The 144,179-nt window shown below is 50.0% G+C and overlaps 1 protein-coding gene, 1 long non-coding RNA gene, 1 pseudogene and 1 gene segment (V, D, J or C); 1 reads left to right on the forward strand and 3 right to left on the reverse strand.

The window, feature by feature from the left end:
• Positions 1-20,274: 20,274 nt before the first annotated feature.
• On the reverse strand, positions 20,275-30,402 carry LOC132381414 (uncharacterized). Its single transcript, XR_009508025.1, has 3 exons — positions 28,998-30,402; positions 27,999-28,064; positions 20,275-23,441 (listed from the first exon to the last, which is right to left on the reverse strand). It is a non-coding gene; the product is annotated as an uncharacterized LOC132381414 (long non-coding RNA).
• Positions 30,403-31,185: 783 nt separating this feature from the next.
• Positions 31,186-52,887, reverse strand: LOC132381737 (N6-adenosine-methyltransferase subunit METTL3-like; annotated as a pseudogene).
• Positions 52,888-58,026: 5,139 nt separating this feature from the next.
• LOC132381409 (Ig heavy chain C region-like) lies at positions 58,027-95,506 on the forward strand. The segment is given in 11 exon segments: positions 58,027-59,699; positions 60,996-61,379; positions 69,144-69,455; positions 70,049-70,366; positions 71,124-71,219; positions 71,674-71,991; positions 77,545-77,682; positions 78,148-78,220; positions 78,939-79,051; positions 93,814-93,842; positions 93,875-95,506. Coding segments are annotated over 9 exon segments (1,788 nt in total).
• Positions 95,507-97,555: 2,049 nt separating this feature from the next.
• Positions 97,556-104,840, reverse strand: LOC132381415 (purine nucleoside phosphorylase-like). 2 transcript variants are annotated; one of them, XM_059950808.1, is made up of 6 exons: positions 104,691-104,840; positions 103,740-103,909; positions 103,491-103,594; positions 101,855-102,030; positions 101,543-101,733; positions 97,556-98,049 (listed from the first exon to the last, which is right to left on the reverse strand). In XM_059950808.1, exons 1-6 carry the CDS (start codon positions 104,711-104,713, stop codon positions 97,832-97,834), a joined length of 882 nt encoding a protein of 293 aa, XP_059806791.1. In that variant the 5' UTR covers positions 104,714-104,840; the 3' UTR covers positions 97,556-97,831. The 2 variants fall into 2 exon arrangements, with proteins under 2 accessions (XP_059806791.1, XP_059806789.1); XM_059950806.1 differs by lacking the exon at positions 104,691-104,840 and adding an exon at positions 104,562-104,669.
• Positions 104,841-144,179: the final 39,339 nt, after the last annotated feature.

Genomic DNA, 144,179 nt, shown 5'->3' on the forward strand with positions numbered 1-144,179 from the left:
GGGGCCTGTTCTTCCCAGCAGAGACCCGGACCTCACAGCAGCAGCAGCAATGAAGAGGGTCTTCCTGGAGATTTCCAGATGTTCCTCCGTTCTCCCACGTCCCTTTCTGATCCGATTATGATTGCGTACAGCACCCCGCTTCACAAATAACAGATAATCAGCTCCGGATAATCACACTCACGTCCCCATCTACATCAATGGAGTGGTAGTGGAGCGTGTATCAGCTCTGTGCCTTTCCTAACGATCTCAGGTCTCCCTTCAGCCTCTGCCACTCCAGGAAAAACAACTGAAGTTTGTCTGACCTCTCCTCACACCTCTAATCCAGGCAGCGTTCGAGTGAACTCCTTCCGCACCCTCTCCAAAACCGCCACATCTGTCCTATAGTGAGACAACCAGAAGCGAGTGTGTTACTCCAGGTGCCGCCAGACCAGAGCCTTATTCAACTGCAACGACAATCCGGCATGCAGAACCTCACCATCCTGTACATCCTCATCAGGGCCCCCACCATGGTCCGGTGTTCCAGGTCTATCCTTGTAACCGAAGTCCTCCCTCCCCGGGAATCTCCCCTGCACTCTCTCCAAAGAATCAGGTTTGTTTCCACTGACGTCAGCACAAAACTTCTTGTTTTTGCAGCAGTGTAACAGTGCAAAAGGCACAAAAGTTACCCCAAATTACAAATAAATAACTGAAAAGAAATAACGAGGACTGTCCCAAACTCTGATGGTGGAGGGGAAGAAGCTGTTCCTGAATTTCTGAGTGTGTGTCTTTGGGCTCCTGTACCTCCTCCCTGATGGTAACAGTGAGAAGAGGGCATGGCCCAGTTGGCAAAGGGCCTCAGTGGTGGATACCACCTTCCTGAGGCACTACCTCTGGAAGATGTCCTCGATGGTGTCGAGGCTTGTGCTTGTGATGGAGCTGGCCAAGTCCATTGCCCTCTGCAGCCCACAGACCAGTACCGGCCCCTTGGCCCACACTGCCCTGCCAACCGTTAAGCAGACTCCAGTGTCAACCTCACCCTCCATTCCCCAAAGGTTACATGAGGAAGAGTGTTTGGGGGTGGGGGGAAGAAGAGAGAAGATACTAAATCAGCCGTGATGGAATGGCAGATCCCTAATGGGCAAAATGGCCTGGTTTGCTCCCCTGTCCCTAATGTATCAACCTTTATCACTGCCCTTGGCAGGAAACTCCATGCAAAGAACTAAACTCTGATACCCCCATCATCTCTCATATTAGCATTTCCACTCTGGGAAAAATATGCTGGTTACCCACTCTGCCATATCACCTCCCTCCCTCATTCACTCCAAAGAGAAAACCCTTAGTTTGCTCAACCTTTCCTCATATCTCATGCTCACTAATTCAGACAGTATCCTGATAAATCTCCTCTGCACCCTCTCTAAAGCTTCTACATCCTTCCTATAATGATGTGCCCACAACTGAACACCACATTCTAAATGTGGTCGACATTGTTACTGCCCGTTACACCTCTGGCAACGGAGGTCCTCCATCTCTGGCAGTGTTCAGGGCTCACAACCCTCTGTGTAAAAAACTTACCCCTTATGTCTCCCCTAAACTTCCCTCCCTTAATTTTGTACATATGCCCCCAGTGTTTGCTATTGGTGCCCTGGGAAACAGGTACTGACTATCCATCCTATCTATGCCTCTCATAATCTTGTACACCTCTATCAAGTCCCCTCTCATTCTTCTACGCTCCAAAGAGAAAAGTCCCAGCTCTGCTAACCTTGCTTCATATGACTTGTTCTCCAAACCAGGCAACATCCTGGTAAATCTCCTCTGCACCCTCTCCATAGCTTCCACATCCTTCCTATAATGAGGTGACCAGAATTGAACACAATACTCTAAGTGCGTTCTCACCAGAGATTTGTAGAGTTGCAACATGACCTCTCTACTCTTGAACTGAATCCCCGTTAATGAAGCCTAGCATCCCATAGGCCTTCTTAACTACCCTATCAACCTGTGCAGTAACCTTGAGGGATGTATGGATTTGAACCCCAAGGTCCCTTTGTTCATCCACACTCTTATGTAACTGACCATTAATCCTGTACTCAGTCTTCTGGTTTGTCCTTCCAAAATGCATCACCTCACACTTGTCCGGATTGAACTCCATCTGCCATTTTTCTGCCCAACTCTGCAGCCTGTCTATATCCTCTTGTAACCTTCGACCACCTACAGCTCCATCCACAACTCCTCCAATCTTCGTGTCATCTGCAAATTTACTTCCTCTACATCCAGGTCATTTATAAAAATCACAAATAGCAGGGTCCCAGGACAGATCCCTGCGGCACTCCACTAGTCACCGACCTCCAGGCTGAATACTTTCCTTCCACACCTACCCTCTGCTTTCTTCCTTTATGCCAAATTTTATCCAAACAGTCAAGGTTCCGCTTATCCCATGCCTCATGACTTTTTGGATGAGTCTCTCATGAGGGACCTTGTCAAATGCTTTGCTAAAGTCCATGTAGACCACATCCACTGCTCCACCCTCATCAATTTCTTTTGTTACCTCTTCAAAAAACTCATGCAGGCTCGTGAGGCACGATCTTCCCTTCACAGAGCCATGTTGACTATCCATGAGTAGACTGTACTTCTCCAAATGCTCGTAGATCCTATCCTTAAGAATTTTTTCCAGTAGTTTGCATACCACTGACGTAAGACTCACCAGTCTATAGTTCCCAGGTTTCTCCCTATTACCTTTTTTAAATAAGGGAACTACATTTGTCATTTTCCAGTCCTCTGACACTTCTCCTGCAGCCAAAGAGGATTCAAAAATCATAGCTAATGCTCCTGCGATCTTGTCTCTCAATTCTCACAACAACCTGAGGTGTATCATATCCGGCCCTGGGGATTTATCAATCTTAATGTTTTTATGAAGATCCAGCAATTCTTCCTTAATCTCCACATTGTCCAGCACACAGGCCCTCTCTACTTTGACCTCATCCTGATCAAGATCCTTTTCACTTGTGAATACTGAGGCAACATCCACACTAGACCAGATAATTTTGAAAACGCCGGTTTTGCGTAAAAACGATAAGCGTCCACACTATGCGTTTTTGGAAATATCTCTATCCACACTAAAACGGAGATTTCGGCAAATCTCATCCTCTTGCGCATGTGCAGGACACATCTACCGAAAACAAGCGACATGTTTGGTGTCGAATCTCGCCGTAAAAGTGCGCGTTTCTGTAGTTACAAACTAGAAAAACATAAAATGACGGACAGCTGTTGGCTCTCGCGCAGGAGGACTTAAAACTAAAAAAAAATACTGGAGCATACGGCAGCAATCGACAGAGAGTTCACGGACAGATTAACCCAGCTGATGACGAACATTGAAAAACTGACTAACTCTGTTGCATTAATAAAGTCCCTTGTTAAATGTGTAAAACATGTCTGCATCAGTGTTATCTTGTATTTCCATACAACTTTACATTAGGTTGTTACACATCTATTGTCAGAGAAGTACTTGCATAAATAGGTAAACCACCTTCATACGAGCAAGGACAGAAAACAGGGCAAAGTGAGTATACTTATTTATTCAGTAAGTTATGGGTCAAAGTATTTGGTGAGTACATTTCTAACTCTTCTGGCTTCAGTCTCATTGCTGTCTGTTCTGAAATTGTTAGGTTGCATTCAAGAAAACAGTGAAATACGCGCTGCTGCCTGACAGTGTTTTCAGAAGTCTCCGGTTATGCCGTCCACACTGATCTGCCCGAGCAGCATTTTCAAAAGTACCCACCCTGGAAAGCGTTTCTGAAAAGCTCCAGTTTCAGGAGACGAAAACGCCGTTTTAGTGTGGATAGAGGGTAAAAACGAAGAGAAAAAGCTTCGGTTATGGATTTATCTGGCATACTGTGGATGTAGCCCGAAGCAAAGTATTCATCTAGGACCTCCCCAACCTCCTTTGCCTCCAGGCACATGTTGCCCTCTTTATCCTTTAGCCGTCCCACCTTCATTCTCGTCATCCTCCTATTCTTCACATACGCATAGAATGCCTTGGGGTTCTCCTTAATCCTACATAGAACATAGAATAGTACAGCACATTACAGGCCCTTCGGCCCACAATGTTGTGCCGACCCATATACCTGTGGGTTGTCTCTTAAACTTCACTAGTGTATCTGCCTCCACCACTGACTCAGGCACCAACCACTCTCTGAGTGAAAAACCTTCCTTCCCTCCCCTTACCTTAAAGCCATGTCCTCTTGTACTGAGCAGTGGTGCCCTGGGGAAGAGGCGCTGGCTGTCCTCTCTATTTATTCCTCTTAATATCTTGTACACCTCTATCATGTCTCCTCTCATCTTCCTTCTCTCCAAAGAGTAAAGCCCTAGCTCCCTTAATCTCTGATCATAATCCATACTCTCTAAATCAGGCAGCATCCTGGTAAATCTCCTCTGTACCCTTTCCAATGCTTCCACATCCTTCCTATAGTGAGGTGACTAGAACTGGACACAGTACTCCAAGTGTGGCCTATCCAGAGTTTTATAGAGCTGCATCATTACATCACATCTCTTAAACTCTATTCCTCGACATGAAAGCTAACACCCCATAAGCTTTCTTAACTACCCTATCTACCTGTGATGCCACTTTCAGGGATCTGTGGACATGTACCCCCAACTTCTCCGGGTTGAACTCTATCTGCCACTTCTGCATCCTATCAATGTCTCTCTGCAATCTTCGACAATCTTCTACACTATCTACAACATCACCAATCTTTGTGTCATCTGCAAACTTGCCAACCCACCTTTTTACCCCCACATCCAGGTCGTTAATAAAAATCACAGAGGTCCCAGAACAGATCCTTATGAGACACCACTAGTCACAACCCTCCAATCTGAATGTACACCCTCCACTATGACCCTCTGCCTTCTGCAGGCAAGCCAATTCTGAATCCACCTGGCCAAACTTTCCTGGATCCCATGCCTTTTGACTTTCTGAATAAGCCTACCGTGTGGAACCTTGTCAAATGGCTTACTAAAATCCATGTAGATCACATCCACTGCACTACCCTCATCTATATGCCTGGTCACCTCCTCAAAGAACTCTATCAGGCTTGTTAGACATGATCTGCCCTTCACAAAGCTATGCTGACTGTCCCTGATCAGACCATGATTCTCTAAATACCCATAGATCCTATCTCTAAGAATCTTTTCCAACAGCTTTCCCACCACAGAAGTAAGGCTCACTGACTATCCCTATTACCTTTTTTGAACAAGGGGACAACATTCACCTCCCTCCAATCCTCTGGTACCATACCCGTGGACAACGAGGACATATAGATCCTAGCCAGAGGCTCAGCAATTTCTTCCCTCGCCTCGTGGTCAGCCTTGGGAATATTCTGTTAGGACCCGGGGACTTATCCGTCCTAATGTATTTTAACAACTCCAACACCTCCTTCCCCTTAATATCAACCTGCTCCAGAACATCAACCTCACTCATATTGTCTTCACTGTCATCAAGTTCCCTCTCATGGGTGAATACCGAAGAGAAGTATTCATTGAGGACCTCGCTCACTTCCACAAACTCCAGGCACATCTTCCCACTTTTATCTCTAATCGGTCCTACCTTCACTCCTGTCAACCTTTTGTTCTTCATATAATTGAACAATGCCTTGGGATTTTCCTTTACCCTGCACGCCAAGTCCTTCTCATGCCCCCTTCTTGCTCTTCTCAGCCCCTTTCTTGCTACCCTATATTCCTCAATAGGCCCATCTGATCCTTGCTCCCTAAACCTCATGTATGCTGCCTTCTTCCACCTGACTAGATTTTCCACTTCACTTGTCACCCATGGTTCCTTCACCCTACCATTCTTTATCTTCCTCACCAGGACAAATTTATCCCTAACATCCTGCAAGAGATCTTTAAACATCGACCACATGTCCGTAGTAAATTTCCCTGCAAAAACATCATCCCAATTCACACCTGCAAGTTCTAGCCTTATAGCCTCATAATTTGCCATTCCCCAATTAAAAATTTTCTTGTCCTCTCTGATTCTATCCTTTTCCATGATAATGTTAACGGTCAGGGAGCGGAGGTTACTGTCCCCCAGATGCTCACCTACTGACAGATCTGTGACCTGACCCGGTTCGTTACCTAATACTAGATCTAGTATGGCATCCCCCCTAGTCAGCCTGTCAACATACTGTGACAGGAATCCATCCTGGACACACTTAACAAACTTTGCCCCATCTAAACCCTTGGAACTAATCAGATGTCAATCAATATTAGGGAAGTTAAAGTCACCCATGATAACAACCCTGTTATTTTTGCACCTTTCCAAAATTTGCTTCCCAATCTGCTCCTCGGTATTCCTGCTGCTACCAGGGGGCCTATAGAATACCCCCAGTAGAGTAACTGCTCCCTTCCTGTTCCTGACTTCTACCCATACTGACTCAAAAGAGGATCCTGCTACATTACCCACCCTTTCTGTAGCTGTGATAGTATCCCTGACCAGTAATGCCACTCCTCCTCCCCTTCCCCCCTCTCTATCCCTTTTAAAGCACTGAAATCCAGGAATATTGAAAATACATCCTTGCCCTGGTGCCAGCCAAGTCTCTGTAATGGCCACTACATCATAATTCCATGTGTGTATCCAAGTTCTCAGTTCATCACCTTTGTTCCTGATGCTTCTTTCATTGAAGTACACACACTTTAGCCCTTCTACCTTACTACCTTTGCACCCTTTATTCTGCCTCTCTTTCCTCAAAGCCTCTCTATATGTTAGATCTGGCTTTACTCCATGCACTTCTTTCACTGCTCTATTGCTCCGGGTCCCACCCCCCTTGCCAATTAGTTTAAACCCTCCCGAACCATGCTAGCAAACCTACTGCAAGGATATTGCTCCCCCTCGAGATCAGGTGCAACCCATCCAATCTGTACAGGTCCCACCTTCCCCAGAAGGGATCCCAGTGATCCAAAAATCTAAACCCTGCCCCCTGCACCAACCTCAGCCTTGCATTCAACTGCCATCTCCTCCAACTCTTACCATCACTATCACGTAGCACTGGCAGCAATCCTGAGAACGCCACCCTTGAGGTCCTGTTCTTCAGCCTTCTGTCTAGTTCCCGAAACTCACACTTCAGGACCTCATCCCCCTTCCTGCCTATGTTGTTGGTACCAAATGTATCACGACTTCTGGTTGTTTTCCCTCTCGTACCAGGATATCATGCACCTGGTCAGAGACATCCCGATCCCTGGCACTTGGGAAGCAACAAACCATGCGGATGTCCTTCTCACGTCCACAAAATCTCCTGTCTGCTCCCCTGACTATAGAGTCTCCAATGATGACAGCTCTCCTCTTCTCCGTCCCATCCTTCTGCACCACAGGGTCAGACTCAGTGCCAGAGGCCCTGCCACCATGGCTCACACCTGGGCGGTTGTCCATGCCAACAGTATCCAGGACGGTAAACTTATTATTCAGAGGAATGGCTACAGGGGTGCTCTGCACTATCTGTCTACTCTCCTTCGCTTTCCCCCCCTCTGACTGTCACCCGACAACCTGCTTCCGGCAGCCTAGGTCTGACTACCTCCCTGTAGCTCTCATCTATGACCGCCTCATTCTCCCTTATGAGTCGAAGGTCATCCAGCTGCTGCTCCAGATTCCTCACACGGTCTTCCAGATCGCCCAGCCGCATGTACTTCTGGTAGATGTGACTCTGCGGGAGAGGGGAGTTCCCCACGACGGCCACATTTCACAGGCGAGGCACATCACAATCTCAGGAGGCATTGTAAAGACTAACTGGGAACAAACTCGTCCTCAGCCTCTCGAGTCAAAGCCTCAAATCTCCACTCCTTCACTGGCCCACTCACTCACTGGCCGCTTTCCCAGTACCCCCTTTGAGCTCTCCTAAGTCCTTTCTTTAGCTCCTTCCTGGCTACCTTATATTTCTCATAAGCCCCTCCTACTTCCTGCTTCTTATATCTAACATATGCTTCCTTTTTCCCCTTGACGAGTTGCCTCACATGTTTCGTCAGCCACAGTTCCCTTTTCCTACCATTTTTTCCTTGCCTCAGTGGGACAAACCTATCCTGAACTCAGCTCAAGTGGTTCCTAAACTTCTCCCACATTACTTCTGTGCTTTCCTCTTTGAACATCTGTTTCCAATTTACTCTCGCTAGTTCCTGCCTCATCCCTTCAAAGTTAGCCCTTCCCCAGTTAAGCACTTTACCATTTCAATAGACAATAGGTGCAGAAGTAGACCATTCAGCCCTTCAAGCCTGCACCGCCATTTTGAGATCATGGCTGATCATCTACTATCAATACCCGGTTCCTGCCTTGTCCCCATATCCCTTGATTCCCCTATCCATAAGATACCTATCTAGCTCCTTCTTGAAAGCATCCAGAGAATTGGCCTCCATTGCCTTCCGAGCCAGTGCATTGCACACCCCCACAACTGTCTGGGAGAAGAAGTTTTTCCTTAACTCTGTCCTAAATGACCTATCCCTTATTCTCAAACCATGCCCTCTGGTACTGGACTCTCCCAGCATCTGGAACATATTTCCTGCCTCTATCTTGTCCAATCCCTTAATAATCTTATATGTTGTAATCAGATCCCCTCTCAATCTTCTTAATTCCAGCGTGTACAAGCCCAGTCTCTCTAACCTCTCTGCGTAAGACAGTCCAGACATCCCAGGAATTAACCTCGTGAATCTACGCTGTACTTCCTCTACAGCCAGAATGTCCTTCCTTAACCCTGGAGACCAAAACTGTACACAATACTCCAGGGGTGGTCTCACCAGGGCTCTGTACAAATGCAAGAAGATTTCCTTGCTCTTGTACTCAATTAATTCCCTTTGTAATAAAGGCCAACATTCCATTAGCCTTCTTCACTGCCTGCTGCACTTGCTCATTCACCTTCAGTGACTGATGAACAAGGACTCCTAGATCTCTTTGTATTTCTCCCTTACCTAACTCTACACCGTTCAGATAATAATCTGCCTTCCTGTTCTTACTCCCAAAGCGGATAACCTCACACTTATTCACATTAAACGTCATCTGCCAAGTATCTGCCCACTCACCCAGCCTATCCAAGTCACCCTGAGTTCTCCTAACATCCTCATCACGTCTCACTGCCACCCAGCTTAGTATCATCAGCAAATTTGCTGATGTTATTCTCAATGCCTTCATCTAAATCGTTGATGTAAATTGTAAACAGCTGTGGTCCCAATACCGAGCCCTGTGGCACCCCACTAGTCACTACCTGCCATTCCGAGAAATACCCATTCACCGCTACCCTTTGCTTTCTATCTGCCAACCAGTTTTCTATCCATGTCAATGTCTTTCCCCCAATGCCCAGAGCTTTGATTTTACCCACCAATCTCCTCTGTGGGACCTTATCAAATGCCTTCTGAAAATCGAGGTACACTACATCCACTGGATCTCCCTTGTCTAACTTCCTGGTTACATCCTCAAAAAACTCCAACAGATTAGTCAAGCATGATTTACCCTTGGTAAATCCATGCTGGCTCGGCCCAATCCTATCACTGCTATCTGGATATGCCACTATTTCATCCTTAATAATGGACTCTAGCACCTTCCCCATTACTGATGTCAGACTGACAGGTCGATTGTTCTCTCCCTCCCTCCTTTCTTAAAAAGTGGGATAACATTAGCCATTCTCCAATCCTCAGGAACTGATCCTGAATCTAAGGAACATTGGAAAATGATTACCAATGCATCCACAATTTCCAAGGCCACCTCCTTTAGTACCCTAGGATGCAGACCATCTGGACCTGAGGATTTGTCAGCCTTCAGTCCCATCAGTCTACTCATCACCGTTTCCTTCCTAATGTCAATCTGTTTCATTTCCTCTGTTACCCTATGTCCTTGGCCCATCCATACATCTGGGAGATTGCTTGTGTCATCCTTAGTGAAAACAGATCTAAAGTACTCATTAAATTCTTCTGCCATTTCTCTGTTTCCCATAACAATTTCACCCAATTCATTCTTCAAGGGCCCAACACTGTTCTTAACTATCTTCTTTCTCTTCACATACCTAAAAAAGCTTTTGCTATCTTCCTTTATATTCCTGGCTAGCTTGCGTTCGTACCTCATTTTTTCTCCCTGTATTGCCTTTTTAGTTAAGTTCTGTTGTTCCTTAAAAACTTTCCAATCATTTGTCCTCCCACTCACCTTAGCTCTGTCATACTTCCCTTTTTTTTAATGCTATGCAATCTCTGACTTCCTTTGTCAACCATTGTGGCCCTTTCCCCCCTTTGAATCCTTCCTTCTCTGGGGGATGAACTGATTTTGAACCTTGTGCATTATTCCCAAGAATACCTGCCATTGCTGTTCCACTGTCTTTTCTGCTAGGCTATCCGTCCAGTCAACTTTGGCCAGCTCCTCCCTCATGGCTCCATAGTTTCCCCTGTTCAACTGCAACACTGACACCTCCGAACTGCCCTTATCCTTCTCAAATTGCAGATAAAAACTTATCACATTATGATCACTACCTCCTAATGGCTCCTTCAAGATCACTTATCAAATCCTGTTCATTACACAACACTAAATCCAGAAGTCTTGTCCCTGAGAACAGCTCTCGTACAAGTTGTTCCAAGAATGCATCCCATAGGCACTCTACAAACTCCCTATCCTGTGGTCCAGCACCAACCTGATTCTCCCAGTTCACCTGCATGTTGAAATCCCCCATAGCTACTGCGACATTACCTTTGCCGCATGCCAATGTTAACTCCCTATTCAACTTGCACCCAATATCCATGCTACTGTTTGGTGGCCTATAGACAACACCCATTTGGGTCCTTTTGCCCTTACTGTTCCTCAGTTCTATCCACACAGACTCTACTTCTCCTGACCCTATGTCCCCCCTTGCAAAGGACTGAATCTCATTCCTCACCAACAGGGCCACCCCACCCCCTCTGCCCACATTTCTGTCCCTACGATAGCACGTATACCCTTGTACATTCATTTCCCAGGTCTGATCTCCCTGCAGCCATGTCTCCGTTATCCCAACAAAATCATAGTTATCCATTCGGACCTGAGCTTCAAGCTCATCCGCCTTATTTCTGACACTTCGTGCATTCAGATATAGAATTTTTTCTCCTCTCTCTGTTTGAATCGCTACCTATTGTGCTGATTATTAAAATCATCTGATTTTATCCCTTTCCCATAGCTATGGTGAAGCTAAGGGAGTTGTGGTCACTCTCACCAAAATGCTCCCCCACCAAGAGGCCTGTCACCTGACCAGGTTCATTACACAGTACTAGATCCAGTATAGCCTCTCCTCTTGTCATCCGGTCCCCATACCGTGTCAGGAATCCTTCTTGAACACACCTGACAAATTCAGCCCCATCTATCCCCCTTGCACTCAGGAGGTGCCAGTCAATATGAGGGAAGTTGAAATCACCCACAACTACTACCCTGTATTTCCTGCACCATTCTAAAATCTGCCTACTTATCTGCTCCTCAGTGTCCCGAGGGCTATTTGGGGGTCTATAGACTACTCCCAGCACAGTGATTGATCCCTTCCTATTTCTGACTTCCATCCAGACTGACTCCGTGGACACACCTTCTGCAGCGTCCTCCCTTTCTATAGCCGTGATACTATCCCTGACCAGCAATGCCACTCCCCCCACCTTTTCTACCTCTCATTCTATTCATTTTAAAACACCTGAACCCCAGGACCTGCATCATCCAATCCTGCCCTTCCTCCAACCAAGTTTCAGTAATGGCCATAACATCGTAGATCCACATATGAATCCATGCTCAAAGTTCATCCTCCTTTTTCCTAATACTCCTAGTATTGAAATAGACACATTTCATCCCCTTTAACTGTCTACAGTTAAGTTCTGTCCCCTGCCTGTCCTTCCTCATCAACTCAGAACTCTCTCAGCATCATGCCCTTGTCCTTCTACCTTAATCCCTGCACTCACATTCTGATTCCCACCCCCTTACCAAATTAGTTTAAACCCTCCCCAACAGCTCTGTCAAACCTGCCCGGCAGGATATTGGTCCCCCTGGGATTCAAGTGCAACTTGTCCTTTTTTGTACAGGTCACACTCGCCCCAAAAGAGGTCCCAATGATCCAGAAATCTGAATCCCTGCCGCCCGCTCCAATTCCTCAGCCACGCATTTATCCTCCATCTCATCCTATTCCTATTCTCAATGTTGCGTGGCAACATCCTGAGATTAACATCTTTGAGGTCCTGCTTTTCAACTTCCTTCCTAACTCCCTGTAGTCTTCTTTCAGGACCTCGTCCCTTTTCCTACCTATGTCATTGGTACCAATATCCCTCCCACCGCAGGATATCTTGGACGCGATCAGAAACATCCTGGACCCTGGCACCTGGGAGGCAAACTACCATTCAAGTTTCTCTCCTGCGTCCACAGAATCGCCTGTCTAACCCCCTGACTATCGAGTCCCCTATCACTACTGCCTTCCTCTTCCTTTCCCTACCCTTCTGAGCCACAGGGCCAGACTCTGTGCCAGAGGCACGGCCACTGTCGCTTCCCCCAGGTAGGCTGTCCCTCCCAACAGTACTCAAACAGGAGTACTTATTGTCAAGGGGTACAGCCGACTTCCGGTAAGTTGGCGATTGCTTAGTCGCTTCAAACTTTTGCTCCGTTATACTTCCTATTTTCGCACTATGTGTCTCCCTTTTTAAACCTTAGTTCGTTATTTTATTTGCTTTCTTTTATCTGCCTGCGAATACGTCTATCTTATAATGACTACAAAAAGTACTAAACTCGGGAAAAAAGAAACTTCCACGGCTCTGTTGGCTGAGATTCTCTCTATCCTGGAACAGCATCGACAAGATACTCTAACGGATATCAAGACTGAATTTAGAGCTTCTATCAGTTAGCTGGAGTCAAAAATTGGATCAGATTAATGCCAGAGTGGATGACCATGCTGAACATCTATCTCACATCGACCTAACCTCTGAAGATTTAGAACACCGTGTTCAACATCTAGAAACTCTCTGCTCCAACCTAACGGAAAAAAAACAGTAAACTTACTTCCAAAATGGCGGATCTCAAAAATCGGAGCAGTTGCTGCAATCTGTGAATTCTCTGTTTGCCGGAGGCCACTGAAAAGGGCTCTTCCGTTGAATTTTTTTCTTCATTTCTCTGTGAGATTTTCGGGAAAGAATTTCTCCCAACTCCACCTGAACTAGAAAGGGCTCACAGGATTTATGTTCCATGTGCCATTTTGGGTTCTTGACCACGGCCAATTATATTATGTTTTCATCGATATCAGGTGAAAAACCGTTTGATTATGGAGGCACACCGTAGAGGTACTTTGACTTTTCAAAATACAACTATTCGTTTTGTGGAAGATTATGCCCCTCAGGTTCTGAAGATGTGTGCTGAGTTCAAAGACGTAATGAAAGTGCTTTTTGATCGTGGATTCAAACCTTTTCTTCATAACTCAGCCGATCTTCGAATTACGCTTACTACTGGAGAATATAAGTGGATTAAATCAGTGAAGGAGGCTGAGTTGTTTGTTGGAAATCTTCCAGCCATCTTGGCTTCTTCGGACCCGGTTTGATTTTCTAAAATGGCTGATAAGTACTTCTTGAATTAAAGTTTTTTTTTTACGAACTCAGACTCTACTTGAATAATTCAGACATTAACTATTGAGATTCTAAGGATTCTAGTTGGTCTCTCCCTGGCCTTGGTGCGATTTTCTTAAATAGATTATTTAAATTTACTGTTTCCCTGCCGACTTTAGATTTTACTTGTGTAATTTATTCTACTTCTGAATAACTTTAACTATAGAGAACGAAAATTGGTCTTAATTTGTTTTGGAGGCTTGGAGTTTCTTATTGAAGGCCTCCCTGTTGGTTTACGGTAAAAGATTTGCCTTTTTTTAAAAACGGTTGACATGTATTCTCTTTAAATTTATAATTTCCCCCTCCCCACCTCTTTTATTTTTTTCTTTCAATTTTTCATAGTTTCTCGCAGGTAGGTTAGTTTTTTTTGGATTTTTTTTGTATTAAGTTTTATACCTTTTCTGATATAAAGGTTTTATACCTTGTTCCTATTTGTAATTTTGCTCTCTAGTGCATAAATTAGCTAGTATTTGCTATATTATCTATACGGAGCCTATGTCAATGATACGGAACTGGAAGTTATTTTTGGGATAACATTTTTTTTTTGTAGAGCTAGCTGCTTTTTTGGGTAGCCATCTAGCTTTGGGTTGCGAGGGTGGGGTAGGTCTCTAGTTCCAATTTGGGTTGCGAGGGTGGGGTAGGTCTCTAGTTCCAAAGTTATTTACTGTTTTTTCTGTTTTCCCTTGTTATTCAGGACATGTTTCTGCCCTGATTTTACTGATTTATGTTTATATTTTTGCTCCCAGACTGTTATTGCAATGTTTGATTTTATATATGCCTACTACCTTTTATGTACTAACAATTGATAATGGTTAATACACTTAAATTTGTGAGCTGGAATGTAAAGGGATTGAATCATCCTGTTAAAAGAAGGAAGGTCTTGTCGCATATTAAACAACTCAAAGCTGACATTGCTTTCCTTCAAGAAACTCATATTCGTAGTTTTGATAATTCTCCGCTTTTGTCAAAGTGGGTGGGTCAGCATTTTCATTCATCCTTCTCCGGCCAAAGCTGGGGGGGGGGTGGTTTCCATCCTTATTCATTCAAATATTCCTTTTGAACTCCATAATAAGATATCTGACACAAATGGCCATTTGATTATCGTTTCTGGTAAATTATATAATACTAAAGTTGTACTAGCAAACCTGTATGCTCCCAATTTTGACAATGTTAATTTTTTTGAACGTTTTTTCTTCTCACTACCAGATTTAAATTCATATTCTCTTATACTGGGTGGCGACTTTAATTGCTGGTTAGATCCCAATTTGGATCGATCGTCCCCTGTTACTAGATCACCTACTAAATCTGCTTTAGCTATTCACTCTTTTCTAATTATGGTACCTCTGATATATGGCATTTCCTTCATCCTACTGAGAGAGATTATTCCTTTTTTTCACATGTTCACCACACTATACTAGAATTGATTATTTTTTAATTGATAATCAACTTATTTCATTTGTCCATTCTTGTGACTATCAGAGTAAACTGATTTCTGATCATACTCCACTTACTTTGTCTTTAAATTTTCCTGGTTTCCCTCAGAGGAATAAACATTGACATTCAACTTTATTATCGGACGATGATTTTCTAAAATTTATTAAGGATCAGATAACTTTTTATTTAAACACTAATACGTCATCTGAAATGTCATCCCAGATTATCTGGGATGCCATGAAAGCATATTTGAGGGGTCAAATAATCTCATATGCAGAAAATCTTAATAGAAAATCCCGTATATATTGAATAGACCTAATTAATCAGATTAAAGAATTAGATCAATTGTATGCTCAAACTAAGAACCCTGAATTATATAAGAAGTGTGTAAAACTTCAAACTAAATTTGACCTTCTTTCTACTCAACCAGTTGAAAGTCAACTTCTTGAAAGTAAGAGTTGCTTTTATATTCACGGTGACAAATCTGGTAAATTTCTAGTTAATCAGTTGAGGCGTTCTAAAACTAAACAACATATCACAAAGATCCGGAAGGAGAACGGGGATATTACATCGGATCACTCAGAAATCAATGACATATTTAAAAATTTTTACTCTCGGCTTTATTCCTCTGAATCTCTGAATGAGAATATTTCTGTTGATCTTTTCTTAAATACTCTGAATATTCCTTTGCTTTCATCTGATTTTAAAGCAAAACTTAATGAGCCTATATCATCAGAAGAAATATCTTTTGCAATTTCTGCACTGTCTTCAGGCAAATCTCCTGGACCTGATGGGTTCCCCGTAGAATTTTATAAATCAATCTCTTCACTCCTTTCTCCTCAGTTACTCTCAGTACTATCTGACTTGTTTAACTATGGTAAATAGCCACCCTCATTTAATGAGGCATGTATTATTCTTTTATTAAAAAAAGGTAAAGACCCAACAGAGTGTTCCTCGTACAGGCCGATCTCTTTGCTTAATGTTGATGCTAAAATCTTGGCCAAAGTCTTGGCTCATAGATTAGAAACTGTTATACCCTCTATTATTTCTGATGATCAAACTGGTTTTTATTAAAAACCGTCTTCCTTTTTATAACATACGGCGTTTATTTAATATTTTATATTCACCTTCAACTGGGATTCCTGAATGCGTTATTTCTCTCGATGCGGAGAAAGCATTTGATTGTATAGAGTGGAACTACCTCCTTGAGGTTTTAGAAAAATTTGACTTTGGTCAAAGTTTTATCTTGGATCAAATTGCTGTATCTGTGTCCTACCGCCTCTGATTTGACTAATTCTCAGCAATCCCAGTTATTTAACCTCAAACGTGGCACTCGTCAAGGATGCCCTTTAAGTCCCTTTCTTTTTGATTTGGCTGGAGAATATCTGGTGATAGCATTCCGAAGCAGTCCTGAATTAACTGGGATTTGGGGGTGGGGGGGGGAGGTGTTGAGCATAAAGTTTCTCTTTATGCTGATGATCTATTACTTTTTCTTTCAAATCCGTCCACTTCCTTACCTCCAATGTTTTCACTTCTTGATCAATTTAGCCAGTTTTCTGGCTATAAACTTAATTTACATAAGAGTGAACTTTTCCCAATTAATAAAGAAGCACAAGTATTAGCATTCCGCAACCTCCCCTTTAAAGTAGTTCATAATCAATTTACTTACCTTGGTATTACAGTTACAAGGAAGTTTAAAGATCTTTTTCGTGAAAATTTTGCCAATTTTTTATACACTACAAAACAGAGTCTGTCACAATGGTCACCTCTATCTATGTCCTTGGTAGGTCGTATTAATGTTGTTAAAATGTATGTTCTCCCTAAATTTTTATATTTATTTCAATCTATCCCAATTTTTATTTCTAAAACCTTTTTTGATTCCTTAGACTATTATATGTCCTATCTGTGGAAGAATAAGCATTCTAGAATTAATAAAGTTTATCTTCAAAAATCTAAAAAAGAGGGTGGCATGGATTTACCTAATTTTCATTTATACTACTGGGCAGCTAACATTCGTTGCACTATCTTTTGGTCTTTTTTTCATAGCCAATCTGAGTGCCCTAATTGGGTAGCAATGGAGCTGAATTCCACTAAAGATCTGTCTATTTCTGCACTTCTTGGTTCTGCAGTCCCCAGTAGTTTGTCTAGACTAATTGTTAATCCTCTTGTTAGACATACTTTGCGAATATGGGCCCAGTTTAGGAAATTTTATGGTTTTTCCCTTTCTAGTCCTATCTTACATAATCATCCTTTTGTTTTTACCTACTATATATGATTCAATATTCTATGATTGGGATAGGAAGGACATTTTGAAGATATTTTTATCGATAATCGCTTTGCATCTTTTCAATAGCTCTCTGCTGAGTTCAGTCTGCCTATTGCCCATTTCTTTAGATATCTCCAAATCAGACACTTTATCAATGCTTTAATTCCCAACTTCCCTGAAATGCCCAAGAAAAATGTTACGGATTTATTTATTTCTATTAATCCACTGGGTAAAGGCTTAATATCATTTATCCGTGATAAATTAGTATCCTTATGGCGTGCCCATGGATAAATTTAGAATGGCTTGGGAGTATGACTTAAAAATCCCTTTATCTGATGAGATTTGGGACTCGATTCTCAAATCAGTTAATTCAACCTCTCTTTGTGCTCGCCACTGCCTTTTACAGTTTAAGATTGTTCATAGAGCCATATGTCCAAATCTAAATTATCTCGATTTTACCCTAATATTAGTCCTCTTTGTGATAATGCAAAAGTAGCAAGGCTTCTCTTATTCATATGTACTGGACCTGCCCTAGCTTAAAGAAATTTTGGAAAGATGTTTTTATAACTTCATCCTGTATTCTGAATCACCACTTAGAACCTAACCCTTTAAATGCTCTGTTTGGTTTCTTGGGTGAGACAGATATATGCTTGAGTTCGACTAAATGTCGAATATTATCTTTTGCTTCTCTCCTGGCTAGACGTCTAATCCTCCTTAGATGGAGAGATGTTGCCCCGCCCACGCATGCTCAATGGCTTAACAATATCATGTCCTGTTTAGACCTTGAAAAAATCCATTATTCAATTCATAATTCGGATATAAAGTTTCATAAGGTCTGGGGACCTTTTATTGAGTATTTTCATAATTTTCCTCTTAATTTTTTTTTCAGTCCCTTGCTTTCAGCTCTTTTTTTTTGGTAGTAGGCATTAATATCTTCTGTTTTCAAGTGTATTTACAATTTTGGGGGTTTGAATGTTCTGATTTATATTTTCTACATTTTGTTTTGGTTGGTCTGGAGGTTTTTTTGTGGGGCTTGGGGAGGATACTAAGTTAATTATCTTATTTTGTATTATATTACTATTGTATGTTTATCTTGCACTGTATTAATTTTCTACTTTGTTTTGGGGATTTTTTTATTTGTAGTGTTGTAGAAAATGCATTAAAAAATCAATTTAAAAAAAAAGGGGTATAGCCACAGGGATACTCTCTAGTACCTGATTCTTCCCCTTCCCTCTCCTGACTGTGACCCATTTCTCTGTCCCCTGTGGCCCCGGACTACCTGTCTGTAACTCCTCTCCATCACCTCCTCACTCTCTCTGACCAGACATCATCAAGCTGCAGCTCCAGTTCCCTAACACAGACCCTTAGGAGATGCATCTGGAAGCACCGGGTGCAGATGTGGCTGTCCGGGATGCTGGGAGACTTCAGGACCTCCCACATCTGACACTGACCACAGAAAACTGGCCTCACACACATACTACCTCCTTTTTCAATCAACAACTGCCTCACCTCGTCCCGTTACCGCCAAAGCCCTCTCACTCTGTTGCCCACTGGATATGGCTGCCTTCTTTTTAAACTGTTCGCACTCAACAGGCTGACGTCACGTGCCTGCGCAGTCTGGCCTCTCTCTTCCCCCGAGAACTCAAAATGTCTTCCCGCTGGAAATCCTTAGGTGCTCTCCTGCTGCCTTCTTGTTCCGAATCAAAAACTTCTGCAGATTCCTTGCCCTTTTTAAACTGTTTCCTCTCCATTTTCACTACAGTCCTGCAAGTCCTGGGTGGAGATTCAGGAATACTGTCACACTCTGATGCAGGATCCTTTATTGCTGTTTCTGTACCAATTTTACTTGACTAGTCAGGGTTGTTAGCCCTGAGCTGAACCCCTGAACCTGAAGGACTGGTGGATCACTTGCCTCTGCCCTTTGACCTCTTTGGCACGGGTGACCTCACCAAGAGCCAGAGCATAAAGCCCTGACTCTAGCCAACATCACTCTCCGGGACATTGAGGCACATAAGCCCCCAAACCCTACAACTTTGTGGTCCAACCAGGGTTTTAAGGAGCTGCCAGTGCATCCGGATGCCAGCAGTGCAAATGCTCTCTGTCAGACGGTCTTGGGCATTTGGAAGAGGACTCAGCTCCTTCTGGCAACTCGCTTCAACAGAGGACACCGGTGAAGGTGGGGATAATCCGGATCGGATGGGATGTAGAGACCAGAGGTGACGAGTGGGCCAAAGGTGGAGAAAGAGGATTGCCCCAGAGTCACACACAAAATGCTGGAGGAACTCAGTAGTCAGGCAGCATCAGTGGAGACGAATAACAAGCTGATGCTTTGGGCATCATAGAGGGTCACATCCTGAAACGTTATCTTTATTCCTCTCCATAGATGCTACCTGACTTACCAAGTTCCTCAAGTGTAACGGTGGATTCCCCCCCAAGAGATCCACAACCTTGGCGTAGGGTCTGGAGGCTTGTATGCCTCAATGACCTTGGACAGCTATGCTGGCTGGAGTCAGGGCTCGATGCTTTGGCTCTTGGTAGGGTCACCAGTGCCAAACAGGTCAAAGGGTAGAGGCCAGACTAAGAGTGGCCCACCAATCCTCCCGGTCTGGGGGAAATCTGTTCAGGCTAACAACTCTGACTGGTCAAACAAAACTTACAGAAAGAGCAATGAAGAATCCTTCTACATCTGAGTGTGACGGTATTCCCGAGACCCCACCCAGAACTTGCATGGCTGACGGTAGTGAAGACTGAGCTGATAGAAGCCCCAAATGCCAACAGAGATGGAGGACCTTCACTGCTGCCCTAAACACCAGCGTAATGGACAGAGAGCACTCTGCAATTCCTGCACCTGCAGGATGTCTTGTGTTAGGATGATCCCATCTCTTCACTCTCCCTCTCCACAATCCATCCTCCACCTTCAACAGGGGGAGAATTGATCGAGTCCACACCCGAGGCCCCCAGCCCGAGCTCCTATCATGAAAACACACAGCCACCAGTCTGAAAAGACTTTTATTTTGCTTCTGTGGCGAGTTAAAGACTTCGCATCGCGAAGAGGAAAGTTAGCATCGTTAAATATAAATTAGTGAGGACTCCCAGACTCCCTCCCAGGTGAAAGGGACACCAAGACCCACAGGTCCTGTCCTCACCTCTCCCACCCACTCGTGGCAGTGGTGGTGAAAAGACTCCACCCACACAAAAAAGTCTGCCAGGGAGGCAACACTGCTGGTAGGGATTGTGGATGCAGATGTCAGCAAAGTCATTTCCCCACGTCGCCCAGGCGACAGGGACTGATCCCACAAAGACGTGGAGTTCGTCATAGTCTTCTCACGTTCGGAAGACCCACGTACACAGTAGTACAAAAGACTGAGCAGAACTAAACATAATAAATAAATTTCAAATAAATATAGATAGAGTTCAGTACACAGATCTTCCCCCCCGAGGGAGTCTGAGAGATACCAGTCAGTAGACAGATGTCCCTCAGGAAGGGGGAGTGAGCAAGCAAGCAAGCAGGGGCGGGGACTTTCCACCCTGAATGTGAACTCTCATAAAGGTGGACAGTTCTCTCCCCCTCACCAGCATACTGCGGAACCCTGCAGCCATGCCCAGAGCTGGGGGCCGGTTCATCTTCAACAAAAACAACAGCCTTTCTCAATGTGACATCTGCTCTCTGTATCCCCTGGGACAGCCCCAAACTCGTGCACCATTAGAATGTTGTTCCTGGACTACAGTTCAGCGTTCAACACCGTAATTCACTGCAAACTTGACAGGAAGCTCAGAGACCTCGGCCTGCATCCCGTCTTGTGCAGCTGGATCCTAGACTTCCTACTGGATCGCCGACAGGTGGTAAGGACCTCTGACCCTCAACACAGGAGCCCCCCAGGTTTGTGTCCTGAGTCCCCTCTCTATTCCCTTTACACCCACGACTGTGCTGCCACACACAGCTCCAAACTGCTGATCGGATTCGCAGGTGACATGACTTTGATCGGCCTATTTCTGGCAGTGATGAGACAGCCTACAGAGAGGTTGACACCCTGACACAGTGATACCAGGATAACAACCTCTCCCTCAATGTCCAAACGAAAAAAAAGAGTTCTTCGTGGATTACAGAAGGAACAGAGACAGGCTCGGCCTGATCAACATTGATGGGTCTGCAGTTGAGAGGGTGAGTAGTTTCAAGTTCCTCGGTATACACATCACCGATGATCTCATCTGGCCTGTACACGCCAACTGTGTGGCAAAAAAAAGCACAACAATGTCTCTTCCACCTCAGAGCCACCCTAGTACCGTGCATGGTTCCCGTCTCCGTATCGCAGGGTAGGACCTACAATGGGAGTACCGTACACTGTCCCTATCTCCGTATCTGCCGTGTCAGAGCCACCCTAGTACCGTGCACGGTTCCCGTCTCCGTATCGCAGGGTAGGACCCACAATGGGAGTACCGTACACTGTCCCTACCTCCGTATCAGAGCCACCCTAGTACCGTGCACGGTTCCCGTCTCCGTATCTGCCGTATCAGAGCCACCCTAGTACCGTGCACGGTTCCAGTCTCCGTATCGCAGGGCAGGACCCACACGGGGAGTACCGTACACTGTCCCTACTTCCGTATCTGCCGTGTCAGAGCCACCCTAGTACCGTGCACGGTTCCCGTCTCTGTATCGCAGGGCAGGACCCACACGGGGAGTACCGTACACTGTCCCTACATCCGAATCTGCCGTGTCAGAGCCACCCTACTGTACTGTGCATGGTTCCCGTCTCCGTATCACAGGGCAGGACCCACACGGGGAGTACCGTACACTGTCCCTACCTCCGTATCTGCCGTGTCAGAGCCACCCTAGTACCGTGCACGGTTCCCGTCTCTGTATCGCAGGGCAGGACCCACACGGGGAGTACCGTACACTGTCCCTACATCCGAATCTGCCGTGTCAGAGCCACCCTACTGTACTGTGCATGGTTCCCGTCTCCGTATCACAGGGCAGGACCCACACGGGGAGTACCGTACACTGTCCCTACCTCCGTATCTGCTGTGTCAGAGCCACCCTACTGTACCATGCACGATTCCCGCATCCCTGTCACTGGGTATTGAAGAGGGAGCGCGGCACTGTAGGAGAAAATGCTGAGAAGGGAACTCCACACCGCGGGAGGGACGGTGAGGAGGGAACTCCACACTGCAGTAGGGACGGTGAGGAGGGAACTCCACACCGCGGGAGGGACGGTGAGGAGGGAACTCCACACTGCGGTAGGGACGGTGAGGAGGGAACTCCACACTGCGGTAGGGACGGTGAGGAGGGAACTCCACACCGCAGTAGGGACGGTGAGGAGGGAACTCCACATCGCGGGAAGGATGGTGAGGAGGGAAATACACACCGTGGTAGGGACGGTGAGGAGGGTGCGCCATGCTGTAGGCGGAAGCCATGCAGGAAGATGCGGCCATTGAGAGTTTGCCAACTGAAGTAAAGTTTATTGTTCGACACTGTGAGCATCGAGGTGAGGACAGAGATGGCAGCAAAGGGATTACCTGCCACAGCAGACAATTCACCCTCCACACCGTCCCATCACACATACCACAGGTCAGACACAGAGTGAATCTCCCTCCACACTGTCCATCACATACTCCTGGGGTCAGACACAGAGTGAAACTCCCCCCACACCGTCCCATCACACACTCCCGGAGTCAGACACAGAGTGAATCTCCCACCACACCGTCCCATCTCACACTCCCGGGGTCAGACACAGAGTGAAACTCCCTCCACACCGTCCCATCACACACTCCCGGGGTCAGACACAGAGTGAAACTCCCTCCACACCGTCCCATCACACACTCCTGGGGTCAGACACAGAGTGAAACCCCCTGCACACCGTCCCATCACACACTCCCGGGGTCAGACACAGAGTGAAACTCCCTCCACACCGTCCCATCACACACTCATGTGGCCAGGCACACAGTGAAACTCCCTCCACACCGTCCCATCACACACTCATGCGGCCAGGCACACAGTGAAGCTCTCTCTGCAGCATCCCATCACGTGCTCCTGGGGTCAGGCGCGGACTCACCAGTTGGGCTGGACGTTGTGCGGCCTCCCAAACAGTTCAATTTTGCGTGTCCCTGGGGACAGTCGCTCGATCATCCCACAGATCTCGTCTGGCTTGTGGCTGGTGGATCGGACCTGTGGGGAAATGGGAGTGGAAGGGGGGAGCTGTCAGTCACAGAGTAGGTGGGACCCATCCCTGTGACCCCAACCCCACAGAAGACCACTGTTCCTCCCCCCTAAGCCCCCCAGACGCACAGAAACACAGGAACAGTAGAAAAACAGACACCTCTGCCTCGCATGTCGTCCTACTACTGTCCCACACCGTCCCTGAATCTTTCCAACATCTCACAGTGACTCCCCCCCACCAATGACAGCCCTCAATAGGGGCAGAGAGTCCCAGAGATCCCCCTCCCTCTGAGAGAAGACATTTCTGCCCAGCCCTGTGTTCAATGACCAGCCCTCACCCTTCAACCACGACCCAATGGTGGGAACATCCCAACATCGCTCCCCCACCCTGCCCTTCCCATCACCTCCACCTCAGCATCTGAGGGGGATGGACAGAGACACCTCTTGTTCTCCTTCACTCCAAGGGAGACAGATCCAGCCCACCTGAGCCCTCCTGGTGGGTTGACCCTTCCTCACTCCCTCCCCGGAACAGCACACCAGTGTCTTTCCTTTCTTTGGAGGTGAGGTCAAGACAAGTTTATTGTCATTTAACTAAATACACAAATATTGTCAAACAAGTCAAGTTTCTCCAGTCCTGGGTGTAAAGCACAGTAGCAAACATTACACACAGAAACTTACGAAGGGAAGGATCAAACCTACAGATGCTTCATGCATAAATAACAAACTAAAGTGCATAAATTAAATGTTGTAAGGTACAGAACAGATTAACCAGTGACACTTTGAATGTGATGCAGCAGGGAGTTCAGAAGCCTCATGGCCTGACCGTTTCCCATCCTGACCGTCCTTCTATCGGAGTCTCCTGCCTGATGGTAGAAAGTCAAAGAGGATGCTGGATGGATGGGGCGGGATCCTTGATAACACTAACGACCCAGTGTACACAGCGCTCCTGGTAAATGTCCCTGGAGGATGGTGGTGAGACCCCGTTGACCATCTCAGCCGTTCAGCTTGTCACCAAACATGGCAACAAACATCTACAGATGTCTACAGTTGCTGTAGCTCACTGGTTGATCACCGTCCGCTACAGCAATCCCAATGTGCAGGAAAGTAAGACACAAAGAGAAGTGGAGCCCAATACATCCCAGACACACCCCCCACCCCCCATCGGGGGTATCTACATGTGTTGCTACTTCAAAAAAGGCAGAAGGATGCAGAAGCCTGAAGTCCCACGCCACCAGGTTCAGGAACAGCTACTTCCTTCGGCTGTTCAGTTTCTGAACCATCCAGTACAACTCTGATCACTACCTCAGTGCAGCAACAATGTTCTTATCAACTTCAGGAGGAGGAAACGAGAGGTCCATGAGCCAGTCCTCGTTGGAGGATCAGCAAATTTAAATTCCTCAGACCTGTCCTGGGCCCAGCACACAAGTGCAATAATGAAGAAAGCACGGAGCACCTCTACTCCCTGAGGAATTTGCCGAAATTTGGCATGACATGTAAAACTTCGATAGATGTGTAGTGGAGATAATATAGAATGGCTGCATCACAGCCCGGTATGGAAACACCAAAGCCCTTTAAAGGAAAATCCTACAAGAGTAATGGATTCAGCCCAGTCCATCACAGGCAAAGCCCTCCCCACCACTGAGACATCTACGCAAAGCATCGTCACAGGAAAGCAGAGTCCAACATCGTGGACCTCCACCACCCTGGACGTGCTCTCTTCTCAATGATGCCATCGGGAACAAGGTACAGCAGCCTCAGGACTCACATCAGCAGGTTCAGGAACAGTTAACACCCTCAAACATCAGGCTTTTGAACCAAAGGAGATAACTTCACTTGCCCCACCATTAAAATGTTCCCAGAGCCTATCGACTCTCTTTCAAGGACTGTTCGTTTCACGTTCTCAATATTTATTGCTTATTATTTCTTTATTTTTGTATTTGCACCATTTGTTTTTTTGCACACTGGTTGAACTCCCCAGTTGGTGTGGTCTTTCATTGATTCTGTTATGGTTATTATTCATTATGGATTTATTGAGTATGCCTTAGTTATTCACTTACGGGATGTGGGGATCGCCAGCTAGAGAAGGTGGCGATGAGCTGCCTTTTGAACTACTGCAGTCCCTGAGGTGTAGGTACACCCACGGTGCTGTTAGGGAGGAGATTCCGTGATTTTGACCGAGCGACAATGAAGGAACGGCGATACGTTTCCAAGTCAGGATAGTGAGTGACTTGGAGGGGGATTTCCAAGTGGTGGTGTTCCCAGGTATCTGCTGTTCTTGTTCTTCTAGATGGTGATGGTCGTGGGTCTGGAAGGTGCTGTCTTAGGATCTCTGATGATTATTGAAAGTAGGCTGATAGCGCGGTAATTGGCTGGGTTGGACTTGTCCTGTTTCTTGTGTACCGGTATTTGTCACACCCTGGTGCTCGTGAACCAGATTCCCAACTATGGGTAAATAGCCCCACTGCCCTGTGGGCAGCCTCGGGAGAGACAAAGGCTACGAGAGTAGATCCAGACAGCAAATCTGGAGTGGAGCCCTTCAGGCAGCTGAACATCATTGAACATCCTTCCTGCAGCTTCTGTGGCCGAGCTGGTGCTACACTGGTGAGGCTGAGAGGGGGATCTTGACGGCTGGGCATCTCAGGATCTCCATACCTCCTGCCCAGGCTTGTGATAATGATGCTAATTGTAAGATCATAAGACATCTGAGCAGAATTAGGCCACCTGGCCCATTTAGTCTGCTCCGCCATTCAATTATGGCTGCTCCTTTTTTTAAATCTCCTCCTCAACCCCAGTTTTCCCAGCCTTCTCCCTGTAACCTTTGTTGCCATGTCCAATCAAGAACCTATGAACCTCTGTCTTAAGTACACCCAACGACCTGGCCTCCACAGACGCACGTGGCAACAAATTCCACAAATTTAGCACTCTTCGGCTAAATAAGTTGCTCCGCATCTCTGTTTTGAAAAGGTACCCCTCTATCCTGAGGCTGTGCCCCACCATGGGAAACATCCTTTCCATATCTACTCTGTCTGGGCCTTTCAACATTCAAAAGCTTTCAATGAGATCCCCCCCCATCCTTCTGAATTTCAGCAAGTACAGACCCAGAGCCATTAAATATTCCTCGTATGATAACCCCTTCATTCCTGGAATCATCCTTGTGAACCTCCTCTGGACCCTCTCCAATGCTAGAACATCTTTTCTAAGATGAGGGGCCCAAAACTGTTCACAATATTCAAGGTGAAGCCTCACCAGTGCCTTATAAAGTCTCAGCATCACATCTCTGCTTTTGTATTCTCATCATCCATTGTCCTTCAATAAAACGGATGTCAACCATATGTACTTTGATAAAAAAAAATTACTTTGAATTTTGAAGTTTCAATGTGTTCTTTCTTGTGAAAATGTGGGTCACTTGTGTTTAGCTTCATGTTCTTCTGAACGTTGTGTGCCTGGTGCACTGTGCCTGTGAGGTTCAGAGTGTGCCTGTGGCTGTAGGTTTTTCATTCCAACGGTGCACAGAAAGTCACAGAAAACTACAGCACAGAAACAGGCCCTTCAGCCCACCTGGTCCATGCCCGGTCCCACCGACCTGCACCCATACAGTTCATCTGACAATAAACTTGACCTTGACCTCAGAATCCATCTCGGATTCAGATTTGTTTATTTATCACATGCGGATTGAAACAGAGTGAAACTTTTGAAGCTAACAACCAACACGTCCATGGATGTGCTGCAGCAGACATGCAAATTGACACACATTCAGGTGGCATCAACATTCAGCACAACGGCACCAAAACCAAATGCAGCAACTACAGAACTTACCTTTCCCAAGCCCCTCCCCACTGCTCACCCATCCCCTCATATACAGACAGGCCCCCCCCACCCCTCATATACAGACAGGACCCCCTCCCTACCGCTCACCCATCCCCTCATATACAGACAGGCCCCCCTCCCTACTGCTCATCCATCCCCTCATATACAGACAGGCCCCCTCCCCACCGCTCACCCATCCCCTCATATACAGACAGGCCCCCCCCACCCCTCATATACAGACAGGCCCCCCCCACCCCTCATATACAGACAGGCCCCCCCCCACCCCTCATCCATCCCCTCATATACAGACAGGCCCCCCTCCACCGCTCACCCATCCCCTCATACACAGACAGGCCCCCCTCCACCGCTCACCCATCCCCTCATACACAGACAGGCCCCCTCCCCACCGCTCACCCATCCCCTCGTATACAGATAGGCCCCTCCCCACCGCTCACCCATCCCCTCCAACCCCAGGACGGGACAGGCCACCTCCAGCCATTCAGCCCAGTGTTACTGCATTCTTTCCGGGTCGGGAGGTCGGATCCATGCCCAGTGCTCTGGGTGAGGTCTCACCCATTCCCGTTCACCTGGAACACAATCTCCCCTTTGCGATGCTCCACCCTCCTCGGAGGCTGACTGACCTGCTGACCATTCCCTCCCCCACGTACGGGTGCTTCCTGGGCCTGTCTTGGGAGCTCTTCCCTCCACCTGCCCACAGGGCTCCCTCCACCCCACCTCCCACGGGGGGGCCCTGCTCACCTCAGCCACAGTGACATCGCAGTCCAGCCCACGGTTGAAGCCCTGAGGGTTTCCCTTCACCCCCACCTGGAAGGAGGGAACAGAAGACAGGGTTAGAGTGGTGGAGGTGGGAGTAATGGGGAGAGAGGAAGGAGGGGAGAGGGGAGAAGGGCAGAGGGGAAGGGGAGAGAGATAAAGGAGAGGGAGGGGGAGGGAAAGGAGGACAAAAAGGAGGGACATTGAAGGAGGGAAGGGGTTGGGAGGGGAGGGGAGGGGTGAGAGGAAGGAGGGTACACACCAGACAGTGCTCCATGGCGTTATGAGGAGAGGGTAAGGGGAGGGGGTTATAAAGAGAGAGTGAGGGGAGGGGGTTATGAGGAGAGGGTGAAGGGAGGGGTTTATGAGAGGGTGAGGGGAGGGGTTATGGGGAGTGGGTGAGGGGAGGGGGTTATGAGGAGAGGGTGAGGGGAGGTGGTTATGGGGAGAAGGTGAGGGGAGGGGTTATGGGGAGAAGATGAGGGGAGGGGTTTATGGGGAGAAGGAGAGGGGATGGGGTTATGAGGAGAGGGTGAGGGAAGGGGTTTATGAGGAGAGGGTGAGGGGAGGGGTTTATGAGGACAGGGTGAGGGGAGGGGTTATGGGGAGAAGATGAGGGGAGGGGTTTATGGGGAGAAGGAGAGGGGATGGGGTTATGAGGAGAGGGTGAGGGAAGGGGTTTATGAGGACAGGGTGAGGGGAGGGGTTATGGGGAGAAGATGAGGGGAGGGGTTTATGGGGAGAAGGAGAGGGGATGGGGTTATGAGGAGAGGGTGAGGGGAGGGGTTATGGGGAGAGGGTGAGGGGAGGGATGGGGAGAAGATGAGGGGAGGGGTTTATGGGGAGAGGGTGAGGGAAGGGGTTAATGAGGAGAGGGTGAGGGGAGGTGGTTATGGGGAGGTGAGGGGAGGGGGTTGTGGGGAGAAGGTGAGGGGAGGGGGTTAAGAGGAGAGGGTGAGGGGAGGTGTGGGGTGGGGGTCTCACCAGGCAGTGCTCCTTGCCGTGGTTTAGCCAATGGCCAGTCCGTCCGGTCCGGATGATCCGCTGCAGTTGATTGGTCTTCACCCAGATGATCTCATCCACTCTCTCTTAGCTCATTGGTGGAGAAAAGATGGAGGGAGGTGACAGGAAGTGGGTGACAGAGGGGGAGGGGGAGAAGGAATCAGGGAAGAGAAGAGGTGGATGTTACTGACTACTAAGGTGGGGGGAATGGGTCAGTGGGGCAGGTGTGAGGGGAGGGGGCGAGGGTGGGAAGAGGGGCGCAGGGGAGGGAGGGGAAGGGGAGAGTGGGAGGGGGGAGTGGGAGGGGAAGGGGTGAGTGGGAAGGGGGGAGTGCAAAGGGGAGGGAATTTGAGGGTAAGAGCAAGGGGGATTAAGGGGAGGGGATGGTAGGGAGAGTGAGAGGGAGGGAGAGGGAGAGGGAGGGGGAAAGTGAGGGGGAGGGAGAGGAAACAACTCCAGAGAAAACAACTCAAGTTTGTTGACCTCTCCATGTAGCTCCTGCCCTCTACACCAGGCAGCCTCTTCTGGATTCTCTCCAAAGCCTCCACACCCTTCCTGTAATGGGGTGACCGGCAATGAGCATAAGACTCCGGATATGGCCTGACCAGAACTTTGTAAACCTTCAACATGAACTTCCCAGCTCCGTCCCTTAGCTGATAAAGACCTTCTTTACCACCTTATCCACCAGAGCAGCCACTTTCAGGGACCTGTGGACCAACACCCCAAGATCCCTCTGCTAACTCCAGGGTCCACGTACAATGTACAGAACATGGAACAGGCCATTCAGCCCACAATGTTGTGCCAAACCAGCTAAGAGGCAAATCAAACACACCCAAACACTAATCCCTCCCACCTTCTCCATGTCCATATCCCTCCATTTCCTTACATCCAGGTGCCTATCTGAGTATCTCTAAAAAGCCTCTAATGTATTTGCCTCCACCACCACACCAGGCAGCACATTCCAGGCATCCACCACTCTCTGAGTAATCAACTTACCCTCACATCCCCCCTCTCACCTTCAATGCATGCACTCTGGTATTTGACAATTCTACCCTGGGCAACACTCTGTCCAATCTATCTATGCTTCTCATAACCTCTTTCAGATCCCCTGACGCTCTAGAGAAAACAACCCAAGTTTGTCCAGCCTCTCGTGATAGCACATGCCCTCTAAACCAGGCAGCATCCTGGTAAACCTCCCTTTCACCCTCTCCAAAGACTCAACATCCTTCCTATAGTGTCCCTTTACACTCGACTTCCCAAAGTGCAACACCTCATACTTGCCTGGATTAAACACCATCTGCCATTTCTCTGCCCATATTTGCAAATATCTGCTCTCTCCTTTGGCAAATGTCTGTGCTATCCACAACATCACTGATATATGTTTCATCTGAAAAGTTACAAACCCACCCACCCACCCACATTTTCATGCGGGTCCTTTATATTTTTTGCAAACAGTAGAGGTCCCATTAGTCACAGACATCCAGTTAGAATAAGTCCCACTGACCACTATCCTCTGCCTCAGCGGGCAAGCCAGTTCTGAATCCAATCAGCCAATTTACCTTGTACCTTAAATCTTCTCCCATGAAAGACTTTGTCAAACACCTTTCTAAAATTCACCTGGTCAAAATCCACAGCTCGAACTTCATCAATCACCTTCAACAGCTTATCGAAATACTCTGCCCGCAAGACGTGACAAAGTCCCGCTGACTGTCCCTAATCACACCGGGTTCAAATTGAGATCAGAGAATGTAGACAGTATACAACCTGAAATTCTTACTCTTCACATACAACCTCGAAACAGGAAAAAACACCCCCAAAGAATGAATGAAGAGTGCCAAAGCCCCCCATCTCCCCCACGCACTAGCAAAAGCATCAACCCTTGTCCCTACTTGCTCTAGCACCCACTACCCACCATGTAAGCAACAGCAAAGCCCCCAAAGAGAGGCCATGATCTAGAACCCATTAAAAACTAACTGACCATCCCAACACGTTGACATGGTGTCGCAATTGCTCAGCGATCTTCTCCTGAACAATTCTCTCCAGGAACTTACCTACCAGTGATGTGAGACCATTGGTCATCGGTTTCCAGTATTATCCCCATTTCCCTTCTAGAATAAAGCAATATTAGCAACAGCCGGGCTGCCCCCCCCGGCTCCTTGCCCCCTGGTGCCTACCTGCCAGTGACTCAGAGGAAGAGGAAGCCATCATCTTGGAGCACAGGAATGTTGAGCCTCCTCATCTTGTCGTCGGTGAGGGTGCCGTACGGCAGCTCCATGTGGATGTCCCGGGGGGGGGGGTCGGCCATCACCACGGCAAACTTCCCCAGGATGCTGACGTCCAGGAACTGGATGTCACAGCAGATCCACTGCGAGGGGAGGGAAAGGGGAGAGGGGTTATGGGGGGAAGAGGAGGGCGCGAGAGACGGGGAGGGAGGGGGCGTGAGAGATTGTTACTGTCCGTTCGCACTCTCCCAGCACATGCATCCCTTGTCACACTCACTCACAAAGACACATACACACCTCGTGTCACGGAACAGTATGGCACAGTACAGGTCCTTTAGCCCACAGCAATGAACCAACTCCAAGATCAATTTAACCCTTTCCTCCCACGTGGCCCTCTATCACCCATATCCCTGTCTAAGAATATCTGAAATGTCCCTAATGTATCTGCCTCTACCGCCAACGCTGGTAGAGCGTTCCCCAGAGGCTCCCATTCTCTGCATAATAAACCTACTCTGACTTCCCTCTGTAACTTCCTCCAATCACGCCCTCTTGTACTAGCCATTTCCACTCAGTTGGCTGTCCACTCTGTTGCTTAACATCAGTCATCTCCCATTCTCCTTCAGTCCAAAGAGAAAAGCCCTGCCTCGTTCCACCTTTCCTCATAAAACAGGCTCTTTAGTTCCATATCCTTCCTATAATGGGGTGACTGGAACTGAACGCAGTGCTCCGAGTATGTATCTTTTCACATAGTTTTCGAGATTAAATCGCATCTGCCGCTTCCCAGCCCAGTTCTGCATCCTATCAATGTCCCCTTGTAACCTGTGGCAACCTTCTACACTATCCACACCACCACCAACTTCTCAAATCTAATCCATGTTTCATTATCAGGAACACAGCCAAACAAAACAGCATTCCTCTGGGGCTGAGGTGCAGAAAGTGTACAGCAGAGGGCACACAGTACATTCAAGATAGTGAACACACACACTGTCACAGAAAAAATACAAAGCCAAGTTCCTGAGTGACATGGTTCAGCACAGCCAAGAAGGGCCAAAAGGCCTGTTTCTGTGCTGCAATGTTCGATGGTTCGTTGCCCCTCAAATTAATGGTGCAGTTCACCTGCATGCAATCCAGCCTGTCATTCCACGGATTGAACACTGGAGGGCAGCAGCCAACTGAGCACGGAAACCACGCTACACCACCTCCAGCGCCTCCTCCCATGGTCTGCAGCAGCAGGCAAGCCCGCATATTGAGGCCTTGTCCTCACTACATCCGGTGCCACACAGCTCCCCCGCCATCTGTCGCGCCACCAAACAACGGACACAGGCCTGCGGCATTCTACATCATCTGTGTCCAACAGGGTTTTGCATTTGCAAGAGAAATGTCAAAGACAGTTACACTTGGATACCTTCCTGTAGCAGGCACCGAGTCCAGCTCCTCGGCCAGCGAGCAGCTCACTGATGCGGTGGACCTGCAGTACCTAAGTTCCTAAAGTTCAGCATTGTCTTGCGATCATAAAATAGACAATTAAAAAAACACCTTTGGATGGCCCGAGAGCCCTCTGTGTCCGAATGTGCTGCCGTCTCAGCGGAAGCTTGTATCAGCCGCAAACTTAACAACCCATCTTTCCGGTTCTTCATCCAAGTCATTTACAAAAATCACAAAGAACAGGGGTCCGAGAACAGATTGCCGAGGAACACCATCGTTCACCAACCTCCAGGCAGAACGTCTGCCATCCACTACCACCTTTTGCGTTCCGCGCGCAAGCCGATATTGAACCCCTGCAGCCCAGGTACTCTGGGTCCTGTGCCTCCTGAATTTCTAGGTGAGTCCCCCCATGGTGAACTCCTTCCCAAAGCTCATGGTCACCATATCCATCACTCTAACTTCAATCTGACTGGTCAGTTTTATCCAAAGTGTCCTTCAGGCTCGTGAGACATTACCTGCCCCTCACAAAGCCACGTTGATTATCTCTAATCAGACTATTCTTCTCCGAATCCTCGAAAATCCCGTCTCTAAAAATTCCCTCCAATAGCTTGTCCAGCTCTACTACTATGTCGACTCAAGCCTGGGGACCGGCGTCAGGGAAATAAGGCATAAAGCATGCCCAGCTCACTGGTCTGTAACTCCCAGGATTATCCCTATTCCCCTTCTTGAACATAGGAATAACATTTGCCTGCCTCCAATCTTCCTGTACTACTCCAGTGGCCGGTGAGGACCCAAAGATGGTCACCAGAGGTGATGGTCAGGTGTGTGTCTCATACACGCAGCGCTTGTCTCACACGGGTACCCCATGTCACAAACACATACCCCCACCCCCGGATTTCACACCCACACACACTCCCCATGTCCCATGCTCACACAATGAATCACTCACACACCATCTCTCAACACACAAACACACTCTCTCCCCAGTTCCACACACAGACAGACACGCACTCACACACACTGTAAATTACAGGAGTAGAATTAGACCATTTGGTCCATCCAGTCTGCTCCACCATTTCATCATGGCTGATCCATTTCCCTCTCAGTTCCAATCTCCTGCCTTCTCCCCGTATCCCTCCATGCCCTGATCAATCAAGAATCTATCAATCTCTGCCTTAAGTATTCGTAAAGACTTGGCCTCCACAGCTGCCTGTGGCAACGAATTCCAGATTCACCATTCACTGGCTAAAGAAATTCCGCCTCGTCTCCGTTCTAAAAGGATGCCCCTCTATTCAGAGGCTGTGCCCTCTCGTCTTAGACTATCCCAACATAGGAATTATGTCAGCCACTCCGTTTGACCTGCAGCCTTGTCCAGCAAAAGGTTCAGGACACTAAAAGCCAGAACAAATAGACTGGGGAACAGCTTCTACCCCAGAGCTGTGGCCTCCATCACACCACTCCCACAGAACAATGACTGAAACTGTGAGCACACACAGGGACTCAAATGTTTGCACTAACGGCACTTTGTGCATTACTGTGATATTCCGGTGCTGCTGCAACTTATTTTCTGCTACTTACCTATTTAATACTGTTTTCCTATTACTGTCTTGTTTTTATCTACCGCTTTGTTTGATTGCCTGAGAGTTTCATTGTACCCATGTATATTGACAATAAAGATCATTCAATGCAATTCAATTATCCTCCCTAGATCTATCTGTCTCTCACACACACACACGACCCAGAACAGATCCCTGCAGAATACCAGTGTCACTGATTTCCAGGCAGAATACGAACCATCTGTAATGCCCTGGTTCACATCTTTACTGTCACGCTGTAGGTATTTCATTTAGCAGATCTGTAAGAGCAGGCTGTTCTGCTTTCCGCCTGTTTGGGTTACTGCTGAAGATAAGCAATGATGAAGAATGTGTGCCATTCAATTAGGATGGTGGAACGGGGAGGGGGGAGGTATTTTTTGGCGAGGGACACTGAGGTTGGTCTTGGGGCTTTTGTTCGGTGGGCGATGAAGAGAGAAGACGGTCACAGGATACGACCCATGTGTTCGAGATGGATTGCGAGCGATGTTCGGAAGGTGGTGTGGGCATTCACGTTGACCGAGGGCCCAGTGCGTGATTGACAGAGAAGTTCAAGATGAGATCCAGCTTGTGCACATTTGACTGTTTAACTATAATGGGCCGTTTTCTTTGCTAACCCTTAAGCTGAGATTCATAAATATAATTCTTTTAATGATATGCAGTGTGCGGTTATTTTCTGGCACTGAACTGTAACGGGAGAGGGAATTACACAGCATCCACACAAACCGGGGTTTGAGGTGGGAAAGCCGTCTCCGTCTCACGGATTTGGTGGGACCGGAGAGCGTCTTCCCGAGACTTACGCATCTCGTGCCAGCCTCTGCCTTCGAGAGGCAAACCAACACAGCCAAATTTCCCTGGATCCCAAGTGTCCTGACTCTGAATTAGCCTACCATGGGGAAGCTTGCTGCACATTTCACTAAAATCTACACACACATCCCGTGCCCAACCTTATTCAACTTGTTTTGTCTTACACACACACACACACACACACACCCCTCCCCCCCATCCTACCACACAACAAACCCCCCCCCCCCCCCGGAACTTGGCACACCTGTGGGGGGAAGAGCTTGCCCAGGCTGGGGTCAGTGCCCACACCGGGGGTGAGGGGCTTGTCAGAGCCCTGCCCGTCCAGGGGCAGAACTGGGCCGGTGTCCAGGCAGCTATCGATCTCGTAGTGCACCTACTTGCAGGTGTCCATGTGGAAGCAGGTGTTGAGGAAGGAGCAGTCGCCCAGAGACTCGTCCGTGTGCTTGTTGATGATGCGCCTGCGGAAGCGAGAGGTCAGGCCCGGAGGAGCGACAGGTACCCCCTGGAGAGAGGGATTCCCCGGGCCTGGAGAGGGATCTCCTGCCCAGAGAGAGAGTGATCCCCCAGCCCGGAGATGGATCTGCCCAGCGAGAGGGAGCCTACAGCCAGGGATAGGATCCCCTGCCCAGAGAGAGGATTCCCTGCCCAGAGAGAGTGGGATCCCCCGGCCCGGAGAGGGATCTGCCCAGAGAGAGAGAGAGGGATCCCCCGGCCTGGAAAGGGATCTCCTGCCCAGAGAGAGGATCCCCTGCCCAGAGAGAGAGGGATCCCCTGGCCTGGAGAGGGATTTCCTGCCCTAAGAGAGAGGGAGTCTACAGTCAGGAGAAGGATCCCCCAGCCCTGAGAGAGAAATCTCTTGCTCCGGAGTGAACTGCCAAACTGAAGCAAAGAAACCCCCCCACAGAAAAGAGATACCCCATCCAGAGAGGGGGACCCCACCTGGACAGACAGTTGAAACAAAGGATACCCCATCCGACAATGCGATTCCCTGGAGAAAAGGAGCCACCACCTGGGAGATCCCCTCACAAGCGGAGAATCCAACTGGAATGAGGGAAGGATCCCCACCAAAAGGGCTCCTCTACGGCAGTGAGGGATCATCAACCTCAAGGGATCACCCAACAGGAAGAGATCCAACCGAGTACATTATCACACACCCCCCACCAAGAGAAAGATCATTTACCCCAATCTAAACATGCCGATCGAGGGATCTCCCCACACCCAGTGAGAGGGATCCCCAATCCAACTAAGGGAACTAGCCAAAGCGAGGGATCTCAACCAGAGTGTGAAGGATCTCCAAATGGTTCAGATCCCTCCCCGACAGGAAGAACCAGGGGTGAAAGAAACCCTAACACAAAAGGTTCTGGACATTTTCCCCCCACCTCGGCCTCTCCCCCAGCCCTACTTCCCACCCACCCACCTGAAGTGAACCTTGTGGCAGGGCTGTTCCAGGATCAGGGCTCTCAGAAACATCGCATACTTCAATCACAATCCCACAATCCTCCTGTTCCCCTTGTCCTGCCCCTCCCACCCTCTGCCCTCTCTTCCTTCAGCCCTTCATGATGTCACCCCACCCCCCACGTCCGCAACTGAAGTGAACTTTGAGGCAGGACCCCTCCAATAGGCCCTGGGCCCTGGTATACACTTCACCTCTCTCCCACACCCCCCACGACCCCTCTCCATCATGTCCCTGCCACCACCCTCCTCACTGCCCCCACCTGAAGTGGAGTTTGCGGCAGGGCCGCTCCAGGTCCTGGGCCCTCATACACTCGAGCTTGGTGCCGTGGTCACAGAACTCCTGCACCTGGGCGCGGCCGCGCGACCGAAACTTCTCCACCATCGACTGCTCCTTCGCCGTGCTGGTGTTCAGCAGCTCCAGGATCTCCTGGCTCATCTGGGGGAGAGGGAGAGTCACTGAGGGAGCTCCTCACGCTTGGCGGGGTGGAAGTGTCAGTGAGGGATCCCTCTTTTCTGCCCTCTGCAGCTACACTGCTCCTCCCACAGAGCTACATCCCTCCACCCCTCTACCTCCACCCCCATTTTTCTACCCTACTCACCGCCCCCTGCTAAACTCTCACTTTCTCCCTTCCCGTACTACACCCACATCACATCACTCCCTCCCTCCCCCTAACCCTCTCCCCCCAGCTTGTTCCCCAATCCCTCTCACCCATCCTCTCCCTTCCCACCCTCCCAGCCCCCGGAACAAGCCGAACCTTCTTGCTCTGCCTCTCCTTGGTGGACTGCTGGTTCAGCAGCCTCTCGATCTCCAGGTCCAGTTCGGAGGCCACCTTGCGGGACTTCTTGGCGGGCTCGGGCGGCTTCCTGTCAGGCGGAGGGGGCTGGACCCGCCTCTTCTGGCCCCCCTCGGCCTGCGGCGGGGGCGGCTCGCCATCCTGGGGCAGAAGCACCAGCATGGCTGAGAGCTTGGTGTGGTCGGCGAAGGTGACGGTGGTGGGCATGCCGTCCTGGGACAGGCCCCCTCGCACCTCAATCAGCTCCTGGGCCGCAAACTTCTGCAGGAGGCTCTCCACGTTCCCCTGGGTCACCGAGCACTGGAGCTTGGGTGGAGGGCGGGTAAAGACAGGGATAGAGTCATAGAGAAGTACAGCACAGAAACAGGCCCTTCGGCCCATCTAACACATGCTGAACCATTTAAACTGCCTCCTCTCACCGACCTGTACTGGGACCATCAGCCGTCATATCCCTACCAAACACCTCTAAAATGTTGAAAGCCAGCTCGTGCAGATGTACAGGCTGGTGGGTTTATTGGGCAAGACAAGCTGCACCCCGAGTCTGTGGCTGACAGGAAGCATCTGGGGAGAGCTGATGGGAACGTGGGGAAAGTGGAATGCGACCGGTGTAACTGGGTCAGCATGGAGAGTGTGGGCCGAACACCCCCGTGTGTGATGGGACGGTGTGGATGGAGATTCACTCTGTCTCTGACCCCGGGAGTGTGTGATGGGACAGTGTGGAGGGAGATTCACTCTGTGCCTGACCCCGGGAGTGTGTGATGGGACGGTGTGGAGGGAGTTTCACTCTGTGTCTGACCCCGTGAGTGTGTGATGGGATGAGGGAGTTTCACCCTGAGTCTGACCCCGGGAGTGTGTGATGGGATGAGGGAGTTTCACCCTGTGTCTGACCCCGGGAGTGTGTGATGGGATGAGGGAGTTTAACTCTGTGTCTGACCCCGGGAGTGTGTGATGGGATGAGGGAGTTTCACCCTGTGTCTGACCTCGGGAGTGTGTGATGGGATGAGGGAGTTTCATACTGTGTCTGACCCCGGGAGTGTGTGATGGGATGAGGGAGTTTCATACTGTGTCTGACTCCGGGAGTGTGTGATGGGCCGGTGTGGAGGGAGATTCACTGTGTCTGACCCCGGGAGTGTGTGATGGGACAGTGTGGAGGGAGTCTCACTCTGTGTCTGCCCTCGGTAGTGTGTGATGGGACGGTGTGGAGGGAGATTCATTCTGTGTCTGACCCCGGATACTGTGTCTGTCACTGATAACAAATTGTTTTATCCCCCTCGCTCACTGATAACAAATCGTTCTATCCCTCCTCCCTGATAAGAATGTTCTATCCCCCTCTCTCACTGATAAGAGTGTTCTATCCCCCTCTCTCACTGATAAGAGTGTTCTATCCCCCTCTCTCACTGATAAGAGTGTTCTATCCCCCTCTCTCACTGATAAGAGTGTTCTATCCCCCTCTCTCCCTGATAAGTGTTCTATCTCCCTCCCTCACTGATAAGTGTTCTATCCCCCTCTCTCACTGATAAGAGTGTTCTATCCCCCTCTCTCACTGATAAGAGTGTTCTATCCCCCTCTCTCCCTGATAAGTGTTCTATCTCCCTCCCTCACTGATAAGTGTTCTATCCCCCTCTCTCACTGATAAGAGTGTTCTATCCCCCTCTCTCACTGATAAGAGTGTTCTATCCCCCTCTCTCACTGATAAGAGTGTTCTATCCCCCTCTCTCACTGATAAGAGTGTTCTATCCCCCTCTCTCCCTGATAAGAGAGTTCTATCCCCCTCTCTCACTGATAAGAGTGTTCTATCCCCCTCTCTCCCTGATAAGAGAGTTCTATCCCCCTCTCTCCCTGATGAGAGTTCTATCCCCCTCTCTCACTGATAAGAGTGTTCTATCCCCCTCTCTCACTGATAAGAGTGTTCTATCCCCCCTCTCACTGATAAGTCCGATCACCCTCTCTCACTGATGTGTGTTCTATCCCCCTCTCTCACTGATGTGTGTTCTATCCCCCTCTCTCACTGATAAGTGTTCTATCCCCCTCTCTCACTGATAAGAGTGTTCTATCCCCCTCTCTCCCTGATAAGAGAGTTCTATCCCCCTCTCACTGATAAGTGTTCTATCCCCCTCTCTCACTGATAAGAGTGTTCTATCCCCCTCTCTCACTGATAAGTGTTCTATCCCCCTCTCTCACTGATAAGTCCGATCACCCTCTCTCACTGATGTGTGTTCTATCCCCCTCTCTCACTGATAAGTGTTCTATCCCCCTCTCTCACTGATAAGAGTGTTCTATCCCCCTCTCTCACTGATAAGTGTTCTATCCCCCTCTCTCCCTGATAAGTGTTCTTTCCCCCTCTCTCACTGATAAGAGTGTTCTATCCCCCTCTCTCACTGATAAGAGTGTTCTATCCCCCTCTCTCACTGATAAGAGTGTTCTATCCCTCTCTCTCACTGATCAGAGTGTTCTATCCCACTCTCTCACCGACAACAAGGTGTTCTGGATGGCAAGCGAGTCAGTGGGCAGAAGCAGAGCCTGGTTGGAGAGGTGCTCGAGCAGCCGCTTCTCGAGGAGGGGGTCGACCTTCTCGTCCTGGTCCAAGGCCACTCGGTTTGCTGGGTGGTAGAGCAGCGGGCAGGACTGGGCTGTCCCTACGGAGGCCTGCACCCACCCCCTGAACAGTCTCCATCTGGCCTGCGGAGGCAAAGGCAAGCAGTGGATGAGTGGGGTGTGTATCTAGGTGACCCCACCCCCACCCAGGTCACTCCTGAGAGGGGCCACCATCTATGCCACCTCATCACGGTCCAACAGGATGCAGACATGCCCTTTGGCCCAACCAATCCATGCCATCCAGTAACAAGAGCACACACGTATGTCTTAAGATCATTCTTCCCCTTCTTGTGAGCTGTCCAGTCTGCCCCTGCAGACTCCCCCGTCCTCAGTCCCACCACTGTGGCCTCTGACACTCTGCACACCTGACTCCATAACCCAACACTGTCCTCGACCTCCCGTGTTACCCACACACTCTGCCTCAGCCTGAGGGAACCGCTGTCTCTAACTGGGGCAAACTCCTGCTCGGTGTCACGGTCCAGCCGTCCACTCACACCTTTCCACCGGCCACAGAGAGCACGGATTCAGGCCCTTTGGCCCCTCTAGTCCATGCTGACCACAGGCCCGCCCGGCTAGTCTCAACGCTCTGCATTCAGCTCATCATCCCTGAAGCCCCATCTCTCCATGTCCCTGCCCAAGTGCTTCAAATGACATTGTTATCCCTGTCTGAATTCCTCCTCTGGCAGCGCTTTCCATAAACTCAAATGGAAATGTTGTCCCTCCCTCCCTAAATCTCTGCCTTCTAGATCTGGACTCCCCTGCCCTGAGGAAGTTACGGTTGCTGTCCATCTCATCATTTTAAACATTTCTCTATGGGTGTCCCCTGTTCTCCTACGTTCCACTGCATGAAGATCTTGCCTGGCCAACCTCTGGACCTGGTAACCTCCTCGTAAATCTTCTCTGCCCTCTTTCCAGGTCAGCCATGTTCTTCCAAAACTGTACACAGTACTGCAAGTGTGGCCTCGCCAGTGCCTTATAGCCATATAACAATTACAGCACAGAAACAGGCCACCTCGGCCCTTCTAGTCCATGCCGAACGCTTACTCTCACCTGGTCCCACCTACCCGCACTCAGCCCATAACCCTCCATTCCTTTCCTGTCCATATACCTATCTATTTCTTAAAAATGACAATATTGAACCTGCCTCTCCACTTCTACTGGAGGCACATTTCACACAGCTGCCACTCTCTGAGTAAAGAAGCCCCCCCTCGTGCTACCCCTAAACTTTTGCCCATTGACTCTCAACTCATGTCCTTGTTTGAATCTCCCCTACTCTCAATGGAAAAAGCCTATCCATGTCAACTCCATCTATCCCCCTCATAATTTTAAATACCTCTATCAAGTCCCCCCTCAACCTTCTACGCTCCAAAGAATAAAGACCTAACTTGTTCAACCTTTCTCTGTAACTTAGGTGCTGAAACCCAGGTAACATTCTAGTAAATCTCCTCTGTACTCTCTCTATTTTGTTGACATCTTTCCTATAATTCAGTGACCAGAACTGTACACAATACAATGCCTTGTACAAACCCTATTTCTAGAAAAGTTGGGATATTTTCCAAAATGCAATAAAAACAAAAATCTGTGATGTTAATTCACGTGAGCCTTTATTTAACTGACAAAAGTACAAAGAAAAGATTTTCAATAGTTTTACTGACCAACTTAGTTGTATTTTGTAAATATACACAAATTTAGAATTTGACAGCTGGAACACACTCAACGAAAGTTGGGAGAGAGTTAAAATCAGATTGAAAAATGCACAGAATATTCAAGTAACACCGGTTTGGAAGACTCCACATTAAGCAGGCTAAATGGCAGCAGGTGAGGTATCATGACTGGGTATAAAGTAGCGTCCATCAAAGGCTCAGTCTTTGCAAGCAAGGGTGGGTCGTGGCCCACCCCTTTGTGCCAAAATTCATGAGAGAATTGTTAGTCAGTTCAAAAGGAACATTTCCTAACGCAAGATTGCAGAGAATTTAGGTCTTTCAACATCTACAGTACATAATATTGTCACAAGATTCCGAGAATTCAGAGATATCTCAGTGCGTAAAGGGCAAGGTCGAAAACCACTGTTGAATGTGTGTGATCTTCGAGCCCTCAGGCGGCACTGCCTAAGAAACCGTCATACTACTGTGACGATTATAGCCACCTGGGCTTGGGAGTACTTCAGAAAACCATTGTCACTTAACACAGTCTGTCGCTGCATCCAGAAATGCAGCTTGAAACTGTATTACGCAAGGAGGAAGCCATACATCAACTCTATGCAGAAACACTGGCGAGTTCTCTGGGCCCGAGCTCATCTCAGATGGACTGAAAGACTGTGGAACCGTGTGCTGTGGTCAGATGAGTCCACATTTCAGCTAGTTTTCGGAAAGAACGGGCGTTGAGTTCTCTGTGCCAAAGATGAAAACGACCATCCTGATTGTTATCAGTGAAAGGTGCAAAAGCCAGCATCTGTGATGGTATGGGGGTGCATCAGTGCCCACAGCATGGGTGAGTTGCATGTATGTGAAGGTACCATTGACTCTGAGGCGTATATTAGGATTTTAGAGAGACATATGTTGCTATTAAGGCGACGTCTCTTCCCGGGACGTCCATGCTTACTTCAGCAGGACAATGCCAGACCACATTCTGCACGGGCTACAACAGCGTGGCTTTGTAGACACAGAGTGCGTGTGCTTGACTGGCCTGCTGCCAGTCCAGATCTATCTCCTATTGAAAATGTATGGCGCATCATGAAGAGGAGAATCAGACAACGGAGACCACAGACTATTGAGCAGCTGAAGTCTTATATCAAGCAAGAATGGACAAAATTTCCAATTGCTAATCTACTACAATTAGTATCCTCAGTTCCAAAACGATTAAAAAGTGTTATTAAAAGGAAAGGTGACGTAACACAATGGTAAACATGCCTCTGCCCCAACTTTTGTTGAGTGTGTTGCAGCCATCAAATTCTAAATTTGTGTATATTAACAAAATACAATTAAGTTGGTCCATAAAACTATTGTGTAACCCCCTGGGTCGCCTCAGGCTCGCTTAGCTCGTTCTCGTCTAGGGGGAGCAGCCTTCGGCCCCGCCAAACTGGGTAATCAGCTGGTGTGGATGCTGTGTGATGTCCCCCCCTCGCCCAGAAACAGACAGTACATCATATGCGATTAAATGAGTACAATTTATAAAGATTACTATAACTAAGTGATTAATAACGATACAGTATATATGAAGGAAAAAAAATAAAGAAAAAGCGCCAAACTTATCAAAGTCCAAACCACTTTGTGCGCAACCGTTGGAGCTCAATTACTGAAGTCTTCTGGCCACCATTCGATCCCCTCCGAACTCCTCGACTCGCAGCTTAGGACCATCTGAGTGGTCAACCAAGCACATCTATCTTCGTCTTCTCTCCTCAGGGTACCTCCCGGCCTCGGACCCCCACTTGAGTTCGTTCCTCGCCCAGTTTACAGAATCACGTCCTCTCTCTCTCACCCCCTCGCGCTGATCTCTCCAAAAGCCCGCCAACAGTTTACAGACTCAGAAGAAAGAACAACTTTAATCCCAATTGGTTAACAAAGGAATACAATTCTCCTTATCAGTAAATTTTAACACAGCTTCCAGCACTCTCTCGCAACAAAGAAACATTCCTACTTTTAACAAAACAAAGAAGCCATTCTGAGTAACATACACAGTAACAATGAAAAAGAAGATACTGTAGCGGTGTGCTACACGCAGCGCTAAAATTACGACACGGAGTCGGTAACTGCAGTCGAAGGAAAAAACTTCATTCGAAATCTTCAGCCTCACTTTTAAGCCTCCCTCAACCTGCCCCCCGTGGCGCAGAGGCTCCAAAGCTCTGTGCTCGCAAACCCCCGTAGGCTATCTAATTGTGAGTCGGTTCGGATGTGCCAGGAAATGGGTCGCCACATAACCCCCCCCCAGAACCGGCGATACACCCCCCCAATGTCCACAGTCTGGGCCAGAACCTGCTTGGGAGGTCGGCCTCTGCGCCGAGGTGCCGGGAACTTGCAGGGCGGGCGACAACGGCGGGCTTCTGCGCCCCACCGCTGGTGGTAGAAGCACCAGTGTTTATTGGGCCGGGGGTTGGCGGGCTCTGCGGCCGGGCCTGGACTGGTTTGCTGCTGGGAGCGTGGCTGGGAGATCTGTGCGATGGACGCCCCGCTCACCTTTTTGGCTTTCCACAGCAAGTCCGCCCGGGCTGCCACCTTCCGGGGGTCACTGAAATCCGCGTCGGACAGCAGCAGGCATATGTCCTCGGGCAGCTGCTCCAGGAATGCCTGCTCAAACATGAGGCAGGGTGTGTGTCTGTCGGCGAGAGACAACATCTCATTCATTAAAGCCAATGGAGTTCTGTCTCCCAAGCCATCCAGGTGCAGTAAACGGGCAGCCCACTCGCGCCGTGAGAGTCCGAAAGTCCTGAGGAGCAGAGCTTTGAATTCCGTGTACTTGCCGTCTGCCGGGGGCGACTGTACGAACTCAGCGACCTGGGCCGCTGTGTCCTGGTCGAGGGAGCTCACCACGTAGTAGTAGCGGGTGTCTTCTGAGGTGATCTGGCGAACGTGGAATTGGGCTTCGGCTTGCTGGAACCATAGGTCCGGGCGCTGTGTCCAGAAACCCGGCAGTTTCAACGAAACCGCATGAACAGAGGCGGCGTCGATCATTTCTGGTCCAAAAATCGTTTGGACTGTCAGCGTCACCAATTGTAGCGGTGTGCTACACGCAGCGCTAAAATTACGACACGGAGTCGGTAACTGCAGTCGAAGGAAAAAACTATTCGAAATCTTCAGCCTCACTTTTAAGCCTCCCTCAACCTGCCCCCCCGTGGCGCAGAGGCTCCAAAGCTCTGTACTCGCAAACCCCCGTAGGCTATCTAATTGTGAGTCGGTTCGGATGTGCCAGGAAATGGGTCGCCACCCCCTTTATACTCTCCCCTCATCAAACAAAAGTCATGTCCTCATGGCATGACCAGAGTTCCCCAAAGCTTCTTGCAACACACGAAACCCAACCCAGGTGCAGAAAGCAGTGACATAACTACCCAGAGCAGTAGAAATCACACTCGGTTCTCCTGGTACCACATAGGTCAACCGCTCCGGGGGGGTGCCTACTCCTCTGAGGTCTCCATACCCCTTCTGCTGACCCTTCTGCCTCACTGGACTCCCTCTTCACCTGCGAACCCACTGCCTCGGACACCCCAGGTCTACCTGACAGACCCTCACCCCCTCCCTCACGGGGTTCCCCCCTCACCTGAGAACCCTCCGGCTCACGCTCGGGTTCCACTCTCTCTCCCCCCAATGCTGGCTGTCTCTCCATCTCACCCAACTCAGTATGGGAAGGGCTAGGAGCCTCCTCCTCTGGTACTGGAGCGCCAGCGAATGGGAACAGGGGCCACTCATCGGAGTCGTCATCTTCCGAATCGGTATCCATTCCCGGGTTAGGGACCCGCCCCGCTCTTCAGCAGCGGCTTGTACCTCGCTCCACGCCCTCGCGGAGTCCTTGTACTAGGCGCAACCTCCCACTCTGGCTCCTTGTCCACCCACACCACTTGACCTGGGGCAGCAGGTGATTCCGATGGAGTACCTTGACAGGCCCTTTCCCATCCTCAGGTTTCACCCGGTAAACTGGTAGATTTGGCATCTGGCTCTCTATTACATAGGGGCTGGCCGCCCATCGATCTGCCAACTTGTGCTTACCAGGGAGTCCCAAATTCCGTAAAAGGACCCGGTCGCCCGGCAATAATTGGACAAACTTCACCTTTTGGTCATACCGCATCTTATTCCTCTGATTTTGTTTGGTAGCCGCCGCCTCGGCCAACTCGTACACCCGCTGTAACTCCCTCTTCACGTCCGACACATACTTTAGATAGGGCTTCCCGGGTAATTCACCCACCTCAGCCCCAAAACACAAGTCAATGGGCAACCTCGCTTCCCGCGCGAACATCAGATAATAGGGCGAGTACCTTGTAGCATCATTGCGAGTACAATTGTAACAGTGAACCAATTGTCCAATATGATGACTCCACTTACTTTTCTGCCCAAACTCCAGTGTCCCAAGCATATCCAACAGGGTCCTGTTGAACCTCTCAGGCTGAGGATCTCCCTGTGGGTGATAAGGGGTAGTCCTAGATTTCTCAACCCCAAGCATAGTCAGTAATTCATGGATAAGGCGGCTCTCAAAGTCCCGCCCCTGATCACTATGGATTCACCTGGGAAGGCCGTAATGAACAAAGTACTTCTCCCATAACACCTTCGCCACTGTCGTCGCCTTCTGATCCTTAGTGGGAAATGCCCGAGCATAGCGAGTGTAATGATTGGTGATGACTAAGACATTCGCGGTGTTGCTGGTGTTCAATCGACAGGAAATCCATACATACCAGGTCCAGAGGTCCCGCACTCTGCAAGAGCGACCGTGGAGCTGCCAACGCTGGCAGGGTCTTCCTCCAGATGCAACGACTGCAACCCCTACAGTATTCTTCAACCTCCCCCCTCATCCGGGGCCAGTAGAACCGGTCTTTGAGTAATCCATAGTCTTTTCCACCCCCAAGTGTCCAGAATCATCATGTAAGGCCTGGAGTACAGTTTGCCGATACTTCTCTGGCAGGACCAGTTGCCAACAGCGGGGTTGGTCCGGAGGTGCCATTACCCGGTACAAGATTTTGTTCTTTAACTTCATCCGAGACCACTCCTTCAACAACAGAGGCACGCATGGGTGTTTTGCCTTCTCAGCCAACGCCACATCCCCCTTCTCGACCGCTCTCTACACAGTGCCAAGACCCGGGTCATCATGCTGAGCAGCTGACACTTCCCCTGGACTCAGTTCCGGCAACTGTTTAGTTCACAGCGCAGTCAGGTCACAGTAAGCTAGGGGTATGGCATCGTCAAAAACCCCCAAATGGTCCACGGCTCGTTCCAGCCTCCCTCTTCCCTCGGCCTTCACGGTGATAGCAAACTGACACATCGCCTTCACTCCAGGGGCAGGGACATTCTCCCACTCCTCGTCCCTCTCCTCTTCCCCCAGCTCCCGACATGACAAAGCATCCGCATCGACATTCCTGCTTCCTGTGCGGTACCTCAGGCTGAAATCATATACCGACAAGGCCGCCAGCCACTGATGTCCTATGGCATCCAGCTTAGCCGAAGTCAGGATATAAGTGAGAGGATTGTTACCCGTTCTCACCTCAAACTTGGCTCCGTACAGGTAATCGCTCAGCTTGTCCACCACCGCCCACTTCAGCGCCAGGAACTCCAACTTGTGAGTGGGATAGTTTCTCTCCGATGGCGACAAGCTTCGGCTGACAAAGGCTACCGGTCTCAATGTTTTGCCATGCTCCTGGTACAGAACAGCCCCTAGACCCTCTCGGCTGGCATCCGTGTGCAGCACATAGGGCTTCTGGGGATCGGCAAAAGCCAACACCAGGGCCTGGGTCAGTGCCCTTTTCAAAGATCGGAACGCCTCTTCACATCGATCATCCCATCTCGAGCCAAAAGGTTCCGCCGGGTTCCAGTATCCTCCAACGTCTTATCTCCGGTCCCCCTTCCTTTTCTTCCCCACCGGGGGATAGCCACACAACAGCTGAGTCAACAGGTAACACATCTTGGCGTATCCTTTCACGAATCGGCGGTAATACCCACAGAACCCCAAAAATGAGCGCAGAGCGCCCACTTTCTGGGGTCTCGGCCAGGTGGTCACGGCCTCTATCTTGGTTGGATCAGTAGCCACTCCCTCTTGCAAAATGATATGGCCAATGTAGTTAACCGCCAACTTGCAGAACTGGCATTTGTCCAGGGAAAGCTTCAGCCCTTCCTCCTTAAGCCGGCTTAACACCTTCAACAGCCTCTCCTCATGTTCCTCCAAAGTTGATCCAAACACTATCAAATCGTCCAGGTATACCAGCACCTCTAACAGATTCATATCCCCCACAGTTCTCTCCACGAGCCTCTGGAAGGTGGCTGGGGCCCCCGATATGCCTTGGGGCATTCGTTCGAACTGAAAGAACCCCAGCGGGCAGATAAAGGCTGTCTTCTCTTTATCGCCCGCACTCATCGGGATCTGGTAATACCCACTTCTTAAATCCAGCACACTGAACCACTTCGCTCCACTCAGACAGGCCAACGCGTCCTTGACCCTCGGGACGGTATATTGATCAGGGACAGTTCGCCGATTCAACATCCTGTCGTCAACACACATGCTTCTTCCGTGCCACCACTATTGGGGACGCATAGGGAATTCGGGACTCAGCTATGGTTCCAGATTCCTTCAACTTGCACAAGTGTTGCCGCACATCCTCAACATCTGCCGGAGCCAGCCGCCGGGATCCCTCTAGGAACGGGGTGTCTTCCATCACCCGGATGGTGTGGTGAATGCTTTTGGAGCAGCCAACATCAAACTCAACCCGAGAAAAAACAGCTTCCATCTTCAGCATCTTCTCCACCAGCCTGCATTTCCACTCCGGCGACACAGGACCCCGAAGTTAAAGGCTTCAGCGGTCAGCTGCCTTCGATGCTCCAACCTCTCCCCGTTAGGGGTCCTCACTGGTGTGCTAGACATTATTGTCACCGGGAACAGATGTGCCAGCGGCATTCCCCTCTTAAAGGTGATTTCTCTTGCCGTAGTGTTCAGGACACTTATAGCTACTGAGTGGCCACTGAGTTCAGTGGCCAGAGAGCCACTGAATATCTGACTCATCCTCACACTAGCCATGACAGGTGCCTTCACTACCCCCCGGCGCCGCAACCCCGAGAGCATCCCCTCCATCCGAAATATGTACTCGGAGAGCTTTTCCTCTCTCCGTTGTTCCAGGCGTTGGAACTCTGCTAAAAGCAGCCAGGGTTCCCCTGACAACCCAAACGCTCCCTCCAAAGCCTCTGTGCATTCCTCCACTGAAGCCCCAGGCTTCTCAGCTTTCAACTCGCAGACTGTTCTGGCTGCTAAACCCCTCAAACTTCCCACCAATCGCTGCCTCTTCTCCTCCTCTGAGCCTGGCCACTCCTCTAACATCAAAGACGTATGCTCGATCCAGGTCTCATAGTCCAACTCCCCGTCCGCAATAGGCTTGGCTCCAGAGAACACCCCCAGCTTCAGCCATGGCCTCTCGGCCACTCCCACCAGGGAGTTACATGCGGCTGCCAGCTCCGAGGCCTTTATCCTACCTGGGGTCGGGGCCTAGTCACGCCTCCCTCCTCCGACCTCCCTTTACTAGTGCCGGGCACCTCTCTGGGGGCCACCTCTAGCTCTAGCTCTAGCTACTCCTCCGGTGTCTCTTCATCCTCATCCCCGGAGAGGGTGTGGAGCCCCCACGGCCCCGCCTCCCCCGGTACACTGACCATCGCCGGCAGTTCCAACGTCCTGACGTCAGCACTCGTACGAACCAACACCCAGCTAGACTCTACCTCTTTACCACACCGTCTAGCTACCAATTCCACCTGCCCCATACCCTTCACCAAACTTATCCCCCGCACTAGCGCGTCTCCCAAAACTCAAAAATCCACTCCGCTCACTTCACAGGCATACTGCACCGGTACGTCTTCCAACTCGCACCAGTTAACGAACTTATCCCTGTCCATCTCCACTCTGCTGCCTGCGCGATTCCACGGCCCCTGACAATCCAATCTGGGACGAGCACCCCACAAATGGAACACTCACCCACCAGGCTGGTATATGTCTAGGAGAAAAGGAGATCCAGCCACTCACCAACCCCACCTCCTGTACACGCAGGGGCTGTGGGAATCAAGGTTATGCTGCGCGTACACACACCATATCAAACTCACACCAAATAACGTTACGGAATACACTTTAAAGAGTCTACTAAAACTAAAAGAGTACTAGGCAATACAATAAATATGAAAGAAAAGAAAAAGCAAAAAGGCGCCAAATTTATCAAAGTCCAAACCACTTTGTGCACAACCGTTGGAGCTCAATTACTGAAGTCTTCTGGCCACCATTCGATCCCCTCTGAACTCCTCGACTCGCAGCTCAGGACCATCCGAAGTGGTCAACCAAGCACATCTATCTTCGTCTCCTCTCCTCAGGGTACCTCCTAGCCTCGGATCCCCACTTGAGGTCCGTTCCTCGCCCAGTTTACAGCATCGCGTCCTCTCTCTCTCACCCTCTTGCGCTGATCTCTCCAAAAGCTCGCCAACAATAGTTTACAGACTCAGAAGAAAGAACAACTTTAATCCCAATTGGTTAACAAAGAAATACAATTCTCCTTATCAGTAAATTTTAACACAGCTTCCAGCACTCTCTCGCAACAAAGAAACATTCCTACTTTTAACAAAACAAAGAAGCCATTCTGAGTAACATACACAGTAACAATGAAAAAGATACCCCCTTTACAATTGAAAATCTTCTCTTTGTACTTTTGTCAGTTAAATAAAGGTTCACGTGAATTAACATATCACAGATTGTTGTTTTTATTGCATTTTGGAAAATATCCCAACTTTTCTGGAAATGGGGTTTGTACATCTGCAACGTAACATCTCCTCTCCTGAACTCCCCGATGAAAGCCAGCGTGCCAAACATCTTCTCCACCACCCTGTCTCCCTGTGACTCCACTTTCAGGCAGCCATGAACCTGTACCCCTGGGCCCCAGTGTACTATTACACCCTATAGCACAAGTCCTGTGCTGGTTTGACTTTCTAAAATAGAGTCATAGAAAAGCACAGAACAGAAACATTTTGGCCCATCTAGCCTGTGCCGAACCATTTAAACCACTTAATTCTATTGATCTGATCTGCAAATAGACCACAGCCCTCCATACCCCTCCCATCCATGTATCGACCCAAACTTCTCTTGAATCTTGAAATCAAAATCGCATGCACCACTTGTGCAGGCAGCTCGATCCACACGCTCACCACCCACTGAGGGAGGAAAGTTCCCCTCATGTTCCCCTTAAACCACTCACCTTTAACCCATGACCTCTGGTTGTAGTCTCACCAATCTCAGTGGAAAAAGCCCGCTTTCATTTGCCCCGTCTGTACCGCTCATAACTTGCACACCTGCATCAAATCTTCCCTGAATCTTCTGTCCTAACCTATTCAACCATTCCTTATAGCTAATATCCTTGTAAATTCTCAATCTTATTTACACCTTTCCTGCAGATAGGTGACCACAACTGCACACAGTACTCCAAAGTAGGCCTTACCTGCAGCCTTATTCAATTTCAACATAAGATCTCATCTCCTGTACTCAATACATTGATTAATGAAGGCCAATGGGCCAAAAGCTCTCCGAACGGCCCTTTCTTCCTGTAGGGTCAGTATGTAGCTCCTCATACACATCTGGACTGAAATCTATTTGCAACTGCTCGGCCCACTTCCTAACTGATCTCCTGAGGACAGAGATGGGATGTTATGTTGAAGTTGTAAGAGACATTGGCAAGGCCTAATTATGAGTACTGTGTGAAGTTTTTGGTCACCTACCTACAGGAAAGATGTAAACAAGTTTGAAAGGGTATAGAGAAAATTTACAAGGATGTTGTTGGGTCTGGAGGACCTGAGTTAGAAGGAAAGATTGAATAGGTTGGGACTGTATTCTTCAGAACGTAGAAGACTGAGGGGAGATTTGATAGAGGTATACAAAATTATGAGGGGTTTAGATAGGGTAAATGCAAGCAGGCTTTTTCCGCTGAGGATGGGAGGGACCACAACCAGAAGTCACAGGTTAAGGGTGAAAGGTAAGAAGTTTAAACTTCTTCACTCCGAGGGTCGTGAGAGTGTGGAAACAGCTGCCACAAGAAGTGGTGAATGCGAGCTCGATTTCAATGTTCAAGAGAAGTTTGGTTAGGTACATGTATAGTAGGGGTATGGGGGGGGGGGGGGGGCTATTGTCCTGGTGCAGGTCGACAGTTAAATGGTTTCGGCATGGACTGGATGAGTTGCTGTACTTCTCTATGACTCTATGAACAACAAAAGTCCCAACATTGATTACCAGCACACCACTAGTCTCCAGTCTCTGGTCTGAGAAACAACCTTCATCGACTATCCTCTGCTTCCTACCACCGAGACAATTTTGAATCTATCAAACTCGCTCTCCCTGAACATCATGGGACCCCACCTTCCAGACCGGTCAATCATGCAGGACTGTGTCAAGTGCCTTCCAAAAGTCCAAATGGACCACATCCACTGCCCTGCCCCTGATTACCTTTGTGGTAATCTCTTCAAAAAACATCTCCAAAGAGGTTCGTCAAGCACAACTTTCCACCCACAAATCCCTCTGGATCAGTGTAGATGCTGACCCTCGGAATTCCCTCCAATAACCTCCCTACTACTGAGGTCAGGCTGCCTGCCCTGGAGTTCCCTGGCTTGTCACGGCTACCCTTCTTTAATAACAGAGCAATATTAGCCACCTCCCTGTCTTTGGGAACTCCACCAGTGATTAACGATGAAGCAATTATCTCCACAAGGGTGTCTGCAATTTCCTCCCGAACCTCCCACAAAGTCCTGGGATGTGCTCAGTCAGGCCCCAGAGATTGTGAATTTTACCACCCTGGTAAAATTATTGCCCTCGAAAAGATCTCCACATTTTCCCAAACTTCTGAGCAGTCATATTTTCCTTCTCATTAACTACAGAAGATAAATACTCGTTAATATTCCCATCCATCTCCAGTGGCTCAAGACACAGGCAGCCCTGCTGATCCCTAAGTGACCTTACTCTCTTCCTAGTCATTGTTTACTTTTCATCTTGCTGTAAAACTTCCTGGAATTTTCATTAACCCTACCTGCTGCATCCACCTCATTTCCTCCTTTTGCCCTTCCGATTTCCCTTGTAAGGGTATTCTTACTTTATAGTCATCAAAGGGTTTGCTCAATTGTGACCTCCTAAACCTTCTTCTTCTTCACCCAAGTTCCAACCTCTCATCAACCAGGGTTCCCTAAACTCTCCTGGTTCGCCCCAACAGTACACGTTTGTTGCATACTTAATACTTCACTCCCACTTGCCATCCATTCCCTCCTCTTCAAACAGCCTCACCCGACCAACCTCTGTGGCATCCTGCCTAATCCCTCCCCCCCCCCCACAAACTAGCTCTGGTCCAGTTTCATCACTCCCTCCCCTCCTCTCCCCTTCGACCCCCCCACCCGTCCCATCAACCCTCCCCCTCATCCTCCAACAATCTCCTTACTGAACCTCCATCCACACCCTCCCACCACCCCCTGTACCCCTGAACCTCTCAGCACCTCATCACCCTCACCCCCTCCCACTGCCCCATCCCCCTCAACACCCCCTACCCCCGTCCGCTAACCCTCCACCCCTGCCTCATCCCCTGCCCCTCAACCCCACTACCCCATCCCTCACTCCAAACCCCTGCCCCATTCCTGACATTATCAACCCCCTGCCCCATTACCCTCCCCCTCAAATTACCCCATCCCCTCCTCGTTAACCCAACCTTTCTCCCTACCCCTCCCTTTCCACTGTTCACCGGCTACATGCCCCTCCCCTCCAATCCAAACCTCGACCCACCCCTCCATCTCCACCTCCCCTCCCCATTAACTTCACTTTCCCCAACCGCTTCCTCTTCCCCTCACCGCCTGGCTCCCTCCGCCTCCGCTGCAGCCTCTCCCTCAGACTGTGCAGCTGCTTCTTGTGGGCCTGGATGTCGCTCCACGTGTCTGACATCTTCGTTCCGTGCTCCGGGCCCCGGGCCGTCAACACAACTCGAGCCCCAGGCTGCAAACCGAATGATAGGCCCAGAGCATCACTTCTGCCCGAAGGCCCGCCTACTGCTCTGACTGACAGCTCATTGACCAACCCCCAGTACTGACAGCTTTCATTTGTTGATTGACAGTAGTAACCCCGCCCACAGGCCGCCACACAACAAAACGATGACGACAGGCTGCCCGGTGCCGAAAGAGGTCATTCGGCCCTCTTACCTCATTCCAAACCATCGGCCTCCAGGTCTCTCTTTTCTACAACACTCCTCACGGTATGAAGGTCCACTGTGAAATTTCTGCTCTCAATAGTCTCAAAATGTAACTCTCCCTCCAGACCGTCCCATCACACACTCCCGGGTTCAGACACAGAGTGAAACTCCCTCCACACTGTCCCATCACACACTCCCGGGGTCAGACAAAGAGTGAAACTCCCTCCACACCGTCCCATCACACACTCCCGGGGTCAGACACAGAGTGATTCTCCCTCCACACCGTCCCATCACACACTCCCGGGGTCAGACACAGAGTGAATCTCCCTCCACACCGTCCCATCTCACACTCCCGGGGTCAGACATAGAGTGAATCTCCCTCCACACCGTCCCATCACACACTCCCGGGGTCAGACACAGAGTGAATCTCCCTCCACACTCTCCCAGGGTCAGACACAGAGTGAATCTCCCACCAGACCGTCCCATCACACTCTCCCGGTGTCAGACACAGAGTGAATCTCCCTCCACACCGTCCCATCACACACTCCCGGGGTCAGACACAGAGTGAATCTCCCTCCACACCATCCCATCACACACTCCCGGAGTCAGGCACAGAGTGAATCTCCCTCCACACTCTCCCAGGGTCAGACACAGAGTGAATCTCCCTCCACACTGTCCCATCACACACTCCCGGGGTCAGACAGAATGAATCTCCCTCCACACCGTCCCATCACACACTCCTAGGGTCAGACACAGTGAATCTCCCTCCAGACCGTTCCAATACACACTCCCGGGGTCAGACACAGAGTGAATCTCCCTCCACACTGTCCCATCACACACTCCCGGGGACAAACACAGAGTGAATCTCCCTCCACAATGTCCCATCACACACTCCCGGGGACAGACACAGAGTGAATCTCCCTCCACTCCGTCCCATCACACACACCCGGGGACAGACACAGAGTGAATCTCCCTCCACACCATCCCATCACGCACTCCCCGGGTCAGACACAGAGTGAATCTCCCTCCACACCGTCCCATCACACAATCCCAGGGTCAGACACAGAGTGAATCTCCCTCCACACCGTCCCATCACGCACTCCCCGGGTCAGACACAGAGTGAATCTCCCTCCACGCCGTCCCATCACACACTCCCGGGGTCAGACACAGAGTGAATCTCCCTCCACACCGTCCCATCACACACACCCGGGGTCAGACACAGAGTTAATCTCCCTCCACACCGTCCCATCACACACTCCCGGGGTCAGACACAGAGTGAAACTCCCTCCACACCGTCCCATCACACACTCCCGGGGTCAGACAGAGTGAATCTCCCTCCACACTGTCCCATCACACACTCCCGGGGTCAGACAGAGTGAATCTCCCTCCACACCGTCCCATCACACACTCCCGGGGTCAGACACAGAGTGAGGCTCCCACCACACCGTCCCATCACACACTCCCAGGGTCAGACACAGAGTGAGGCTCCCTCCACACCATCCCATCACACACTCCCGGAGTCAGGCATAGAGTGAATCTCCCTCCACACTCTCCCAGGGTCAGTCACAGAGTGAATCTCCCTCCACACTGTCCCATCACACACTCCCGGGGTCAGACAGAGTGAATCTCCCTCCACACCGTCCCATCACACACTCCCGGGGTCAGACACAGAGTGAGGCTCCCTCCACACCGTCCCATCACACACTCCCAGGGTCAGACACAGAGAGAGGCTCCCTCTACACCGTCCCATCACACACTCCCGGGGTCAGACACAGAGTGAAACTCCCTCCACACCGTCCCATCACACACTCCCGGGGTCAGACACAGAGTGAGGCTCCCTCCACACCGTCCCATCACACACTCCCGGGGTCAGACACAGAGCGAATCTCCCTCCACACCGTCCCATCACACACTCCCGGGGTCAGAGACAAAGTGAAACTCCCTCCACACCGTCCCATCGCACACTCCCGGGGTCAGACACAGAGTGAATCACCCTCCACGCGGTCCCATCGCACACTCCCAGGGTCAGACACAGAGTGAATCTCCCTCCACACCGTCCCATCCCACACTCCCAGGGTCAGACACAGAGTGAATCTCCCTCCACACCGTCCCATCACACACTCCCGGGGTCAGACACAGAGTGAATCTCCCTCCACACCGTCCCATCACACACTCCCGGGGTCAGACAAAGAGTGAATCTCCTTCCAGACTGTCCCATCACACACTCCCGGGGTCAGACACAGAGTGAATCTCCCTCCACACCGTCCCATCACACACTCTCGGGGTCAAACACAGAGTGAAGCCCCCTTCACACTGTCCCATCACACACTCCCGGGGTCAGACACAGAGTGAATCTCCCTCCACAGCATCCCATCACACACTCCCGGGGTCAGACACAGAGTGAATCTCCCTCCACACTCTCCCAGGGTCAGACACAGAGTGAATCTCCATCCACACCGTCCCATCACTCTCTCAGACACAGAGTGAATCTCCCTCCACACCGTCCCATCACACTCTCCCGGGGTCAGACACAGAGTGAATCTCCCTCCACACCGTCCCATCACACACTCCCGGGGTCAGACACAAAGTGAATCTCCCAACAGACCGTCCCATCACACTCTCCCGGGGTCAGACACAGAGTGAATCTCCCTCCACACTCTCCCAGGGTCAGACACAGAGTGAATCTCCCAACAGACCGTCCCATCACACTCTCCCGGGGTCAGACACAGAGTGAATCTCCCTCCACACTCTCCCTGGGTCAGACACAGAGTGAATCTCCATCCACACCGTCCCATCACACACTCCCGGGGTCAGACACAGAGTGAATCTCCCTCCACACTCTCCCTGGGTCAGACACAGAGTGAATCTCCATCCACACCGTCCCATCACTCTCTCAGACACAGAGTGAATCTCCCGCCACACTGTCCCATCACACTCTCCCGAGGTCGGTCACAGAGTGAATCTCCCTCCACACCGTCCCATCACACACTCCCGGGGTCAGACACAGAGTGAATCTCCCTCCACACTCTCCCTGGGTCAGACACAGAGTGAATCTCCATCCACACCGTCCCATCACTCTCTCAGACACAGAGTGAATCTCCCGCGACACCATCCCATCACACTCTCCCGGGGTCAGACACAGTGTGAATCTCCCTCCACACTCTCCCAGGTTCAGACACAGAGTGAATCTCCCTCCACACCGTCCCATCACACACAAACAGGGTCAGACACAGAGTGAATCTCCCTCCAGACCGTCCCATCACACACTCCCGGGGTCAGACACAGAGTGAAACTCCCTCCACACTGTCCCATCACACACTCCCGGGGTCAGACACAGAGTGAAACTCCCTCCACACCGTCCCATCACACACTCCCGGGGTCAGACACAGAGTGATTCTCCCTCCACACCGTCCCATCACACACTCCCGGGGTCAGACACAGAGTGAATCTCCCTCCACACCGTCCCATCTCACACTCCCGGGGTCAGACATAGAGTGAATCTCCCTCCACACCGTCCCATCACACACTCCCGGGGTCAGACACAGAGTGAATCTCCCTCCACACTCTCCCAGGGTCAGACACAGAGTGAAACTCCCTCCACACCGTCCCATCACACACTCCCGGGGTCAGACACAGAGTGAATCTCCCTCCACACCGTCCCATCTCACACTCCCGGGGTCAGACATAGAGTGAATCTCCCTCCACACCGTCCCATCACACACTCCCGGGGTCAGACACAGAGTGAATCTCCCTCCACACTCTCCCAGGGTCAGACACGGAGTGAATCTCCCACCAGACCGTCCCATCACACTCTCCCGGTGTCAGACACAGAGTGAATCTCCCTCCACACCGTCCCATCACACACTCCCGGGGTCAGACACAGAGTGAATCTCCCTCCACACCATCCCATCACACACTCCCGGAGTCAGGCACAGAGTGAATCTCCCTCCACACTCTCCCTGGGTCAGACACAGAGTGAATCTCCCTCCACACTCTCCCAGGTTCAGACACAGAGTGAATCTCCCTCCACACCGTCCCATCACACACTCCCAGGGTCAGACACAGAGTGAATCTCCCTCCAGACCGTCCCATCACACACTCCCGGGTTCAGACACAGAGTGAAACTCCCTCCACACTGTCCCATCACACACTCACAGTGACATATGCAGAGTGAATCTCCCTCCACCCTGTCCCATCACAAATCCCCAGGGTCAGGCACAGAATGAACCTCCCTCCACACCGTCCCATCACACACTCCCGGGGTCAGACACAGAGTGAATCTCCCTCCACTCCGTCCCATCACACCCTCCCAGGGTCAGATACAGAGTGAAACTCCCTCCACCCTGACCTATCTCACACTCCCAGGGTCTGAACAATTTAACCGAGTGCACACAACTTGAGTCGTCTCTCATCGACACCCACAATCCCATTCAGGGATGCAAGTAGGAGGTATCTGTATGGGCTGCTGCTCCACACCCTCCACTTCCTTGCCCTTGGCCATCGTTCCGACACGCCATGGCGGTCGGTCTGTCCACCTGGAGGTGAGGCGGGTCCCCACTGGATGTCCCTTTAGGAGGGGGTTCTTCCCATGCACCTGGGGGATCTGGGCTGGAGGATGCTGCATAGAGCGGTGCCCTGCAATAAGTTGTTCAGTTTGTACACCGATCTCCCACCCACATGTCACTTCTGTGGGCTGGAGGAGAGCGTGTACCACATGTACCTGGAGTGTGCGAGGCTGCAGCTCCTTTCTGCGTTTCTGCATGGGCTGCTTCTCCCCTTCTGGTTGCACTTTAGCCCCACCCTATTTATATATGGTCATCCAGTAAGGAGGGGTCACGGAGGGATGAGGATGTCCTTGTGAACTTGCTCCTGGGGCTGGCGAAAACAGCCATCCATGGGTCTTGGAAATGGGTGGCGGGAGGATCTGCCCGGGCAGACTGCCTGGTAATGTTTAGGGGGTATGTTTGTGTATTGTCTACTTGTAGTGAAGTAACTGTGTTAGTCACTGTTTTGTATACATTGTATAGCACCAATATTTGTAATAAAGGAATTTTGTAAAAAAAAATGGGGTCAGACACAGAGTGAAACTCCCTCCTCACAATCCCATCACACATCCCCAGGGTCTGACACAAAGGAATCCCCATTTGTGCTCCCTCTTCTCTTTTATAACCATATAACCATTACAGCATGGAAACAGGCCATCTCAGCCCTTCTAGTCCGTGCCGAACGCTTACTCTCACCTAATCCCACCGACCTGCACTCAGCCCATAACCCTCCATTCCTTTCCTGTCCATATACCTATCCAATTGTTATTCAAATGACAATACCGAACCTGCCTCTAACACTTTTACCGGAAGCTCGTTCCACACAGCTACCACTCTCTAAGTAAAGAAATTCCCCCTCGTGTTAACATAAACTTTTGCCCCCTAGCTCTCAAATCATGTCCTCTTGTTTGAATCTCCCCTACTCTCAATGGAAAAAGCCTATCAACGTCAACTCTATCTATCCCGCTCATAATTTTAAATACCTCTATCAAGTCCCCCTCAACCTTCTACGCTCCAATGAATAAAGACCAAACTTGTTCAACCTTTCCCTATAACTGAGGCGCTGAAACCCAGGTAACATTTTAGTAAATCTCCTCTGTACTCTTTCTATTTTGTTGGCATCTTTCCTATAATTAGAGGACCAGAACTGTACACAATACTCCAAATTTGGCCTCACCGATGTCAATGTACATTTTGTGCAATGTCAGCTCCCAATGTTTCCTGGATGACTCAGAGCGAGAATCCACATTGCAAAAGTGCCTTCAGAAGTCAGTTGTCTGTCTGCTATCATCAGGCAGTACCACGGTCCTGGGGCTCTGAACACAGAAACTCTTCCCACCAGCATGGCATCAAATATCGTTAAGATCCAGCTCCTTCTCCTCATGGCTGGTAAGGGACCGACTCATTTCCTTCTGATTATATCAGTGTGGTTGTCACCCAGAGACGGGAACTGTGCACGGTGCTCCCGGTGTGGGTCTGACCCAGGGATAGGGAGACGGGACCTGTGCACGGTGCTCCTGGTGTGGGTCTGACCCAGGGATACAGAGACAGGAACTGTGCACAGTGCTCCCGGTGTGGGTCTGACCCAGGGATACAGAGATGAGAATTGTGCACAGTGCTCCTGGTGAGGGTCTGACCCAGGGATACAGAGATGAGAATTGTGCACGGTGCTCCCGGTGTGGGTCTGACCCAGGGATAAGGAGATGGGAACTGTGCACGGTGCTCCCGGTGTGAGTCTGACCCTGGAATACAGAGACAGGAACTGTGCACGGTGCTCCCGGTGTGGGTCTGACCCAGGGATAGGGAGACGGGAACTGTGCACGGTGCTCCTGGTGTGGGTCTGACCCAGGGATAGGGAGACAGGAACTGTGCACGGTGCTCCCGGTGTGGGTCTGACCCAGGGATACAGAGATGAGAATTGTGCACGGTGCTCCTGGTGTGGGTCTGACCCAGGGATACAGAGATGAGAATTGTGCACGGTGCTCCCGGTGTGGGTCTGACCCAGGGATACAGAGACGGGAGCTGTGCACGGTGCTCCTGGTGTGGGTCTGACCCAGGGATAGGGAGACGGGAACTGTGCACGGTGCTCCTGGTGTGGGTCTGACCCAGGGATAGGGAGACAGGAACTGTGCACGGTGCTCCCGGTGTGGGTCTGACCCAGGGATACAGAGATGAGAATTGTGCACGGTGCTCCTGGTGAGGGTCTGACCCAGGGATACAGAGACGGGAACTGTGCACGGTGCTCCCGGTGAGGGTCTGACCCAGGGATACAGAGATGGGAACTGTGCATGGTGCTCCCGGTGTGGGTCTGACCCAGGGATACAGAGACGGGAACTGTGCACGGTGCTCCCGGTGTGGGTCTGACCCAGGGATACAAAGATGGGAACTGTGCATGGTGCTCCCGGTGTGGGTCTGACCCAGGGATACAGAGACGGGAACTGTGCACGGTGCTCCCGGTGTGGGTCTGACCCAGGGATACAAAGATGGGAACTGTGCACGGTGCTCCCGGTGTGGGTCTGACCCAGGGATAGGGAGATGGGAACTGTGCACGGTGCTCCTGGTGTGGGTCTGACCCAGGGATACGGAGACGGGAACTGTGCACGGTGCTCCCGGTGTGAGTCTGACCCAGGGATACGGAGATGGGAACTGATGCTGATCATTCCATTTTAAATAAAATCTCTCTAGGCTCCTGCTTGGCTGGAACCAACTTCCGCTTGTCCTCAGCAACGATGGTGGCCACCGAGGGCTCGCCGGTCTCCCTGCAATGCCGGTTCTCCTACCGGCACGACAACCGGTACTTCGTGTGGCAGTACGTGCCTCCCGGTGGGCAAGGAGCCCTCAGGAGGCTGATGTATTGGGAGCCCGGCTCCCAGCAGCCCGTATACCCAGCCGGGAGCACCAACCGTTACCTGGGCACCAAGGACCTGCACAATAGGACCATGTCCTTGCAGATCAGCCGCGCCATGTCCAGCGACGCCAGCCGGTACTTCTGCCAGATGACCGACAGCCTCTGGGACGTCAATGCCACAGACTGGTGCGGATGCGGGATCTCCCTCTCCGTCGAGCGCAGTGAGTCTGTCGCCCGCACACGTTGCCGCGTCTGGGACGGGCGTGAATCCAATTGAATTGACTTTGTTCCTTCTAACCTTGATCCGCATGGGGAGTAAAAATCTTTACGTTATGTCTCCGTCTAAATGTGCAAAGTGCAACTTAGGGTCATTTATAATAAATAGTATGTACAACAGGACACTCAATATAAGATAGAAATACTATTGTGTCAGTCTGATGGCCTGGTGGAAGAAGCTGTTGGTTGGTCCTGGCTTTTATGCTGCGGTACCGTTTCCCGGCTGGAACAGTTTGTGTTTGGGGTGACTCGGGTCCCCAGTGATCCTTTGGGCCCTTTTCACACACCCGTCTTTGTAGATGTCCTGAATAGAGGGAAGTTCACAACTGCAGATGCGCTGGGTTCTTTGGGAGACCCCTTGCCAGTTGCCCCGTACTGCTGTCACCGGGCACTCGTCTATTCGGCCCATACTGTCCCTGCTGAAAATCAGAATCAGGTTTATTACTGTTATTGTGAAATTTGTTAACTTAGCAGCGGCAGTTCAATGTAATACACAATCTAGCAGAGAGAGAAATATCTGACATCCGTCCTTTAGGGAATAATACCAATCTCCACTGACTCCCCATCACTCCCCCAGGAGTCCACCATCACAGAGTGTTCTACCCTTGTACACCGAGGGCCCACTGTCCCTCGACACTCCCCACCATTCACAGAGTGTTCTACCCTCGTACACCGAGGTCCCTCTGTCCCTCCACACTCCCCACCATTCAGTGTGTTCTACCCTCGTACACCGAGGTCCCTCTGTCCCTCGACACTCCCCACCATTCACAGAGTGTTCTACCCTCGTACACCGAGGTCCCTCTGTCCCTCGACACTCCCCACCATTCACAGAGTGTGTCCTACCCTTGTACACCGAGGTCCCTCTGTCCCTCCACACTCCCCACCATTCACAGAGTGTGTCCTACCCTCGTACACCGAGGTCCCTCTGTCCCTCCACACCATTCATAGTGTGTTCTACCCTTGTACACCGAGGTCCCTCTGTCCCTCGACACTCCCTACCATTCACAGTGTGTTCTACCCTTGTACACCGAGGTCCCTCTGTCCCTCGACACTCCCCACCATTCACAGTGTGTTCTACCCTTGTACACCGAGATCCCTCTGTCCCTCGACACTCCCCACCATTCACAGTGTGTTCTACCCTTGTGTGCTGGTGTGTGGCCAAGTGGTTAAGGCGTTCATCTAGTTATCTGAAGGTCACTAGTTCGAGCCTTGGCTGAGGCTGCGTGTGTGTCCTTGAGCAAGGCACTTAACCACACATTGCTCTACGACGACACCAGTGCCAAGCTGTATGGGTCCTAATACCCTTCCCTTGGACAACATCGGTGGCGTGGAGAGGGGAGACTTGCAGCTTGGGCAACTGCCGGTCTCCCATTGAAAAACCCTATCGAGACTAATGGAGGTCTACAACTACACCTCATAAAGATTATTACTCAGAGCATTGAGATAGAACAAGGTAAAGCAGTAACAGAACGCATAATAAAGTGTCACAGCCACAGAGAGAGTGCAGTGCAGGTAAAGGATAAGATACAAGATCCTAACGAGGTAGGTTGGGAGGTCAAGGGTCAGTCTTATCATACGAGAGGTCTGTTCAAGTGTCTGATAGCACCGGGGCAGAAGCTGGTCCTTGAGCCTGGTGGCTCGTGTTTTCAGGATTCTGCATCTTCTGCCCGAAGGGAGAATGCCCGGGGTGGGCGGGGTCTTTCATTACGTTGGCTGCCTGCGTTTGAGCCACATCAGCCTGTTGTGGTTGTGAATGCAGTCACTGGGAGACGCTGAAGCTGGTGGATATAGAAGCCCTTATTCTGCACTTATCAGGCATCATACAGGAGTCACTCTTCGAAGAAGAGGCTCCCCGACCCAACCTTAGATGACATTGTTTTTATATGCTGGATGATTTCTATTGATACAATGCATTCATAGTGCTCCCTTTGAGTTACAGATAATTTTCAAACACCTAGATCTTCACACCCACACCCTAGACTGAATGTTAATCACTGCTAAGTCTGCTCTGCCATTCAATCATAGGCTGATCCACTTCATCCAGTCATCCCCACTCCCCTACTTTCACCCCATACCCTTTGATGCCCTGGCTAATCAAGAACCAATCTATCTCTGCCTTAAATACACCCAATGACCTCCACAGCCACTCGTGGCAACAAATTCCACAGATTTACCCCCCTCTGACTAAAGTAATTTCTCTGCATCTCTGTTCTAAAAGGACGTCATTCAATCCTGAAGTCCTGCCCTCTTGTCCTAGAATCCCTTACCATGGGAAATAACTTTGCCATATCTAATCAGTTCAGGCCTTTTAACATTCGGAATGTATCGATGAGATCCCCCCTCATTCTCCTGAACTGCAGGGAATACAGCCCAAGAGCTGCCAGACGTAAACCAACATAGATCCCAGAGTTTGGATGCTGTCGTTTGGGTGCAATTTATATATGTTCTTAATATATTGACATTAAGCCCAAGTTTTCAAAGTTATTATACATTGAGTTATTGCAATCCAGATTTGATGAGCCAAATGGCCTAATTCTGCCTGTATGTCTTATGGTCTTAAACTTCCTCTTTTTAGGATGTGGAAAACTTCTTTGAACCATTTATCGATATTTTCCAGTTGAGGTGGTTGATGAAAGAACATCTGTCTCCTTTCACCCTCTAGCTCTGTGTGTCGTTACTCCCTTGGTCTCTTTTGGGGCAAGTCTTGTCATAGTTTCATCATTGTCACCCTGCCGTGAGCCACTAGAGGGCACTCTGGAGTCGGTGTCATGTCTAACCTGTAATTCCTTGGAGATTGGATGGTGGTGCTGTCTCGGAGAGGGTGTTTTCCCCGAGGAAGAGCTTCACTGGCAGGACCGTCCACCTGTGGTCCCTGTTGGGTCTTTAGATACCGTTTCTGTTTACTTTGAAGCTCTGTGCAAAGCACTTCAATTTGATTACACTTACGTTGTTCGTCCACTTACAAAGTACAAAGTTCAAGTAAGTTTTATAATGAAAGTACACGCATGACATCATACACGACCCTGAGATTAATTTTCCTGTGGACATACGCAACAACTATACAGAATGGTAAATCTAACAGGATCCATAGCTGATCTGCCCAACTAGGACTTTCAACCAGAGTGCAGAAGTCAGCAAATCGTGCCAATGCAAAAAAAAAGCAATATTGTAAATAAATAAAGGAATAACTATCGAGAACAAGAGATGAAGAGTCCTTGAAAGTGAGTCCATTGGTTGTGGGAACATTTCAATGAAGGGGCAAGTGAAATTGAGTGAAGTTACCCCTGTTGTTCAAGAGCCCAATGTGGCTGAACTTGGTGCTGTGAGTCTTTAGGCTCCTGTACCTTCTTACTGATGGCAGCAGTGGGAAGAGAGCAGGACCTGGATGGCGGAGGTCCCTGATGATGGATGCTGTTTTCCTGTGACAACACTTCATGTAGATGTGCTCAGCGGTGGGGAGGGCTTTACCGACGATGGACTGGGCCATGTCAGCCACCTGTTATAGCATTTTCTGGTCAAGGGCTTTGGTGTTTCCATACCAGGCTGTGATGCAGCCAGTCAATAGATTCTCCACCACACACCTCTACAAGTTTGTCAAACTTTTAGCTCTCATGCCGAACCTCCACAAACTCCTGAGGAAGCAGAGGAGCTCCGTGCTTTCGTCGTAATTGCACTTGCGTGGTGGACCCAGGACAGGTCATCTGAAATGATAACACCGAGGAATTTCAAGTTGCTGACCCTCTCCACCTCCGATGAGGACTGGCTCATGGACATCTGGTTTCCTCCTCCTGAAATCAATAATCAGCTCATTGGTGTTGCTGACATTGAGAGAGAGAGGTTGTTTTTATGACACAACTCAGCCAGATTTTCGATCTCCCTCCTATATGCTGATTCATCACCACCTTTGATTCAGCCCATGACTGTGGTGGCATCAGCAAACTTGAACATGGCCTTGGAGCTGTGCTTGGCCTCACAGTCATAGGTGTAAAGTGAGTAGAGCTGGGAGCTGAGTACACAGCCTTGTGGTGCATCGGTGCTGATGGAGATCGTGGTGGAGATCTCATTGCCGATCTGAACTGAATGTGAGGAAATCCGAGATCCAAATGCAAAAGCAGGTATTGACTCTTGGAGCTTATTGATTAGTTCCGAGGGGATGATGGTATTGAAAGCTGAGCTGTAATCTATAAACAACATCCTAACGTTTGCATCTCTGCTGTCTGGATGATCCAGGGTTGAGTGAAGAGCCAATGAAATGACATCTGCTGTGGACCTGATGTTCCTGTCGGCAAATCGGAGAGGTTCAGTTGAGCAGTTCCCTTGTTCAGTTGACGCAGAGATTTGCTCTTTAGACTTTATACTGTCTCTGTCTTACTGCGTTCATTGTTTATCACAGGTCTCCTCTTCCTCTCAATCAAAGTGGTCACACCCAAATGAAACAGTGTTCCTCTGGGGGCCAAGATACAAAACATACACAGCATATGCAAAATAGAGAGAGAAAAAACCAGTCACGCACAAAAAAACCCAGATATATATAGTCCAAGACTCTGAACAGCATGTCCTGCTAAGTGATGGTACAGTTCAATCCAGCCTGTCATTCCACTGCCTGAACACTGGAGGGCAGCGCTGACTGGAGAGGTGATTTATTTTCTCTCTGTTTCTATTAACTCACATATAGGATTTTCCAACTCAGCAGCTGCATGTTTATTTAAGTACAATGAGACTGCTAATGTCCATGCACTGTTCTCTTCCCCTCTCTGGATCTTACCCCATCCTTTTTTAAATTCGTGCAGCAGCCGCATTTCATTAGACTCGACGTGACTGGTGTATTTTGTTCTGGCCTCTTTATTCATCTTGCAAGATCAAAATACTCTGTTTAGGCAAAACCTCAGTCATCGCGTAACAACCGGAGGCTCGGTTCTGCCCTGCTTCAGCGGTGGCAATACAACCCTGAGAATGTACTTCTCCAGATAGCCACAAAACAGAGAAAACCAGGGAAATCAGTTCAAAGAGAAACAGCAACCCCCCCACCCACCACACACACGAAGAGAACGGCAACCCCCCCAAACCCCCCTCCCTGCACAAAACACAACAAGAACATCAGCACAAAAACCCTCCCCCACACAAGAAAACAATTGCAAAGAACAAGTAACAACACAGAATATAAAACCCATGAGACAGACGAAAGTCCATAGTCTGAAGTCCAAATCTATAAAGGCAGAACTTACAGTAACATCTTTCAATATCATCAACAGAGCGAGACACTCTCAAATGATTCCAAACGAAGGGTAAATAAGTTGCAACCAAACTGAGAAACTCCGTGAGCAGCCATATCTATGTGTCAGTTGTCCGTCATTTTTGACAATGACGATAGGAAACTGTGCGGGAATCATCGCCCTGGGGCAGTTCCACTCTCTCAAGCCCAGGAGCCCTACCCGGTGGTATGAGTGGTTGTCACGATTTTATAGGCAATTTTGTAAAAAACATGTGTAAGTTAAACTACAAGGAAAATGACAATTCTACAGCCCAGTCCAACATGCACTTGTACAGTGAGTTCCCCCGTCCCTCGACACTCCCCACCATTCAGTGTGTGTCCTGCCCTCGTACACCAAGGTCCCCCTGTCCCTCGACATTCCCCACCACTCACAGTGTGTGTCCTGCCCTCGTACACTGAGGTCCCTCTGTCCCTCGACATTCCCCACCATTCACAGTGTGTGTCCTGCCCTCGTACACCGAGGTCCCCCTGTCCCTCGACACTCCCCACCAATCACAGTGTGTGTCCTGCCCTCGTACACCGAGGTCCCTCTGTCCCTCGACACTTCCCACCATTCAGTGTGTGTCCTGCCCTTGTACACCGAGGTCCCTCTGTCCCTCGACATTCCCCACCATTCACAGTGTGTGTCCTGCCCTCGTACACCGAGGTCCCCCTGTCCCTCGACACTCCCCACCATTCACAGTGTGTGTCCTGCCCTCGTACACTGAGGTCCCTCAACACTCTCCACCATTCAGTGTGTGTCCTGCCCTTGTACACCAAGGTCCCCCGTCCCTCGACATTCCCCACCATTCACAGTGTGTGTCCTGCCCTCGTACACTGAGGTCCCTCTGTCCCTCGACATTCCCCAGCATTCACAGTGTGTGTCCTGCCCTCGTACACCGAGGTCCCTCTGTCCCTCGACATTCCCCACCATTCACAGTGTGTGTCCTGCCCTCGTACACCGAGGTCCCTCTGTCCCTCGACATTCCCCACCATTCACAGTGTGTGTCCTGCCCTCATACACCGAGGTCCCCCTGTCCCTCGACACTCCCCACCAATCACAGTGTGTGTCCTGCCCTCGTACACTGAGGTCCCTCAACACTCTCCACCATTCAGTGTGTGTCCTGCCCTTGTACACCAAGGTCCCCCTGTCCCTCGACATTCCCCACCATTCACAGTGTGTGTCCTGCCCTCGTACACTGAGGTCCCTCTGTCCCTCGACACTCCCCACCGTTTACTGTGTGTGTCCTGCCCTCATACACCGAGGTCCCCCTGTCCCTCGGCACTCCTCACCAATCACAGTGTGTGTCCTGCCCTCATACACCGAGGTCCCCGTCCCTCAACACTCCCCACCATTCACAGTGTGTGCAACACACACAAAATGCTGGTGGGACGCAGCAGGCCAGGCAGCATCTATAAGGAGAAGCACTGTCAACGTTTCGGGCCGAGACCCTTTGTCAGGACTAACTGAAAGAAAAGATAGTAACAGATTTGAAAGTAGGAGGAGGAGGGGTGATAGAAGACAGGAGGAGGTGGGGTGAAGCTAAGAGCTGGAAAGGTGATTGGCAAAAGGGATACAGAGCTGGAGAAGGGAAAGGGGTTAGACTATGAAGAGAGATTGAGTTGCCTGGGACTGTACTTGCTGGAATTCAGAAGAATGAGAGGAGATCTTATAGAAACATACAGAATTACGAAAGGGAAGGATAAGAAAAAGGCAAGAAAGTTTTTTCCACTGGTAGGCGAGACTGGAACTAGGGGACAGGGCCTCAAGATTCGGGGGAGTAGATTTAAGACGGAGATGAGGAGGAACTGCTTTTCCCAGAGAGTGGTGAATCTCTGCCCAATGAAGCAGTGGAGGCTGCCTTAGTTAACATACTTAAGGTTGGATAGATTTCGCATAGTAGGGGTTAAGAGTTATGGGGAAAAGGCGGGAAGGTGGAGATGAGTCCATGGTCAGATCTAACTCTGTCCTATGAAATCATCGTTGTAAATGATGCATTTTGTTATGTTTGTACTGACGGAAATAAATTAATTTCATTCATTCATTAGATCAGCCATGATCATATTGAATGGTGGGGCAGGCTCGATGGGCCGGATGCCTACTCCTGATCCTATTTCTTACGTTCTTAAACTCCTTCTGGCATTTCCCTGCCCATATCATTAACGGGTCTACATTGACCACACCACCACCGATCTGTGTGCCGTCTGAGAACTTAGCGACTCACCTATCCGCGTTTTAACCCAGGACCTTTATGTAAATGGCAAAGAGCAGCGGTCCCACTACAGGTCCCGGCAGAACCACCGCTAGTTACATCTCACCGGCCAGACCACTGTCTTCTGTGGGCAGGCCAATTCTGAGTCCAAACAGCCGGCTCACCATGGATCCCACGCAGCTTAACCTAGTGGATGCGCTTCCCACACAGAGCCTCCTGTGACCTCCCTCTCTCGGTCCCTCCAGTTCGGCCTCCCAGTGTGCAGCTGCTGGCCCCGTTCCTGGACGGGGCGGTCTGGTCAGCGAGGGCTACGCTCATCTGCAAGGCGGTGGGGTTTTACCCCGAGAAGATCTCCTTCCGGTGGATGGTGGACAGAAGGTCCCACTCCCTGCCCACGGAGCAGGACGAGCCGGTCAGGAGCAGCGGCGGCACCTACAGCGCTACCAGTCGGATACACATCCCGTTCCTGGAGTGGGACCGGATCAGGAGCGTCTACTGCTTGGTCACACACATCTCCAAAGCCACACACTTCGTCCAGGAGTTCCGGAGAAGAGCCGGTAAGACTGTGGCCTCCTCAGAGGACGGGGCGACCTAAACCACTCCATCCCGTCAGCGAGCTCCAACTCTGTCCGAGTGACCCCCTTACAATCCTATACCTCTGTGATTCCATTCCTCCCGGCCTCACTGAAACCCCTCACTCACCTCTGTGAACCTACCCCACTCCTACACCCCTTCCTGTCTTGACAAACCCCTTGATCCCCTGGGCCCTACTCGGTCTCCAGGACACCATTACTCTCCGACCTGTCTATGTGACTCCTTCCCTCCTATCTTCGTGACCACTCACCTCTCCGTCTCCTTCCCGACAATAACCCAGTTAAGCTGACTCCATTCCTCATTGCACCCCTCTACGTTACCGTGACAACTCCCAGCCCCACGTCTCCTTGAACAAACGCCCGTCCCTTTTCTGTGATCCCCTCCCTCCCATCTCCTCGTGTCGGTGACCCCCCCTCCCTACTCTACCCCTCTCCCTGTCTCTGAGACTCCTCCCTCCCCACCGTGACCCTCTGCGGTTTCTGAGCCCCGGCCGAATTCCCCCTCCCGCAGGGAACGACAGACACGGTTTGTTCTATGACCACATCCTCTCTCTCAGTTCCAGCCCCACAGCCGCCGATCACGTTCCTGCTACGGCCCCCTGATACCCCCTCCGGGGACGGAGCCAGCGTCACGCTCACCTGTGGGGCCAGCGGATTCTACCCAGCATCTCTCTCCTTCAGCTGGGAGGTGGAGGGGAGGCCGGTGGACTCAGGGGTCTGGAACACGGAGCCGGTGAGAACCCCCAACGGCACCTACCTGGCCATTAGCACTCTGAACACCCCTCGATTCCTCTGGAGCTCGGGGGCTCACTACACGTGTCTGATCACCCACCAGGAGCTGGATCAGCCCATCAGAAAGAACATCAGCCTCAACGGTGAGTGGGCTGAGGAGGGGGGGGGGGGGGAGGGTCACATATCTGCAGGTCACAGACATCTCCGAATCCCTGGGTCAGACCTGGAGCACTGTGCACAGATCCTGTCTCTGAATCCCTGGGTCAGACCTGGAGCACTGTGCACAGTTCCTGTCTCTGAATCCCTGGGTCAGACCTGGAGCACTGTGCACAGATCCAGTCTCCCTATCCCTGGGTCAGACCCACACCAGGAGCATTGTGCACAGTTCCCGTCTTTGAATCCCTGGGTCAGACCCACACCAGGAGCATTGTGCACAGTTCCCGTCTTTGAATCCCTGGGTCAGACCCACACCAGGAGCACCGTGCGCAGTTCCCGTTTCTACATCACTCAGTCAGACCCACTCCGGGAGAATTGTGCACAGTTCCTGTCTCTGTATCCCTGGGTCAGACCCACTCCGGGAGCACCGTGCACATTTCCCGTCTCTGTATCCCTGGGTCAGACCCACACCAGGAGCACCGTGCACATTTCCCGTCTCTGTATCCCTGGGTCAGACCCACACCGGGAGCACTGTGCACAGTTCCAGTCTCCCTATCCCTGGGTCAGACCCACACCAGGAGCATTGTGCACAGTTCCCGTCTTTGAATCCCTGGGTCAGACCCACACCAGGAGCATTGTGCACAGTTCCCGTCTTTGAATCCCTGGGTCAGACCCACACCAGATTAATGAGGGAACTCACAGCACAACCAGTCGGTAATATATGGATGAATATTCCTGTTCCAGATTGTGATCCGGTCGCGTGTGTCCCTTCTCCAACCTCGGACCAATCCTTAACACCGTTAACAACAGTATCCATAGAGATGGACTGGACAACAGTCGGTAGGTGCTAGGAAATATTCCCCCACGCACCTTCCCATCTTCCTCCGCAACAATTTTCCTGTTGCGATGACACCCTTCACCCCTAAGCTCTTCATCATCTTTGAAAACATTCCCACCCCAGCATCCCTCCCCATCTCAGAGACCCTCTGCCTCACCTATGCACCCCTGTCTCTCTGATCTCCTCCCTCCCTTACACAACGCCCCATTCCTGTGTCCTCCTCAATTCTCCGTCTCCGTGATCCACTTGTATTCAAACACCCCTTCCCAGCTCCATGACCAATGCACAGGCCACTTCTCGTGTCAGTGACCCCCTTCCTACTCTACCCCTCTCCCTGTCTCTGAGACTCCTCCCACCCCACTGTGACCCTCTGCGGTTTCTGAGCCCCGGCCGAATTCCCCCTCCCGCAGGGAATGACAGACACGGTTTGTTCTATGACCACATCCTCTCTCTCAGTTCCAGCCCCACAGCCGCCGATCACGTTCCTGCTACGGCCCCCTGATACCCCCTCCGGGGACGGAGCCAGCGTCACCCTCACCTGTGGGGCCAGCGGATTCTACCCAGCATCTCTCTCCTTCGGCTGGGAGGTGGAGGGGAGGCTGGTGGACTCAGGGGTCTGGAAGACGGAGCCGGTGAGAACCCCCAACGGCACCTACCATGCCATCAGCACTCTGAACACCCCTCGATTCCTCTGGAGCTCGGGGGCTCGCTACACGTGTCTGATCACCCACCAGGAGCTGGATCAGCCCATCAGAAAGAACATCAGCCTCAACGGTGAGTGGGCTGAGGCGGGGGGGGGGGGGGGGGGAGGGTCACATATCTGCAGGTCACAGACATCTCCGAATCCCTGGGTCAGACCTGGAGCACTGTGCACAGTTCCTGTCTCCAAATCCCGGGGTCAGACCAACACCAGGAGCACCGTGCACAGTTCCTGTCACCCTATCCCTGGGTCAGACCCACACCAGGAGCACCCTGCACAGTTCCCGTCTCAGTATCCCTGGGTCAGACCCACACTGGGAATACTGTGCTCAGTTCCCGTCTCTGTATCCCTGAGTCAGACCCACACTGGGAGAATTGTGCTCAGTTCCTGTCTCTATATCCCTGGGTCAGACCCACACTGGGAGCACTGTGCACAGTTCCCGTCTCTGTATCCCTGGGTCATTCAAACACTGGAAGTCCCGTGCACAGTTCCCATCTCTGTATCCCTGGGTCAGACCCACACCAGATCAATGAGGGATCTCACAGCACAACCAGTCGGTAACATTTGGATGAATATTCCTCTTCCAGATTGGGATCCAGTCGTGTGTGTCCCCTCTCCAATGTCGGACCAATCCAAAACAACACTGTCAACAACAGTATCCATGGAGATGGACTGGACAACAGCCGGTAGGTGCCTCTAACTTCCCACTAATTTTTGATCTATTATATGCTCTCTGTTTGGCTTTTATGTTGGCTTTGACTTTGCTTGTTCGCCATGGTTGTGTCATCTTTCCTTTAGAATAATTCTTCCTCTTTGGGATGTCTATGTCCTGTGCTTTCTGAAATGCTACCAGAAATTCCCATCATTGTTGCTCTGCCGACATCCCTGCCGGTGTTCTTTTCCAATCAATTCTGGCCAGCTCCTCTCTCAAGCCTCTGTAATTCCCTTTACTCCACTGTAATACTGAAACATCTGACTTTAGCTTCAAATTTCAGGGTGAATTCGATCATATTATGATCACTGACCCCTAAAGGTTCTTTTACCTTCAGCTCTCTAACCAATTCCAGTTCATTACACAACAGCCAACCCAGAATAGCTGTTCTCCTACTGAGTTGAAACATGAGCTACTCTAAAAAGCCATCTCGTAGGCATCCTAGAAACTCCCCCTCCTGGAATCCCGCACCAGCCTGATTTTCCCAATCTACCGGCATCTTGAAATCCTTCATGAATATTGTAACATGCATTTTCTATCTCCCAATGTAATTTGTCGGCCGCGTCCTTAACACTGTCTGGGGATGTATACAACTCCCATCCGGGTCTTTTTACCCTTGTATATCCTTAGCTCTATCCACAAAGGTTCAATACCTTCCAACCCAGTGTTACCTCTTTCTAATGATTTGATTTCAGTTTTTACCAATCGAGCCCCTCTGCCTTCCCGCCTGTCCTTTCGATGCAATTCACCGTGCACAGTTTCTGTCCCTGTGTCCTTGGGTCAGATCACATCAGGAGCATCATGCACAGTTCCCATCTCCATATCCCTGGGTCAGACCCACACCGGGAGCACCGTGCACAGTTCCCGTCTCTGTATCCCTGGGTCAGACCCACACCGGGAGCACCGTGCACAGTTCCCGTCTCCGTATCCCTGGGTCAGACCCACACCGGGAGCATCGTGCACAGTTCTCGTCTCCGTATCCCTGGGTCAGACCCACACCGGGAGCACCGTGCACAATTCCCGTCTCCGTATCCCTGGGTCAGACCCACACCGGGAGCACCGTGCACAGTTCCCGCCTCTGTATCCCTGGGTCAGACCCATTCCGGGAGCACCGTGCACAGTTCCCGTCTCTGTATCCCTGGGTCAGACCCACACTGGGAGCAGCGTGCACAGTTCCCGTCTCCGTATCCCTGGGTCAGACCCACACCGGGAGCACCATGCACAGTTCCCGTCTCTGTATCCCTGGGTCAGACCCACACTGGGAGCAGCGTGCACAGTTCCCGTCTCTGTATCCCTGGGTCAGACCGACACCGGGAGCACCGTGCACAGTTCCCGTCTCTGTATCCCTGGGTCAGACCCACTCCGGGAGCACCGTGCACAGTTCCCGTCTCTGTATCCCTGGGTCAGACCCACACCGGGTGCACCGTGCACAGTTCCCGTCTCTGTATCCCTGGGTCAGACCCACACCGGGAGCACTGTGCACAGTTCCAGTCTCCCTATCCCTGGGTCAGACCCACACCAGGAGCATTGTGCACAGTTCCCGTCTTTGAATCCCTGGGTCAGACCCACACCAGGAGCATTGTGCACAGTTCCCGTGTCTGTATCCCTGGGTCAGACCCACACCAGGAGCACCGTGCACAGTTCCCGTGTCTGTATCCCTGGGTCAGACCCACACCAGGAGCATTGTGCACAGTTCCCGTCTTTGAATCCCTGGGTCAGACCCACACCAGATTAATGAGGGAACTCACAGCACAACCAGTCGGTAATATATGGATGAATATTCCTGTTCCAGATTGTGATCCGGTCGCGTGTGTCCCTTCTCCAACCTCGGACCAATCCTTAACACCGTTAACAACAGTATCCATAGAGATGGACTGGACAACAGTCGGTAGGTGCTAGGAAATATTCCCCCACGCACCTTCCCATCTTCCTCCGCAACAATTTTCCTGTTGCGATGACACCCTTCACCCCTAAGCTCTTCACCATCTTTGAAAACATTCCCACCCCTCCCCATCTCAGAGACCCTCTGCCTCACCTATGCACCCCTGTCTCTCTGATCTCCTCCCTCCCTTACACAACGCCCCATTCCTGTGTCCTCCTCAATTCTCCGTCTCCGTGATCCACTTGTATTCAAACACCCCTTCCCAGCTCCATGACCAATGCACAGGCCACTTCTCGTGTCAGTGACCCCCTTCCTACTCTACCCCTCTCCCTGTCTCTGAGACTCCTCCCACCCCACTGTGACCCTCTGCGGTTTCTGAGCCCCGGCCGAATTCCCCCTCCCGCAGGGAACGACAGACACGGTTTGTTCTATGACCACATCCTCTCTCTCAGTTCCAGCCCCACAGCCGCCGATCACGTTCCTGCTACGGCCCCCTGATACCCCCTCCGGGGACGGAGCCAGCGTCACGCTCACCTGTGGGGCCAGCGGATTCTACCCAGCATCTCTCTCCTTCGGCTGGGAGGTGGAGGGGAGACTGGTGGACTCAGGGGTCTGGAAGACGGAGCCGGTGAGAACCCCCAACGGCACCTACCATGCCATCAGCACTCTGAACACCCCTCGATTCCTCTGGAGCTCGGGGGCTCACTACACGTGTCTGATCACCCACCAGGAGCTGGATCAGCCCATCAGAAAGAACATCAGCCTCAACGGTGAGTGGGCTGAGGCGGGGGGGGGGGGGGGGAGGGTCACATATCTGCAGCTCACAGACATCTCCGAATCCCTGGGTCAGACCTGGAGCACTGTACACAGTTCCTGTCTCCAAATCCCTGGGTCAGACCTGGAGCACTGTGCACAGTTCCTGTCTCCAAATCCCGGGGTCAGACCAACACCAGGAGCACCGTGCACAGTTCCCGTCTCCATATCCCTGGGTCAGACCCACACCAGGAGCACCCTGCACAGTTCCCGTCTCAGTATCCCTGGGTCAGACCCACACTGGGAATACTGTGCTCAGTTCCCGTCTCTGTATCCCTGAGTCAGACCCACACTGGGAGAATTGTGCTCAGTTCCTGTCTCTATATCCCTGGGTCAGACCCACACTGGGAGCACTGTGCACAGTTCCCGTCTCTGTATCCCTGGGTCATTCAAACACTGGAAGTCCCGTGCACAGTTCCCATCTCTGTATCCCTGGGTCAGACCCACACCAGATCAATGAGGGATCTCACAGCACAACCAGTCGGTAACATTTGGATGAATATTCCTCTTCCAGATTGGGATCCAGTCGTGTGTGTCCCCTCTCCAACGTCGGACCAATCCAAAACAACACTGTCAACAACAGTATCCATGGAGATGGACTGGACAACAGCCGGTAGGTGCCTCTAACTTCCCACTAATTTTTGATCTATTATATGCTCTCTGTTTGGCTTTTATGTTGGCTTTGACTTTGCTTGTTCGCCATGGTTGTGTCATCTTTCCTTTAGAATAATTCTTCCTCTTTGGGATGTCTATGTCCTGTGCTTTCTGAAATGCTACCAGAAATTCCCATCATTGTTGCTCTGCCGACATCCCTGCCGGTGTTCTTTTCCAATCAATTCTGGCCAGCTCCTCTCTCAAGCCTCTGTAATTCCCTTTACTCCACTGTAATACTGAAACATCTGACTTTAGCTTCAAATTTCAGGGTGAATTCGATCATATTATGATCACTGACCCCTAAAGGTTCTTTTACCTTCAGCTCTCTAACCAATTCCAGTTCATTACACAACAGCCAACCCAGAATAGCTGTTCTCCTACTGAGTTGAAACATGAGCTACTCTAAAAAGCCATCTCGTAGGCATCCTAGAAACTCCCCCTCCTGGAATCCCGCACCAGCCTGATTTTCCCAATCTACCGGCATCTTGAAATCCTTCATGAATATTGTAACATGCATTTTCTATCTCCCAATGTAATTTGTCGGCCGCGTCCTTAACACTGTCTGGGGATGTATACAACTCCCATCCGGGTCTTTTTACCCTTGTATATCCTTAGCTCTATCCACAAAGGTTCAATACCTTCCAACCCAGTGTTACCTCTTTCTAATGATTTGATTTCAGTTTTTACCAATCGAGCCCCTCTGCCTTCCCGCCTGTCCTTTCGATGCAATTCACCGTGCACAGTTTCTGTCCCTGTGTCCTTGGGTCAGATCACATCAGGAGCATCATGCACAGTTCCCATCTCCATATCCCTGGGTCAGACCCACACCGGGAGCACCGTGCACAGTTCCCGTCTCTGTATCCCTGGGTCAGACCCACACCGGGAGCACCGTGCACAGTTCCCGTCTCCGTATCCCTGGGTCAGACCCACACCAGGAACACCGTGCACAGTTCCCGTCTCTGTATCCCTGGGTCAGACCCACACCGGGAGCACCGTGCACAGTTCCCGTCTCCGTATCCCTGGGTCAGACCCACACCGGGAGCACCGTGCACAGTTCCCGTCTCCGTATCCCTGGGTCAGACCCACACCGGGAGCACCGTGCACAGTTCCCGTCTCCGTATCCCTGGGTCAGACCCACACTGGGAGCACCGTGCACAGTTCCCGCCTCTGTATCCCTGGGTCAGACCCACTCCGGGAGCACCGTGCACAGTTCCCGTCTCTGTATCCCTGGGTCAGACCCACACTGGGAGCAGCGTGCACAGTTCCCGTCTCTGTATCCCTGGGTCAGACCCACACCGGGAGCACCGTGCACAGTTCCCGTCTCTGTATCCCTGGGTCAGACCCACACCGGGAGCACCGTGCACAGTTCCCGTCTCCCTATCCCTGGGTCAGACCCACACCGGGAGCACCGTGCATGGTTAATTACTGATAAAAACACAAGATGCTCACAGAACTCAGCAGGCCAGACAGCATCTATGGGAGGAGGTAGTGACGACATTTCTATTTATTTCCCGCATCTGCAGATTCACTCCATGGTTAATTACTGACCTGTTTTCTGTCTCGTAGATCGCTGCCAACCGACCTGGTATCCCAGGGAGATCAGCTGGCTGTGGTTAGCAGCTGCCGTGGCCGCGCTGGTGATCTACACTGGCATCGTGCTGTGCATTTTCCATGGCATCTGGACCTGTCGGCAGAGGGGGAGAGGTTCGTCTGCCTTTCCTTGGGGGTAGTGCTTGTTGGCAAGATGATTGTGGCAGGGCCTGGATGAGGGTGGCTTCTCACGTAAAATCATCTGCAGATACGGTTTACGGGGCTCAGACGCCAGGCACAGACTTAGGTGATGCTCAGACTGCAAGTGCAGACACAGACGGGAGGTAGACGGCAGCTACAGATGCAGACAAAACCCGACAGCAGGCGCAGACGGAGACTGGAGGATGTCTCAGACAGTAGTCGCAGACGCAGAATTGACACAGCAGTGAAGATGCAGACACAAGCATATGGGGGGGGGGGAGATCAAAAGGCAGGCCGAGCCTGGGATGGGGAGACAGGGGTCGCGGGTGAGGGAGGGACGAGAAGGTCTCAGCTCCGCACCGCTGACGGTTGCTTGGGACTGGCTCCGGGAACAACCACAGAAATGACGGATAATTATCTTCCCCCCTCCCCCGACAGGATCCATTCCAGAATCTCTCTGGGTAAACCTGGACATCCCAATGGAGAAGATCCCAGAAGACGTTGGGAAAGGGTAGGTTGGGGTGGGGGGGGGGGCGGCAGGAAGTCTAGTACACCACCCTGGGGACGTGTTCAGTGTGTGTGACGCCGGCCAATTTCCACATATCACCCTCCTTGCTTATCCTTTAAATTGCCACCCTCCTCCCACCTTAAACACGCCCTTTTGTTTATGAAACCGACCCTCACCCCGGGAAAAAGATACCAGCTGTCTCTCTGTCAGGTCACCCCACAGCCTCCACCACTCTGGAGAAAGAGCTACCAGCCCGTCCAGTCTCTTCCCGTAGTTAAAATCTTGGCGATAACTCAACGAATCCCCTCTGCCCTCCCTCCAGCATAATCCTGCCCCTCCCATAGCTGGGCAAACAGAACTGTGCATAAGACCATAAGGAGCAGAATTGGACCATTCAGCCCATCGAGTCTGCTGTCGTTCCATCAACCCTCTTAACCCCATTCAGCTGCCTTTTCCCCATAACCTGTGATGCCCTGGCTAATAAAGAAACGACAAGGGTGATTGATAAGTTTGTGGCCTAAGGTAGGAGTCAATTTTAGAAAATCTAGCACATTTATTTTTCAACATAGTACCCTCCTACACTTACACACTTAGTCCAGCAGTGGTGGAGCATATGGATCTTGGACCTCCAGAAAGTCCTGAGCAGGGGTGATTGATAAGTTCGTGGCCTAAGGTAGAAGGAGATGAGTTAACTTCAAACTTTCTGCATTTTCCCTCAAAGAGTTGAACTGCACGTGCATGTAACGAGAGTCCAAGACACCTGGAGGTCCAAGACGCCGACTTCTACAAAGAAGGATCCGTATGCTCCACGACCGCTGGACTAAATGTGTAAATGTAGGAAAAATAAATGTGCTGGGTTTTCTAAAATTGACTCCTTCTACCTTAGGCCACGAACTTATCAATCACCCCTCGTATGTAGGTGTTATATTTAAATACTTGCAGTATACAGAATAAGGTAGATGAACTCACAGACGGGGAATGGCAGGTATGATGTGGGCGTCAGAGTCATGGCTGAAAGAAGATTATAGCTGGGAGATTAACATCCAAGGCTTCACATTGTATTGAAAGGACAGGCAGGTGGGCAGAGGGGGTGGGGTAGCTCTGTTGGTTAAAAAAAATGAAATCAAAGTCTTAGAATGAGGTGACATATGATCAGAAGATATAGAATCCTTGATTCTAGGACAGAGTTAAGAAACTGCAAGGGTAAAAAGACCCTGACGGGAGTTACATTCAGACCTCCGAACAGTAGCAAAGGTGTGGGCTACAAGTTGCGTCAGGAGATAGAAAATGCATGTTAAAAGGGCAATGTGACAATAGTCATGCGGGATTTCAATAGATTGGGAATATCAAGTTGGTGTTGGATCCCAAGAGGGTGAGTTTGTAGAATGCCTATGAGATGGCTTTTTAAAGCAGCGTATGGTTGAACCCACTAGGGTATTAGATATTCTGGATTGGGTGTTGTGCAATGAACCAGAATCGATTAGAGAGCGTAAGGTAAAGGAATCCTTAGTGGAAAGTGAGCATAGTATTATCAAATTCACCCAGCCGTTTGAGGGGGAGAAGCAAGAGTCAGATGTATCAGTATTACAGTGGAGTAAGGGGAATTACAGAAACTTGAGAGAGGAGCTGGCCAGAATTGATTGGAAGGGAACACTGGCAGGGATGATGGCAGAACAGCAATGGCTGGAGTTTCTGGGAACAAGTCAGAAGGGCAGGATAGATACGTTCCAAAAAAAAAGTATTCTGAAGGCAGGATGACCAACCATGGCTGACAAGAGAAGTCAAAATCAACATAAGAGCCAAAAAGGAGGCGGATAATGGAGCAAAAATTAGTGGGAAGTTAGATCATTGGTAAGGTTTTAAAAATCAGCAGAAAACAACTAAAAAGACAAAGAAGGTAAAGATAGAATATGAAGGTAAGCTAGCCAATTATATTGAAGAGAATGCCAAAAGTTTCTTCAGATTCATGAAGTGTAAAGGAGAGGTGAGAGTGGATGTCAGACCACTGGAAAATGATGCAGGAGAGGTCATAGTGGGGGACAAGGAAATGGTGGATGGACTGAATAAGTATTTTACATCAGTCTTCACTGTGGAAGACACTAGCAGTATGCCAGAAGTCTGGGAGTGTCCGGGGGCAGAAGTGAGTGAAGTTGCCATTACTTGTGAGAGGGTGTTTAGGAATCTGAAAGGTCTGAAGATAGATAAATCACCTGGACCAGATGATGGACACCCCAGGTTTGTGAGGGAGGTGGCTGAAGACACTGTGGAGGCTTTAAAAATGATCTTTCAAGAATCAATAGATTCTGGCATGGTTCCGGAGGATTGGAAAATTGAAGATGTCACTGCACTCTTCAAGAAGGGAGAGAGGCAGTAGAAAGGAAATTTTAGGCCAGTTAGTCTGACCTCAGTGGTTGGAAAGATGTTGGAGTTGATTATTGAGGATGAGGTCTCGGGGTACTTGGGGGCACATGATAACATAGGCCAAAGTTAGCATAGTTTCCTCAAGGGAAAATCCTGCCTGACAAATCTGTTGGAATTCTTTGAAGAAATAGCAAGCAGGATAGACAAAGGAGAATCGGTTGAGGTTCTGTACTTGGATTTTCAGAAGGCCTTAGACAAGGTGCCACACAAGGCGGCTTAACAAGGTACGAGCTCATGGTATTAGAGGAAAGATTCGAGCATGGATAAAGCAGTGGCTGATTGGCAGGAGGCAAAGCGTGGGAATAAAAGGAGCCTTTTCTGATTGGCTGCCAGTGAGTAGTGGTGTTCCACAGGGGTCTGTGTTGGGATTGATTCTTTTTAATGATGGATTTGATGGCTTTGCCGCAAAGTTTGCAGACATAGGTGGAGGGGCAGGTAGAGTTAAAGGAAGCAGAGAGGCTACAGAAAGACAGATTCGGAGAAGAGGCAGGTAGAGTAAAGTGCTGGGAAGTGTAAGGGTCATGCACTTTGGCAGAAGTAATAATAGTGTAAAAAGGTTAACTTGCAGTTTGAGTCTGTGGAGTGGAAGGCAAATGCTATGTTAGATTTGATTAGATTCAACTTTATTGTCATTGTGCTGAGTACAGATACAAAACCAAATGAAATGCAGTTAAATATACACAAGGACTTAGTCATCTGTGGCAAAGAATTCCACAGATTCACCCTCCTCCTCTTCTCTGTACTCGTCCTTCTGAGGCAGTCCCCTCTGGTCCACATCCACTCTATCGAGGCTTTTCAGTACTCGACAGGTTTCAATGAGACCCTCCCCCATGCTTCTGAGTGGCACAGGCCCAGAGCCGTCAAACGCTCCTCAGACGTTAACCCTTTTGTTCCTGCGAACCTGCTCTGGACCGTCTCCGATGCCACAGCCCATCTTTTCTTCGATGGGGGGTGGGGGAGGGGTGCCAGAACAGCTCACGGTGCCCCAAGCACACTCTCATTACTGCTTTGTAAACACTGTGATGTAACGCTTACAGACCGCACCCCGCCCTGTGAAGGGAAGTAGGCATTGTTAATTAAACATAGTCGGATGCTCCATCTGCCAAGCCACGCCAGCAATGACTCTGCTTGTTAGCTCCACCTTATCAGTCAGGATCAGTCCAAACAGCTCAGGATAGACCACACAGTGCCAAAAGTAAATCATTAACTCTTTAGCTCAACAATTATATTTCCCCCAGTCACAGGTCGACAGGGTGGTAAACGTCTGGGTAGCCCGGCCTTTATCAAGTCAGGGCCCTGAGCTCAGGACCGGGACGCTACGTTGCAGGCGTACCCGATGCTGATGAGCCGGCTTTGGTCAGCCTGCTCTGGGAAAGATGCCTTCGAGCTGAGGGTGTTGCCAGCTCTCCAGGAACTGGGTTACGGAGAGAGGTTGGGCAGGTTGGGGCTTCATTCCTTGGAGCGAGGAGTAACCTTATCGAGGTGTATATAACCACGAGGAGGCACAGATAGGGTGAATGCGTGCAGTCTTCCTCTCCGGGGCTGGGGAATCAAGAACCAGAGGGCACAGGTTTAACGTGAGAGGGGAGATTCAATAGGAACATGAGGGGCAACTTTTTCATCCAGAGGGTGAGAGCTACCGGAGGAAGTGACTGAGGGAGGCACATTAACAATATTTGAAAGACACTTGGACAGGTTCACGGATTGGAAAGGTTTAGAGGTTTACGAGGATGTAACTGAGACTTAATGGACCGAATTAAGGAGCAAAGTCCGAACTTGTGCATCAGTCCCTCTCTCCAGTTTAATACCATCTTTCCTGCAACAGGGTGACCAGGCAGAACACAATACTCCCAAATGCAGCCTCACCAGCGTCCTGTACAACTGCAACATAACGTCACAACTCCTGTACCTAGTGCCCTGACCGACTAATGCCTTCTTCTCCATCCGGTCTACCTGTGACTCCGCTTTCGGGGAGCCTCATACTTCGGGCCCCTGGGCCCCTCTGTCCTACAGCACTCCCCAAGGGCCGTGCCGCTCACCATGGAGGTCCTGCCTTCGTTTATCTTCCTAGAGTGTGTCTCCTCGCTTGGAAGGTGGCTGCATCTGTGCCCTGCTCCCGTCAGCTGGACTCTGGCCTAGTTTCTGTCACTGCGTTCAGAGAATCCTCTGAACACGGAGATTCGCATCAGTACAGCCCTCACTGTGCTCAGCTGGCGAGCCCTAATTAAACTAATCTCATCTGCCTTCCCGTGATTATATCCCTCCATGAGTCTATCTAAGGACGTCTTACCCTGCCATTACTGCCGGCACAACCACTCCCGGCACCCATCACATTCTGAGCAAAACATCTCCTTTGAACTTCCACCTTTATGCATGCCCTCATCTATTAGATATTTTGATGCTGGGATGAAAAGAGATGGACATAGGAAGGGACAGCACAGAAGCAGGCTCCATGGCCTATCTAGTCTGTGACGAACCATTTAAACTCTCTTGTCCCATCGACCTGCACCTTCCATACCCCTCCCATCCACGTACCTACCCAAACTTCTCTTAAACATTGAAATCAAGCTCGTGCCCAACACTTGTTCATTTCACACTCACAAGCCTCTGAGTGAAGAAGTTTGACCTTTTCACCCTTCACCCTTAACCCATGACCTCCAGTTGTTGGCCCTCCCAACCTCAGCGGAAAAGCCCTGCTTGCATTTACCCTATCTATACCACTCATAATTTTGAATACCTCTTTCAAATCTCCTCTCAATATTCTGCACTTCAAGGAATAAGTCCTAGCCTATTCAATCTTTCCTTATAACACAAGTGTTCCAGATCTGGCAAATTCCTTGCAATTTTTCTCTGCATTCTTTCAACCTTGTTTACATCTTTCTTGTTGGTAGGTGACCAAAACTGCACACAGTACTCCAAACTAGCCCTCTCCAACGTCTTGTACAACTTCAACATCACATCCCAACTCCTGTGCTCAGTAGTCTGATTTATGAAGGAGAACGTGCCAAAAGATAAAAGGACCCCTACTCTTTGTGATTTTCATAAATGACCTGGATGAAGAGGCGAAAGGATGGGTGAGTAAGTTTGGGGATGACACCAAGATTGGAGGAGTTGTGGATGGAGCCGTAGGTTGTCGAAGATTACAAGAGGATATAGACAGGCTGCAGAGTTGGGCAGAAAAATGGCAGATGGAGTTCAATGCAGACAAGTGTGAGGTGATGCATTTTGGAAGGACAAACCAGAAGACTGAGTACAGGATTAATGGTCGGTTACTTAAGAGTGTGGATGAACAAAGGGACCTTGGGGTTCAAATCCATACATCCCTCAAGGTCACTGCGCAGGTTGATAGGGTAGTTAAGAAGGCCTATGGGATGCTAGGCTTCATTAACAGGAGGATTGAGTTCAAGAGTAGAGAGGTCATGTTGCAACTCTACAAATCTCTGGTGAGACCGCCCTTAGAGTATTGTGTTCAATTCTGGTCACCTCATTATAGGAAGGATGTGGAAGCTATGGAGAGGGTGCAGAGGAGATTTACCAGGACGTTGCCTGGTTTGGAGAACAAGTCATATGAAGCAAGGTTAGCAGAGCTGGGACTTTTCTCTTTGGAGCGTAGAAGAATGAGAGGGCACTTGATAGAGGTCTACAAGATTATGAGAGGCATAGATAGGGTGGATAGTCAGTACCTGTTTCCCAGGGCACCAATAGCAAACACCAGAGGGCATATGTACAAAGTTAAAGGAGGGAAGTTTAGGGGAGACATCAGGGGTAAGTTTTTTACACAGAGGGTTGTGAGTGCCTGGAATGACTTGCCAGGGATGGTGGTGGAGGCTAAAACATTAGGGGTATTTAAGAGCCTCTTGGACAGGCACATGGATGAAAGAAAAATAGAGGGTTACGGGGTAGTGTGGGTTTAGTACTTTTTTTAAGGAATATATGGGTCGGCACAACATGGAGGGCTGAAGGGCCTGTACTGTGCTGTAGTGTTCTAGTGTCTAGTGTTTGCTATATGCGTGCTTCTCATAATCTTATAAACCTCATTGGAATCGATAAATTGGTTCGTTATTGTCATGAGTACTGAGATATACTGGAGAAACCTGTCTTGCTTACTGTTCGTACAAATCAATTCATTTCACAGTGCACTGAGATAAGACAGGGTAAAACAGTAACAGATTGCAGAATAAACAGCGACAGAGAGAGAGTGAGGTGCAGACAGACAATGACATGCAATGCATAACAAGGTAGATTGTGGAAGTCAGGAGTCTGCCTTATTGTACAAGAGCCTGATAACCGTGTGATAAAAGCTGGCCTTGAACCTGATGGGACGTGCTTTCGGGCTTTTTGTATCTGCTGCCCGATGGGACAGGAGGGGAGAGGGAATAGACAATAGACAATAGGTGCAGAGATAGACCATTCGGCCCTTCGAGCCTGCACCGCCATTTTGAGATCATGGCTGATCAATTACTATCAATACCCTGTTCCTGCCTTGGCCCCATATCCCTTGATTCCCCTATCCAGAAGATACCTATCTAGCTCCTTCTTGAAAGCATCCAGAGAATTGGCCTCCACTACCTTCCGAGGCAGTGCATTCCAAACCCCCACAACTCTCTGGGAGAAGAAGTTTTTCCTTAACTCTGTCCTAAATGACCTACCCCTTATTCTCAAACCATGCCCTCTGGTACTGGACTCTCCCAGCATCTGGAACATATTTCCTGCCTCTATCTTGTCCAATCCCTTAATAATCTTATATGTTTCAATCAGATCCCCTCTCAATCTCCTTAATTCCAGCGTGTACAAACCCAGTCTCTCTAACCTTTCTGCGTAAGACAGTCCAGGCATCCCAGGAATTAACCTTGTGAATCTACGCTGTACTTCCTCTACAGCCAGGATGTCCTTCCTTAACCCTGGAGACCAAAACTGTACACAATACTCCAGGTGTGGTCTCACCAGGGCTCTGTACAAATACAAGAGGATTTCCTTGCTCTTGTACTCAATTCCCTTTGTAATAAAGGCCAACATTCCATTAGCCTTCTTCACTGCCTGCTGCACCTGCTCATTCACCTTCAGTGACTGATGAACAAGGACTCCGAGATCTCTTTGTATTTCTCCCTTACCTAACTCTACACCGTTCAGATAATAATCTGCCTTCCTGTTCTTACTCCCAAAGTGGATAACTCACACTTATTCACATTAAACGCCATCTGCCAAGTATCTGCCCACTCACCCAGCCTATCCAAGTCACCCTGAATCCTCCTAACATCCTCATCACATGTCACACTGCCACCCAGCTTAGTATCATCAGCAAATTTGCTGATGTTATTTTTTATGCCTTCATCCAAATCGTTAACGTAAGTGGTAAACAGCTGTGGTCCCAATACCGAGCCCTGTGGTACCCCACTAGTCATCACCTGCCATTCCGAGAAACACCTATTCACCGCTACCCTTTGCTTTCTATCTGCCAACCAGTTTTCTATCCATGTCAATGCCTTCCCCCCCGATGCCCTGAGCTTTGATTTTACCCACCAATCTCCTATGCGGGACCTTATCAAATGCCTTCTGAAAATAGAGGTACACTACATCCACTGGATCTCCCCCCGTCTAACTTCCTGGTTACATCCTCGAAAAACTCCAACAGATTAGTCAAGCATGATTTACCCTTGGTAAATCCATGCTGGCTCGGCCCAATTCTATCACTGCTATCTAGATATGCCACTATTTCATCCTTAATAATGGACGCTAGCATCTTTCCCACCACTGATGTCAGGCTGACAGGTCAATAGTTCTCTGTTTTCTCCCTCCCTCCTTTCTTAAAAAGTGGGATAACATTAGCCATACTCCAATCCTCAGGAACTGATCCTGAATCTAAGGAACATTGGAAAATGATTACCAATGCGTCCGCAATTTCCAGGGCCACATCCTTTAGTACCCTAGGGTGCAGACCATCTGGACCTGGGGATTTGTCAGCCTTCAGCCCCATCAGTCTACTCATCACCGTTTCCTTCCTAATGTCAATCTGTTTCATTTCCTCTGTTACCCTATGTTCTTGGCCCATCCATACATCTGGGAGATTGCTTGTGTCTTCCTTAGTGAAAACAGATCTAAAGTACTCATTAAATTCTTCTGCCATTTCTCTGTTTCCCATAATAATTTCACCCAATTCATTCTTCAAGGGCCAACGTTGTTCTTAACTATCTTTTTTCTCTTCACATACCTAAAAAAGCTTTTGCTATCTTCCTTTATATTTCTGGCTAGCTTGCGTTCATACCTCATTTTTTCTCCCCGTATTGTCTTTTTAGTTAAGTTCTGTTGTTCCTTAAAAACTTCCCAATCATCTGTCCTCCCACTCACCTTAGCTCTATCATATTTCCTTTTTTTTTAATGCTATGCAATCTCTGACTTCCTTTGTCAACCACTGTGGCCCCTTTCCCCCCTTTGATTCCTTCCTTCTCTGGGAGATGAACTGATTTTGCACCTTGTGCATTATTCCCAAGAATACCTGCCATTGCTGTTCCACTGTCTTTTCTGCTAGGCTATCCGTCCAGTCAACTTTGGCCAGCTCCTCCCTCATGGCTCCATAGTTTCCCCTGTTCATCTGCAACACTGACACCTCCGAGCTGCCCTTATCCTTCTCAAATTGCAGATAAAAGCTTATCATATTGTGATCACTACCTCCTTTCTTTTTCAATCTGTTTATTATTAATAATAATATGAACAAAATACAATTGATATATTAATAAAGGGATTACAAACATACACATTTCCATTGCACATGAAAGAATACATAAGCAATGATTACAGTATAAATGAGTATTCCCAAAACATGAACTATACAGTATATATATATATGAACAAGGTAAATCTAGGTATTTCATAATATATAATATAAAAAAACAGAAAAAAGAAAAAAAATGTTATGCAAAAATAACTGAACTACTAATCTAATAGCTAATAAAGAAAAAAAAGCAAGCAAAAAAAAGAAAGAATAACTAGAAAAAGAAAAAAAAGGGCTGTTTATAATATCTCACAAAAATACATAATCATCAGTGTCGTCAACTCCGATCCTCTCAACATAAATAAGATTAAAGCTGGAAAATCAAATAGGCTTGGAACAGGGTCATATTACATCATATGTTTTGGTCATGTCCGCTTTTGAAAAAATGTTGGAAAGATATTTTTGATATTATCTCTGCGGTATTGAACATCGATTTACAACCCCATCCTATTACTGCAATTTTTGGTTTACCAATGATGGACTTACTTCATTTATCTTCTTCTGCCTGTCGAATAATTGCATTTCTCACTCTGATGGCTAGAAGATCTATTTCGCTGAATTGGAAGGAAATTAATCCTCCCACTGTATTTCATTGGTTTTCTCAAACTACGTTATGTCTAAATTTAGAAAAAATTAGAAGTGGTGTATTTGATACTTCTATTAAATTTGAAAAGATATGGAGATCAGTACCTCCTAATGGCTCCTTTACTGCGAGATCGCTTATCAAATCCTGTTCATTACATAACACTAAATCCAGAATAGTCTTGTACCTGGTCGGCTCTCGTACAAGCTGTTCTAAGAGTGCATCCTGTAGGCACTCTACAAACTCCCTATCCTGTGGTCCAGCACCAACCTGATTCTCCCAGTTCACCTGCATGTTGAAATCCCCCATAGCTACTGCGACATTACCTTTGCCGCATGCCAATGTTAACTCCCTATTCAACTTGCACCCAATATCCATGCTACTGTTTGGTGGCCTGTAGACAACACCCATTCGGGTCCTTTTGCCCTTACTGTTCCTCAGTTCTATCCACACAGACTCTACTTCTCCTGACCCTATGTCCCCCCTTGCAAAGGACTGAATCTCATTCCTCACCAACAGGGCCACCCCACCCCCTCTGCCCACATTTCTGTCCCTACGATAGCACGTATACCCTTGTACATTCATTTCCCAGGTCTGATCTCCCTGCAGCCATGTCTCCGTTATCCCAACAACATCATAGTTACCCATTCAGACCTGGGCTTCAAGCTCATCCGCCTTATTTCTGACACTTCGTGCATTCAGATATAGAATTTTAGCCCATTTCTCCTCTCTCTGTTTGAATCGCTGCCTATTGTGCTTAACCCAGCTCCCCAAACTCCCATCGGGCTATACGCCCCTAGAATTTTGTTGTCCTTCCTAAATTTACTTATTCTTTCAACACATTTAACTCCATGTTCCGTCAGACCATCCCTCTGTACATGAGTCCTCCTTATCACTTGTTCCGCCCCACCTTCCTCTACTACACACTTAATATTCCAGAACCGTATAGTCCCCACCTGTCCTTTATTCTTCCTCTCGCTATCGAATGGCTATCTTTATTCTTCCTCTCGCTAATGTCTAGTGTGAATGGGGTCTTCGATGATGCTGGCTGCTTTACCGAGGCAGCGAGAAGTGTGGACCGAGTCCGTGGAGGTCTGTGATGTGCCGAGGAGTGTCTCTCAACTCTCTGCCATTTCTCGCGGTCGCGGTCTGCCGTAGCGGTCAGTGATGCACCAGATCAGAATCAGAAACAGGTTTAGTACCAGTCGCATATGGCATGAAGTACCAGCTGTACTAGGCAATTCGTACTAAGAGAGAAAAAGAAATCTGTGAATTACAGTACTTCTGTATGTACTAAACAGTTAAAAGTAGTAAAAATGGTCAGAAGTGGGATGTTCGCAGGTGACTGCACAATGTTCTGCACCATTTGAGACTCCTCAGGTAGCGAAGCAGTTCACACCCAAACGCAGCAGCAGGACCTGGACCATACCCAGGCTTGGGCTGACAAGTGGCAAGTAACATTCGAGCCACGCAAGTGCCAGGAACGACCATCTCCAACAGGAGAGGCTCTCACCATCGTCCCTTGACATTCAGTGGCATCACCATCACTGAATCCCCGACTGTCAACATCCTGGGGGGGTTACCATCGACAGGAAACTGAACTGGTCTAGCCATATAAACACGTGACTACCAGAGCAGGTCAAAGGCTGGGAATCCTGTGGCGTGTACCTCACCTCCTGACTCCCCAAAGCCTGTCCACCATCTACAAGGCTCAGGTCAGGAGTGTAATGGAATACTCGCCCCTCGCCTGGATGAGTGCAGCTCCAGCAACACTCAACAAGTTTGACACCATCCAGGAAGCCCATTTGATTAGTACCCCTTCCTCAAGCATCCAATCCCCCCACCATCGACGGACAGTTGCCGCAGTGTGTACTGTCTACAAGATGCACTACAGCAACACACCAGAGATCCTAAGGCAGCACCTTCCAGACCCACGACCATCACCATCTAGAAGGACAAGAACAGCAGATACCTGGGAACACCACCACTTGGAAATCCCCCTCCAAGTCGCTCACTATCCTGACTTGGAAACGTATCGCCGTTCCTTCATTGTCGCTCGGTCAAAATCATGGAATCCCCTCCCTAACAGCACCGTGGGTGTACCTACACCTCAGGGACTGCAGTGGTTCAAAAGGCAGCTCAATCACCACCTTCTCAAGGGCAACTGGGGATGGGCTTCGTCCTGACGAAGGGTCTAGGCCTGAAATGTCGACAGTGCTTCTCCCTATAGATGCTGCCTGGCCTGCTGCGTTCCACCAGCATTTTGTGTGTGTTGTATGGGTAATAAATGCTGGCTTATCTGGCAATCTCACATCCTGTAAGTGAATAAATAAAAAAATAGAGGAAATTAAAAAATAAAATTTTAATAAAGTGGAAAGGTAATGTTTATGGGTTCAATGTCCATTCAGGAGTCGGATGGCAGAGGGGAAGAAGCTGTTCCTGAATCACTGAGTGTGCCTTCAGGCTTCTGTCCCTCCTACTGGACAGTAACAGCGAGAAGAGGACATGTCCTGGGGGGTGTGGGGGTCCTGAATGAGGGACTCCACTTTTCTGAGGCACTGCTCCATGAGGATGTCCTGGATAGCGCAGAGGCTCGTGCCCATGACTAATAGAAAGGATGTAGCTGTAGTTCATTGATACAAGAGATGGTGAGGGTCAGTGGGGACAAGCTAAATGTTTCCAGGGGTGAGGTGTGTGCGTAGGTTGTTGACGTTCTCTCCTAGGGACTGGAAGCTCTCTGCCTCTTGACCTCCACACTGTTGATGTAAACGGGAGCGTGTGCACTGACACCTTTCTGTGAGGTCAGCGGCCAGCCCTTTTGTTTTGTTGACATTGAGGGAAAGGCTGTTGTCCTGACCAAGCTCGCAATGTTCTCTATCCATTGAACTCTAGTGTTCTGCCCCAATACCTGACTTAGCACTTCGATCACAGAGCAGCACTTACTGCCCGTTACGCTGCTGGCGTTTGGGGCAGCAGTGTTCAGGGCTTCCTTCATCGTGTCAGTAGCTTAGAACGTAGAACAGTACAGCACAGGAACAGGCTATTCAGCCCACAATGTTGTGCTAGGCCAGCCAAAAAGCAAATCAGAAACACCCAAATGCTAATCCTCCTACCTACACCAAGTCCACATTCCTCCATCTTCCTTACATCCATGTGCCTATTCAAATATCTCTTAAAAGCCTATAAGATATTTGCCTCCACCACCATTCCAGGTGGCCCATTCCAGGCATCCACCACTCTCTCCTCACATCCTCCTTTGAACACCCCCCGCCCCCCCATCTTCAGTGCAAAACTTACCCTTCGCATCCCTGAGCTGCCTCTCGGTTATCGCTCCTGTCCCGGGTGGAGACGCAGGAATCCCGTCACACTCAGATGTAGAAGGATTTTTCGTTGCTGCTTCTGGAACAGTTTTGTTTGACCATTCAGGGTTGTCGGCCCTGAGCTGAACCCCTGAACCTGGAGGACCGGTGGACAGCTCTTAGTCTGGCCTCTGCTGTTTGACCTGTTTGGCATGGGTGACCCCACCAAGAGCCAAAGCACAAAGCCCTGATTCCAGCCAACATGGCTCTCTGGGTCATTGAGGCACGCGTGCCTCCAAACCCTACGACAAGGTTATGGTCCTCTTGAAGGCTAGAACAGGATAAATGGTTGGTTCATGATGTTCTGCTGACCCTTTAACCTACTCTAACATCAATCTAACCCTCCTTTCCAACATAGCGCTCCATTCTTCTCTCATCCATGAGCCTCTCTCAGAAATCTTTGATTGTCCCTAATATATTTGCCTCCACCACTGCCCCTGATGGGGCATTCCACACACCACCACACTCAATTCACCTTAAAATTTTACCCTCTCATACTAGCGATCTCCACCCTGGCAAACAGGTGTTGGATGTCCACTCCATTGATGTCTCTTTTCATCTTATACCCCGCTATCAAGTCACCCCTCCTCCTCCTTCACTCCAAAGAGAAACCCCCGGCTCACTAAACCTCTCTTAATTCAGCGGGTGCAGCGTCATGGCAAATCTCCTCTGCACCCTCTCTAAAGTTTCCACATCCTTCCCGCAGCAGAGATTTATACTGGCGTTACCCCAGCTAATGGAGAACAACACACCATAGGCCTCGATAGAGTGGATGCGGAGAGGGTGGGGGAGTCTAGGACCAGAGGACACAGCCTCAGCAGAATAGGGAGGATGAGGAGGAATTTCCTTACCCAGAAGGTGGTGAATCTGTGGAATTCTTTGCCCCAGGCAGCTGGGGAGGTCAAGTCTTTATGCATATTTAAGGCAGAGGTCGATAGATTCTTGATTGGTCAGGGCATGAAGGGACACAGGGAGAAGGCAGGAGACTGACCTCGGGCCCAGTGTTTGGACAATTTGAATACTGGCCCAGATAGATTTGAGAGGCAGGGCGTCAGGACCGGAAGCAAGGGTCGGGCCGATTTCGCTTGCTCGCCCACGATGCTCTGTGGCGCTGAGGCCGTGAGGTTGCTCCAGATTTGTGTCTGCTAACAAGATGAACTGAGACTGAGGCTTTAGGCCTAGGGATTCGGGTCCAAGGATTCGAAATGCTCTTGCTTTCTTCTGTTGTCTGCATGATTTGTGTTTTCATTTCCTTTCACTGCACATCATTTTTTAATTGGGTGTTTGCTTTGTGGCTGCCTGTAAGACACATACTTTGATAATAAATGTAATTTGAACCATTTGAAGTGGGGCTGAGAGGGAAATTCTATCAGCTATGATGAAATGCCAGAGCAGACTCGATGGGCCAAATGGCCTAATTCTGCTCCTGTAGCTTATGGCCTTATGGTCCTAACATTGAGGGATTAGATTAGATTCAACTTTATTGTCATTGTGCCAAGTACAGATACAAAGCGAATGAAATGCACTTAGCATCTAACCAGAAATGCGAAGAAGTGTTATTTACAGAATAACTGTGAATAAAAAGTAAGTGCTACAGCACATAAATATTAAAGTACTGAGACAGTACAATATGGGTGCAATGCTGCTTAGTGCTGTGATGTGAGGCTCAGCAGGGTCAGAGCCTCAGGGAAGAAGCTCTTCCTGAGCCTCCTGGTGTGGGAGTGGAGGCTCCTGTAGCGCCTACCGGATGGGAGGAGAGTAAAAAGTCCATGGTTAGGGTGATAATGCTTTTCGCCCTGCCCAGGCAGCGTTTATGGTAGATGTTTTCACTGGTGGGCAATTGGGTGCTGATAATACGCTGGACAGTTTTCACCACCCGCTGGACTGCTTTGTGGTCTGATACAGGACAATTGCCATACCTCACTGAGATGCAGTTGGTGAGTCTGCTCTCAATGGTACAGCGGTAAAAGTCCGTCAGTATCCTGGGACAGAGATGAGCTTTCTTGATGCTCCGCAGGAAATAAAGGCGCTGTTGTGTCTTTTTGATCAGGATGGAGGAATTCGGGGACCAGGTGAGATCCTTGGAAATGTTGACACCAGGGAATTTGAAGCTTGATACAAGCTCCACTACAGCTCCGTTGATGTAGACGGGGATGTGAGTATGGCTCATAGCATGCATAAAGTCCACCATGATCTCCTTGGTTTATGGATGTGGACCCCACGATCCCTCCGTTTCTTCTGATTGCTAGGAATCCTGATTCCAGCTGCCCAACTTCCCTGCTGCGACCTCAGACAATGCCCCTCGCCATTCACACTCTCTCCAATTTATCACAAACTGACGAACCAGAACCCCAGCTCAATATTAGGAAGGGCCACAGCACCTGTGGGTACCCCACTGGTCACCAATTTCCTGCCCCTCTGATCACTCACTCACCCTCCTCCTCTCCCTCTTCCTTCCTTCCAGCCTGTGAACGAGCAGAGGTGGCGGAGAGAGAGAGAGAGAGAGAGAGAGAGAGAGAGCGAGCGAGAGAGAGAGGGATTTCAGCCAACAGCGCGAGACTGGAGAACATTCTCGACCCTGGGCCCCGCAGCAGCTCCTGAAACTCAAACCCGAACTTCCCTGCAGCCGCCGGGTCAGTGGAATCCAGAGAGGGACAAGGTGTGGCGGTGTCTGGAATGCTCAGCTCTACGTGTACACCTTCCCCACCCCCCATGCGTCTGCCGTGCCTTCCTGTACCCCCGTCTGCACTCTCCACACCAGGTAGAACACAGCCAGCTGTCCGTTGGCAGTCCTGTGGCGTGGGGGAATGAAGAACAGACAGCAGCCTTCACGGAAACAGGCCCTTCGGCCCAGAGTGCCTGTGCTAACCAAAATACCAAATAAAACAAAATGCCTTCTTCCTGGACATGTCTAACAGTTTCTTAAACACCTCTATCATATCTACATCCTCCCTTGGCAGAATATTCCAGGCGCCCACCACTCTGTGTTAAAAAAGAAGCCCCACTCATCTCCCTTTCATCTTAAATGTGTACCTTGTGGTATTAGACATTACCACCCTGGGGGATAAAGATACTGGCTGTCTGCACCATCTATGCCTCTCCTAATGATCTCAGGTCTCCCTTCAGCCTCTGCACTGACGTCAGCATGAAACTTCTTGTTTTTGCAGCAGTGTAACAGTGCAAAAGGCACAAAAGTTACCCCAAATTACAAATAAATAACTGAAAAGAAATAACGAGGACTGTCCCGAACTCTGATGGTGGAGGGGAAGAAGCTGTTCCTGAATTTCTGACTGTGTGTCTTTGGGCTCCTGTACCTCTTCCCTGATGGTAACAGTGAGAAGAGGGCATGGCCCAGTTGGCAAAGGGCCTCAGTGGTGGATACCACCTTCCTGAGGCACTACCTCTGGAAGATGTCCTCGATGGTGTCGAGGCTTGTGCTTGTGATGGAGCTGGCCGAGTCCATTGCCCTCTGCAGCCCACAGACCAGTACCGGCCCCTTGGCCCACACTGCCCTGCCAACCGTTAAGCAGACTCCAGTGTCAACCTCACCCTCCATTCCCCAAAGGTTACATGAGGAAGAGTGTTTGGGGGTGGGGGGAAGAAGAGAGAAGATACTAAATGGAATGGCAGAGTCCTAATGGGCAAAATGGCCTGGTTTGCTCCCCTGTCCCTAATGTATCAGCCTTTATCACTGCCCTTGGCAGGAAACTCCATGCAAAGAACTAAACTCTGATACCCCCATCATCTCTCATATTAGCATTTCCACTCCGGGGAAAATATGCTGGTTATCCACTCTGCCATATCACCTCCCTCCCTCATTCACTCCAAAGAGAAAAGCCTTAGCTTGCTCAACCTTTCTTCACATCTCATGCTCACTAATTCAGACAGTATCCTGATAAATCTCCTCTGCACCCTCTCTAAAGCTTCTACATCCTTCCTATAATGATGTGCCCACAACTGAACACCATATTCCGAATGTGGTCGACATTGTTACTGCCCGTTACACCTCTGACAACGGAGGTCCTCCATCTCTGGCAGTGTTCAGGGCTTCCTCCATCATGTCAGTAGTTTCCTCTCCGCTTTCACTACAGTCCTGCAAGTCCTGGGTGGAGATTCAGGAATACTGTCACACTCTGATGCAGGATCCTTTATTGCTGTTTCTGTACCAATTTTACTTGACAAGTCAGGGCTGTTAGCCCTGAGCTGAACCCCCGAACCTGGAGGACTGGTGGATCACTGGCCTCTGCCCTTTGACCTCTTTGGCACGGGTGACCCCACCAAGAGCCAGAGCATAAAGTCCTGACTCTAGCCAACATCACTCTCTGGGACATTGAGGCACATAAGCCCCCAAACCCTACAACTCTGTGGTCCAACCAGGGTTTTAAGGAGCTGCCAGTGCATCCGGATGCCAGCAGTGCAAATGCTCTCTGTCAGACGGTCTCGGGCATTTGGAAGGGGACTCAGCTCCTTCCGGCGATTCGCTTCAACAGAGGACACCGGTGAAGGTGGGGATAATCGGATCAGATGGGATGTAGAGACCAGAGGTGACGAGTGGGCCAAAGGTGGAGAAAGAGGATTGCCCCAGAGTCACACACAAAATGCTGGAGGAACTCAGTAGTCAGGCAGCATCAGTGGAGACGAATAACAAGCTGATGCTTTGGGCATCATAGAGGGTCACATCCTGAAACGTTATCTTTATTCCTCTCCATAGACTTACCAAGTTCCTCAAGTGTAACGGTGGATTCCCCCCCAAGAGGGCCACAACCTTGGCGTAGGGTCTGGAGGCTTGTATGCCTCAATGACCTTGGACAGCTACGCTGGCTGGAGTCAGGGCTCGATGCTTTGGCTCTTGGTAGGGTCACCAGTGCCAAACAGGTCAAAGGGTAGAGGCCAGACTAAGAGTGACCCACCAATCCTCCCGGTCTGGGGGAAATCTGTTCAGGCTAACAACCCTGACTGGTCAAACAAAACTTACAGAAAGAGCAATGAAGAATCCTTCCACATCTGAGTGTGACGGTATTCCCGAGACCCCACCCAGAACTTGCATGGCTGACAGTAGTGAAGACTGAGCTGATAGAAGCCCCAAATGCCAACAGAGATGGAGGACCTTCACTGCTGCCCTAAACACCAGCGTAATGGACAGAGAGCACTCTGCAATTCCTGCACCTGCAGGATGTCTTGTGTTAGGATGATCCCATCTCTTCACTCTCCCTCTCCACAATCCATCCTCCACCTTCAACAGGGGGAGAATTGATCGAGTCCACACCCGAGGCCCCCAGCCCAAGCTCCTATCATGAAAACACACAGCCACCAGTCTGAAAAGACTTTTATTTTGCTTCTGTGGCGAGTTAAAGACTTCGCATCGCGAAGAGGAAAGTTAGCATCGTTAAATATAAATTAGTGAGGACTCCCAGACTCCCTCCCAGGTGAAAGGGACACCAAGACCCACAGGTCCTGTCCTCACCTCTCCCACCCACTCGTGGCAGTGGTGGTGAAAAGACTCCACCCACACAAAAAAGTCTGCCAGGGAGGCAACACTGCTGGTAGGGATTGTGGATGCAGATGTCAGCAAAGTCATTTCCCCACGTGGCCCAGGCGACAGGGACTGATCCCACAAAGACGTGGAGTTCGTCATTGTCTTCTCACTTTCAGAAGACCCACGTACACAGTAGTACAAAAGACTGAGCAGAACTAAACATAATAAATAAATTTCAAATATATATAGATAGAGTTCAGTGCACAGATCTTGCCCTGAGGGAGACTGAGAGACACCAGTCAGTAGACAAGATATCCCTCAGGAAGGGGGAGAGAGCGAGCGAGCAGGGGTGGGGACTCTCCACCCTGGAAGTGATCTCTCACAAAGGTGGACAGTTCTCTCCCCCTCACCAGCAGACTACAAAAACCTCAGATTAAATAACTATAAACTATATTCTGTCATGATATTAATTTGGTCCCAGAAATTCTAAGAAGCAAACCGTGTCAATGCAAACAGGCATAGGATTGGGCTTCCCACAACTCAATCATCCAATCGCAAACCTCCTCTCAAACTCCACAGACCCCAGTGGTAAATTGGCAGCACGAGGCATCCCCATTGGGGAATTGGACCGTTCGCAGCACCATGGAGCTTCCCCATTGGTCAACTGGACTGCACAAATTAACCGGCCACCCCATTGGTAAATGGTTCCCTTGGGATCTCCTGATTAGTCTACTGGATCCATTCCAAGCGACGGGGGGAGCCCATTGGTCAGTTGGAGTCGGACATCATCACATTGGTGGAAGGGCCTAGCTCCTGGGATGCCTGGAAAAGGAGTGAGAGGTGGTTGGCTGTGGAGAATGAACCATTCCTCCGGAAGCTGGGAATCAGGTTATTTAATTGTTTCTCTATATCAGAGCTGGGGCAGATTGCGAGGTAAAAAAGGGGTTGTGGGGGGTGGAGTGAAAGGAAGGGAGGGGAGGGTGGGGTCAAGTCAAGCACAGGACCCTCAGGGGGCATTTCTACTGCAGTCCATCCGGGCCACAATGCGGGTCACCAGCTTCTCCAGGATCTGGGCGCTGCGCTTGCTGGACTGCAGGACCTCCTCATGGTTGGCCCGCTCCTCACTCTCGTAGTCCATCACCGCCTTGTTGGTGACCAGCGACAGCCCCAGGACACGCAGCTTGCAGTGACGGGCAGTGATCACTTCGTGGGTCGTGCTCATCCCTGGGGTGGGGAGGGGGTAGAATTCCACAACAGGTCAGGCACAGAGTGAATCTCCCTCCACACCGTCCCATCACACACTCCCAGGCTCAGACACAGTGAAACACCCTCCTCACCGTCCCATCACACACTCCCGGGGTCAGACACAGGGTGAATCTCCCTCCACACCGTCCCATCACACACTCCCGGGGTCAGACACAGAGTGAAACTCCCTCCACACCGTCCCATCACACACTCCCGGGGTCAGACACAGGGTGAATCCCCCTCCACACCGTCCCATCACACACTCCCGGGGTCAGACAAAGAGTGAATCTCCCTCCACACCGTCCCATCACACACTCCCGGGGTCAGACAAAGAGTGAATCTCCCTCCACACCGTCCCATCACACACTCCCGGGGTCAGACACAGGGTGAATCTCCCTCCACACCGTCCCATCACACACTCTCGGGGTCAGGCACAGAGTGAATCTCCCTCCACACCGTCCCATCACACACTCCCGGGGTCAGGCACAGAGTGAATCTCCCTCCACACCGTCCCATCACACACTCCCGGGGTCAGACAAAGAGTGAATCTCCCTCCACACCGTCCCATCACACACTCCCGGGGTCAGACACAGGGTGAATCTCCCTCCACACCGTCCCATCACACACTCTCGGGGTCAGGCACAGAGTGAATCTCCCTCCACACCGTCCCATCACACACTCCCGGGGTCAGGCACAGAGTGAATCTCCCTCCACACCGTCCCATCACACACTCCCGGGGTCAGACACAGGGTGAATCTCCCTCCACACCGTCCCATCACACACTCCCGGGGTCAGACACAGGGTGAATCTCCCTCCACACCGTCCCATCACACACTCCCGGGGTCAGACACAGAGTGAATCTCCCACCACACCGTCCCATCTCACACTCCCGGGGTCAGACACAGAGTGAATCTCCCTCCAAACCGTCCCATCACACACTCCCGGGGTCAGACACAGGGTGAATCTCCCTCCACACTGTCCCATCACACACTCCCAGGGTCAGACACAGAGTGAATCTCCCTCCACACCGTCCCATCTCACACTCCCGGGGTCAGACACAGAGTGAATCTCCCTCCACACTGTCCCATCACACACTCCCGGGGTCAGACACAGGGTGAATCTCCCTCCACACTGTCCCATCACACACTCCCAGGGTCAGACACAGAGTGAATCTCCCTCCACACCGTCCCATCTCACACTCCCGGGGTCAGACACAGACTGAAACTCCCTCCACACCATCCCATCACACACTCCCGGGGTCAGACACAGACTGAAACTCCCTCCACACCGTCCCATCACACACTCCCGGGGTCAGACACAGAGTGAATCTCCCTCCACACCGTCCCATCACACACTCCCGGGGTCAGACACAGAGTGAGGCTCCACCTAGTTCAGGGCTTTCCTCAGTTAAAGGTAGGAGTTCATGGCATTAAAAAGGGCTGGGAGCCCATGGTCTAGTTGCTTCCATTGGTCAGAAAAATTACTGTACAGGTCACTTCTACTGGCACCAATTTTAACCCAATCAGAGATTGGACACCGAGGTTCCTCTATCCCTCACTAGAACAGAGGGATCTGGGAACTTATTGAAAGTGCTGTCACAGGTAGACAGGGTCGTAAAGAAAGCTTTTGGCTCACTGGCCTTCATAAATCAATGTGTTGAGTACAGGATATGGGGTGATATGTTGAAGTTGTACAAGACATTGGTGAGGCCTAACATCCTGTTCCTGTGTGTGGTACACTGCGTCCGGTGCTCCCGGTGTGGCCTTCTATATATTGGTGAGACCCGACGCAGACTGGGAGACTGTTTCGATACACACCTACAGTCTGTCTGTCAGAGAAAGCAGGACCTCCTGGCGGCCACACATTTTAATTCCACGTCCCATTCCCATTCTGAGATGTCTATCCATGGCCTCCTCTACTGTCAAGATGAAGCCACACTCAGGTTGAAGGAACAACACTTCATATTCTGTCTGGTTAGCCTCCAACCTGATGGCATGAACATCTATTTCTCTAACTTCTGTTAGCACCCCTCCTCCTTCTTACCCCCTTATTTATTTATTTCCCTTTTTTCTCTCTCTATCCCTTTCACAATCACTCCTTGCCTGCTCTCCATCCCCCTCTGCTGCTCCCCTCCGCCTTTTTCTCCCTAGGCCTCCTGTCCCATGATCCTTTCCCTTCTCCAGCTCTGTATCCCTTTTACCAGTCAACTTCCCAGCTCTTGACTTCATCCCTCCCCCTTCTGTCTTCTCCTATCATTTCCGATCTCCCCCTCTCAAATCTGTCACTGTCTCTTTCTTTCGTTAGTCCTGACGAAGGGTCTCGGCCCGAAACATCGACTGTACTTCTCCCTGAACGCCTGCTGCGTTCCAGCAGCATTTTGTGCGTGTTGCTTGTTGTCTTAATATGGAGTATTGTGTACAGTTTTGATCACCCTCCTACAGGAAATAAATAAGGTTGAAAGAATGCAGATGAATTGTACAAGAATGCAGCTGAGACTCATGGAGCTGATTTACTGAGAAAGATTGAACAGACTAGGTCTCAGTTGCCTGGAGTGCAGGAGAACTAGGGCAGCTCTTACAGAGCAGGGGGCTCTGAATCTTTGACGGCATGGAAGCTTATCAGAACTGAAGGGTCTGATAACCCCCAATTGGGAATCCCTGATTTATGAAGTCCAAAAGCCCTCTTTATGACCCCATTACCTGTGACGCCACTTTCAAAGAACACTGAATGCACTCTTAATTGAGGGGTATATAGATAGCCTGCCCGCATGCATCACCCTCAGGTTGGCTGAGACCTGAACGAGAGGTCACAGGTTCAGGGTGTAAGGTGAAATATCAAAGGGGAAATCTGAGGGGAACTTCTTCACTCAGAAGGTGGTCAAGTCAAGTCACTTTTATTGCCATTTCCACCATAACTGTTGGTACAGTACACAGTAAAAACGAGACAATGTTTTTTCAGGACCATGGTGTTACATGACACAGTACAAAAAACTAGACTGAACTACGTAAAAAAACAACACGGAGAAAGCTACACTAGACTACAGACCTACACAGGACTGCGTAAAGTGCACAAAAACAGTGCAGGCATTACACTAAGTAATTAACAGGACAATAGGGCAAGGTGTCAGTCCAGGCTTCGGGTATTGAGGATTCTGATGGCTTGGGGGAAGAATCTGTTACATAGTCTGGTCGTGACAGCCCGAATGCTTCGGTGCCTTTTCCCAGTCGGCAGGGGGGAGAAGAGATTGTGTGTGTGGAATGAGCTGCCAATGGAAGTGAGGTTTGTTCAATTATAACAAAGTTTTGGATAGGTACGTGGACAGGAGGGCTATGGTCCAGTATGGACTAGATGGGCCAAACAGCCTGTCTGTGTTGTGGTGCTCTGTAATCTCACCACTTCTGACATTCAAACGCCACTACATCTCCCCCCCCACCCCCCCCACCGCTGAACCAGGACAGACAGAGGTACCCACCCACAGCATCCGCTCCCAGAGCCTTCAGCATCCGGCACTCTGCGATGGTCTCGTACGACGGGCCGCCCAGGGCACAGTAGACGCCTTCGCGGAGAGTGTGGCTGAGCCCCAGGTTCTGGGACACCTCGGTAGCCAGACTCCGCAGCTCCTTGTCGTAGGCATCCGACATGCAGGGGAAGCGCTCACCAAACCTGGGGGAGAGAAAACGGGAAGTTCAGATCACCGGGATCCAGATCCTTCAAGCCCATCTATAGGTCACCCCCATTGCCCTCACCTCACCCCACCCCCTCCCATCCTGCCCCTCGGACTCACCTCTCGTCGTTGGGTCCCACCAGCGGGTTGACCCCCGCAAAGCCAGGCATGTTGATGTGGTCCTTCACCAGCATGATGTCGCCCACCTTGTAGTCGGGGTTTAGGCCCCCCGACGCATTGGTAACGATCAGCGTTTTCACCCCAATCAGCCGGAACACCCGGATCGGGAACGTGGTCTGTGGGCACAGGGGCGTCACCATGGCGCTCTGACCCGTAGCCAAACCCTCACCCAACTTCGCCAACTCCTGCACCTCAACCCTGACCATCATTGAAGAACTCCCGACCCCCAAGGTGCAACATTCAAAACCACTAACCCATAGCCCTCAACTTTCCTCCCCCCAATGACTTTGAACTTCCCCGACCTCAGCCTCCTCAAATCCAACCTTAATGCCCCTTGTTATACACCCCTAGGGTTAATTTTGTCTGTGGCCTGTCACTTTAAAATGCTGGGAGAATGAGAATGACTTTTAGACACTGTTTGAGGGGGGAGAGAGGGGGGGGAGGGGGAGGGGGAGGGGGAGGGGGAGGGGGAGGGGGAGGGGGAGGGGGAGGGGGGAGGGGGGAGGGGGGAGGGGGGGAGGGGGGAGGGGGGAGGGGGGGAGAGGGGGGGAGAGAGGGGGGGGAGAGAGGGGGGGAGAGAGGGGGGGAGAGAGGGGGGGAGAGAGGGGGGAGAGAGGGGGGGAGAGAGGGGGGGAGAGAGGGGGGGAAGAGAGGGGGGAGGTTTGAAACAGAAGAAACCTAGTGACTAAGAGATCACTGTTTGGACTCTCTCCGAGTAGCCCGTGAGGGTGAGTGTGATTCCATTCGAATACTGAAGTGTGACTGTCACATAGCTAATCCACAGAAATGTGTTCTCTGGTGAGGGGAAAACCCTTGTGAATACCACGTGTGTATTCACCCTTTGTCTGGGTGTGGTCGTTCACTGAGGAAAGACACCCCTGTGGCAAGTCACTGTTGGAGTTATTTCGTCGGTCGTGGAACTGGATAAGTGGCTATCACGTTGTGTGTGATTGGGATAACCTTGTGGAATCTACCGGTATGTCGACCCTTGCCAGGGTGGTGGTTCCCTTAGAGACGGTCCCCTTAGTGATCAGCTACTGTCGGTGGGTGAGAATCCATACGTGGATTCTGTTTGAGTATCCTGTGGCCACCACTTTGGGATGTCCCGTAGCTGAAGTCGGCTGTGGGACCACTTGTGTTGGAAGGATATTCGTTGAAGATCACTGACGGTGACATTTCGTGTGTGAAGTGGAACAACTTCAGAGATGAAACCTACTGCTATTGTCATTTTGTATTGCTGTCATGGCATCTGTGTCGCCTTTGGATTACAAGCATCTGGTATTAATTAACCTGTAATCTGAACTGAACTTTTCCTATCACACCATCCTAAGACAGTATCACCCCAGGCTTGAAGTAGTTTAGGGATTTGTATATTTATACCTATATCTACATAACACTTAACTCTTGATTTACCTGGTTTAAGTTACAGTATGACGTAGTTACTAATAAAATAGGGTTTTGTTAACAGCAAGACCAGACTCCAGGTGTCGTCTATTGCCGCTGATACTTTTACAAGGTCGCGTTCCAGACCCCTTCACTTCTCTCCCTCCCCTGCTACTGCCCTCCCTCACTTCACCTTCCAGACGGCGTGTCCCTCGTACAGGTGGAATCGGCCTTGCATGCAGACACAACGCTTCCCATTCAGGGTCCCAAACACCAGCTGCCCCGCGTGGCCAGCCACTGTAACGCAGAGAGGGTTGGTCAGTGTATGTATGGGGGACGGGACGGGCATGGGGTGAGTGCGAGGGGGGGTGAGGGCAATCGACACGGGGGAGTGGGCAGCGGCAGGAGAGGGTGGGGCCTTTAGCTCGGGGTTCATCCTTACCCGAAGTGGTGGGGAAGTTGGGGATATCACAGTACTTGAATTTAACCTGGTCCTTCAGCGTGTCGGCGAGAGCCCCGAGACCGGAGCCGCATATGATGGCGACGGTGGGCCGGTGCTGCGTCTGGGACAGCAGCCAGTCCGCAGTCGCCTTGTACTCCTCATACGTGTATCTGCAGGAGAGAGCAGAACATCCGCTTTACGTCCCGTACAGGCACCCCCCACCCCGAGGGAAGAGCTCATCTCCCACAGCCTCCTCGTGGAGTTGGCGACCGCAAATATCCCACGGGTGAATCCCCGCCTGACAGTCAGGCTCCCGGAATGAACCATCACCCTCTGCGACTCGCATGTGGACGCCGTGGGGGGAAATCATGTGTCACTGTCCCATTAGAGATGAGCGGGCGGATTGGAGCGGCTGCCCGGAGATCGGATGAGAGACGCTGGGGTCGAGCAGGTTCCCGTCCAGCGGGACGCATCCACTCGCGTGGAGTGAGACACACCATGCTCTCTCACCCCACCCCCCCAACACACACACGTAGAGGCACCCCAGGGACGCCAGCACCCCCCCCCCCAACACACACACGTAGAGGCACCCCAGGGACGCCAGCACCCCCTCCAACACACACACGTAGAGGCACCCCAGGGACGCCAGCACCCCCCCCCCCCAACACACACACGTAGAGGCACCCCAGGGACGCCAGCACCCCCCCCCCCCCAACACACACACGTAGAGGCACCCCAGGGACGCCAGCACCCCACCCCCCCAACACACACACGTAGAGGCACCCCAGGGACGCCAGCACACGCACACAATGAGCCACACACCTGACAGCCCAGCTCAGACAGACAGCATCGGTGTCGCAGAACCCTCGCATCCGACCCTCCCTCCTCCCTGCAGCGCCTGTTTGTTTCGCATTATTAACACTATCATCATTTCTGGAGGCCAAACCTTACCCACTCCTCTCCCCGGGCGCCATCGCTTCCTGGTCGGAAACCCCTCTGCCTGCGCCGTCTGCTTTTATCAACGAGAAGCCTCCCCCGTCCCATTACATCACAACGCCCCAGCCCTCTGATTGGCTGGGGCGAAGGAGGGGTATGACGTCTCCCACGTCTGGAGGTGAAGGAAGCGTGTGATGTTAAGCCCAGACCTTCCACCCTCCCCCTCACCCTCATTATTGTGAACTCTCCTGGGAATGTCAATCAGAGGGGAGGCGGGGAGTAAAATGAAATTATTATAATAGAAACAAAGAAAACCTTCGGCCCACAAAGTTCTGCCGACCATGTCCCTACCTTAGAAATTACCCATAGCCCTCTATTTTACTAAGCTCCATGTACCTATCTAAAAACCTCTTAAAAGACCCTATTAAATCCGCCTCCACCACCGTTGCCGGCAGCCCATTCCACACACTCACCACTCTCTGAGTAAAAAACTTACCCCTGACGTCTCCTCTGTACCTACTCCCCTGCACCTTAAACCTGTGTCCTCTTGTGGCAACCATTTCATCCCTGGGGAAAAGCCTCTGACTATCCACACGTTCAATGCCTCTAGTTTAGTGCTGTCAGAAACTAGTTAAAATAAAATCCGTGCATCAGTGCGATTTATAGTAGATTTGTTGTAATCTAAAGACATTGTCCAAAGTAAATATTCCTTCCACCCTCCTCCTTGGTGTTAGCAACGTTTTTAGTTTGTGGGACTGTGTCCCTGGCCGTGAGTTCAGGAACTCGGAATATCGACCCCAGCAATGTTTGCTCTGTCGAAGAGTGTGTTTTCCAGGAATGACCCTTGTGGAAGTTTTCCGGACTGACAACATACTGTCACAGCTTGCCTGGCCTAAAAACTTACTGGCTTTCCTTAAATACCTGCTAACATTTCCACCCGGGGGAAAAAGGATACCAACTGTGTACTCTACCTGTGTCTATCAAGCCGCCCCTTGTAGCTCCTGCCCTCCAGGCAGTATCTTGATGAACTTTTTCTGCACCCCCCCCAAAGACCCCAATACCCTTCCTGTCCTGGGGCAACCAGAACTGAATGCAGTACTGTAGGGTTTTATATAGTTGGATCTTAACTTTCTGACTCTCGAACTCAATGCCTAGACTAATAAAAATAAGCATGTTGTAAACACGAGGAAATCTGCAGATGCTGGAAATTCAGGCAACACACACAAAATGCTGGTGGAACGCAGCAGGCCAGGCAGCATCTATAGGGAGAAACGCTGTCGACATTTCGGGCCGAGACCCTTCGTCAGGACTAACTGAAAGGAAAGATAGCAAGAGATTTGAAAGTAGGAGGGGGAGGGGGAAATGTGAAATGATAGGAGAAGACCGGAGGGGGTGGGGTGAAGCTGAGAGCCGGAAAGGTGATTGGCGAAAGTGATACAGAGCTGGAGAAGGGAAAGGATCATGGGACGGGAGGCCTAGGGAGAAAGAAAGGGGGAGGGGAGCACCAGAGGGAGATGTAGAACAGGCAGAGTGATGAGCAGACAGAGAGAAAAAAAAGGAGGGGGGAGAAACTAAATATATCAGGGATGGGGTAAGAAGGAGAGGAGGGGCATTAACGGAAGTTAGAGAAGTCAATGTTCAGGTTGGAGCATGCTGTAAGCCTTCTTTACCACCCGATAGATCTGTGAGGCCTCTATCAGGGAGCTGTGGACTTGAACCCTGGGCTCCCTCTGTACGCCAACACTGTTAAGGGTCCAGTCATTAACCGTGTACTGTCCCTGTATGTTTCATCTTCCAAAAGGCAACACTTCACACCTGCCCGGATTTCTCTGTCCTTGACATTGAGTGACCCAGTCAACATCAGGGAGCTACAGAGCCTATAAAAAGTATTCACCCTGATTGCCCCCTCTCCCAAGAAGTTTTCATGTTTTATTGTTTTACAATATTGAATCACAGTCAATTTAATTTGGCTTTTTTGACACTGATCCAGCAGAAGACTCGTGCCAAAGTGAGAACAAGTTTCTACAAACTGGACTAAATTTATTACAATTATTAAACACAGAATAATTGATTACTTAATTACTCACCCCCTTCAGGTCAGTAATTAATAGCTGCACCTTTGGCAGCAATTACTGCCTCGAGTCTGTGTGGATAGGTCTCTATCAGCTTTGCACATCTGGACACCGCAATTTTCCCCATTATTCTTTACAAAACTGCTCAACCTCTGTTAGATTGCATGGGGATTGTGAGTGAACAGCCCTTTTCAACCACAAATTCTCAATTGGATTGAGGTCAGGACTCTGAATTGGCCACTCCAGGACATCAACTTTGTTGTTTTTAAGCCATTCCTGTGTAGCTTTGGCTTTATGCTATTGTCTTGCTGGAAAACAAATCTGCTCCCCAGTTGTAGTTCTCTTGCAGACTGCATCATGTTTTCCTCCAGGATTTCCCTGTATTTTGCTGCATTGATTTTACCCTCTACCTTCACCAGCCTCCCAGGGCCTGCGGCAGTGAAGCATCCCCACAGCGTGATGCAGCCACCACCGTGCTTCACGGTAGGGATGGTGTGTTTTTGATGATGCACGCTGTTTGGTTTATGCCAAATATAGCGTTTAGCCTGATGGCCAAAAAAGCTCAATTTTGGTTTCTTCTGTTCTGTACCCCGTAACTGGGTTTGGTTTCTTCTGTTCCATACCCCGTAACTGGGTTTGGTTTCTTCCGTACCCCGTAACTGGGTTTGGTTTCTTCTGTTCCGTACCCCGTAACTGGGTTTGGTTTCTTCCGTACCCCGTAACTGGGTTTGGTTTCTTCTGTTCCGTACCCCGTAACTGGGTTTGGTTTCTTCCGTACCCCGTAACTGGGTTTGGTTTCTTCTGTTCCGTACCCCGTAACTGGGTTTGGTTTCTTCTGTTCCGTACCCCGTAACTGGGTTTGGTTTCTTCTGTTCCGTACCCCGTAACTGGGTTTGGTTTCTTCCGTACCCCGTAACTGGGTTTGGTTTCTTCTGTTCCGTACCCCGTAACTGGGTTTGGTTTCTTCTGTTCCGTACCCCGTAACTGGGTTTACAGACCAGCAGAAATAGAAGAATCCGTTGGAGTCTGGTGGTACCGAAAACTAAAAACTAATTAGTAAACTAAGCAATACAATATCAAAAATGCAAACATACATTTAAAACAGGTTAGCAATAATAAACATAGACTATAATAAACAAGCTCTATCAATGTCTAGGGGTAAATGAATTGTCATAAGAGAATATAGAGTTCAGTTCAGTTCATGTGTGCCGAGGTAGTTGCGGTTGTTGTAATTTGTGTGTGTGTGAGAGAGAGAGAGAGAGAGAGAGTGAGAGAGAGAGAGAGAGAGAGAGAGAGCTAGAGATTGAGCAGCTGCAGCCAGCGAACCTTCTGTTGTATTCTGGTTCTGTTGTACCGTTGTGGTCATTCGCTTATGACCCCTCCGTTCTCGGCTAGACCGTCCTTCTGTGGTGTACTCGTCACTCTGGCATGAGTGGACACACACACAAGTCCCCACTGGCCCTGCCGTCACACTGTGAGCCTTGTTGACCGATCTGATTCGGTCCTCGAAGCCCCCACCTTCTTGTGTGTGTCCACTGGTGTGCCTGAGGGGTGTCTCCCCAGACCTGTCTTTTATCCCCACTGACGGGGTATCAACCATCCATCAACTCAAAATGACTATGTCCATCAAACTAGGCCACTCCGGCTGTCTCCTCAGGAATGTTAACGAGCAAAGAAACTTTCTTGTAGCGAAAGGTAAACAATCAGTGAAGAAGCCATAATACATAAATCAAATGTGTGTGTTTCTCTCTTATCTGTAGCAGATGTCCCTGCCTCTGTGCTTCATCTCTCTCTCTCATTAGCAGCATAGCAATGGTTCATAGTTCTCAAAGGGGGGAGGGGGGAAAGGGTTAACTCTGCACCCCATTTCCATCAAGGAATGTTCAGCACTCATAACACTTCAGACCACAGATCCTTCTTCCGGCTGACTTCAGAGTCTAGCCAAGATCTCATGGGAGTTTTCTTTTTCAACAGTGGCTTTCTCTTTGCCGCTCTCCCATAAAGCTGTGCCTGGAGAGGCACCCGGGCAACAGTTGTTGTATGTGGAATCTCTCCCATCTCAGCCACTGAAGCTTGTAACTCCTCCAGAGTTGTCATGGGTCTCTCAGTGGCCTCCCTCACTGGTCCCCTTCTTGCACGGTCACTCAGATTTCGAGGATGACCTGCTCCAGGCAGATTTACAGCTGTGCCATATTTTCCATTTCTTGATGATTGACTGAACTGTCCTTCAAGGGATATTCAGTGACTTGAAAATTTTCTTGTATCCATCTTCTGACTTGTACTTTTCAATAACCTTTTTGCAGTGTTGTTTGGAGTGTTCTTTTGTCTTCATGGTGTAGTTTTTGTCAGGATACTGACTCGCCAGCAGTTGGACCTTCCAGGTACAGGTGTATTTATACAACAATCAACTGAAACACCTTAACTGCACACAGGTCTCCAAAAACAGATCTCCATTTAACTAGTTATGTGACTTCTAAAACCAATTGACTGCACCAGTGATAATTTGGTGTGTCATATTAAAGGGGGTGAATACTTATGCAATCGATTTATGTTTTATGTTTGTAGTTAATTTAGATCTCTTTGTAGAGATTTCACTTTGACACAAGAGTCTTTTTCTGTTAATCAGTGTCAACAATGCCAAATTAAATCGACAGTGATTCAATGTTGTAAAACGATAAAACATGAAGATTTACAAGGAGGGGTGATTGCTTTTTATAGGCACTGTAAAAATTTACAAACATTTCCCTGTTACTCTTACAGCTATCTGTGAGGATGTTGCTGGGACTTGAGGGCCTGTCTGAAAGAGTGAGGTTGGACAGGTGAAGCTCTTATTTCGCGTAGAGCAGTGGTTCCCAACGTGGGGCGTACACCCCACATGGAGGTAATTTGATTTTTAAGGGGGGCAATTTGAGAATGAGTTATTAACAGTGTATTTTTTCTAGTAAGTCTGTGTGAGTATGAGTGTGTGTGCGAGTTAATACATAAGTGTATATACAGAATGCATACATAAAAATACTTGTGTGTATGTACATGTGTAATTGCGTATGTACTGTATATATAGTGTATCACCATCATTACAACCATCGAATGGCCTTCATAATTAAATTAATGAATTGACTGATGTAGGAAGGAAGGAATGAACAAGTCCAAACGCGTAAGAAACTCGTACGAGGTCGTGCCAATGCTGCTTTTTGCAGTAGCTTTCGGTTCTTGGTGGTGTGAAGGTGTGTACATTGCGTCATCTCTTTTAAACGGTGTATCTGCCTTTGTATGCTGTAGAAACAAATTGGCATTGTTTTATTTATTTATTATTATTATTTTAATATCACTTAATGTTCTTTTTTTATAATTTCTTAGTAATTTCTTCCTCAGAACTTTAACAGTCCTTTGGTTCTTTTATTTTTCTCTTTCATGAATGTCACGTTCTTTGGAAGCTTGTTTAAACCAAGTTAATGGTCTTTAGGGTTCCTCCAGGTGAATAGGAGTTCACTTTCTGAATAATAAGAATTATATATCACCACAGGGGACATCAGGATTTTAGAGGTGATTAGGTGGGGCATGGCCAAAAAAAGGATGGGAACCACTGGCGTAGAGTAATGGTGGTGGGGTGGAGATGGAGGTGTTGTTACGTACCCCGTAACTGGGTTGTCAAACCAGCAGAAATGGAACACTCGTTGGAGTCTGTAATTACTAGAAACTAATAAAGTTTATTAGTAAATTAAGTAATACAGTACACTAAATGCAAGGATATAAATGCAACAGGTTAGCAATGATAATATACACAGAAATATGGGAATAGGAATCCGCCAAGCTATATCGAAGTCTAGGGGTAAATGATCAGTCTTCAGGAGAAGCAGAGTTCAGTTCAGTTTAGTGTAGTTGGAGATAGTTGTTGTGGTGTGTGTGTGTGTGTGTGTGTGTGTGTGTGTGTGTGTGTGTGTGTGTGTGTGTGTGTGTGTGTGTGTGTGTGTGTGTGTGTGTGTGTGTGAGAGAGAGAGAGAGAGAGAGCTGAGATTTCAGGCAAACCTTCCGTTGCCTTCTTGTCCCGTTGTGGTCACTGATTGTGACCCCTCCGTTCCAGATGTGACCGTTGTCCCGTTGTGGTCACCGATTGTGACCCCTCCGTTCCAGATGTGACCGTTGTCCCGTTGTGGTCACCGACTGTGACCCCTCCATTCCAGATGCGACCGTTCTTCCGTGGTGAACCCGTCACCCAGCCAAGGGTGGACACACAACAGGTCCCCACCGGCCGTACCTTTACACCCTGTGAGCCTCTGGCCGAGTCCCGCGACTCGGTCCTCCAAACTCCCACCGACTTGTGGGGGCACAATGCTCTCCCTAGGGTCTCACGGCGTGTCTGCTGTGTCTTACCAAACCTGCTATTTTATCCCCCCCCCCCCGATGGGGTATCACTTGTCCATCAAACTTCACCACTTCCTGTTGTCTCAGCAGGAGTGTTAACGGGCAGTTCAGGTTCAAAGCAAATGTCCCTGGCAGTATCACTGCAGACGCCAAAATACTGAATTATGAGTCTCTCTCTCCCTCTCTCTCTCTCTCATTAGCATTTTGAATGGCTGTCCCTTATCTCTGGTTTACTCTCTCATTAGCATTTTGGATGGCTGTCCCTTATCTCTGGTTTACTCTCTCATTAGCATTTTGGATGGCTGTCCCTTATCTCTGGTTTACTCTCTCATTAGCATTTTGGATGGCTGTCCCTTATCTCTGGTTTACTCTCTCATTAGCATTTTGAATGGCTGTCCCTTATCTCTCTCTTATTAGCAGCATCCGTTCTGCGGCTCCACACATAACACCCCCATCCTTCAGTGAATTTTTATCAGGGGTAAAAATTAAGGACATGAATGCACATTACAAAATACACTCTAATATACAGGTAGTCATCAACTATTAGGCTAATACAGAGAACTTTAAATTTAACACCTGGATAGACAATCGGCAATCACATTTTTGGTTCCTTTTACATGTTTTATCTTTATATCAAATTCCTGTAATATCAGACTCCAATTTAACAAGCGTTTGTTTTTAACCTTCATGGTGGTCAAAAGCATGAATGGATTGTGATCCATGTAAACTATCAGTGGCTTCTGTGCTGAACAAATATAAAGCTCAAAATGTTGTATCACCCGAATAAGTGGCAGTGATTCTTTTCCTACAGTGGAGTTAATTCTTAGCTTAGGTGTATATTACAAAGTGTGAACCAATACATGTGAGATTATAATGTAGTACATTACAGAAGTTTGTGCAAACTCTAATCTCCAGTTTACTTTTAAACCTAATTCAAACAGCCAATCTTCCATGGTGTTTTCATCTTTCATATGCTTTGTTACAAACAAAAAAAGTCAAATTCCTGCAAAATCAGATCCTGTTTAAAAAATGGTGTTTGCTCACCCTTGGCCTTTTTCCCACTCTGAAACAGAGCATTCCCCAGAAGGCAGTGGAGGCCAAGTCTCTGGATGCATTCAAGAGAGAGTTAGATAGAGCTCTTATAGATAACGGGGTCAAGGGATATGGGCAGAGGGCAGGAATCATTGTGTATGATCAGCCGTGATCACAGTGAATGGCAGTGCTGGCTAGAAGGGCTGAATGGCCTACTCCTGCACCTATTGTCTATTTAACCCTTGTGTGGTCAGCTGGCTTATCAACTTGGATACGGCTTTCAGAGACCCCCTTCACAGGTGTTAGTTTATCACCAATGTTGTTAAGACTAAGCCCATTTGCTGAACTTCCAAACAACTCATTAATTTCAAGCAAGTCATTAATTTTATCTTCAGGATCTTTAATTTGATTAGTTTTCTTAATGACACTAGCAGATGGACTCTCTGGGTCAAAACCACACTTCAAGTTTTTCCTCTCCAAATCATATACTTGAACAACATCACCACGTCGTTTATCTTTATTTTTCAAAATAAACTGTAATTGACTAGCAGGCATCCTGTTAACAAACCACTTTGATCAACAGTCCTGGAACCAAACCCGACTTTAAATTTACTTCATTCAAAAGTCCAGTAACACTTTTTCCCTCAATATTTTCTATAATATCCATCTCACCAGCTTTCATCTCATCACTAACTTTTAACACAAGTGACTGAGAATCCTCACTTTCTACTGGTGCCAGGGTTACCCCTTTCTTCACTGAACCAAGTCCATCTGACCCAAAGGGACTGCATTCCTTTTCAACTAAGTCAGACGCCTCAGACTTTTCCTGAGCTTCAACACAAGGCTCAGTACACTGTGCATCCACAGGTACTTCCTCAACCTGCACACAGGCCAATGGGATATCTGCCTCTCCTAGGCTTTCAATACCAGTCCCCCTTTCAAATTCCAAGTTCCCCTGATCCTCTCAGGTACTCTCTGGGCAACTCCCCTCCGGAGTAAACTCAACCCTGAGGGTTAGGACAACCTCGTCTGCTAACCCAGCAGACTCCCTCAAGGTAGCGGCATCCTTCTCATCTAGGACCGCCCTCACATCGTTGGGAACACACTTAAATTCTTCGACTGCAAACAGCTCTGTCAAGCTAGATAGATCATCCGTGTCCAACCCTGGACCTTCCAGCTGCCACATTTGTTTCTCATCTTGGCTGTGTCTCAGCAGGAGTGTTAACGAGCAGTTCACGTTCAAAGCAAATGTCCCTGGCAGTATCACTGCAGATGCCAAAATACTGAATTATGTGTGTGTCTCTCTCATTATCTCTCATTAGCATTTTGAATGGCTCTCCCTTATCTCTCTCTTATTAGCAGCATCGGTTCTGCAGCTCTGCTTGGCTTCACACATACCAGTGTCAAGTGCTCCTACCCTCTGCCAGCCTGCAGGTCACCCTGCAAGGTGTAGCCCCCTGATCAGGGTCACGTGAGGCCATGGGGGCAGGTGGTCGTATGAGCAGCCGGTGCACATCACAAGCCCTGGTTATGCGACCACTGACGCCAGGCAGACAATCTCTGAAGAGTATTGATAATGGCTGGGGGTCGGCCATCTTGTAAAGACACTGCTCAGAAGAAGGCAATGGCAAACCACTTGTGTAGAAAAATTTGCCCAGACCATGTTTGCCCATGTCATACAACCCGGCATATAAAGATGATCAAAAAAAGTTCAAAGGAGAATTTATTAAATCCTAAAATCCCGGCCTCATGTCGAGCCTTTAAAAAGGCTTCCTCAATCCTCGCTTGGTGTGAAGGCATACGGCATGCTTGCCTTTATTGGTTCAATAAATGAGTTCAAAAGTCAGCAAGTTCATTATCAGAGTATCATTTATTTAACTATTTAACCCAATTTCCTTCGGGATTAATAAAGTATGTCTGTCTGCCTGTATTTAATCGACATATATACTTACTGTAATTCCGTTTTTCTTCTGTATTTATTTATCACGTATTGCATTGGACTGCAGCCGCTAAGTTAACAAATTTCAGATCATTTATTATCAGAGTACATACATGTCACCACATGAGATTCTTTCTCCTGCGGGCATACTCAGCGAATCTATAGAACAGGAACTGCAAACAGGATCAATGGACAACAAACTGTGCAAATACAAATGTAAATAAACAGCAATAAATAATAAGAGCATGAGATAACGAGATAAAGAGTCCTTAAAGTGAAACCATTGGTTGTGGGAACACCAGAATCAAGTCTATTATCACCGGCACGTGTCGTGAAATTTGTTAACTTAGCTGCAGCAGTTCAATGCAATACATAATATAGAAGAGAAAAATATATAATAATAAGTAAATAAGTAAATCAATTACATTATACATATATCGAATAGATTAAAAAGCAGGCAAAAATTTAAAAAAACTGTACATTTAAAAAAAAAGTGAGGTAGTGTTCATGGGTTCATTGTCCATTTAGGAAGGGGATTGCAGAGGGGAAGAAGCTGTTCCTGAATCGCTGAGTGTGTGCCTTCAGGCTTCTGTACCTCCTTCATGATGGTAACAGTGAGAAAGGGCATGACCTGGGTGATGGGGGTCCTTAATAATGGACACTGTCTTGCTGAGACACCGCTCCTTGAAGATGTCCTGGGTATTTTGTAGCTAATACCCAAGGTGGAGATGATTAAATTTACAATACTCTGTAGCTTCTTTCAGTCCAGTGCAGTAGCCCCTCCATACCAGACGGTGATGCAGCCTGTCAGAATGCTCTCCACGGTACAACTGTAGAAGTTTTTGAGCATATTTGCTGACACACCAAATCACTTCAAACTCCTAATATAGTATAGACTCTGTCTTGCCTTCTTTATAACTGCATTGATATGTTGGGACCAGGTTAGATCATCAGAGATCTTGACACCCAGGAACTTGAAACTGCTCACTCTCTCCACTTCTGATCCCCCTATGAGGATTGGTATGAGCTCCTTCATCTCACCCTTCCTGAAGTCCACAATCAGCTCTTTCATCTTACTGACGTTGAGTGCCAGGTTGTTGCTGCAGCACCATTCCACTAGTTTGCATGTCTCATTCCTGTATGCCCTCTTGTCACCACCTGAGATTCTACCAACAATGGTTGTATTGCCAGCAGATTTGTAGATGGTATTTGAGCTACGCCCAGTCACACAGTCACGTGTAGAGCAGTGGGCTAAGCACACACCCCTGAGATGCACCAGTGTTGATCGTCAGCGAGGAGATGTTATCACCAACCCGCACAGATTGTGGTCTTCTAGTTAGGAAGCTGAGGATCCAATTGCAGAGGGATGTACAGAGGCCCATGTTCTACAACTTCTCAATCAGGATTGTGTAGTTGTCCCCTTCTGTTCAAGAGCCTGATGGTTGAGGGGTAGTAAATATTCTTGAACCTGGTGGTGTGAGTCCTGAGGCTCCCGTACCTTCTTCCTGATGGCAGCAGCAAGAAAAGAGCACGGCCTGGGTGGTGAGGATCTTTGATGATGGTTGCTGCATTTCTACAGCTATGTTTCATGCAGATGTGCTCAGTAGTTGGGAGGGTTTTACCTGTGATGTACTGGGCCGAATCCTCTACTTTTTTTAGGATTTTCCGTTCAAAGGGATTGGTGCTCCCGTACCAGGCCGTAATGCAGCCAGTCAGCACACTTCCCACCACACATCTATAGTAGTTTGCCAAAGTTTTCGGTGACATGCCGTATCTCCACAGACTCATGAGGAAGTGGAGGCATTGTCGTGCTTTCTTTGAAATTATATTTATATGATGGGCCCAGGATGGGTTCTTTGAGACGGTGGCACCGAGGAGTTTAAAGCTACTGACCCTCTTCCACCTCTGATCCTCCGATGAGTACTGGCTCATGGGCCTCTGGTTTCCCTCTCCTGGAGACTACAGCCAAATGACGATAACGATGAGTGTGAGGGACTGAGCGGGGCTCATAAAACCATGAGGAGGCATAGATCGGGGGAGAGCCCACAGCCTTTTTCCCAGGACTGGGAACCAAGAACCACAGGTGTGAGGAGAGCAAATTGATAAAGACCTGCCGATGGTCTGTGTACGGAACGAGCTGCTGGAGGAAGTGGTTGAGGCAGGTACATTAACAGCATTTAAAAGACGCTTTGGTAGGTGAGTGGACAGGAAAAGTTCCGAAAGAGCTGGGCCAGGCATGGGCAGATAGGGCTGACTCAGATGGGGATCTTGGACAGCTTGGTCTGAAGGGGTGGTTTCTGTTCTGGGCGGCTCTGCGGAAACCGTAGCTTCTCCATTTCCTTTCTCCTCCACCCCTTCTCTCTTTCTCCCCCTCTCTCTCCTTCTCTTCCCTCCCTCTCTCTTCCTCTTTCACTCTTTGCCCTTTCTCTCCCCCTCTCTTGTCCCTCTCTCTTCCTCCCTCTTATACTCCCCCCTCTCTCTTCCCCTTCTTTCTCTTATCCCCCCTCTCTTCCTTCTCTCTTTCTTATCCCACTGTCCCTCATTCCCTCTTTCTCCCTCTCTCTCTTCCCTCTCTCTCTTCCCCTCTGCCTCTCTTCCTCCCCCTCTCCCTCTCTCTGACTCTTCCTCTTACCCCTCTCTCTTTTCTCCCCCTCTCCCCCCTCTGACTTTTCCTCTTCCTCAACCCTCTCTTTTCTCCCCCTGTCTTCCTCCCCCTCTCTCCCTCTCTCCCCTCTCCCTCCCCCTCATCAGCGCAGCTCAAAAGGTTGACAGAGTCTCCTTGGCGCTTATCGTTTGCCAACTGAATTAAATTGATGACAAAAGGGAAGTGGTGCCGAGAGGGCAGGAAGTTCTGTCCCGCACTGAGAGAGAGATGGAGGGTTAGGTATCCAGGGAAGGACGTGAGTCTCTTGTTATTCCCGGCTGGGCTAATTGGTTCTGTCCTGGCAAAAGGGAGCACTGTAATGTTTTTAAACCCTGGCCTCGGGCTAACGCAAGTTTCTCTCTGGGAATTGCTATTCGAGCTTGGCAAGACACAGAAGGAAATGGCGCAGGAACCAACCCCTCGGCCTGCGCAAACCATGCTGCCTGTTAAAGCTTACCCCCTCCTCCGACACTATGGATCAGTCAGAATCTGGTTTGTTATCACTGTCACATGTCCTGAAATTTGTTAACTTAGCGGCTGCAGTCCGATGCAATACGTGATAAATAAATACAAAGGAAAGACGGAGTTACTGTAAGTATATATGTCGACTAAATAGTTAAATTAGTGCACAGATAGAAATTGTAAAGGAGTAGTGAGGTCAAGTTCAGAACAGCAAATACATGCTTGGAAATCTCCCTCACCATCCTGACTTTCGCCATTCCTTGGGTCAAAATCACGGAATCCCCTCCCTAACAGCACCGTGGGTGAACCTACACCTCAGGGGCTGCAGTGGTTCAAAAGGCAGCTCATCACCACCTTCTCAAGGGCAACTGGGGATGGGCAATAAATGCTGACTTAGCTGGCGATCCCCACATCCCGCAAGTGAATAAATAAAAAATTGCACCCCCGCACCTCCTTTGAACTTGCCCCCCCCTCCTTAAGAACATCCCTCCCCCAGTACCGGACGTTTCCACCCTGGGGAAATAGATACCAGCCCTCAAAGCTATTAGCACATCTTATAATCGTACAAACCTCTATCAGGTCTCCCGTCAGTCCTCGCCACTCCAGAGAAAAACAGCCTCCTTTTGGCTAACCTCTCCATATAACTCATGCCCTCTAATCCGGGCAGCACCCTCCCCAAATCCTCCACACCCCTCCTGTGATGGGGCGACCAGAACTCAATGCAATACTCACCCCAAGCAGTAAACAGGCAGTCTCCCCTCTCCGGCCGCAGAGCGATCCCACCCGTGATTAAAAAGAGGCAGGCAGCTGGCACTCACCTTCCGCATTCACCTCGATGTTTCAGTCTCCGCCGTTGCTTTAATCAGCAAACAATGGACGCTCTAATCGGCAAACTGGATTGAAACATCGACTTGTGTCCCGTCCCACTGACTTCTCGCCATGAAGTTCATGCATGCTGCCTCTGACCCCTCCGGAATCCTCTTGGAGCGATTTTTGCAACAGCCAGACGATTTCCAAACTGCAAATCACACATTCAGGATGAAAAACAAACGTGAAAGAAGTGAAAGACATGGCTTCACGATCAATCCAGTAGATGACGACTGGGGGAGAGCCGTATGCAGGCGCCATCTTGACCGGAACACTGCACTCAAAGAGTTGTTGCCCTCCTACCTCATTAAGTATATTTCACAACATTTTCCTTTTCCGGTTTCTGACACGAGCGGTGTCGACAACGTGGAGTTTGCGATAATTTGCCTGCAGATTTTAGAACTGCCATGCTTGTACTGTTTTTATTAAGGAAATTATTCAGTGCATACACGTCATTGTCACTGGGCAAAAAAATTGCACAGCACAAGATTTTTGCGCTCGCTGGTCATTACAAATTAGAGGGAACAATGCTCTTCAAGGATTGTCTGCCTGGTGTCAGTGGCCTCATAACCAGGATTTGTGATCTGCACCGGCTGCTCGTACGACCGTCCACCACCCGCCCCGATGGCTTCACATGACCCTGATCGGGGGCAAAGCAGGTGCTATGCCTTGCCCAAGGGTGACCTGCAGACTAGCGGAGGGAAGGAGCGCCTTTCACCTCCTTTGGTAGAGACGTATCTCCACCCCGTCACCCACTCTTCATACACTGGCATGGCCAGAACTGTATCCGATTCCTCAGATGCCTCACCAGACGTTTAGAAAGCTGCAACGTAACTTACTGACTTTTGAACTCATTTATGCCTTCTTCACCAAGCGAGGACTGAGGAAGTTTTTTTAAAGGCTGTACACGAGGTCGGGATTTTGACAGACAGACAAACATACTTTATTGATCCGGAGGGAAACTGGGTTTCGTTACAGTCACACCAACCAAGAATAGTGTAGAAATATAGCAATGTAAAACTATAAATAATTAAATAATAATAAGTAAATTATGCCAAGTGGAAATAAGTCCAGGACCAGCCTATTGGCACAGGGTGTCTGACACTCTGAGGGAGGAGTTGTAAAGTTTGATGGCCACAGGTAGGAATGACTTCCTATGACGCTCAGTGTTACATCTCGGTGGAATGAGTCTCTGGCTGAATGTACTCCTGTGCCTAACCAGTACATTATGGAGTGGATGGGAGTCATTGTCCAAGATGGCATGCAACTTGGACAGCATCCTCTTTTCAGACACCACTGTCGCAGAGTCCAGTTCCACCCCCACAACATCACTGGCCTTACGAATGAGTTTGTTGATTCTGTTGGTGTCTGCTACCCTCAGCCTGCTGCCCCAGCGCACAACAGCAAACACAATAGCACTGGCCACCACAGACTCGTAGAACATCCTCAGGATCGTCCGGCAGATGTTAAAGGACCTCAGTCTCCTCAGGAAATAGAGACGGTTCTGACCTTTCTTGTAGACAGGCTCAGTGTTCTTTGACCAGTCCAGTTTATTGTCAATTTGTATCCCCAGGTATTTGTAATCCTCCACCATGTCCACACTGACCCCTTGGATGGAAACAGGGGTCACCGGTGCCTTAGCCCTCCTCAGGTCTACCACCAGCTCCTTAGTCTTTTTCACATTAAGCCGCAGATGATTCTGCTCTCACCATGTGCCAAAGTTTCCCACCATGGCCCTGAGTATGTACTCAGCCTCATCTCCCTTGCTGATGCATCCAACTATGGCAGAGTCATCATTTTAGGATTTTATTCGGATGACGCACTCTTTGGAATGCTGCCTCACAGTTCCTGTTTTACTTTGTTTTTCTGTAATCTATTATTGTTTTATGTCTTGCATTGCTGAAATAAAATTGATTTCAGTAGGCTGGTGATAATAAACCCGATTCTGATTATGAGATGACACACCCTTCATCCACCTTCCTGCCCCCCCCCCCCCCCCATCACTCCAGGAGTCCAGACCGTCAGTCTCCTGGGACAAGGTGCGTCCCCTGCAGAGAGCTCACCCCGTATCTCCCGTCCATGACGTCTGATAGGTGGGGCTGGATACCGTGGCTCAGCTCAAGTGGAGGGGTGGGGGGGCGGAAGGGTAGGCATCAGTCTCTGGGCTGCTGAGGCCCCGGGGTTGGGATTATCCACTTTGCCGTTGGCGTTTCGGGCAGCAAGAAGGTCCTCCTCCTCGGAGGTGTTCGGGGATTCCTGCATCGTGTCAGTGGCCTCCTCTCGGTTTTCACCCCTGTCAGCCGCACAAGTCCCGGGTGGAGAGTCGGGAATACCGTCACACTCGGATGGAGAAGGGTTCCTCATTGCGGTATCCGTTACAATTTTCACTCTGTGTCTGACCCCGGGAGTGTGTGATGGGACGGTGTGCAGGGAGATTCACTCTGTGTCTGACCCCGGGAGTGTGTGATGGGACCGTGTGGAGGGAGATTCACTCTGTGTCTGACCCCGGGAGTGTGTGATGGGATGGTGTGGAGGGAGATTCACTCTGTGTCTGACCCCGGGACTGTGTGATGGGACGGTGTGGAGGGAGATTCACTCTGTGTCTGACCCCGGGAGTGTGTGATGGGACGGTGTGGAGGGAGTTTCACTGTGTCTGAACTCCAGGAGAGAGTGACGGGACGGTGTGGAGGGAGATTCACTCTGTGTCTGACACCGGGAGTGTGTGATGGGACGGTGTGGAGGGAGATTCACTCTGTGTCTGAACTCCAGGAGAGAGTGACGGGACGGTGTGGGGGGAGATTCACTCTGTGTCTGACCCCAGGAGTGTGTGATGGGACAGTGTGGAGGGAGATTCACTCTGTGTCTGACCCCAGGAGTGTGTGTTGGGACGGTGTGCAGGGAGATTCACTCTGTGTCTGACCCTGGGAGAGTGTGATGGGACGGTGTGGAGGGAGATTCACTCTGTGTTTGACCCCAGGATTGTGTGATGGGATGGTGTGGAGGGAGTTTCACTCTGTGTCTGACCCCAGGAGTGTGTGATGGGACGGTGTGCAGGGAGATTCACTCTGTGTTTGACCCCGGGATTGTGTGATGGGATGGTGTGGAGGGAGTTTCACTCTGTGTCTGACCCCAGGAGTGTGTGATGGGACGGTGTGCAGCGAGATTCACTCTGTGACTGACCCCAGGAGTGTGTGATGGGACAGTGTGGAGGGAGTTTCACTCTGTGTCTGACCCCGGGAATGTGTGATGTGACGGTGCGGAGGGAGATTCACTCTGTGTCTGACCCCGGGAGTGTGTGATGGGACGGTGCGGAGGGAGTTTCACTCTGTGTCTGACCCCGGGAGTGTGTGATGGGACAGTGTGGAGGGTGTTTCACTCTGTGTCTGACCCCGGGAGTGTGTGATGGGACGGTGTGGAGGGAGATTCACTCTGTGTCTGACCCCGGGAGTGTGTGATGGGACGGTGCGGAGGGAGATTCACTCTGTGTCTGACCCCGGGAGTGTGTAATGGGACGGTGTGGAGGGAGTTTCACTCTGTGTCTGACCCCGGGAGTGTGTGATGGGACAGTGTGGAGGGAGTTTCACTCTGTGTCTGACCCTGGGAGTGTGTGATGGGACGGTGTGGAGGGTGTTTCACTCTGTGTCTGACCCTGGGAGTGTGGGAGTGTGTCATGGGATGGTGTGGAGGGAGCTCCAGCCTGTGTTTGACCTGTGTTTTTCCACTTAGACTCATGGTTTAGTGAATCAGCCTAGTGCCCTCTATGAACTGCTTCACTGATGTTTGAGTGAATGATTTGCAAAGTTCTTATTCAGCTGAAATGCCACCGGTGTTTGAATTGAGATGAAGCTTCTGCATACTAAACTCACTGGTGGAGCAAGCATTGGCAGTTTATTTTGATTACATAACTGTTCTTTCAGCTGTAACACACAAAATGAAGTTCAATATTGCTTGGCTGTTTCTGTCACTTTGACAAGTCAGTTGTCAGGAGAAACAATGCCACCCTTCAACTGGAAGCCTCAGTTAGACTCAAATCTTGACAGACATTGCAAAAGCTCCGGGTGTGGGGGGGGGGGGGGGGGGAGGAGAGAGAGCGAGTGAGAGAGAGAGAGAGAGACTATATGTATGTGTGTGTGTGTGAGAGAGAGACTGTGTGTGTGTGTGAGAGAGAGAGAGACTGTGTGTGTGTGTGTGTGAGAGAGTCTGTATGTGTGTGTGTGTGTGTGTGAGAGAGAGAGACACTGTGTGTGTGAGAGAGAGTGTATGTGTGTGTGAGAGAGAGAGACACTGTGCGTGTGTGTGTGAGAGAGAGAGAGAGAGAGAGAGACTGTGTGTGTGTGAGAGAGAGTTTGTGTCTGAGAGAGTCTGTATGTGTGTGTGTGTGTGAGAGAGTCTGTATGTGTGTGTGTGTGAGAGAGAGAGAGACACTGTGTGTGTGTGTGAGAGAGAGTGTATGTGTGTGTGAGAGAGAGAGACACTGCGTGTGTGTGAGAGAGAGAGAGAGAGAGACTGTGCGTGTGTGTGAGAGAGAGAGAGAGAGAGAGAGAGAGAGAGAGAGAGACTGTGTGTGTGTGTGAGAGAGAGTTTGTGTCTGAGAGAGTCTGTATGTGTGTGTGACAGAGAGAGAGAGAGAGAGAGAGAGAGAGAGAGAGAGAGAGAGTCACTGCGTGTGTGTATGCATGCTCAAGGGCAGTATTTTCCCTACAGGGGGTGGTGAGTGTGGCAACGAGCTGCCAAAGGAAGGGGTTAACGTGGGGTGCAATAATAGAGAAAGCACTCTGCCTGATTGGTGCAGGGTTGAAGGTGTCACATTTGAATAATATTGAATAAACTAAAGTGAACTTGTATCACAGGTACTGATTGGCATGTACGATGTCGTGGGATCACTGAAGCACAACTGAAAGAGAATTATAGCTGGGAGTTAATGCCCAGGGATACACGGTGCATCGGAAGGACAGGCAGGTAGGCAGAGTCAGTGACTTTGCTCTGCTGGTAAAATATGAAATTGAATTATTAGAAAGAAGTCGCCTAGGATTAGAAGGTGTAGAATGGTTGTGGGTAGAGCCCAGAAACTGCAAGGGTAAAAAGACCATGAGGGGAGTTATATACTGACCTCTGAACCATAGCAAGGATGTGGTCTACAAGTTACAATGGGAGATGGAAAATGCATTCCTAAAGGGCAATGTTACGATAGTCATGGCAGGTAGATTGGGAAAATCAGGTTGGGAGAAATTTGTAGAATGCCTACTAGAAAACTTTTTAGAGAAGCTAAAATACGACGGGACCAGCTATTCTGGATTAGGTGTTGTGCAATGAACTGGAATTGATTAGAGAGTTTAAGGTAAAGGAACCCTTAGGGGCTCAATGATCAGAATATGATCGAATTCACCCTGCAATTTGAAACGGAGGAGCTAAAGTCAGATGGGAATTACAGAGGCATGAAAGAGGAGCTGGCCAGAATTGATCAGAAGGGAACACTAGCAGGGATGATGTTAGAGCGACAATGGCAGGAACTTCTGGGAACAATTCTTACTGTGTAGTACAGATACATTCCAAAAAAGAAGGGTTCCAAAGGCAGAATGACCAACCGTGGCTGACAAGAGAATTCAAAGGCAACATAAAAGCCAAAGTGAGGGTATATAATAGAGCAAAAACTAGTGGGAAGTTAGTTTTGGGGTTGGGAAGCTTTTAAGAACCAACAGAAGGCAACTAAAAAAGTCATAAAGGAGGAAAAGATGGAATATGAAGGTAAGTTAGCCAATAATATTGAAGAGTTTAGGAAAAGTTTCTTCAGATGTATTCAGTGTGAAAGAGAGGTGAGAGTGGATATTGGAACACTGGGGGGGACAAAGAAATGCTGGATGTGTCAAATAAGTATTTTGCATCAGTCTTCACTGTGGACGACACTAGCAGTATGGTGGACCTTCGAGATTGTCAGGGGTCAGAAGTGTGTGAAGTTGCCAATACTAGGGAGAAGGTGTATAGGAAACTGAAAGGTCTGAAGGTAGATAAGTCACCTGGACCAGATGGTGGACACCCAGAGTTCTGAAAGAGGTGGCCGAAGAGATTGTGGAGGCATTAGTACTGATCTTTCAAGAATCACTGGTTCCAGAACTCTTCAAGAAAGGGCAGAGGCAGAAGAAAGGAAATTATAGGCCATTTAGTCTGACTTGGGCGGTTGGGAAGATGTTGGAGTTGACTGTTAAGGATGTGGTTTCGGGGTGCTTGGAGGCAGATGGTAAAACAGGCTGAAGTCAGCAAGGTTTCCTTAAGGGAAAATATTGACTGATAAAACTGTTGGAATTCTTTGAAGAAATAACAAGCAGGATAGACAAAGGAGAATCGGTGAATGTCGTGCACTTGGATTTTCAGAAGGCCTTTCACAAGGTGCCGCACGAGGCTGCTTAACAAGATAAGAGCCCCTGGTATTAGAGGAAAGATTCTAGCATGGATAGAGCAGTGGCTGACTGGCAGGAGGCAAAGAGTGGGAATAAAGGGAGCCTTTTCCGGTTGACTGCCAGTAAACTGTAGTGTTCTACAGGGGTCTATATTAGGACACTTCTTTCATGTTATATGTTAATGACTTGGATGAAAGAATTGATGATCTTCTGGCCAAGTTTGAGAACAAATTGGTAGATAGGTGAAGGGGCAGGTAGAATTGAAGAAATAGGGAGGCTACAGAAGAACTTGGACAGATCAGGAGAATGGGCAAAGAAGTGGCAGATGGAATACAGTGACGGTAAGACTACAGTTTGCACTTTAGTATTAGAAATAAGAGCGTGGACTGTTTTCTAAATGGAGAGAAAATTCAAAAATCGGAGCTGCCAAGGGACTTGGGAGACCTCGTGTGGGATTCCCTGGAGGCTCATTTGCAAGTGAAGTTGGTGAGGAGGAAGGCAAGTGGAATGTTCACTTTGAGAGGACTGGAACAGAAAAGCAAGTATGCGATGCTGAGGCTTTGTAAGGCGCGCGTGAGGCTTCACTGAGAGTGTTGAAAGCAGTTGTGGGGCCCTTATCAAAGAAAAGAGCTGCTGACCTTGGAGAGGCTTCAAAGGAGGCTCGTGCAAATGAATCCCGGATTAAAAGACTTATCATATGAGGAGAGTTTGAGTGTTTGCAGCTCTGGGCCTGTATTGGAATTCAGAAGAATGACAGGGGGTTTCATTGAGACCTATTGAATGTTGAAAGGCTTTAATAGAGTGGCTGATAGTGGGCAAGTCTAAGGCTGGAGGACACAGCGTCAGAGTTGAGGGACATCCATTTAGAATGGAGGTGAAGAGGAATTTCTTTAGTGGCGAATTGGAGGACTTTGTTGCCACAGGAGGCTGTGGAGGCCAAGTCATTGGGTATGTGTAAGGCAGAGGCTGATTCTTGATTGGCCAGGGCATGAAGGGACATGGGGGAAGGCAGGAGACTGGGGCTGGAACTGGATCAGCCAAGGTGAAACGGTGGAGCAGACATGATTGGCCAGATGTCCCAGGTCTGCTCCCGTATCTGATGGTCTTATGGATGGATAATGGCTTTTGGAATGGCAACCGTTTTCCCCATGGCTGCAAGACACAGCACAGAGTTGTGGCTTGTGCCGCAGCTCAGTAATTCACAGGAACCAGCCTCTGTCTACAGCTCACTGCCTGAGTAGAGCAGCCAGCATCAGCAAAGACTCCACCCTCCCTGAACAGTCTCTCTCCTCCCCTATCCCATTGGGCAGAAGATAACAAAAAAACTGCAAGCAGGTCCCACCAGGCTCAAGGACAGTTTCTACCCACCATAACTGGTCTCCTGAATGGAACTCTGCGCAATGAGATGAACACTCAGCCTCACAATCTACCTCATTACGATCTTGCACTTTGTCGTTGATGCGCACAGCACCTTTTTGGTGGCTTTTACAATTCTACATTATTAGTAAAGTAGAGCGCAGAAAGAGACACTTTGGCCCATCTAGTCTGTGCTGAAACCATTTAAACTGCCTACTCCCAATGACCTGCACCGGCACCATAGCCCTCCATAGTCCCACTATCCATGTACCTACCCAAGCTTTTCTCAAACGTTGAAACTGCGCTCACGTGCTCCACTTGCACTGGCAGCTCCTTCCACACTCTCGCAACCCTCTGAGTGAAGAAGTTTCCCCTCATGTTCTCCTTAAACGTTTCACCTTTCACCCTTAACCCATGACCTCTGGTTGTAGGCCTACCCAACCTCAGTGGAAAAAGTCTGCTTTCATTTCCCTATCTCTACCCCTCATAATTTTGTATACCTCTATCAAATCTCCTCTCAATCTTCTATGTCCTGAAGAATATAGTCCCAAACTATTCAATCTTTCCTTCTAACTCAAATCCTCCAGACCCAACAATATCCTTGTAAATTTTCCTACATCTTTCTCTCTACATTCCTCTCTCTACATCTTTCCTGTAGGTAGGTGACTAAAAACTGCACACAGTGCTCATAATTAGGCCTTGCAAATGTCCCTTACAACTTCAACATAACATCCCATCTCTGTACTCTGACCTGAAGACTGTTTCGCTGAACACCTACAGTCTGTCTGCCAGAGAAAGCAGGATCTCCCAGTGGCCACACATTTTAATTCCACGTCCCATTCCCATTCTGATATGTCTATCCATGGCCTCCTCTACTGTCAAGATGAAGCCACACTCAGGTTGGAGGAACAACACCTTATATTTCGGCTGGGTAGCCTCCAACCTGATGGCATGAACGTTGACTTCTCTAACTTCTGTTAATGCCCCTCCTCCCCTTCTTAACCCATCCCTTATTTATTTATTTATTCCCCCACCCTTCTATTCTCTCTCTTTTTTCTCTCTGTCCCTCTCGCAATCACTCTGCCTGTTCTCCATCTCCCTCTGGTGCTCCCCTCCCCCTTTCTTCCTCCCTAGGCCTCCCATCCCATTAACCTTTCTCTTCTACAGCTCTGTATCCCTTTTGCCAAACAACATTCCAGCTCTTAGCTTCATCCTTCCCCCTCCTGTCTTCTATCATTTCTGATCTTCCCCTCCCACTTTCAAATCTCTTGCTATCTTTCCTTTCAGTCAGTCCTGACGAAGGGTCTTGGCCTGAAACGTTGACAGCGCTTCTCCCTACAGATGCTGCCTGGCCTGCTGCGTCCCACCAGCATTTTGTGTGTGTGTCGTCTGTACTCAACACATTGATTTATGAAGGCCAGTGTGCCAAAAGCTTTCTTTACGACCCTGTCTACCTGGAACAGCACTTTCAATAAATTACAGACCTGTATTTCCAGATCGTTCTGTTCCGGAGCTTTCCTCAGTGCCCTACCGTTCACTCTGGAAGTGGAATGTTCACTTTGAGGGGACTAGAACAGAAAAGCAAGTATGCGATGCTGAGGCTTTGTAAGGCGCGCGTGAGGCTTCACTGGGAGTGTTGAAAGCAGTTGTGGGGCCCTTATCAAAGAAAAGAGGTGCTGACCTAGGAGACCATTTTGCCCGCTGGTCCAGATCCCACTCTAAACAATGAGAGCATTCATCGTTGGCTGCCACACCCTCAATCTTGGTGTAATTTGCAAACTTGCTGATCCAGTTAACCATATGACCTCCAAGATCTCTGACACAGCTGACAAACAACAGTGGGGTCAGCAACAATTCCTGCCGCACTCCACTAGTCACAGGCCTCTGGTCAGAGAGGCAATCACCTACTCTGGCTTCTCCCACAAAGCCAATGTCTAATCCAATTTACTACCTCGTCCTGAATGCCGAGCGACTGGATCTCCTTGACCAGAATCCCATGCTGGACCTTGTCCAACGCCTTGCTAAAGGCCATGTAGACAACATCTACTGCCTTGCCCTCATCAACTTTCATGGTAACTTCCTCTGTAAGATTGGTTAGACATGACCTACCATGCACAAAGCCATGCTGACTATCCCTAATAAATCCATGCCTATACAGATACTCGTAACTGGTCCCGTAGAATACCTTCCAACACCTTTCCCACTACTGATGTTGGGGGGAGGGTGGTCCGGCCTATCATTTCCTGGTTTATTTTTAAAGCCTGTTTTTAAAACAGTGGAGCACATTGGTTATCCGCCAATCCTCTGATACCCCACCTCTCGCCAAGGGTGAATTAAATATCTCTGCTAGGGCCCCAGCAGGGTCCAAGGGAACACCTTGTCAAACCCATCAGCATTTCTCCAGCCTAATAAGCCACAAGACTGCAAACACCTCCTCCTCCGTGGTCGGTACAGGGTCCATGAAGTTGATACTGCTTTGCCTCATTTCGACAGACTCTGTATGTGTCTCCTGAGGCAAAGAATGCATTTCAGATTTATTACACCGATCACATCGGGAGTGTGTGATGGGACGGTGTGGAGGGAGATTCACTCTGTGTCTGACCCCGGGAGTGTGTGATGGGACGGTGTGGAGGGAGATTCACTCTGTGTCTGACCCCAGGAGAGTGTGATGGGACGGTGTGGAGGGAGATTCACTCTGTGTCTGACCCCGGGACTGTGTGATGGGACGGTGTGGAGGGAGTTTCACTCTGTGTCTGACCCCGGGAGTGTGTGATGGGATGGTGTGGAGGGAGATTCACTCTGTGTCTGACCCCGGGAGTGTGTGATGGGACGGTGTGGAGGGAGATTCACTCTGTGTCTGACCCCGGGACTGTGTGATGGGACGGTGTGGAGGGAGTTTCACTCTGTGTCTGACCCCGGGAGTGTGTGGTGGGACGGTGTGGAGGGAGATTCACTCTGTGTCTGACCCCGGGAGTGTGTGATGGGACGGTGTGGAGGGAGTTTCACTCTGTGTCTGACCCCGGGAGTGTGTGATGGGATGGTGTGGAGGGAGATTCACTCTGTGTCTGACCCCGGGAGTGTGTGATGGGACGGTGTGGAGGGAGATTCACTCTGTGTCTGACCCCAGGAGTGTGTGATGGGACGGTGTGGAGGGAGATTCACTCTGTGTCTGACCCCGGGAGTGTGCGATGGGACGGTGTGGAGGGAGATTCTCTCTGTGTCTGACCCCGGGAGTGTGTGATGGGACGGTGTGGAGGGAGATTTACTCTGTGCCTGACCCCGGGAGTGTGTGATGGGACGGTGTGGAGGGAGATTCACTCTGCGTCTGACCCCGGGAGTATGTGATGGGACGGTGCGGAGGGAGATTCACACAGTGTCTGACCCCGGGAGTGTGTGATGGGATGGTGTGGAGGGAGATTCACTCTGTGTCTGACCCCGGGAGTGTGTGATGGGACGGTGTGGAGGGAGATTCACTCTGTGTCTGACCCCGGGAGTGTGTGATTGGACGGTGTGGAGGGAGATTCACTCTGTGTCTGACCCCGGGAGTGTGTGATGGGACGGTGTGGAGGGAGATTCACTCTGTGTCTGACCCCGGGAGTGTGTGATGGGACGGTGTGGAGGGAGATTCACTCTGTGTCTGACCCCGGGAGTGTGTGATGGGACGGTGTGGAGGGAGTTTCACTCTGTGTCTGACCCCGGTAGTCTGTGATGGGACGGTGTGGAGGGAGATTCACTCTGTGTCTGACCCCGGGAGTGTGTGATTGGACGGTGTGGAGGGAGATTTACTCTGTGTCTGACCCCGGGAGTGTGTGATGGGACGGTGTGGAGGGAGTTTCACTCTGTGTCTGACCCCGGGAGTGTGTGATGGGACGGTGCGGAGGGAGCTTCACTCTGTGTCTGACCCCGGGAGTGTGTGATGGGACGGTGTGGAGGGAGATTCACTCTGTGCCTGACCCCGGGAGTGTGTGATGGGACGGTGTGGAGGGAGATTCACTCTGTGTCTGACCCCGGGAGTGTGTGATTGGACGGTGTGGAGGGAGATTCACTCTGTGTCTGACCCCGGGAGTGTGTGATGGGACGGTGTGGAGGGAGATTCACTCTGTGTCTGACCCCAGGAGTGTGTGATGGGACGGTGTGGAGGGAGATTTACTCTGTGTCTGACCCCGGGAGTGTGTGATGGGACGGTGTGGAGGGAGTTTCACTCTGTGTCTGACCCCGGGAGTGTGTGATGGGACGGTGTGGAGGGAGTTTCACTCTGTGTCTGACCCCGGGAGTGTGTGATGGGACGGTGCGGAGGGAGCTTCACTCTGTGTCTGACCCCGGGAGTGTGTGATGGGACGGTGTGGAGGGAGATTCACTCTGTGCCTGACCCCGGGAGTGTGTGATGGGACGGTGTGGAGGGAGATTCACTCTGTGTCTGACCCCGGGAGTGTGTGATTGGACAAGTTTGAAGACAACTTATCTTTCTGTAGTCTCTTTATAAGAGGTACTTGCAAGCTAACAAAGGAAATCTATTCAAGCAATGAATAACTCCATTTAGATAAGATTTGGGACTTCCAGAGTTTGCAAAAACATCTCCTGATTTCACTTAAAGTTCAGTGACTTTCACAGAAGCTACACTGTCCAGGGAAGAGGGCGGTAGACAGAGAAAGAGAGTTTGAAAGAGGGGCGAGGTGGTTTGGGTGCAGAGAGAGGGGAGACGGGAGAGTGGGGGAGAGAGAGGCAGAGGTGGGCAAGAGGGGAGTGGAGGAGGGGGAGTGGAGGAGGGGGAGAGGGAGGGGGAGAGAGAAGGAGAAAGAGGGGAGAGAGACAGGTTCGAGGATAGAGAGGGGGAGAAGGAGGGATAGAGAGGGTCTAGAGACCAGGAATCCCTACACCTGTTATTCTGAAAGGCACATCCAAGCTTTGTACTCTCAAGATTTCACTTTTGGAGTACTCTCACTTTCCAAGTACACCTCTGCCTGAAAACAGTCTGACCCAATCATTCTGAAACCATCAAAGCTGGCCCATCTCCAATCTGGAATCTCAAATGTCGGACCAGACCTATCTTTCTGCATATTTATTTTGAACCTGCTCTGTCTGAGCTTCTTCCCGGCTGGTGTGATGTACTTGGGCCTATTCTGTCTGCTCCGGGAGCGGATTTGGGACTCGGTCTGGTTCGGGGTGACGTTGGCTGGCTTCTGTCGTTTGCATGATGAACGTGTGTTTCTGGTTCTCTCTCTTCCTCTGTGCAGCAGTTGTTTGGATTACACAAGCCTCGACGTGTGTAATTTACCAGTTATGACAATGCTTTGTATCCTTGACTCACCATGACACCCTGCCAAGGGCAGATGCAGGTTTCTGCAGACGTGCTCCAGAGATCGTTCAGCGAGGTTGCGTCACTCTCTGGCCTGGTGCAGGATCACAGGAGAACGCAGAGGGTTTGCAGACTCTGCCGGCTCATCAGGCACAGCCCTCCCCAGCATCCAGGACATCTTGGAGAGGCAGTGGCTGACGTTAGGGACCCTCTCCATCCATCGTTAGGGACCCTCTCCGTTCGGGACAATGCCCATTTCTTGTTCCCCCCACGGGGGAGGAGATACAGGAGCCTGAAGACCCAGACAGAATGATTCAGAACAACATATTCTCCTTCACCACCAGCTGTCTGAACGGTCTGTTTCTGAACACTACCTTCCTGTTCCCTCATTTCCATATTTTTGTAATTGAAAGAATTTATAATACCTTGCACCGTGTTGCTGTACCAAAACAGCAAGTTTCATGGCATGTATTCATGATAATAAATAGAATTCTGCTCCGGAATCACAGGTCAACTCCCCATCTTGCCGTAATCTGCCAACTTCAGATGACCTTCCTGTCTGTAACAGGTTCTGAGCCAGTCATTACCTTGGCAACGATTTCCACTTCCTACTTTTCCGTTGTATAACTTCTGCTCCTGGTCTTGCGTCACGATTACCATGACATCAGACGGACAAAGCAGCCTATCCCAGCGCTCCTTGTGAGCTGACTAGGCCATGGTGGACTGACCCGATCAGACATCTCCTCTTGACTCCACCACGTCCTCCTCACTGTTAACTTGTTCTCTCCCCGGTTTGGTTTTTACAAGAGCTTCAGACCTGGCATGCTCCTCAATACCTGACCTCCGTCCTTTAGGGATGATTGGAAAAATTCCAATCTCCACTGACTCCCCATCACTCTCCCAGGAGTCCACCATCACAGAGTGTTCAACCCTTGTACACCGAGGGCCCTCTGTCCCTCCACACTCCCCACCATTCAGTGCGTTCTACCCTTGTACACCGAGGTCCCTCTGTCCCTCGACACTCCCCACCATTCAGTGCGTTCTACCCTTGTACACTAAGGTCCCTCTGTCCCTCCACACTCCCCACCATTCAGTGCGTTCTACCCTTGTACACCGAGGTCCCTCTGTCCCTTGACACTCCCCACCATCACAGAGTGTTCAACCCTTGTACACCGAGGTCCCTCTGTCCCTTGACACTCCCCACCATTCACAGTGTGTGTCCTACCCTTGTACACCGAGGTCCCTCTATCCCTCCACACTCCCCACCATTCACAGAGTGTTCTACCCTCGTACACCGAGGTCCCTCTATCCCTCCACACTCCCCACCATTCACAGAGTGTTCTACCCTCGTACACCGAGGTCCCTCTGTCCCTTGACACTCCCCACCATTCACAGAGTGTTCTACCCTTGTACACCGAGGGCCCACTGTCCCTCGACACTCCCCACCATTCACAGTGTGTTCTACCCTTGTACACCGAGGTCCCTCTGTCCCTAGACACTCCCCACCATTCACAGTGTGTGTCCTGCCCTTATACACCAAGATCCCTCTCTCCCTCGACACTCCCCACCATTCACAGAGTGTTCTACCCTTGTACACCGAGGGCCCACTGTCCCTCGACACTCCCCACCATTCACAGTGTGTTCTACCCTCGTACACCAAGGTCCCTCTGTCCCTCGACACTCCCCACCATTCACAGAGTGTTCAACCCTCGTACACCGAGGTCCCTCTATCCCTCCACACTCCCCACCATTCACAGAGTGTTCTACCCTTGTACACCGAGGTCCCTCTGTCCCTCGACATTCCCCACCATTCACAGAGTGTTCTACCCTTGTACACCGAGGTCCCTCTGTCCCTCGACACTCCGCACCATTCACAGAGTGTTCTACCCTCGTACACTGAGGTCCCTCTGTCCCTCGACACTCCTCACCATTCAGTGTGTTCTACCCTCGTACACCAAGGTCCCTCTGTCCCTCGACACTCCCCACCATTCAGTGTGTTCTACCCTCGTACACCGAGCTCCCTCTGTCCCTCGACACTCCCCAGCATTCACAGTGTCTGTCCTGCCCTTGTAGACCGAGGTCCATCTGTCCCTCAACACTCCCCACCATTCACAGAGTGTTCTACCCTTGTACACCAAGGTCCCTCTGTCCCTCGACACTCCCCACCATTCACAGAGTGTTCTACCCTCGTACACCAAGGTCCCTCTGTCCCTCGACACTCCTCACCATTCACAGAGTGTTCTACCCTTGTACACCGAGGTCCCTCTGTCCCTCGACACTCCTCACCATTCACAGAGTGTTCTACCCTTGTACACCGAGGTCCCTCTGTCCCTCGACACTCCCCACCATTCACAGAGTGTGTCCTACCCTCGTACACCGAGGTCCCTCTGTCCCTCGACACTCCCCACCTTTCACAGAGTGTTCTACCCTTGTACACCAAGATCCCTCTGTCCCTCGACACTCCCCACCATTCACAGTGTGTTCTACCCTCGTACACCAAGGTCCCCCGTCCCTCCACACTCCCCACCATTCACAGAGTGTTCTACCCTTGTACACCGAGGTCCCTCTGCCCCTCCACACTCCCCACCATTCACAGAGTGTTCTACCCTCGTACACCAAGGTCCCTCTGTCCCTCGACACTCCCCACCATTCACAGAGTGTCCTGCCCTTGTACACCGAGGTCCCTCTATCCCTCGGCACTCCCCACCATTCACAGTGTTCTACCCTCGTACACCGAGGTCCCTCTGTCCCTCGACACTCCCCAGCATTCACAGTGTCTGTCCTGCCCTTGTAGACCGAGGTCCATCTGTCCCTCGACACTCCCCACCATTCACAGTGTGTCCTGCCCTTGTACACTGAGGTCCCTCTGTCCCTCGACACTCGCCACCATTCACAGTGTCTGATCTACCCTTGTACACCGAGGTCCCTCTGTCCCTCCACACTCCCCACCATTCACAGTGTGTGTCCTGCCCTTGTACACCGAGGTCCCTCTGTCCCTCGACACTCCCCACCATTCACAGTGTGTGTCCTACCTTCACTGGAACTTCCAAAGAACGTCTGTCAGGTATCAGGATTAAATTGCCCCACCATTACCCCAAGCAGCCCCCATTTGAAGTGTTGAATGCCGTGTAGCTGGTCTATTCCCCTGGAGCTTGGAAGCAAAGGAGTGATTCCTTTGATCACTCGCTCTACATTGCCTGGGTTTGCAGAGCCACCACTGACGTTGCAAGCCCGTCCTGATATCTAGATCAGTGGTGTCACATCCATTTCAGGATTCCCCACCCCGGCCGTCAGCTGCAGACAAGTCTCTGGCTCTCTGGCTCATCTGGCTACAAGGGGTCCACGGGCTTGGGACGGTGAGGATGGAACTTCCTCTGTGTCTGATCCCAGGAGTGTGTGATGGGGAGATTCACTCTGTGTCTGACTCCGGGAGTGTGTGATGGGACAGTGTGGAGGGAGATTCACTCTGTGACTGACCCCGGGAGTGTGTGATGGGACAGTGTGGAGGGAGATTCACTCTGTGTCTGACCCCGGGAGTGTGTGATGGGACCGTGTGGAGGGAGATTCACTGTGTGTCTGACCCCGGGAGTGTGTGATGGGACGGTGTGGAGGGAGTTTCATTCTGTGTCTGACCCCGGGAGTGTGTGATGGGACGGTGTGGAGGGAGCTTCACTCTGTGTCTGACCCCGGGAGTGTGTGATGGGACGGTGTGGAGGGAGCTTCACTCTGTGTCTGACCCCGGGAGTGTGTGATGGGACGGTGTGGAGGGAGTTTCACTCTGTGTCTGACCCCGGGAGTGTGTGATGGGACGGTGTGGAGGGAGCTTCACTCTGTGTCTGACCCCGGGAGTGTGATGGGACGGTGTGGAGGGAGATTCACTCTGTGTCTGACCCCGGGAGTGTGTGATGGGATGGTGTGGAGGGAGTTTCACTCTGTGTCTGACCCCGGGAGTGTGTGATGGTTCGGTGTGGAGGGAGATTCACTCTGTGTCTGACCCCGGGAGTGTGTGATGGGATGGTATGGAGGGAGTTTCACTCTGTGTCTGATCCTGGGAGTGTGTTTTGAGACAGTGCGAAGAGAATTTCATTTTCTGCTTATCTTTGGGAGTGTGTGATTGGACAAGATTGAAGACAGCTCATCTTTCTGTAGTCTCTTTACAAGAGGTACTTGCAAGCTTACAACAGGAAATCTAGTCAAACAATTAATAACTCCATTTAGAAAGATTTTTGGGACCTGTTTATGTCAGGATCTCTTGCTTCATTTGACCAATTGTCAAATAGATTTGCACTCCCAAAATCACATTTTTACAGATACCTTCAAATTAGAGATTTTCTACATTTCCAATTAGCTACTTTTCCTATAGGTCCTGATAAAAATTTACTGGACGATCTTTTAAATTTAAAACCTTTTGTTAATGGTTCTATTACCGCTATCTACAACTTGTTGATTGATTCTAGACAAGACTTTTTAGATAAAATAACAAAAGCTTGGGAGGATGACCTAAATTGTCAGATTTCTGATGATAGATGGAATAAGATTCTTAAACAGGTTAATAAATCATCTTTCTGTGCTCGTCATTCTCTTCTACAATTTAAAGTGGTTCATAGAGCTTACATTTCTAAACAGAAGCTCTCCAGTTTTTACCCGAACGTTTCTCCACTTTGTAATAAATGCAACTCTGCTGATGCCTCTTTAATTCATATGTTTTGGTTTTGCCCTACAATTGAAAAGTTTTGTCGGGAAGGACTTCATACCTTCTCTCAACTTTTTAGGGTCCAATTTGACCCAAATCCCCTTACAGCCTTGTTTGGTATTATTGCTAATGAACATATAACTTTAAATACTCCTGACCTACAGGTTTTAGTTTTTACTTCTCCATTAGCAAGCAGAGCAATCTTGCTTAAATGGAAGGAGTCTACCCCTCCTACACATCTTCAATGGCTACGTGATATTATGTTGTATTTAAATTTAGAAAAGATAGCTGCTCAGTCTTAAATTCGAAACAATCTTTTTATGAGATTTGGGGACCTTTCCTAAATTACTTTTCCAATTTATAAAGTTTAACAGTGCACAGACTTTTATGTATATTTTTATCTTCTCTTCTTAAGTGAATATGTCTTTTTTTCTAATTATCCATTATCATCCATCAGCTTTTTTCTTTGGTAGTTGGTAGAGGGTTGACTTTTTTTAATATAAAAAATTGCTTTTATGATGTATGACCTATCTTTAAATCTTTGATTACAGAGTGGTATACCTTTATGTGTTATGCTATAACATTTTGATCAATTTTATTACAATATATGAATGTACACGCTATGTTGAGATGTATCCATGTGTTGCACTCTGTAAATCTTTTTTTCTTCTTCTGAATAAAAATATTGTAAAAAGAAAGAAAAGATATTATTCGGGAGTTCCAGAGTTTGCAAAAACATCTCCTGCTTTCACTTAAAGTTCAGTGACCTTCACAGAAGCTACACCGTCCAGGGAAGAGGGCGGTAGAGAGGGAAAGAGCTTGAAAGGAGGTAGAAAGGGGAGAAAGCGGTGAGGGGGCAAGATGGTTTGGGGGCAGAGAGAGTGGAGGGAGGCAGGAAAGAGCAGGGAGAAGGAGGAAAGAAAGAGGCAGAGAGGGGGATGGGGAAGGTGCAGGAGGGGGAGAGGGGAATGGGGGTGAGAGACGGGGAGACGGGGCAGGAAGGGCAGTGAGGTAGGAATTGGGAGGATAGAGAGAAGGATAAGAAGGGGCAGAGGGGACGAGAGAGAGGGAGAGAAAAAGAGGGGGAGAGAGTAGGGAGAGAGACAGTTGGGAAGATAGAGAGGGGAGGAGGCAGGGTTCAGAGAGGGAGAGGGAGATAGAGGTCGAGAGTGAAAGGAGGGTGGAGGTAGGTGAGGTGAGAGCAGGAGCGAAATAGATGGAGAGTTACGAATGAGAAATGAGGGACAAAGAGGGGGTACAGAGGGGGGAGAGAAGGAGTGGGGGCTGAGAGAGGTCTGGAGAGAGTGCTTGGAGAGAGAGGGAGTGTGCAATGGGACGGTGTGGAGGGAGATTCACTCTGTGTCTGACCCCGGGAGTGTGTGATGGGATGGTGTGGAGGGAGATTCACTCTGTGTCTGACCCCGGGAGTGTGAGATGGGACGGTGTGGAGGGAGATTCACTCTATGTCTGACCCCGGGAGTGTGAGATGGGACGGTGTGGAGGGAGATTCACTCTGTGTCTGACCCCGGGAGTGTGCAATGGGACTGTGTGGAGGGAGATTCACTCTGTGTCTGACCCCGGGAGTGTGTGATGGGACGTTGTGGAGGGAGTTTCACTCTGTGTCTGACCCCGGGAGTGTGCAATGGGACTGTGTGGAGGGAGATTCACTCTGTGTCTGACCCCGGGAGTGTATGATGGGACGGTGTGGAGGGAGATTCACTCTGTGTCTGACCCCGGGAGTGTGTGATGGGATGGTCTGGAGGGAGATTCACTCTGTGTCTGACCCCTTTTTTTTATTACAAATATAGGTGCTATACAATATATACAAAACAGTGGCAAACACAATTACTGCACTACAAATAGACAATAGACATTACACCAGAATGTTGCCGTCCCTATCCACGATGGCATTTACACCCCGCGGAGCCCAACGGTCTCGAAACTCCTCCAAGGCCGCTGTGGACTGCGTGTGTTCTTTTTCAATAGTTACCCGGGCACGAACGTACCCCCTAAACATTGCCAGGCAGTCTGCCCGGGGAGATCCTCCCGCCACCCGTTTCCAAGACCCACGGATGGCGGATTTCGCCAGCCCCAGGAGCAAGTTGACTAGGACATCCTCATCCCTCCATGCCCCCTTCCTTACTGGATGACCATATATAAACAGGGTGGGACTAAAATGCAGCCAGAAGGCGAGAAGCAGCCCACGCAAATATGCAAAAAGAGGCTGCAGCCTCACACACTCCATGTACATGTGGTACACAGTCTCCTCCAGCCCGCAGAAGTGGCATACGGGTGGGAGATCCATGTACAAACTGAAAAACTTATTGCAGGGCACTGCCCTATGCAGTACCCTCCAGCCAAGATCCCCCAGGTGCATGGGAAGAACCCCGGCATAAAGGGACTTCCAGTGGGGACCCTCCTCACCTCTGGGTGGAAGGACCGACCGCCATGGCGTGTCGGGACGGTGTACAAGGGCAAGGAAGTGGAGGATGTGGAGTAGCAGCCCATACAGATACCTCCTACTTGCATCCCTGAATGGGACTGTGGGTATCGATGAGAGACGGCTCAAGTTGTGTGGACACGGCTCCCGGAGAAGATTGCGGGGTCTGGGCCCGACCAGCAGCTCAGCCTGAGTCAGTCCACACAACTGAGCCTTGTGTCTGACCCCGGGAGTGTGTGATGGGACAGTGTAGAGGGAGCTTCACTCTGTGTCTGAGCCCGGGAGTGTGTGATGGGACGGTGTGGAGGGAGTTTCACTCTGTGTCTGATCCCGGGAGTGTGTGATGGGACGGTGTGGAGGGAGTTTCACTCTGTGTCTGACCCCGGGAGTGTGTGATGGGACGGTGTGGAGGGAGATTCACTCTGTGTCTGACCCGGGGAGTGTGTGATGGGACGGTGTGGAGGGAGTGTCACTCTGTGTCTGACCCCGGGAGTGTGTGATAGGACGGTGTGGAGGGAGTTTCACTCTGTGTCTGACCCCGTGAGTCTGTGATGGGACGGTGTGGAGGGATTTTCACTCTGTGTCTGACCCCGGGAGTGTGTGATGGGACAGTGTGGAGGGAGTTTCACTCTGTGTCTGACCCCGGGAGTGTGTGATGGGACGGTGTGGAGGGAGTTTCACTCTGTGTCTGACCCTGGGAATGTGTGATGGGACAGTGTGGAGGGAGTTTCACTCTGTGTCTGACCCTGGGTGTGTGTGATGGGACGGTGTGGAGGGAGATTCACTCTGTGTCTGACCCCAGGAGTGTGTGATGGGATGATGTAGAGGGAGTTTCACTCCGTGTCTGACCCCGGGAGTGTGTGATGGGACGGTGTGGAGGGAGTTTCACTCTGTGTCTGACCCCGAGAGTGTGTGATGGGACAGTGTGGAGGGAGATTCACTCTGTGTCTGACCCCGGGAGTCTGTGATGGGACGGTGTGGAGGGATTTTCACTGTGTCTGACCCCGGGAGTGTGTGATCGGACAGGATTGAAGACACGTTATCTTTATGTGGTTGCTATATAAAAGGTACTTACAAACTTAGACCAGGAAATGCTATCAAATAATTACTAACTCCGATAAGGAGTTTATCAGTTTGCAGTAACATCTGATTTCACATCTGTTACAGAAGAAGCTATGCGGCCCGGGGAAGTGGGTGGCAGCAGACGTGTGGGCTCTTTGACAAAATCAGAGATGGGGAGAGAAGTGGGAGAGGTAATGGAGAGGGGGGTATGAGGAATGGAAGGCAAGGGGGTGGGAGGAGAGGCAGATAGTGGGAATGAGGAAGTGAGAGAGAGGAGAGAGGGAAGGGAAGAGAGAAAGGGAGAGGGGAAGAGGGGGAGAGAGAGAGGAGAAGAGAGGGAGGGGAGGGAGAAAAGGAGAGGGAGAAAAGGAGAGGGAGAGAGACAGAGATAGAGAGAGGTCTGTGTGTGGGGGGACCAGATGGCCATGCAGACTATGTACCAGGCAATGTTTACAGCGACTGTTCCCACGGAAATAATCACTGGCAGCACTGGATCTGATCCTGGGATCTGAGAGGGCAAGTTCCGGAGTCTGGCATCAGCAGTTACGGAGAGGGAGGTGGTTCTGATACCGGCTGGTTCTCAGTGAAATCGGAATGAGTTGGAGGGGGTAATGTGAGGGTATCCGCTCTGCTGGGCTCCTCAAACAGGGGTTCTGCCTCAGGCTGTTGGGGGAAGGAGGGAAAGTTCATAACCCTCTCCTACATTCCTCGCCTCTGTGACCCCGTCTCTCCCCTAAACCCCACCGGATCTCTCTGACCCATCCACACCCCTCCCTGTCTCTGTGACCCACTCCCTCCCTTACACCTCATCCCATCTCAGTGATACCCCTCCCTGCCTCAGTGGCAACCCCACACCCTCCCTCTTCTACTTCCCTCCCCGTGTCCATGACCCCCTCCTTTCCCCGTTGCCCCTCCCTCCTTTCTCCCTGCTCCCCACCAATTAGAGATATATAAAGTGTGTGTGTGTGTGTGTGTGTGTGGGGGGGGGGGGGTTCTCCGACACTGCTCCAGTCTTTGTTGGTAGCTCTGGAAGGGAGGGAGCCAGTTGACTGGGCCCATCACTACCGAGTGGACAAGAAATCGGAATCTCTCAGTGTGGTCTCTGTCTCCCTCTGCAGGTTGCATTAATCTGTCCTCCTCTCTCATCCTCCCAACCTCCTCTCTCAACACAAACTCCTTTCTCCTCCTGGGTTTCTCGTCCTCCCTTCTCTCTCTGTCCCACACACACACACGTACCCTTTCAATCTCCTTCCCCGAGTCCCTCTCTCACTTGCTCCCTCTCCATTCTGCACCCCGCCTTTTGTCTTGTGCTCACTACCTCCCCCCCCCCCACTCTCTCTCACAGTCCTCACACTGTCACTCTCTCACTCATGGTCTCTCATGCTCCCCTGTCTGGCTCACAGCTCCCCTCCCTCACACACCCTCCCTCCCCATTCTCTCTCACACTCTCATTCCCTGTCTCAAAATCCCCTCCCTCTCTCAGTCACATTATTCCACCCAATCCCGCCGATGGGGGGGGGGGGGGGGGTTGGGGGAGGGGGGCTATATTAATCTGGCAGACTGACCCCTACCTTGCTGAGGTTGGCAACAGCTCCTCATACTTACCCCTCGAACAGGATCACTAAGGCGAACCAGGCCAGTGTCACCCACACCTTATCAGCTCTGGGGATCTCCCATCCACTGCCGCCAACCTCATAGTTCCCTCACCCCGCACCTCCCGTTTCTACCTCCTGCCCAAGATCCACAAACCTGCCTGTCCAGGTAGACCTATTGTCTCAGCTTGTTCCTCTCCACCGAACTTATATCTGCAGGCCTCGACTCAGTTTTATCTCCCACCTCCTTTTCTACCTTCACCTGTGACACTTTACACACCTTGATGCTTTCAATGATTTCAAGTTCCCTATCCCTGACTGTCTCATTTTCACTATGGATGTCCCTAAACACCTCCACTCACACCCCCCCCCCATCAGGAAGGCCTCAAAAGCTTCTCTCTAGACCCCAGACCCAACTGGTTCCCCTCCACCACCACTCTCTTCAGTCTGGTGGAACTCGTCCTCACTTACAACAATTTTTCCATTGACTCTCGCATGGGTCCTGGCTATGCCTACCGGTTTGTCGGCTATATGGAACAGGCTATGTTCTACACTGGTGTCCGTTCCCCACTTTTCCTATGCTACATCGATGACTGCATTGGTGCTGCTTCCTGCATCCGTGCTGAGCTCGTCGACTTCATCCACTTTGCCTCCAACTTCCTTCCTGCCCTCAAATTTACCTGGTTCATTTCCAACACCTCCTTCCCCTTTCTTGATCTCCCTGTCTCTGGAGACAGATATCTTCTATACACCTGCTGATTGTCACAGCTACCTGGACAATACCGCTTCCCACCCTGTTACTTCTCTCAATTCTTCAGTTTCCGCTGCGTCTGCTGTCAGGATGAGGCTGTTTATTCCAGGACTAAGGAGATGTCCTCCTTCAAAGAAAGGGGCTTCCCTTCTTCCACCATCAATGCTGCCCTCATCCAGATCTCTTCCATTTTACGCACGTCTGCCCTCACCACATCCTTCCACCAACCCACTCGGGATAGGGTTCCTCATGTCTTCAACTACCACCTCACCAGCCTCCACATCCAGCACATAATTCTCCATAACTTCCGCCATCTCCGATGGGTTCCCACCCCACTTTTCGCTTTCTACAGGGGTTGCTCCCTACATGACTCCCTTGTCCATTCATCCCTCCCCACTGATCTTCCTCCTGGCACTTATCCTCGCAAGCAGAACGAATGTCAAACCTGCCCCTACACCCCCTCCTTCACCACCACTCAGGGCCCAAACAGTCCTTCCAGGCGAGGCGACACTTTCAGCTGGGAGCCTGTTGGGGCCATCCACTGGTCATCTCCCAGTGTGGCCTCCTGTATATTGGCGAAACCCGATGTAGATTGGGAGACCGCTTCGCTGAGCAACTACGCCCCGTCTGCCAGAAAAAGTGGGTCTCCCAGTTGCACCCACTTTAATTCCACTTCCCATTCCCATTCTAACACACCAGTCCACGCCCTCCTCTACTGCCGCGATGAGGCCACATGTGGGTTGGAGGAACAACGCCGTATATTCAGTCTGGGTAGCCTCCAACCTGATGCATGAACATCAGTTTCTCAAACTTCTGGTAATTGTCCCCCTCATGCTCCTTTCACCATTGCCTATTCTCAATCCCCCCTCTCACTTTATCTCCTTACCTGCCCATTACCTCCCTCTGGTGCTCCTTCCCCTTGTCTTTCTTCCATGGCCTCTGTCCTCCCCCCTTTCCCCCTTCCCTGGCCCTATATCTCTTTCACCAACCAACTTCCCAGCTTTTTACTTCATCCCTCCCCCTTTCCCGGAATCACCGACCACCTCTGTTGTGATGGAAAATAACTGGTTCTTTGAGTCTCAACAGTAGAGGCCTGGACACACACAGTTTTAATAATAAGGAATTTATTTACAAGGGGAAGTCGGGTCAACACAAGCAACTACAATACACAGGAAGCGGCGTGGGGACAAGGTACGGATACACAGACAAAGAACAAGGGAAAAGCACTACAGCAGCTATCCCCCTTGACCTTGGATAACTGCGGCTCCCATACCAGGACAAATGATAGACCTTCCCAAGCATAGATTCAATGAGGTGGTCTGTAAGAGAGGCCGAGCCAGAGACAAGTCTCACCTTTTATAGCATGGGGCTGGGCGAGATAATCCAATGAAGGTGACCAATAATTTAGGTGTGCATTGATTAGTTGGGAGGGACCAAATGTTGATTGGGGTGTGGTGTGTCCTCCGACCAGCCAGTTGGCAGTGCACGAAATGTTGATTGGGGTGTGGTGTGTCCTCCGACCAGCCAGGTGACAGTGCACCAAATGTTGATTGGGGTGTGGTGTGTCCTCCGGCCAGTCAGGTGGCAGTACATCTGTCACATGGCCGGTATCTCTGGATACAGCATGGTCTGGCCTGGCGGTCTCCTTGTAACTGGTCTTCCCCCTGCAATGCTCCTTCCGCAGGGCACATAGGTTGGGGGTGGGGATGCCATCTATATTGTTACGATCCACCCCTGCACGCAGCAGGTCCGTGTATATCTGAGAGGGATAGTGTCTAGGGCCCTTGTCTCGGTCTTCCGGACCTGCGCAGGTGCCCCCCTCTGCATATATTCCAATCCCTCCAGGAGGGTGACAGCATCCCGTATGGTCCTACCGCTGGCTGGTGCCATGAGGGGCAGGATTACCGACTTCAGATCGGGGCATGCGGTAGTGACCAAGTATCCCATTAGGGTCACTCATGTGTTTTCAAGGAATTGAGGTTGCAGGCACCTTGATAGATGCCGTTGACCAGTGCCCATTCCCTGATAACCCGGGTCCCCTCACTGACCGTACCCCATTGCGGGCGCCCGTGTAGATCCCACTCCAGCAGTGTGGGATAGCGAGCTCGTACCGCGGTCACTACCCGATCCCACAGGGTTGTGCCATTGTGGATTTCCACTTGTGGCGCCCGCAACGCATTGTTTATGCTTTGCTGGTCAGAGAGGCTTCCCAGAGCGCTTGCCTCCTGATGGGAGAGGCTGAAGTTGGGCCCCCCTTCGTCCCACAGCCGGAGCAGCCAGGTGCTCGCCTGGTCGTTGGCGGTAGCGATCCGCCAATTGGGTCAGCTCCTGGGGGGAGAAGTCCCGGGTGTCCGTGGTCTTGGAGTGACTAGGGGAAGGCCTGGCCGTCTCCCCCTCGTTCCCTTCCTCCCTGCGGTGAACCTGGGACCGCGTGGTGACGGGTCGGGCATGTTGGAGCTCGGGTGAGAAGGGGGAAGGGTGGTTGTGGGACCTTGGTTCCTTGGGCACCCCCTCATCGTCACTATCCAGCCAGATGTCCCC

Source organism: Hypanus sabinus, chromosome 26, assembly GCF_030144855.1.
Source record: "Hypanus sabinus isolate sHypSab1 chromosome 26, sHypSab1.hap1, whole genome shotgun sequence".
Taxonomy (NCBI): Eukaryota; Metazoa; Chordata; class Chondrichthyes; order Myliobatiformes; family Dasyatidae; genus Hypanus; species Hypanus sabinus.

Bases quoted from the DNA above. Each gene is read 5' to 3' on its own strand.
- LOC132381415 (XM_059950806.1), bottom strand. From the start codon at position 104,611: ATGCGAGGGTTCTGCGACACCGATGCTGTCTGTCTGAGCTGGGCTGTC. The intron at 102,031-103,490 runs GTGAAGTGAGGG...CTGTGCCCACAG, and splicing joins AGGGACACGCCGTCTGGAAG to ACCACGTTCCCGATCCGGGT. The intron at 101,734-101,854 runs GTGAGTCCGAGG...TCTCTCCCCCAG, and splicing joins GTGGGACCCAACGACGAGAG to GTTTGGTGAGCGCTTCCCCT.